At 43.3% G+C, this 144,179-nt stretch overlaps 1 protein-coding gene across 1 annotated transcript; it reads right to left on the reverse strand.

Annotated features, from left to right (window-relative positions):
- Positions 1-41,822: 41,822 nt before the first annotated feature.
- On the reverse strand, positions 41,823-116,329 carry CLEC3A (C-type lectin domain family 3 member A). Its single transcript, XM_078668356.1, has 3 exons — positions 116,125-116,329; positions 77,466-77,549; positions 41,823-42,364 (listed from the first exon to the last, which is right to left on the reverse strand). Exons 1-3 carry the CDS (start codon positions 116,237-116,239, stop codon positions 41,973-41,975), a joined length of 591 nt encoding a protein of 196 aa, XP_078524482.1. The 5' UTR covers positions 116,240-116,329; the 3' UTR covers positions 41,823-41,972.
- Between the last annotated feature and the right edge of the window lie 27,850 nt (positions 116,330-144,179).

Below are 144,179 nucleotides of genomic sequence, written 5' to 3' on the forward strand. Positions count from 1 at the left end.
CGCCCATCATAGGCGCCTGACTACGAGTCAGTCTGTGCAGTGCTTAATTTGTAAAAGAATGAGTGGCAGTGCCCGAAGAGCTGTTCAAAAGTTGGAGGAAACTGCAATCACATGCCTGTGCACTGAATAGTAGGGGCCTGATTCACAAAGGTAAATTGAGACGAAAGTCTAACTTAACAAATTTCGGTATTCACGAAGGGTATTTACTAACCCTGAGCGTAGTGTGCGTAACGGGGCTACCCGGAGTGCCACGGAGTTGGCAACTAACTCCGTGGAACTCCGCGTAGATCTGCAACGCTGTCCGCCTCCACCCCCTATTAAGATATACCTTAAGAGTACATTGAAACAATTAAAAACCACTTACCTTAACCGCGGCGTCTCCGGGCTGCTCTTTTCCTCTCTTCCTCCGCATTTGTATACAGCTTAAGAAAACTGCGCATGTGCGAACACCCGCGCATGCGCATTTCTCACAAAGCTTGACTCTCAACATCGGGACGGCCACCTCCTGGAGCTTTTTCACAAAGGTTCTCCAAAGTTCTCCACATTTCAGGAGATGCTTCCTTAAGGTCTCCCTGTATGTTCAAAGTGTCCAAAACACCAAGCCAAAGGTCTGGAATCTCCTAGATGGTCTCCAGGATGTCTGGACTACAGATCCCACAACACACCTGACCAAACCCTTAAAAGTCAGCTGGACACACTCCAGGATGGAGACTCTTGGTGGAGATGATGCAGGTGGGCTCTGTTAACCTGTAGTTTTTAGGGAGTACATGCCTTGATTGCCAGGGCTGTAGTACCAGATTGTGCAGCAGACCTAGTCATTCAGAGTTCAGGCCTTTGGGTGCAGATCCAGATTCCAACAGGGCAGTCCTTCGCCTCCTTGTAGTTTCAGGCAGCATATCTGATAGACTATGCTGCTCTCACATGTTTATTCAGTGTTCTGGGGTGAAGAGCAGAGGTTACCTCTGTCCAATGAGAATCTGGATGCCATCCAAAAGCATGGCAATGTCCTCCAAAGTGTGGCATCTTCTTGTCCCACAAAGCACTGCACTTCCAAAATCCAACATAGATGATTTCTCTCAGGAGGAGTAGAAGCTAGCTAAACCAACCCACAGTGTGGCTCAATTCCATTAGCTCTCCCCCCTGACCTCTGTAAATTCCTGTCCTAAATCTGCCATCTGGGACGGGCACAGGGTGTGGGAGTAGGTACGCCAGGCATTCCTTACTGATCTGCTCTCCCTTTAAGCTCATTTTGATTTACCCATCCCCCTCTGCAGGACCCATGCTCCTCAGCTTTAGAGCTCTCGCCATCAGATAACCTCTGCTTTGGCCAGGCCATGTATCACCTAATCAAAGAAGCCTGTCTAAGCCTATTGAGACTGAACCATCAGCAGCAACGACTAGAAGGCTGGATTTTTGCTTACAGAAGAGAACATTCTATAATTTCTCTTATGTACTAGTTATGAAAATTCACCATTGGCAAGATGTTAACTTTATCAGTACCAATTATTCAAGTTTCTCCTAAAGAGCATTGTAGCGATAATGGTAATAACAAGTACACTCAGTGCAGAAAAACTCAATTGGAAAAACAATAAATCCAGCAATAAATTTACAGTTAGGAGCCCAGTGTACAACTCAACTTCTTCTAGGCTGGTTAACAACAGCCTTGCATTGCAGATCCTCTTAGTGGCAGACAAAAGTACAGGATAATCAGTAAAAAGAAGTAAAGTATCTAAAGGAAACCATAAAAGTATGCTCATGGAACATTAACAGGATGAAAAATAAGAAATACAACACAAAACGTAATATGTTATTTGGAAATTAGCATATTATATTACTACAAGAAACCTGGGAAACTGTGCCATTTGGTAATGTTTGGAGACCTCATCCTCAGGGCCTTAACTACTTGAAAGGTGCGGGTGAATGTGCCCCACCTCCCCAAGCCTCATCAGACCCTGAGGACCCTATCCCCCAGGGCAATGTTTTATAAAGGGGAGGGGGGCAGTGAGCTGCATTAGGCCCTGTGGACCTCATCTCCCAGAGCCTGTTTTTTAAAGGTGGGGTGCATGGCATTCCTACACAAGCCTTCTTATGCTCCTTGGACCCCCAACCCCATGGCAATTATTTTTAAAGGGCAGGGGGTCTCCATGGCTCCCCTCCCTGAGCCTTTCAAGGACCCATTGGGCCCCATCCCCCAGGGCCTCTAATTAGTTTAAAAGGAAGAGGCCTGTGCTCAATATTGGTAGGTGCCCTGATGCACATCCTCTGCTAAAGAACTATTCAGGATAGTACAATTGCTTTCATCCTCTCAACCCAGAGCAGAGCCAGAGATTCCACATGTCTTTTGTAACCAGCTAGCAACCTTCTTCCACTCTAAAATCATAGATATTTATACAGGTTTTGAATCTCATCTCATGTTGTCCAGTCACTCAATTGCCTCCAGCTGGCCTACTACAACGGCATAAGGGAAGCCATCTGACTCAAGTTCAGAGACCAAAGGTCTCTCCGTCTTCTGTACTCTGTCTCCCAAACTGGTTGCACTATATCTTCTGAAAACCCATGCAGGATCACCACTAGAAGCCTGCCCTCCAGCTGTTCTTCATTTGGCAGCCAACACCATAGCCGGGTCACTCTGTAAATTAATGAATACCTTGATCCTATCCAGATCCTGTCCTCATAGTTGGAAGTGAGCTATCATTAGGCCTCTTTTAAAAAAACTAATCTAGACCCATGGATTGTAAGAACTACCGCCCCATCTCCTTGCTCCCGGTCCCAGCAAAGATTCTTGAGATGCACCTTAACATCCAGCTGATGGAAACTGAGGAACAGAAACTGTGGCTTAATGACTCCCAGTTCAGTTTTAGGAAACACGATGGGACAGAAACCTCCATAATATCAGCCAACCGACTATATCAGATGCAAGGTGGATGAAGGACAGGGGGTAGTGCTGATACTCCTGGATCTGTCAGCAGCATTTGATACCATCCCGCCTACACTGCTGCTGGATAGACTCCAGGGTCTTGGCATCTCTCTTCAAGCATTAGCCTTCCTGTCCTCTTTTTTGATGGAAAGATCTCAAAGGGTTAAAGGACACCACTTCCACTCTGAGGCCTTTTTTTCCTACCGTGTGCAGTACCGCAGGGATCATCATTGAGCCCTACGCTTTTCAATCTTTATGTGGCACCTTTAGCGATTGTTATTCATTCCTTTGGACTGGAGGTAGTGTCATATGCAGACGATACTCAGACCATGGTGTCAATCCCCAAAGGCTCATGCTCGATATCAGAGAATATTCTTGGCTGCATGACTAAAGTGGCAGATTGGATGTCATGTAACTTTTTGAAGCTCAATGGGGATAAGACTGAAGTTAAGATATTCGGCTCAGGGACATCAAATTGGAATAGTAACTGCTGGCCCCATTCCTTAGAAATCTGTCCTACCCTGGATAAAAAGGCTAAGAACTTTGGAGTACTGATGGACACTGAACTTACCTTTATGCCAAATGAATCGTACCAATTGCACCTGCACCTGGATTATAAGGATGCTTAAGAAAATCTTCCCTCTTATCCACTGGCCATCACGTAAGCAGGTAGCTCTTGCCCTACTAATGTCCAGACTTGACTACTGATACTCGCTGTACCTGGAGTCAAACAAGAATACACAGCATAAACTCCAGGTGGTGCAGAATGCGTTGGGAAGGCTTGTTCTGGACATTTCCAGAAGACAGTCCCCTGGGAAGGCACTATAACCCCTGCAATGGCTCCCTAACAATAAGCTTATAAGATTTAAATCTTTCTGTATGGTACATAAGGCGCTATGTCTTCCTTATCCTACAAGATTAAAAACCATGTTCAGTTGGCACTCCTCCGCTTATCTCTCCAACTGCTGCTCAGCGTACCGAGAACCAAAAAAAAGAAATGGGGTATTAGAGCATTTTCTATGGCCACAAGCAAACTCTGGAATTCCCTTCCCCTAAACATAGGTGCCATCCCTCAGCTCCTGCCCTTTAGGAAGGCTCTTAAGACATGGCTATTCTCCGTGTAATTCTCCTTTTGGTACCGGTGTACGGGTGGACCTCTCCCGGACTGTTGATCTTCGGTGCCTTGACGCTCAAATCATCCAGCGCACCTAGTATGCACAATGTTGGGGACCAAAGGGGGAGCCCCAGGGTTCCCGCTGCCCCAGCTGGGTCCCTGCATGCTACAGGTGCTGGCAATGCTCCTGCTCACAGTGAGCAGCTATTTACGCTGCTCCCGCCGGAAGGGAGCAATCTCTTGATATGTTCCCTGCGCAACAGATCAAAAGTCTGCTCCCAGCAAGCTGAGGCATTTTCAAAGCTCCCTCCCGCTGGGAGCAGACTCAGTGTTTGCTCCCGTTTGGCAGCAGTTTTAAAAATGGTTGCCCCTTAATTTCTAAATAAACTACAGAACAGATTTACACCAAATCACAACATGCACACTCTGTGAACCAAGATATAGCTTCCTGTCAAATTTGATATCATTCCGAACAGTAGTTTTTACTGTAGCCCTTCTTAAAGAAATCCATGGAAAATGCAAAGGAATTTTATATTTTCAAAACCCCTTTTTTCTTCTTGCCCCCTGTTAGAAATGGGGGTCTCTAGTTGGTAGTGGAATGCACCCTGTCCAAGGAGGTACACTTCCTTCTTGTCAGGATGAGTAAAGTACACACCTAAGTTTGCCTTGCTCGCCCTCTGGTAGCTTGGCACAGAGCAGTCAGGCATAACTACATAGGTAATGTGTAAAGCATTTGTAGATAACCCAAATTAACACAGTGAAACACCACAAATGGACATCACACCTGTTTAGAAAAATAAAGTATCTTTGTCTAAACCAAACAAGCCCAAAATGACAAAAATCCAACATACACAATTCAAAATATCACTTGTAAAAGGTTTCTTGCAAAAATATAGGTCTCAGAAGACAATGCTCCAACTGGGGACATCTCAACATCTTGACAGGTAGAAACCCAATATATGGCACCGACCACGAGGTGCGTGAGCTTGCCACAGAGTCACACAGACCCCCAGAGAAACAGTACTTTTTTTGATGTTCCAAAAGACGGTGTTGCACTGCATTGGGAAGGTGATGCAGTGCCTGCACTGGGCTGGATCAGTTCCTTACAGCCACAAGGTAGGTGAGGCATTGGTTCCTTAATGTCACTGGGGAGGTGATGCGTTGGTTCCTTTCTGCTACACAGGGGAGGGGAGGCGTTGGTTCCTTACTGTTGCAGGGCAGGTAAAGCAGTAATTCCTTACTGTGCAAGGGAGGTGACACGTGTTGGTGCGTCAGGGGGGCAGAAAACCCCACTAGACACCAGGGAGTGTGTTAAAATTTAAATGGAAGTGACCCCTTTGGCAAGGGTCACTTCCTTATGTGCCATATTCTTTTTAAAACTTTTCTGCCACCCCCCCCCCCACTGGGGGGACAGTTCGCCTGCATTTTCTGGTGTTTCAGGCACCGGGGGGTGTGGGGGAATGCTGGGGGGGGGCAGAAACGCCAACTAGAGCCAGGGATTTCTACATAATTCAAATGGAAAGGACCCCCTGGGCAAGGGTCACTTCCAGGGGAGATATTTTTTTAATGTGTATTCTGCCCCCCCGGAGACAGATCAGCATGTTTATTTGCTTCCAATGGGCAGATTTTTTTTAGTGTTTATTCTGCCCCACTGGGACAGATGGACCCGTTATTTTGGCCTTTCTGTCCCCAAGGGTGGGGGCAGAAAGCCCCATTATCCAGCAGGGACTTATTTAAAATTAAAATGGAAGCGACCCCTTGGGCAAGGGTCCCTTCCAGGGGGCAGATTTTTTTATGAGTGTTTTCTGCCCCTCCCCCCCAGGGGCTGATCGTACCCTTTTGTTTGGCCTTTCTGCCCTAGGCACCACTGGGGGAATGCTGTATGGGAGGAAATTTGTGGATCCGCGCAGATTCCAGAATTTTCCCACACAGAAATTTGACACTCCTATCTCATCTGTGCTTTCCCAGTGCCAATCTTCTCACAGCACCAACTAAACCACAGTCCTTAACAGAAACTACAAAGGAAGCAACTGCACCACCATCCCAACATCCACCATCGCTGGCGGCAGCACAACATTGGTGCCTAAGCACCAATCTCTTAAAAGAGAGCGACGGGATGGGACTGAAACCTTTTGAGAGAGAGAAAAGCTAAAGCGAGATTTGGGGTCTGAGTCATGCAATCTGCTGATCTTCTCTTATAAAAACTTGGTATAAGGTATGCTAAATTCTGTCCCGGATATTCCCAGGAAATAACAGAGGCTTATTTACAAGCCCCTTGCACCACCAGCATGTCACTTTTTCGATATTAAAAGTGACGCACCAGCAGGCAAGTGGCTTGTAAATAAGACCCACAGTGTCTTCCCCCTTGTGTGCACTAAGAAGACACACACAGTATTACTTTCTCTGCTGACTATGATTCATGAAATAAATATACCATTGCCACAAACTGTGAAACGGAAACCTTTAGAGGTTAAATGTATTATATTTCCTCCTCTTTTTTTAGTTTTGGACTGCATGCAGTATGAGACATCTGTCTGAGAACATAACGGAGTGAATCTCAATGGCATCAATTGAACAAAGTACAGCAGAAAATGCATTTGTTGTGCCTTACTGCATTCAGATTAACTAAGATTTTGGCAGCTTGTACCTCTCCCACACGTACTGTTGCTTACAATTAACACTGTGTTAGTCTTAACATCCTAAAATAGGTACATTTTACTATTTTCTGTTACAAATACATTTGTCCCTGTGCCAGTGCTTAATTTATAAAAAAGAAAGTGTTTAGGCCCTCACCAGGATGCCACTGCAGCTTGCACCACAGTGCTGCCAAGGAGAGTACCAACAAAACTATTAACCATCACACTCCAAACAGTGTGGCTATTTGTTATATCTGAAGAATGAAGACAAGGTAGGTTTCTTTATATGAAGCAATTTATTGGCACAGTGTTCATTCTCTCAACCAGGCCATTGGTTTGGAGATGGTACAGCGAGCTTCTCAAATGTTTTACACCACGTCCTTGCAAGAAACTCTCTACCTTACTTGAATCAAACTGTGTACCATTATCAGACACGTTTGGCTGGAAAACCTTCTGTCAAGAACACATCCTTCAGAAATTCAACAACCACTCCCGATTTAACTTTACTTCTGGCCATTGTGCGTAATAATCCATCATGACCAATACAGACTTAGCGGTAGATGCCAACGCATTAAATGATCTCACAATGTTGATTCTTAACTTTTCCCGCGGTGCAAAAGGTAAATTTACGGTACACAAAGGAGGAATGTGCAGCTTCATGGTTTTGTCACAACCAGAATATATCACATATTCCTTGACTACCTCATCAATTTCTCTGTCCATGGAGGACCACCAGAAAGACAGTCTCACACTATTGTTTCGTCATAGTAGCCCCTAAATGACCTTCATGAGAACGGATAATAATAGCATTGTTGGACCTTGGTCCTTTGCATTCCTCCCGTATTTGTTCTGACCTGTTTTTGTTGGCTTTAAGACTCTGGCCACAGGAGGGCCTGCATGCACAATATACTGCCACATTGAGTTGGCATTTAAAGTCACTCGCCGAGTTTTAAACTTCCCTTTTACTACATATAGATCACCCTAAGGTAGGCATAGGTAGCCCAATGGGCAAAGTGCTGTGTAGGTAAAAGGAAAGATATGTGCCGTCATTGTGTGGCATGTTATGGTAGTGACAAACAGCCGATTTGGTTTCTCACAGCTGTGAGGCCTGCACGTCTCATAGGTTTGCATTGGGAATTCCCTGATATGTTTTTCGGTGGCAATTTCTGATCTGAAAGAGTAGCTTTGCCATGTCTGGTATGTTTGGAATAGTGGTGATAAATCCTGCTTATCGGTGAAGGTGGACTTTTCATTACTATTTTAGGAATGCCACTTTCAGTGGGCATTTTTATGTGCTTATGACTCTTTATGTGTAGCAGCCTCACTCCAATTCACATCTAGGGTAGAGTGACATCTGGGCTTGTGCATACTTTACAGGCAACCATCACACAGGAATGGTTGGTTATAACGGTTGCATCTGCATTCATCTGCATACTGAATGGTCTTCCTGGCCTGGGAGACAGGGAGGTGGTGCACATTTACATTTGTAAAGGCGGGTTGTATTCTGTTTGAGAAGATTCTCCAAGGGCTTGTGTGTGCTTACCTCCTGCTGAAAAGGCTCAGGGCCATCAAAGACTTCACCTGCAGCATCACTGAACTCCACTGCTGAGAGTTCTGACCTGTCAAGTGGTGCCACTTCAGATTTGATGCATCACCCTTCCAGCGCCTGTTTTTCCGACGCAGCACCACTGTGCAGGAGAAATTTCTATGCACCGCAGCCATGCAGCCATGCAGCCAAAGAAAATGATGCAGGGCCTGTCCGTGGCTGAAGAAACCGCTGAAGCCCGGGACTAGAGCACAGAGTCTCCAAACGTCCGCAAACCCCACTCCGACCTTGGCGCAGGCCCTACTGTGCAGCAGAAATAATTAAAGTGTCACCCATCTGCAGCTGGAAGAATCTACGCAGCAACTGTTTCGCCGTCGCCGCTTTGAATCCAGCATTCTCTGATTTCCACGCATCGCACCTGTGTTCCAAGTTTTTCATTGCATCACCTAAAGAACAGAACCACCTTTGGATTTCAATGTGTCCTTACCATCCGGAACAGGGGCAAAACATCTCCTGCCTGCAGCAGAACTGACGCATCACTTCCCCAGGGCTGCAAAAACCAATGCATTGCTGTGTTTTCCGACACATCTGTCCTCTGCAGCTGTTTTTCTTTTTGGATTATGGCGCATCAAAGGTACTTTGTGCTAAATCACCGCATCCATAGAGTTATATGGACAGAATTGCTTAAACCTTTAAAAAGTGATATTTTGAGTTCTGTATGCTGGATTCTTGTCATTTTGGTCTTGTTTGGGTTCAATAAAGATTGTTTATGTTTCTAAACTGCTGTGGCATCCATTTGTTGTGTTTTCACTGAGTTACTGTGTGTGGTTTGTACAAATGATTTACACCTCTGAGAAAAGCTTGACTGCCTGCTATTGCCAAGTTATCAAGGGGGTGAACAGGGGTTATCTTGGGTGAGTAACTCCCTTACCCTGACTATAAGGAAGGGTCCCTACTTGGATAGGTTGCACACCACTGCCAACTAGAGACCCCCATTTCTAACAAGCATGCAGGTAGTAACACCTTATCAGTTCTCATCAACATTTCACCTTCTGCCGACATAACTTCTGCTACCTTTACATAAGTCTTCAGCTCAAAGCTAATGTTCCTCTCTCTAATCCACCCAGACTCCATGTATTTTATGAATGTCCCCATTGAAGAATCCACTTCAACAGCTTTAAGCTTTTCTTGTTCAGAAATAGCACACATCTCTTGTAAGTCTACACCTGCTGCTATGGAATCTTCCTTGTCATCATCACCTCCACCAGCATCTTTTCAACACACTCAGAAGACTGCAACAAATAGTCTGCACAGCCATTCTTACTACCTGGGATATACTCCGGGATAAAATAAAATTGAGACAGCTTTAACTGGGCAATGCGTGGCGCAAAACCTCTAGCATTTCTTCCACTCAAAATGAAAATCAATAGTTTATGATCCATTTGTCTTCTAAACTTTGTGCCCCAAACATAATTTCTAAACTTCATAACTGCCCACTAGCAGGCTAACAGTTCTTTTTCGATTACTAAATACTGGGGCATATTAGCAAGAACCTTGTTAAAATTATCGCCATTTTAGCGGCAGGGAACTGCCGCTAAAACGGCGATAATGGGCTTGCTAATATACGTTATAGAATTCCAATAGATGCCCTGGATAGATGTACAGGACATCTACATCTAACCTGGGCTTCTGTTGGAATTCTATAACGCATATTAGCAAGCCCATTCTCACCGTTTTAGCAGCAGTTTCCTGCCGCTAAAACTGCGATAATTTTAACGAGGTTCTGGCTAAAATGCCCCACAGTTTTTCTGCACCAGTTAACACATGTAAAGCATAACCGATAGTTCTCACATCTCCACTATCTACTTGACTGAGCACCACCCCTACCCAAACATTGCTGGAGTCAACAGTTAAAACACACAGCAATTCTCGATCATAATGTCTCAGAACTTTAGGTGAAACAAGTTGACACTTCACCCTATCAAACATCTCTTGGCATTCCACATCCCACCCAAATGTAACCCCTTTCATGAGCATACGTGACAAAGGTCTCAATTTAGTAGCAAAGTTCTATATAAACTGTGAATAAAATTCACACAGGCCTAAAAGGTATTTAAGGCCAGTCTTGTCTACAGGAGGTTTGGTCTGATGTATACTGTCAACCAGACTTGATTTTAGTGTGATGTCATTGCTGGTAACCTGATGCCCCAAGTACTCAACTTTATAAGTGAGGAATACATACTTATCCCTTCTTAACACCACACCCATCATCTGGATTCACTTTAGCACCTCCTAAAGAATAATATCATGTGTCTGTCTATCTGGTGATAATAGTTGCACACCATCCTAAAATACAGACATCCCCTTGACATTCTTCAGCATGTAAGCCATTACCTCCTGAAAGACTGAGGCAAGCCCAAATGGCATGTGGCAGTACTGATAGGTACCAAAAAGAGAGATGAAAGCTCTTAAATGCATACATACTGGCTCCAGTACAATTGTGCGGTTCGCTGAAGCCAGATCTAACTTAGTGAACACCCTGGCCTCCTTTAAACCAGCTAACAGATAATTGAAGTTGGGCAAGGAATGCCAATCCACCCTGATTTCTTTATTAAGACAGCACAATTCCAAACAAATCCTCAGTTCATCACTTGGCTTGTGAGCAACCACCAGGGGAGATAAATCACAAGGACAAATCGATAGACTTCATTATCCCAATTTTGACCAAACAGTCTAACTCTTCCACAAAATATTGCTGTATACTGAAAGGAACCTTTCTAAGTTGTTGCATCACCGGCTGTGCTCCTTACTTCACTATTATCTTGTTTTTGTAATCCTGGACGTTCCCTACTCACTTGAGAATACATTGGGAAACTTATAACTCCATATTGTCTCCAACAGCTACTCTTTTGCCCCTGCTCTCAGAGTCATTCCAAATAAGCCCTGGTGAATTACCCAAAAATGTTCAACCCTTTGTGGGCTACATAAACTTTCCCAGCTATTCTTCGAACTTTGACCTCCAGTATGTTTTCTATATAGGCACACAAATTTATATCATGTTCTTCAAAAGACACCGCTGTTAGACGTGACCCTTTTTACAGGGTCATCCCAGAACGTTTTGCCTTCCTCTGGTATTTTTGTTGTTGGTTTTAGGACTCTGGGCACTTTATCACTGCTGTTCAGTGTTAAGGTGTATGTGCTCTCCATGGCAAATGTGGTACGGTTGTTCTACACCTGTTTGGTCAACTTAATTTACCTATCAGCCCTTTGTAAAGTGGTATCCCATATACCCAGGGCCAGTAAATTAAAGGCTACTGGTGGGCTTGAAGCGCTGCTTGCGCCACCCACCAAAGTAGTCTTTCAAACCTGTCTCAGGCTTCTGCCATTGCAGGGCCGGCGCATGCAGTTTACTGCCACAGTGATGTGGCACGTAAAGTGGTTGCCACGTCTGTGTCTCCCCTTTTACTACGTATCAGTCACCCCTAAGGTAGGCCCTAGCTAGACCAATGTGGAGGGTGTGCTGTAGGTAAAAGGTACGACATGTGCCTTAACTGTGTGGCATGTCATGGTAGTGACAAACAGCCTCTCTGGTTTCTCACTACTGTGATACGGCCCTCTCATAGGATTGCATTGGGGATTCCCTGATATGTGTTTCAGTGGTAATTTCTGATAGGAAATGTGTGCCGTGATCAAGTTTGCGCAGTGCTGCATTGCTCCATATTCGAGAAGCCATTTAACACCACGCATAAATATGACTGAGAGGTTTGCGTTGTGCATGTACCATGTTGCGTGTTGTAAGCATGATGCAAAGCCCTCATAAATATGCCCCTATGTTTTGTAGGAAGGACTAAGCATCATTTACATGTTAAGATTATCAATTGCTTAGTTTTTCGCAGAGGTACAGTTTGTTCTTAAAGTACAAGGAGATCTCAGCTATGGTTTAGACATCGACGTGAGCGCTAAGCATCTTCAAGTTTTCATATTGAAAGCTTTTTTCATATTGAAGGTTTTCATTTTTTTGCTTTGGAGTGCCTAAAGAAAGTAAAAACACAGCAGTGGACTAAAACATGGAGCTTTCCTAACAAAAAAGGATATAGAACAACTGGAGTCAAAATATATAAGGAAAAAGATTTAGATTAGAGATAATTTGCAAGAATGCAATAATAGATTAAAACATATATTTTCTCCAGATTCCCTCATATTGCTATATAGTATCATTAAAATCTTTACTACCCTGATTGAGATCTCACCATGTGTGGCCGAATTAAAAAACCTGGGGGCATATTTATGAGAGCCTTGAATGACGTTTGCACGATGCAAAGTTGTGCATGCATGACAGAAGGCTCTGATTGGGATTAATGAAGCCACCTTGAGTAGGTTTGAAAGGCCTCATAAATCGTGAGTAAGACAATGCAGTGCAAATTGCTGCATCACCTTACTCTGCATAAGTGAGGCATTCCAGAGGTGTTGCGGTGGGTGTTCTCATGGAACTCCCATGGTTTTTTATGCATTCCCAGATTTACGAGTACTTGTAAACTTTGGAATGTGACAAAATCTCATGTCTCCCAAGGTGAGGTATTTCTCCTAGTTATTTCCTCTTTCTATGTGTGCTGCATTGTGCAGCACATATAGAAAGAGGAAACTGCCTCTCAGGGTTGTTTTTGTGCAGGAAGGTGCCGCTTGCTGCACATAAGCAACCCTGCTGACAACACAGGCACCCTTGCACCATGGTGCAAGGGTACCTGCATTGGCGCTAGGCTGCTGAAACAGCACCAGCACAGGGGTAAAGGAAAGGAATGCACTGTAGTGGATGAATACAGTGCATTCATGCCCTATGCCAAATCCCCAAAAACTAGGGCTCTGTGGGCCTATTTATGAGCGTGTTTGTGTCACTCTTGCACCACGCAATGTGGTGCAAGAGCAACACAAAGCTTGCAAGTGATTTATGAAGCCATGCAATGCCACTTTGCGTGCTCCTGGGTGACTCCACAAATCTGGAGTGAGGCAAAGCAGCACAAATAGCTGCATTGCCTTACTCTTTACTATATGGGTGTCCCATGGGCATTGGTGGGTGGTCCCGTACAACTCCTATGCTTTTTCATGCATTACCACACTTACCAAAACTGGTAGACCTGGGAAAGCGCCAAAAAGATATGCCTTCTCCTGTAAGCTGTAACTAGGGGAAATATCTTTATTTCTCATTGTTACTTCCTCTACCTAAGTATTCTGCATTCTGAGGCAGACATAGAACAAGGAATATGCCTCCAAGGATTGGTTTTGTGCAGGGAGGTGACCCTTCCTCACAATAACAATTCTGCCTGCAACAAGCACCCAGGCACGCATGGTGCAAGGGTGCCTGCAGTGATACAAGGCTGCCATTAGGGAGCCAGTGCAGGGGACAAGACAGGAATGTGCTGTATTGCCTTAAATACGGTGCATTCCTGCCCTTTCCCTGGTATGCAGTGACATTCTCGTAAATAGGCCCTCTGGTGGCATATCTAAAAGCATCTCTTTGGGTTTGGTCTCTCCAAGCTTTACTTCGAAGATCTGTTCAAAAGATAAAAGAGTATTGATGTTTTCTGGAAATGTTATAAGGTCCTGGAAATGTATCTGAAAAAGTCCATAGAATGATATGCACGAGAAAGTGATCCTAACTTGCCTAACCATCTGAATACTTATAGTTATCTCTATTTTTGAACTGGATATGTGTGGACGTGCCTTTCTTAAAGTACCTTTATTCCTTTGATCCCCACCGCTTTCTGGTTGACCATTCATAAAATCAAACTATCCTGCCAAAATTTAACCTCCTTGTTAGCAGCCCTGCCCCGTCTGAATAGAACATCAATTTCTCTCTGTCAGGACTACTGCTAGATAAATGTAAGACAGAGACCAGGCAACTTCACTAGACACTTATATGTCCCGGGTCATTCTTAGCACTTTTGTGCTCACAGACCACAACAAATCCTTGTTATACTTGATAGCATTATTAGATAACATAGTAATTTCCGCAAAATGTGTATAGAATGTAAAACTGCAACATCTCATCAGTCTCATGTAAATGAGCTTCTCTTGTACGCAATCAGGTACCCACATTAGTAGTACCCTGAATTTTGTGTTAATTCATCTTTTGAAAGATTGAAATGCAGAAACTTGATGTGTTGTATTGGACATAACCCTTCAGATAATAATAATGATGTAAAGGGTCTCATTCTTGTCAAATAATTACCTTTTGAATAAGAAATTCCAATGTAACTAACGCTAGTGTCAGGCCCTGTTTTCTAGAAACATGTCATCCTTATGAAGGGATTCCTGGGGATATTACTTAGTTTCCATCCACAGCTTATTTGGCTAATTCAGTCCCTCTACCTCCTTGTATAGTGCAGAACTTTGTTGTAAGTGGCAGCTTATAGTCAACATCAAGTGTCACAGGAGCAGTTGCTCCCCTCTGCCTCATTGCAAAAGTTAGATGAAAAAGAAGAGCTCAGAGACATTTCTTAAGATGATTTCTGCAGGACTTCTTGGAGCTATTCTGCAGGTAGTTTTCTGGGACTTCTTGTGCTGAGATTAAGCCTGGGTAGAGTTCACACAGTGACAAAGAACTCCGCCAAGGTATGCGGATCTCTATGAGCGGGGGAGTGGGTTACCTTCTGCTCTTTACACTGATTTTTGTGCTGGGTGTTTGGCATGAGCTGTAATATCAGTGGAACGGCATCTCACACAGTGCAAGAGGGTGCTGCTTCTTTCTGCCACTCGAGTAGAAGTTCTACTCGAGTGGCAGCTTCCTCTATGCGAACGGAAGGTTTCACAGTGCGAGCGGTAGAGACCATCTCGCGTTGAGAAATCTTGTAGGGAAGTGGTCTAGCGTGGGACTTTCCTTGCTCGCCAACGTACCATTTGCGAGTGCGAATGAGGAAAAAACTCAACTCCGCGGAGTATGAAAAACTCACTGCTCAGGCTTAGCTGAGATAACATATTTTTCTTTCTCGCACAAATAGAGAAGTTGTGCATGACAGCTACCAAGAACACTTATTCATGGATTCCAGGAACTTCAGTATCAGTATCAATTACATCCATCTGACCTGTCACTGATGAGGCAGAATTATACGCTAGATTAGTCAGCAACTGGAATAAATAGAGGGTGTGTGTGGGCGCATGTCTTGAAAAGTGCTAACCTAGCTATAAAGCAACTAAGCACTGTACAAGAAACTATATAAGGAGTGTGATGGTTAAAGTGAGGGAGCATGAGGAAATAAGAGAGTTGGTGTCTGGGAGTTACAACTGAATCATATAGAAGAGGAGGAAGGTGTACTGGGATAAGGGGAGTGGTGGGGATTAGAAGATGTGCACTGCTTGGCTTTGAGAGTTGCAGAAGGGCACCTTTTTGAAAGCAGGGAGATACCAGGTTAAGTAAGATGATTGCAGGCAAGAATAGGTAGTATTCTCGCCAGGGAGAAATTGATGTTCTATTCAGATTAGACAGGGCTGGTAACTAGGAGATTAAATTGTGGGCGGATAGTGCTTGAAGAACAAGGACTGTAAGGGACACTGGAGATAGAAGGGGAGAAGAAGTCACTTTAGATGGTTGGGGTAGCATGATGGTAATCCATTGATGAGGTTTTGTTGAAGAGAAGGGTAATTTTCTCTTTCCTGAAGCATAGTAGAGATGGAGTCTGATAAATATGAACTCTGACAGAACTCCATATTCTTAGAATGGAGTAAGAGTAGACCTAGACTTTAGTTTTCTCCTCCTTCCATTTCCTTTCCTTGTTGCCTTTCTCCCGGAACGCCATGCTTGTACCCGCCCACACACCCTTACACGTCGGAGGTGGAGGTGATTGGATCACCTGCTGATAGCTAAGTTGTTCCTAGCTGACTTGCTGTTGTTGGCTGGGAGAAGCCGAGAATTTGAGAAGAAATCCAGTGCTATGACAGGGGTTTATTGCCTGTTTTTTTTGGGAGGGCCTATCTGTCACAACTGCCATAAACGGCCTTAATTGCTGACGTGACTGCTTATGTACCTGCTGGTTACCTACTACTTCACAACCACACTTTTATTAACTCCAAGCTGGTGCCCAGCCCAAACCAGACCTAGACCCTCTCTCTACTGGTCTGCTGACCAACCACTAACCTACCGCTGCCAGCCAGGTGAGTTTGTGCCTGCAGCAGGGCGTGCGGTATGGCATTGCGACTTCTAGTCCAGACTGTGATACACATAGGGAGTGAAGCAGAGCTACCTGTAGGGCTTGTACTGGGCTCACATGGTTTGTCTGGTCTGTCTGTCTGGCCTTTAGGAACTATTCTGTAGAGAAGGCAGGTGTTTTCCCTGCTGTATATTGCCCAGATACTGTGTTTGCCTTGCACTCTGCACAGCCTAACCAACCTTACATATTTATTTAGTGTGGAAGTCGGCCAAGAGGTTTGCACATTTGGGCTCCAGACAGTACAGTGCCAGGACAGCCTCCAGGTCAATTTTACAACAGCATAATTCTCTGTCAGTTACTTTGCTAGCCACGACTGTTACCTTACTAAAGCGCGTTGCCTAAAATTTCAAGACTATAGCCTGCAAGGCCTGCTCCTGGTTTGGTTGCTGTGGGTGGAGGCGGTGGTCATCTTCAAGTGTGATTGATCCAGGGGGAGAAGATAAGTGACTATTATTAATACTATCTACCTTCGTTGGTCTCTGTTGGGTCTTACACTGCAGCTTGTAGAAGATCTTTATTTCCAGCTGTAGTTTGTTTTGTCTGCCTGCCCACCTGCCTGTCTGCCTATACTAACCACATCCTTGTCTACTTCCTGCAGCTGGGACTGTGGCTGGGGTAAGGTTCTCTCTTCCCTTTGTCTCCCCGGTCTGTGGCCTGGTGGACCGGTGGCAGCTATACAGTCTCATCGCGGTCAACAACGATTAGTATTTTGACGGACAATCATGGGGAAATGTAAAGATGGTTGTAATGTTGCCAGTCCCTCAATCTCAATCAATTACATGCTGGAATGGGTTGTCAGGAATGTAAGCAATGAGATTAAACTGACAGAATGCAAGCTTTCTCTTGAATGCGGAGCATTGATGGGTCCTTGTCCCGACTTAGATAATGCAAGCGCCAGTAACTCATCTGAATTGAGGGCCTCTACCGTGCGAGTCCCCACCGATCTGGATATTAGTCCTGAAATAGTAGTCCATCCAGAGACACCACAGAGTAGTTCCCCATTGCAGCAACAGGCAGCTGTTGTAGCGGTCAAGAGGAAAAGGCTGCACATGAACAACTATGTGAAGGTGAGGTGTGGCCAGGCTGGTGAGCTGTCGTAGCCCTTCCCTGTAAGTGGAGGCGTAATACAGGGCTGTGTATTTGCCCCCAAACTCTTTTCCCTTTATATCAATAGCCTTATAGATTACCTGGGGCTGACTCACAATGATTCTCTCAGATTGGTGAACATGAGGCTTCCTGCCCGCATGTTTGCTCACAATACCTTCCTGCTGTCAAAATCCTCCATGGGCTTACAAAGGCTCCTGGATCTCTTTGAACAATTCTGCAGGGATCGGGGCTTTGAAACCAATTTAGCCAAGACAAAATACATGACACTAAACCCAGGAAACTCAACCAGGGATAATCCAGTTCTATCAGGGTCTCCCATCAAAAGGGTACATTCTTTCACATACTTGGGTATTATCAGGCAACTGATAGGTTTTCCCAAAAATACCCTGTTGCTCCCCCTTAGACTCGACCTTGGGATGAGACTATTTTCAGCCAAAATTGGTCTACACCCTATCCTGGAAGAAGCTCTGGACTACTCTGGAGTCACAACAGTACCTGGAAGGCCTAGTAGAGATCCTTAGAATCTTAGGCTCTTGAATAATTCCTTGGACCAGCTATGTGAGATCCCTTCTAGAGAAAATTGGGTTTGCAACTCTGTGAAGTACCCCAAATGAGTCAACGGGGATCTCCAAGAACAACATTAAAAAAGCTTATTGACAGTACATAGATATTGCAGTAAACTCCCAGGTAAGTAGAGGTTCTCTGACCGATGCATTTCTTGCAGTTGAGGAAGTATACAGTAGAGAAAAATGTATGGATGAAATACCAGTATTTGTAAAGCGCACAGCTACCTCTGAAGTGGTGTCCCATCGCGAGGGGCCCTCGGGAAGATTAAGTGAGCTATTGCCCAGAGTCACATGGTGCTGGGCTAAGCTGCTACCACCTCCAGGGATTGAACAATGAACACCGTAGTCCGGAGTCAGGCACCCTGGCCGCTGCGCCACACCTCTTCCACAAGAGGATTCAATAGGATGAGATTGAACCTCCTATGGGCAGGCGCTTGTTCTTACAGTTACGCTGCGACACCCTTCCTGTCTGGTCTTTTGCAGCTACATGGGCTAAAGCACCCTGTGCAGATGTTAAGTGGTGCCCGGCATGTGATGCTCCCAAGTAAACCGTAGAGCATGTATTGTTTTTTAGCCCGGCATATGAGAGCAGCAGGAGATGCTGGATATTACCGCTGTGCCGATCCCTAGGCACTAGAGAATATAAAGTTGCCATAAGGATACTAAGAACTGACCTCAGTAAGCCAACAATTTTTGCACTAGCATGCTATCTATTGGCTATGTGGAAAGTTAGGGCAAAGCTCTGTGTTTTACCTGGGAACCTACCCATGGTAAATGTAGTGATGTGATACTCTACATCTTATATGCTCAGTTCTGGATTTTAATGCTTGACTCTACTGCAATTTTTCTTCATCCTTAACTATATTATGCCTATTAACTAATAGTCTTTTGATTATTTGCAATCTGCTGTACTTAGAACTCTTCAGAACTGCAATGAACTGGATTTTAATTATATTCATGATTTTAACTATTTATGCTTTATATTGAATAATGTTTTGATGTGCTTTTATGGCCTTTTGGGCTGAAATAAAGCTGAATTGAAATGACTCCAGCTTGACAATGCTGCTGGTGCATCTCTTGTGTGATCACCAAGGTTTTTGATCTTGTTTGCAGGAACACTGGAGAGCTAATGTTGACTCAGATTGTCTTAAAATCAATGTGGGTAGGCAGAGGGAGCTAGTGAAATTCCTTAAGGACTTGTTTAATAATGATGCATTTTTGAAGTTCTTGCACGAGATGGGCTGCTACATGTACAAAGCATTGGAGCAATGTCAGATGAGCCTTGGTACACTGATTAAAAGATTATTGCCTCAATGAGACAGGAGCTCCACTTGAAGCAGCAGCACAATGATGGTGTTTGTTTTTGGCAGGCACAGCTTAATTTTGTCATGAAAGCTGTTACCTGTCCAGTGGGAGCTTTTGAAAAGCAGAAAGCGATTTAGCCTAAAAACAGCTTGTGGTCACTGAGGTAGTCCACAGCTCTCCATTTTTCAAGGCAAATACTTATATTTAATTTACATGATTTCCCCCAGCAGAATAATCAGTTCAATTCTCCCATTTCACAGCAGAGAAATCCTTTCAGAAAGCTCAGTTCTTGCTTTCTGGCTGGAACATATGGTACAAGCAACTCCAGTTGGCACAAGGTTGTACCAAATTTTAGACTTCCTGCTTCGAGAAAAAGAAGTTTAATAAGCTCTTCTTGTCCAGGTTTTAAGACTGCTCAATTTTTTCTTGGTAGTTTGGTCTGCCCTGTTCCCATGATGCACTAGGCCAGGGACAGACTAATTTGCATATAGCCAGGTTCTGAGCTGGGATGGGGCAGTGAGCTAAATAACGGTGATGGACCAAGCCCTGATCTTTGGACTGGGTAAGAGTGGTCTGCTTAATTCAGACACTCTGTTCATCACCACCCCCTTTTCTGAATCGTTTTTGGCCACTATAGGTGTGGCAGGGTATACTCAGACATGAGTCCCTTGCTCACTGCTCCATCAGGATTCAAGCAAGCCGGACCGACGACGGCTGAAATGCCAGAAACCGGTCCCCGGAAGCTTGTCTCCTTTCTGGTGAAGAATTGGCTTGGTAGTTTGGTCTGCCCTGTTCCCATGATGCACTGGGCCAGGGACAGACTAATTCGCATATAGCCAGGTTCTGAGCTGGGATGGGGCAGTGAGCTAAATAACGGTGATGGATCAAGCCCTGATCTTTGGACTGGGTAAGAGTGGTCTGCTTAATTCAGACACTCTGTTCATCACAACCCCCTTTTCTGAATCGTTTTTGGCCACTATAGGTGTGGCAGGGTATACTCAGACATGAGTCCCTTGCTCACTGCTCCATCAGGATTCAAGCAAGCCGGGCCGACGATGGCTGAAATGCCAGAAACCGGTTCCCGGAAGCTTGTCTCCTTTCTGGTGAAGAATTGGCTTGGTAGTTTGGTCTGCCCTGTTCCCATGATTCACTGGGCCAGGGACAGACTAATTTGCATATAGCCAGGTTCTGAGCTGGGATGGTGCAGTGAGCTAAATAACGGTGATGGATCAAGCCCTGATCTTTGGACTGGGTAAGAGTGGTCTGCTTAATTCAATCACTCTGTTCATCACCACCCCCTTTTCTGAATCGTTATTTATATTTTTGTGGCAGGTCAGGCAGAACAAGCATCTGTTAGACCTATCAGCCTTATCGTGGTCTTCCCCCAACACTTTTCCCTGCACACCTCCTATTGTTGCTCAGCTCGTTTTTGCTGGCCGTAGGATTCTGTCAACTTTACCACTGCTAACTAGTGCTAAGGTGCATGTGTGCACTCTTTAAAACATGGTAACCTTGAATTATTCCCAGTTGGTATTTCTAATTTTCTTGTAAACCACTAGCAAAGCGGCACTGCCTGTACCCTGGGCCTCTAAACTAAATGCTACTAGTAGGATTGCAGCACATATTGTTCCTCCCTCTTAAGTAGCTCTTTAAATATGCCTCAGGCCTGCCATTGCAGCCTGTGTGTGCAAATTTAACCTGCCATTTCAACCGGGTAAAATAAACCTTTTGCCAGACTCAAATCCTCATTTTTAATACATATAAAACACCCCTACATAAGGTCCCGGACAGGCCCTATGGTGCAGTGTATTTAAAAAGCTGGACCTGTACCAATAATTATAACATGTCCTGGTAGTGAAAATCTCTTACATTTATTTTTCTCTACTGTGAGTCCTGTCTCTACCATAGGATACCATTGGAGTTAGCTTTTTACATCTAATGAGCTGTAACTTCCAAATGGGAACAAGTAACCAGATCATATTTAGTGTCTTTGGAATTGTAATTGAAAGTCCACTCTTATGGTAAAGTCAGATTTGACATTACAATTTCAAAAAAGCCACTTTAAGAAAGTTTACATTTTCCTGCCTTTGTCATTTAGTGCCTGCAGCCTGTCTCGGTGTCACGTGACTGGGTGTAGCTGACAGTTGGGCTTTGTGTATTCCTCTTAGACAGCCAAACATAATAGAGCGCTTAGGTGTGCCTGGATATGCCATCACTGGCAGGATAGGAGGTAGGAGTTGACAGCAGCCATACTTACACTTGAGTAAGCTATTTACACATAAAGGGTTGCATACTTCCTGTAGTTCGTCTGGAGCTAGTGCACTTCAAAGGGAAACCTCTAAAAGCTTCTCCCACTACAAAGGAAGGCCCAATTATGAATATTAGACCTCAGCCACCAACTCGTCAGTGCACTTCTGAACCTGTGGATACTCTGCTAGGAAGAAGGACTGATGTGCTGCTGAAAGGACTGCCACTATGCTGGATTGCTGCTCTGAACGACTGCTGCCCTGCTGTGCTGACCTGTTGCCTGCTGCCCTCTTGCCTGGGTGGGAAGGACTGGGCCTGCATCTGTAGAACCAAGGAACACAGCATGACTTCAATGTCCAGCTGACTGGCTTTCTGACTAGAGCATCAAAGATACAAGGCTCCAACAACCTTGAATACAGCACCTGGACTCTGTCAAACGGAATCCTAACCTGCAAGTCCTAGACACTGGGAAGTAGGCCTAAAGGGGCTGTTAGCCCATCCATGGATCCAGCTAAACCAATGCACTCCATCTGCTGCGTAGTGCAATCCTGAACAGAACAGATTGCTGTGAGGAGTATCTCAGTGCAAGGACTCTGCATCGATCACTCAGACTGCATCGGAACAGCCACTGTGCGTAGCTTCCCTGATGCAGGCCCTCATATCGCAAGGCTCTCATTGACTTCAGCCTCTACAATGACACAGGTTCTCGCATAGCAGCCTCACAGCTCCTCCGAACTAATGCATTGTCTCACCTGTGTGATGAATCCTCACAAGCACTCATTGATGAGATCCTCGATGATGATGCAGGATCTCACATTGCAACTTGGCAGCTCCTCGGTACCAATGCATCGCCTCGGGTGTGCAGCGTATCCTCGACACAGGACCCCACAACTAAGAATTAAAGTACTCTTGTTCAGTGGGCTTAACTAGGTCCCTGTATCCAGTCTGCGCTCCATTGCAGTTGGCCTGAACTTGTGACTTTTTCCTGGTCTGACACAATCAGATATCCACAGATGGCTATTAGTGCTTTTTTGAGCTATTTTAATTGAAATCGTAAAAAAGGCATATCTTCAGTTCTGACTGAAGTTTTGTCATTTTGGTCTTGTTTTATTTCTGAAAGCCTAATCTATTTTTTAAACCCAGTGTTGGATCCTTTTATGGTCAGTTTTCATTGTGTTATGGTTTGAAGTGTTGCACACTGCTTCTAAGTTAAGCCAGACTGGTATGTGCCAAGCTAACAGGTTAATTTAGGGTTTGCGTGTCACTTCACCCTGACAACGATTTTGGCTTTCTGCTTGAATAGGTTCTTACCATCTGAACTAGAAACTCAATATCTTTACACCGTTCTTACTGTGTGCCCGATTGAGTTAGGTGCTTGCAAAGATTTTATGATCAATTTAGTACTTGCTTCAAAAGTGAGGCTTTGCTGGTGCAAATGGTGTATGCATACACCCTAATTTACCATCAGCTAACACCTGATAGTAAATTTGTTCACAGAATCCAACCAAAGAAAAACTATGTGTGCTCACCTCTTAAAGGGTACAGTGTTAGCAAGCATGGAGAAGTCAATAAGTTTGGTTTTCATGTCAACGCATCTTGACAGAGGAATGTACAACTGCTGTTTATATATGACAAATGCTGTTTATCACATTAAAGCCTGCACTACTGGCTTTTCTAATTTGGGGAAAGTAGCCCCATAAAATTGCCTATTAGGTAGAATGACGAGCAGCTTGACTGAGTGTACTTTTCAGAGGTGAAATAGCTCATCATGCTCTATGGAAATATTCCCTAGAAGGCAGAATAATGCACTAAATAGACAACATCATGAGGTAAGAACGTAAAACTCCTCTGAGTGGAGCCAAAGCCCACTATTTATATTTTAAAGAGTTATTAAAATGTCTATTGCAGTTAGACTAATGATATGTTAATATGTGCAAATAGTGGGAAGGAGGACAGCAGTGAAACTAAGTCATACAGGGAGATCAGGAGGTCATTTTAATAATTGAGATGCCTGTTTGTAATGGGATTCAATGCATTTCATTTATTGAGGACATCTTCCTTTTTGTGAAGGCGTACCCGAGCAGGAGGAATGACAGCCTCACTGTATCCAAACTATTGCTGTGCAAATTAATTTCATGTTTTGGATTTCTGGTTTCTCTTCAGTCTGCTGTGGAACACGTTTTAACAATGAGGTCTTGAAAATGCTGTGTGTATCCTTAGAAGTGGTGCTGAAACCACATTGTAGTTACTGGCCTCAAACATCAGGAATCGTTGAGCAGATTAATGGTATGCTGAAATCTTGCTTTGCCAAAGTTTGTGCATCTGCATCCCTTAAGTGGGCTGATGCTTTACCTCTGGTGTCTATGTTCCCGAAGTACCCCGATCGGAAGACAGGATTGTAATGTCGGTAAAGCCATGAGGCTGCATGTTGTGCCTGCTAATGCTGTTGTAAATATTTCAGATGATATGGTTCTTGACTACCGCAAGGGACTTACGGATGTGGTGTGTTCTATCTCTCACCGGCATGAGGCAGCAACTGCTCTTCTGAACCAAGAGCATTACCTTCTGCTTAGTTCTGGAGGCTGGATCATGGTTAAGAATCAACTCAGAAAGTCGTGCATGGCATTTCATTGGCATGTCTCAAAGTCAACAAGATCCTCAGAATTAAGAATTGCCTCAAAATCAAGGACAGAGCAGTGTGACCGGTAGAAACCATGAAAGAGAAGTGTGGCCAAGGAACCATGAGAGAATGAGGGTAAGTGTATCCAAAGAACACATTCAACAGACTGTCAGTGAAGAAACTGAGCCAGGTGAACAGAGTAACAGCAAGGAACAACTGCAGTAGTCAGAAGATGAAAGAGGACAAGGGTGCCCAGTCAAAGATACTCAGCTCCTGAGTAGATGTATTTTGCCAAAGGTGCAGTAGATTCAGTTGTTTATGAATTGAGTGGTTCATGGACAGTAACTGTAGAACCATAGAGAAAAAGGCTGCCACTGTTAAGATTGCTTGAATGTTTTCATTTCTGATCAGTGTCACTAGAAGTGAACTAAACGTATGAATGGAAATTTATTGGATTTTGAAACTCCTAAGGGCCAAGGCTCCTGCCAAAAAGCAGGGTTGACAATTTTGAAGTAGATAAAGTTCAGTTAGGGGTAACTCACGAAGGAAACAGTATATCAAGATTTTTGCCTGAAACTACAAGGTTTTACAATTTTGCACAAGAAGAATCAATAAGTAGTAACAATTCAGTTGCTTTCAGCTCCACTTTTTCATAGATCCGATTATAGAGAAACAATGTTAATCCTTTTGAAAAACCAACAGAGAGTAAAAGTGGCTATAGTGTTGATTTACATTATCATTTTCATGATAAGTCTGCTAATAGGTTTAAGGTCCTCTGCAGAATCCAGTCCTATTAAGTTTAAGCCCACGCCCACTACAGCTTTGCATGTAGTAGATAAGCATCATTTTGATTTTAAGATGTTCCATAAGGATGCTTCAGAGGGAAACTTTTCCTCTAATGTGTTTTTCAACCTGTTACATGAGTACACTTGTTTAATGCAAGCCAAGGACTGTTATGTATGTGCCCACTTACTTGCATCTATGGTGCAAGGTGTGAATTAAAACAATGTGCTTCTCACCGGGGAAAGTGTGCACTAGCTGCACCACTTCAAACCTGAGATGGTATGTAAATAAGTAAATCATTTGCAATAAAAATATTCTAAAAGATGCTTGATTGATTCTTGAATTAATTTCCTTTTAAATTCATTTCCAGGTTGATGAAATTCTATACATTTCCATCGTTTCTATTTACATGCAAATCAATATTTGAACTTTCAAGCTTCGAAATTCCCAATGCATTTTGGGCTGGATGCCCTTCTTCAGGGGATATTAAAATCTGTAGTATAATGAAAAGGTGAAATGAGAACACGGTTTCAAGAGAGTCCAATGCATTATGTAACTCAGAGTCCTTCATAGCACCAAGGCTGTGTGCTGATATTAACCAGGTGATATATATACCATAGAGCCAATGAATACTGAGAGTGTCTGGTGAGTGATACTGAGATAGACACGTGATTCATAACTCGGATATTGCCCCTGTATCTGTGTACTAAATAATACCAGGACTCATGGCTAAGTCTAGATTGTGGCTAGAATATGCTAAACATACTCAGCGTAGCTAAGTCAGTGTAAATCAAAAGTAACCAAAAAGTGAATGTGAGTCAGCGTTTGAAGACACAAATAATCAGTGGGCACTTTAAGGATAATCCTTCAACAGATTTGCAGATAAATAATGTAAACATCAATGAATGATGAGTCTGAGGGACATGTCTGTCAAATGAGGACAATGTTGTGTGTGTTGAAATGCGAAGTTGTGATGTAGTTTACAGAAAGCAACTGAATTCAATGCAATCATTCAGACCATTCAGAATCAATGTGTCTAGCCTGTTAATCCAGTATGTTTCTCTTTGGAAAAGGTGTTTCCGATTGTCTAATCCATCTTGTAATGGTACCACTTCCAGTACCATAAACCGCAGTTGGCCGAAGTTATGGCAGTGCGGCATGAAATGTGAAGCCACTGTAGCTTTCATATTTTTTGTACGGATGCAACATTTGTGTTCATTAACTTGAATTTTGATCTTACATTCTGTTCTCCATATATATGTGAGGCCACACGAGCATTTCTTAAGTACACAACATTTTCGAGTCACAGCCAGCGCTAGTCTGTAGCTTGTTTTTTGTGCCTTTTAGCAGCTGGGTAATAAAGTTCCCTCGTATTACGTTGTTAAAGATATTGCAATTTAGGCAAGGGATATCCCTTTGCGATCAGACTTTTGTTTGGAGCCTTCTTTGGCTTCTATACTTTTTTTTAGATTTTCCCCTTGTTCATAAGCTAACAGAGGAGACTAAGACAAGATTCCTCTGAAGTTGTTTTCTGTTTGCAACACGGGCCAGTATTTCAAGATCATTCTTTTGAGTTTTGTACTTCTGGTTGAACATTTCACGACCTATACCATTCTCTTGGTTTCATCTTGAGTGTGTTTAGGTGTCTAGAGTTGTGCTTTAACTTTGTTGCTGGCTCCCTCAATGGCTCTATTGAGGATGACATCTGGGTAGCCTCGGACTTTAAACCTTCAACCATGTTGTTGTTACTTTCTTTTAAATTGTCCAGGTTACTTTTCTCTTTCAATAGTTGTGCATATGGTAAGTTAACCTTGAGTGAATTTTGGTGTAAAGTGTTGAAATGTAACAGGTTATTGCGATTTGTATTCTTCCTGTAAGCATTGGTTTCGAGTGAGTCCTTAATCTTGGTTACCAGTACATCCAAGAATGTGATATTGTCTTCACTTATGTTATAGGCGAGCCAATACTGTTGTTTATTGTGCTCAATTCATCAATATCCCTTGTCAATTGTCTTTTCCGTAGAATGACATTCTTAGTGAGAATGTTGTCCAATTCAAACTTATGCATACAAAGATTTGCTTAGCATGGGGCATCGCAGTTTCCCATGGAAGTGCCGGTACACCGCAAAAAGTAACTATGATACAGTATTAAATGTAGTAGATCAAGTAAAAAGACTTTAAATCTTCCTTAAGGTTAGAATCCTTCATAAAATGTTCCATTGCTTCCATTCCTAGGTCATGGTGGATCGAGGTATACAGTGATCCTACGTCGATGGTACAGAGTATCAGGCTGCTGTCTTCCTCCAATCTCAAATCCATGATTTTGTTCAAAAAATCAGTTGTGTCTTCTAATGTAAGTCGTACTTTTTTGCACTGATGGATGTAAGTGGCAATCAAAGGTATTTACCTACTGGTTTTTGAATGGATCCTTGAGTTGATACTATAGGGATAAATGAAGGCGATCTCAGGTCCTTATGAATTTTGGGTAACATATGAATGCTTGGAATCTTGGGGTTGTCTTGCATAAGATACCATTTATCTTCTTCCTTGATGGTTCCCCTCTGTGTGGCTGAGTCGAGGATACTTTTCTAAACCTTGCTGAATTCACCGGTGGGGTTATGATTAAGTTTCACATAGATGGTAGACTCTAAAAGATTATCATTAATGTATAAAATGAGGTATTCATAATCACTAAAGCTCCTCCTTTGTCCGCTTTGAAGCAGGTGATTTTTGGGTTCATTGCAATTTGATTGATGGTTCCCCTTTCTTTGTTACGAATGTTTGAATGTTTCGTTCTCTTGGTTTTGAATAAATTAGGGATCTCTTTTTTGATGATTACCTCAAATGGACCCGGTATCTTGTGACTAGTTGGTGGCATTAAAAACCTCTTTGGTTTCAAGCCCATCAAGGTGCCTTACTTTTTAGGGAGTTGGTACCCTACAACATTTTCTGGACTTCCAGCTCCCATTGCCATTGAGCCTCCAGAAAGGCCCCTTTTAACAATTTGACGACATATCCTCTTGGATCCTGCCCCTCCACCCCTTTGTCTAGTCCAAGAAGTCTCACGTTATTACGCCTTTGGCGATTTTCAAAATCCTCAACTTTCCACTGTAGATCTTCAACAGCTTTTGTCTGCTCCATTTTAAATGCTTGCCAGTCCGTTACTTCGTCCTCGGGCCTGCCTGTTCTTTCTTCCACCACTTCCACTCTCTCCTCAACCTCTTCATACTTTTTATTTACTTTTCTGATTGCTGCTTGTATTTTTTTGGTATCATGCCTGGCTCTCCGGCTTTCAGCCCTGGCTTCCGCCTGCATTTGCTTTAGAGTCTTGAACAACAGGTCCAGTGTGGCGTGCTGTAAGGATCCCTTAACGTTCCCCCCTACTGCTCCTTCCCCTTGGGTGTCCTCCCGATACACACTTGAGGTGGCAGAGTAGTCCCAAAGCAGCTTCTTATGAGTATTAACAGGGGATCCTCCCCCTCCTCGTCTTGCCGCTGATTTACGCCTTTTCTGTGTACTTTTCCCTTTAGAACCGCTACTACCCTCCGAATCGGAGCTTATATCAGTAGTTTCCTTATCCTCTCCACTGACTGCAGGAGTAGAATCAGAGCCTTCATTAACCGAAAAGAACCTATCTCCTTCTGTCTCCCTGTGCTCTTTTTGTGACTCCAGACTTGCCAGGCTCCCCCACTTTGCACATTGAAGTTGTGCGTTATCAGAGCTCATCTCAGCTTCTAACTGTATCAGTGCATTCAACATCTGGGCATTGTTTCGGCTTTCTGTCTCCCCAGTGGCCCCCTCCCTCACCGTCTGTTTGAGGCTGCAGTCCAGTCTCTCCTGCTCGTTTGCAGCAGCTACAGCAGTTTCCGCGGGAAGCGTGTGTTCCGAGACTGCTCCCTCCTGTTGCCCAGCAACCGCGACGCTTGCGTCCTCGAGGACGGCGGATTCCAAAACAGCGTCCTGCAGAGGAGGGTGGCTCACCGGGGGTCTGCCTACCGTAACTGTTAACCCCTTTGTGCTAAATGACTCCGTCAAGGTAGGCTGCCTGAGGGTAGGGTCTTTATCGTCTTTACCGTTTTTTTCCCCCAACGCCTGAGCATTTCGCACAAGTGTAGGGCTGTCTTTATTTCCCCCGTGTAAATCCTGAGTCGACTCACTACGGACTGCTGAGGTCTGGGTCACCTTTTTTTCCTTCTCCATCTTCCGCTGCTGTGCTTTAGAAGCCGCGCTTACTGCTGGGGTCGAACGTTTAGTTGGAGGCGGCATCTTAGGAATGGTTCCAGTGCCGAGAACATCCCTCTGGGTCTGTACCTTGATCGCGCTGACAGGCGCCGGCTGTAATTTTTCTTTATCCTTTTCCTGTCTCCCTCGTTGTGCCATTTCTTCGGGAGTCCTGATGCTGTATAGGTCCCACACAAACTTCTTCAGAATCCTCAATGCCGTTAAAACTCCGCGCTGAATCTGCAACTGAAGCCCGGTGCTGATATTAGTATTTGGCCCTTGTTGCTTCTTAGTCAGCCGGTAAATCAGCCACATACTGCCTCATACTGCCTTCTGCATATCCCAGGTTCGGAGAGGGAGTAGAGTCCGACTTTCTTCCACAATGTTATAGCGGCCATCTTGCCCCCTATCACCCTACAACATTTTCTAAGAAGTTTCAAAGTCTTAGGGTCCTCGTGCATCTAAAGAAACTCACCTCATGTTCTAACTCATTTGAATGGTAAGTGGAGACAAAAGAGGTCTCCTTTTGTAAGGGTTGAATCTTGTTTGCTGGATGTTTGGATATATTGAAAACTAGACACTTCTCGGTTACATCTTCTGACTCCTGTTTATTCTCTTCTACATTGTCGGTTCAGTCTCTGTTGGTGCTGTGTACCCTCCTGGTTCTTCATTTGCTATTGGATCGCCTTCTAAAAAAGAAACTTCAGATGTAGGGAATGTGTGTGTCTTTTGTGTGGATGAGCTTGAATGACTTGGGGAAAGATTTCTTTCCTCAACTCTCTTACTGCATTATCCTAGTTCACTCTCTAATGACGAGGTTTCTGTTTCACAGGGTCTAGTGGGGGTTTGTTTTGTTTAGTGTTCAGAGTTCAACACACATGGTAAGAAGCACTGCTGAGTTTGCAATTTAACAATGTCACCATGTCATTGTTTGTTAAGGACTGCACCCATAATTTTTATTAATTGGGAACTTTTAACATCATCTTTGGCATGTTATTGGCAAACAAACTTTAATCCACACGCATGAGCACTTAGCACCACCAAATATTTATTGTCACACATATTTTTGCTTGCTTATTTTAGCATGGAGAATTCATTCACTTGCATAAGTACTACTGACACCAGCCATCATTGGTGTCATCGAGATATTTGAATAATTGTTTGTATGGCAATGCTTACACAATTTGATCTTTTGAGTATTTTGGCATCTTGCAATTACACTCTTAATTTATTTAGTTTGCTAGTACAAGGGCACTAGCTGAGTTATGAATCACTTGTCTATCTCAGTATTACTCAGCAGATGCTCTCAGTATTCATAGACACTACAGTATATCACCTGGTTAACATCATCACACAACCTTGGTGATGTGAAGGACTCTTCAGCTATAATCCATTAGACCCTCTTTAGACCTTGTTTTCATTTCACCTTTTTATGACCCTACAGCGTGTAATAACCCCTGAAGAAGGGCATCCAGAATTAAATGCATTGGGATTTTTCAAGGTTAAATGTTCATATATAGATTTGCATGTACATGGAAATTGGAATGTGTTGAATTTCATTGTCCAGGAAATTAAGTAAAAAGTAAATTAATTCAAGAATCAACCGAGCATATTTTACAACGTTTTTTAATGAAACTGATGAAATTATTTACATCCCCTCTCTGGATTGAAGTGGTGTGGCTAGTGGACACTTTCCCTGGCGAAAAGCTCATCAGTATACTTCAGTCACACCTATGATCAGAAGGCGATACCCCATTACACGAAAGTAAAATGGATACAATTTATAACACTATTCATGAACACAGGAGTGCTCTGGCCATATCCTTGATATTTTGACTTACCTGGAAGGTATAACTTACTACAACACCTTCCTTACCTATGGCATTTCCTGTAGTATAATATTTAGTTTGCTATATCATCAAAGCCATTTTGACCAATTATTTCTCAAATTATGATCTAGTTTTATCTAAAGTGCCCAAGTACAAACATTGAAAGCCTCATTATAATGCTTATATATGTGTCATTTCTTTAGATCCTCAGTTAAGCTTGACACTGCACATGCCCATTGACAGAATTTAACTTGTAAGCTGAGCCAAATTGAAAAAAATGTTATTGATGAGTTAGAGGACAGCAGAAAAGAGCTTGATTTGAAGGTGAGAAAGAGAAAGGTTGTGTCATGCTTTGGGAATCCCCTACGCTGTCCCTTTAAGAAACCTGGTATGTAAGGAACCAGGAAACAGGGAACGACGCTTCACGTTCCTGCGTCAAGCTTCCCTTGTTTCCGGTTCCGTTCCTGTTTCCCTGAATTCGTTGTTCTTGGTTCTGTTTTGCTGTTGTCCGCTGTTCAGCGTGTAGAGTTCCCCTTCACCAACTATTAGTGGGCTCACATACGCTCTTGGTTATACAGCGCCTTTCTGCCTCTGGCGTACTCTACTGTAACTATGATACAGTATTAAATGTAGTAGATCAAGTAAAAAGACTTTAAATCTTCCTTAAGGTTAGAATCCTTCATAAAATGTTCCATTGCTTCCATTCCTAGGTCATGGTGGATCGAGGTATACAGTGATCCTACGTCGATGGTACAGAGTATCAGGCTGCTGTCTTCCTCCAATCTCAAATCCATGATTTTGTTCAAAAAATCAGTTGTGTCTTCTAATGTAAGTCGTACTTTTTTGCACTGATGGATGTAAGTGGCAATCAAAGGTATTTACCTACTGGTTTTTGAATGGATCCTTGAGTTGATACTATAGGGATAAATGAAGGCGATCTCAGGTCCTTATGAATTTTGGGTAACATATGAATGCTTGGAATCTTGGGGTTGTCTTGCATAAGATACCATTTATCTTCTTCCTTGATGGTTCCCCTCTGTGTGGCTGAGTCGAGGATACTTTTCTAAACCTTGCTGAATTCACCGGTGGGGTTATGATTAAGTTTCACATAGATGGTAGACTCTAAAAGATTATCATTAATGTATAAAATGAGGTATTCATAATCACTAAAGCTCCTCCTTTGTCCGCTTTGAAGCAGGTGATTTTTGGGTTCATTGCAATTTGATTGATGGTTCCCCTTTCTTTGTTACGAATGTTTGAATGTTTCGTTCTCTTGGTTTTGAATAAATTAGGGATCTCTTTTTTGATGATTACCTCAAATGGACCCGGTATCTTGTGACTAGTTGGTGGCATTAAAAACCTCTTTGGTTTCAAGCCCATCAAGGTGCCTTACTTTTTAGGGAGTTGGTACCCTACAACATTTTCTGGACTTCCAGCTCCCATTGCCATTGAGCCTCCAGAAAGGCCCCTTTTAACAATTTGACGACATATCCTCTTGGATCCTGCCCCTCCACCCCTTTGTCTAGTCCAAGAAGTCTCACGTTATTACGCCTTTGGCGATTTTCAAAATCCTCAACTTTCCACTGTAGATCTTCAACAGCTTTTGTCTGCTCCATTTTAAATGCTTGCCAGTCCGTTACTTCGTCCTCGGGCCTGCCTGTTCTTTCTTCCACCACTTCCACTCTCTCCTCAACCTCTTCATACTTTTTATTTACTTTTCTGATTGCTGCTTGTATTTTTTTGGTATCATGCCTGGCTCTCCGGCTTTCAGCCCTGGCTTCCGCCTGCATTTGCTTTAGAGTCTTGAACAACAGGTCCAGTGTGGCGTGCTGTAAGGATCCCTTAACGTTCCCCCCTACTGCTCCTTCCCCTTGGGTGTCCTCCCGATACACACTTGAGGTGGCAGAGTAGTCCCAAAGCAGCTTCTTATGAGTATTAACAGGGGATCCTCCCCCTCCTCGTCTTGCCGCTGATTTACGCCTTTTCTGTGTACTTTTCCCTTTAGAACCGCTACTACCCTCCGAATCGGAGCTTATATCAGTAGTTTCCTTATCCTCTCCACTGACTGCAGGAGTAGAATCAGAGCCTTCATTAACCGAAAAGAACCTATCTCCTTCTGTCTCCCTGTGCTCTTTTTGTGACTCCAGACTTGCCAGGCTCCCCCACTTTGCACATTGAAGTTGTGCGTTATCAGAGCTCATCTCAGCTTCTAACTGTATCAGTGCATTCAACATCTGGGCATTGTTTCGGCTTTCTGTCTCCCCAGTGGCCCCCTCCCTCACCGTCTGTTTGAGGCTGCAGTCCAGTCTCTCCTGCTCGTTTGCAGCAGCTACAGCAGTTTCCGCGGGAAGCGTGTGTTCCGAGACTGCTCCCTCCTGTTGCCCAGCAACCGCGACGCTTGCGTCCTCGAGGACGGCGGATTCCAAAACAGCGTCCTGCAGAGGAGGGTGGCTCACCGGGGGTCTGCCTACCGTAACTGTTAACCCCTTTGTGCTAAATGACTCCGTCAAGGTAGGCTGCCTGAGGGTAGGGTCTTTATCGTCTTTACCGTTTTTTTCCCCCAACGCCTGAGCATTTCGCACAAGTGTAGGGCTGTCTTTATTTCCCCCGTGTAAATCCTGAGTCGACTCACTACGGACTGCTGAGGTCTGGGTCACCTTTTTTTCCTTCTCCATCTTCCGCTGCTGTGCTTTAGAAGCCGCGCTTACTGCTGGGGTCGAACGTTTAGTTGGAGGCGGCATCTTAGGAATGGTTCCAGTGCCGAGAACATCCCTCTGGGTCTGTACCTTGATCGCGCTGACAGGCGCCGGCTGTAATTTTTCTTTATCCTTTTCCTGTCTCCCTCGTTGTGCCATTTCTTCGGGAGTCCTGATGCTGTATAGGTCCCACACAAACTTCTTCAGAATCCTCAATGCCGTTAAAACTCCGCGCTGAATCTGCAACTGAAGCCCGGTGCTGATATTAGTATTTGGCCCTTGTTGCTTCTTAGTCAGCCGGTAAATCAGCCACATACTGCCTCATACTGCCTTCTGCATATCCCAGGTTCGGAGAGGGAGTAGAGTCCGACTTTCTTCCACAATGTTATAGCGGCCATCTTGCCCCCTATCACCCTACAACATTTTCTAAGAAGTTTCAAAGTCTTAGGGTCCTCGTGCATCTAAAGAAACTCACCTCATGTTCTAACTCATTTGAATGGTAAGTGGAGACAAAAGAGGTCTCCTTTTGTAAGGGTTGAATCTTGTTTGCTGGATGTTTGGATATATTGAAAACTAGACACTTCTCGGTTACATCTTCTGACTCCTGTTTATTCTCTTCTACATTGTCGGTTCAGTCTCTGTTGGTGCTGTGTACCCTCCTGGTTCTTCATTTGCTATTGGATCGCCTTCTAAAAAAGAAACTTCAGATGTAGGGAATGTGTGTGTCTTTTGTGTGGATGAGCTTGAATGACTTGGGGAAAGATTTCTTTCCTCAACTCTCTTACTGCATTATCCTAGTTCACTCTCTAATGACGAGGTTTCTGTTTCACAGGGTCTAGTGGGGGTTTGTTTTGTTTAGTGTTCAGAGTTCAACACACATGGTAAGAAGCACTGCTGAGTTTGCAATTTAACAATGTCACCATGTCATTGTTTGTTAAGGACTGCACCCATAATTTTTATTAATTGGGAACTTTTAACATCATCTTTGGCATGTTATTGGCAAACAAACTTTAATCCACACGCATGAGCACTTAGCACCACCAAATATTTATTGTCACACATATTTTTGCTTGCTTATTTTAGCATGGAGAATTCATTCACTTGCATAAGTACTACTGACACCAGCCATCATTGGTGTCATCGAGATATTTGAATAATTGTTTGTATGGCAATGCTTACACAATTTGATCTTTTGAGTATTTTGGCATCTTGCAATTACACTCTTAATTTATTTAGTTTGCTAGTACAAGGGCACTAGCTGAGTTATGAATCACTTGTCTATCTCAGTATTACTCAGCAGATGCTCTCAGTATTCATAGACACTACAGTATATCACCTGGTTAACATCATCACACAACCTTGGTGATGTGAAGGACTCTTCAGCTATAATCCATTAGACCCTCTTTAGACCTTGTTTTCATTTCACCTTTTTATGACCCTACAGCGTGTAATAACCCCTGAAGAAGGGCATCCAGAATTAAATGCATTGGGATTTTTCAAGGTTAAATGTTCATATATAGATTTGCATGTACATGGAAATTGGAATGTGTTGAATTTCATTGTCCAGGAAATTAAGTAAAAAGTAAATTAATTCAAGAATCAACCGAGCATATTTTACAACGTTTTTTAATGAAACTGATGAAATTATTTACATCCCCTCTCTGGATTGAAGTGGTGTGGCTAGTGGACACTTTCCCTGGCGAAAAGCTCATCAGTATACTTCAGTCACACCTATGATCAGAAGGCGATACCCCATTACACGAAAGTAAAATGGATACAATTTATAACACTATTCATGAACACAGGAGTGCTCTGGCCATATCCTTGATATTTTGACTTACCTGGAAGGTATAACTTACTACAACACCTTCCTTACCTATGGCATTTCCTGTAGTATAATATTTAGTTTGCTATATCATCAAAGCCATTTTGACCAATTATTTCTCAAATTATGATCTAGTTTTATCTAAAGTGCCCAAGTACAAACATTGAAAGCCTCATTATAATGCTTATATATGTGTCATTTCTTTAGATCCTCAGTTAAGCTTGACACTGCACATGCCCATTGACAGAATTTAACTTGTAAGCTGAGCCAAATTGAAAAAAATGTTATTGATGAGTTAGAGGACAGCAGAAAAGAGCTTGATTTGAAGGTGAGAAAGAGAAAGGTTGTGTCATGCTTTGGGAATCCCCTACGCTGTCCCTTTAAGAAACCTGGTATGTAAGGAACCAGGAAACAGGGAACGACGCTTCACGTTCCTGCGTCAAGCTTCCCTTGTTTCCGGTTCCGTTCCTGTTTCCCTGAATTCGTTGTTCTTGGTTCTGTTTTGCTGTTGTCCGCTGTTCAGCGTGTAGAGTTCCCCTTCACCAACTATTAGTGGGCTCACATACGCTCTTGGTTATACAGCGCCTTTCTGCCTCTGGCGTACTCTGCTGTGTGCTCCGCCCGGCGGCCGGGCTTTGCTCCGCCATCCGGCCGGGCATTGCTCTGTGCGTACGTGCTCTTAGCTCTCCTCTCCCCTACTCCTGGTGCCTCGCCCGGCGGCCGGGCCTTGCTCCGCCATCCGGCCGGGCACCGCTCCGTTCTCTGCTTTGCGGAGAACGCGTTCACGGCTTCATTTTGTGAACTTCTGAGTATTGCGCTGACACTCAGTTCCACCCGGCGGCTGGGCTTAGCTCCGCCATCCGGTGGGACTAGTCTCCCTTTTGCATCCCAGTATTTCTTTTTACGCCTGACAGCCGGGTTTGTGCTCCGCTGTCCGGTGTGGTGTTTTCCCCATTTCTCCTTTTCATAGTTAGTCAGTTAGGTTTCTCCTTATTACTTTCCTGTCCCCGTTCTGTCCCCACTTTACCTGCAAGGTCCCTGTTTCCAGGAGCTTCCACCATCTTTTTCCATTATATACTGGAAACCCCGTCCTTTGTATTTCGTGGCACTCTTGCGTGGATCTGGGTGGGTGCCTCTATTCCTCACTACAGGGAATCACGGTAAGAGCGTTCATGCGCTACCAATCTTTTGCCTTATTATTGCTACATGTGAATAGACTGTATAGATTTTGTTTGGTTCTCATAGATGGTGATAATTCATAAAGACATCTGCAGAAGAATTGAATGGAAGGTTCTTTGTGTACCAGACGGTATTGAAGGGGTCTTCAAAGGCAGTTCCAAGATAGTCGAAGTAAGAGAGGGGTTGATTAGAGTGCTATCGAACATACAACATCTAGATTATAGTATTCCTTTCAATATCTGTGTCATCCTTATTATAGCTCCAGACGCTGTACCTTACTTCCACCTTCATCTGCTAAATCAGCGTCATATTAAGAACCTGGGGTACGTGATATGTTTATGTACATGTATAATCAATATCCCGTTTACTTGGAGTAGAGCTAGAGTGTTTTGTTTCCTCTTGTCATTTCAGCCTTCCTGTTTTCCTGTTACCTTCATTGAAGTACCCCATATTCACTACTGGAGAATTCCATCAGCCATCATTGTCTCCCCCCTTCTTTCCTTGTTTTGTTTCCCTGTTTTCCCCTGGCGTGTCTCTCGTACTCTAGTGCTTGATAGAGTCGGAAGACCGTAGGGGAAGGCTGCGGACTACTCTTCGGATTCCTGACGCTCCTGTGGAACCAGCCTGCAATCCTTACAGGTTGATCCAAAGAAAGCATGCAGAAAGGCAGAGGAGAAATACAAGACCATTTGAATACAACCTAAGTTAAGTTTAGATTTGGAAGAGCAAGGGAAATTATGTTATATGAGGAAGGAAGTGAATGGCTACGATTTCCAAAAAATGGAGTGGACTGAATTGAAGTTCTGGGATATAAGGATCAGATATTTGTCATTCCCGCAGTTTATTATGTGTGTGAAAGGAATACCTACTTTAATCTTCCTGCCAATTAGGTGGGAAGGAGGTAATTAGCACAAGTATTTCCTAAAGTATATCATGTAGGTAGACTGAATGGCCAGGAGATTAGACCTTATAAAAGACCTAAACATAGCAGTGCTTCACATATGGTGGGAGAGAACTTTGGCACTATGATTTCTTCTGTAGGTGCTTTTTGAATGACATAAAGATTATAAATCTTTCTAACTTAGTTGATAATCTTGCAACCAGCACTGTTTGAGCTTTGCTAGATATTTTCTTGCAACAGGTGGTTGGTTGTGGGGAATGGCACTCCAATCAAATCACAAAATATGTATTGCTTCAGTGCAGAGATTGTAGTGCTTGTGTGGTGGCGAGAGTCACCCCGCTCCCCAATATGTGATCTAGGACCACACGATCATGTACAAGAGATCCCCTAGCACATGCATGTTAAACATTAACATAATTTGAGAGTCATTGGTTGTTCTTTTCTTTTTATTTCTTTGTGATCGTTTGTTCGACCGTGATAATTTTAGACACAAAAAGCCAACAAGTGTTTCGTTGCTCATTGGGAACTGTCCCACAACTTCCTCAGAGCTATATGTTATCTTGAAGTAATCCTTAATGTCAGTCGTATTTCTGTCCCGCTATGAATATGGTAGGTTAATCCATTCTCCTGTTGGCTGTTTGTAATGGATGTGTACATTTTCAGTTTTGGAACTCCCCAGTAACAGATTAAATTTCAGCCTTGTACCCATTTCCGATACACTGAATCTCTCCTTCTCTGGGTTGCAGTGAGTACACTGTATACCTCATGTACAGAGTGGCTAACTCGAGCTGCTCCACACGTGAGGCATATGGCATACTCGCTGCAACCCAGAGAAGGAGATATTTTGTGTATCTGAAAAGGTCATAAGGCTGAAATTTACTCCATAACTGAGGAGTTCCAAAACTGGAAATGTATTCACCCATTACTAACTACCTACAGGAGAATGACCACTTTAGAATGAGAAAGATACGTGGATTGAATAAAACTACCATATTAATGGCAGGAAGGAAATACAACCGACTTTAAAGATTACTTCAAGAGAACATATGGTCCTGAGGAAGTTAAAGTACTTATTCAGTAATGGAGTGTTTAAATGTCTTGTGTGATGGCTGTTTTAACCATCCGAGGGGGGACTGAGACAGTGTAGCTTTATAAATTATATTTTAGACTAACAATATATTAATTCATATGTTATCATGTGGCCATACACTTGTAGAGGAGCTACATTTTGTATAACTAAATGTATGATCACTAGTTTATAGTGGTCAACTAGATGTTTAACCAGATGTATGTTCCTAAATTGGCCTGATTGTGGGTAGGCCTCAGCTCTTCAATCGTTCACTGATATCCTAACGTTGATTTCAAAATGTGCTTTCACATTTTCAATTTCGTTGTAGGAGCAAGACAACAATTTGTTCAACGACTACACTAAAAACTGTAGGTATAGAAATTGCACTGTTTCATCACTGTGCCCAACTCTACGTGAGGCCCTATTAATTGATTTGTATGATATTCGACTGTATCAGAATCTAATATAGTTTCACTGGCAGATTCTTTATTTAATGGAGAGTGTAACTGTTGAATGTGTCACAGTGCATATTATTATCACTAAACACCAAAGAACCGTTACATAAAGGCATTTATGAGTATGTACAGTACTTCACATATTATAAATGTCTCAGTGAAGTTGCCTTATAGACCTTCAAAATAGGAAGGAAATGATAATATTCATGTTCAGTGAGCACAACAAGAAATACCTGTACACTTTTTGCACTTTTACTAAATAGGGAATGTTTTGTGGCTGATTCACAAAGGCATTTCTGAATGTGTGATATATTACTCCTACAGAAATATTTCACATAATCCTAAAGGCCTGTATACCCTATAGTCCTGCTGTGAATCTGGCCCATAGTATACAAAGAAATGAAAGCCAGAATCTTTATTGACTTCACAATCTTTGGAAAATACCACATTTTGTGATCGTAGAGATCCAATAAATCTCATATAATGTCTGGGTTTGAAAAAATATTCTTATGTAACAATAATCCTTCCACAAAATTCAACAAATTAAATTTATCTAGGATGTGTATGATTTTATCATAACAATTTAATACATGTATACGTTGATTAAGTATTTGCACATCAGTCACCATCAACCATTTGATTTACATTCATGTGAACATACATTCTTCAGAACCATTTTGTTCACTGATAGAGAGCTGTGAACAACTTGTTAAAGTAAATAAGTATTACTTCAAATAGTATTTATTTTAGGCTGACCCATCATTTTGATATCAATGGCTTCAGAGCATACAGTACGAGTATTAATGATTGATTAGAAGGGTAAATAAGAGGGTCTTAAAAATATAAATTTGTTGACATTTTAAAAAAGATCTTAAGTAGCCAGGTTTCATAAATGATGGAGCTATTCATATAAACAACTGTATTTTTCTTACTGGCCACCAAGTTGTAATGTTTGACTTGATTCCAGTTTCCAAGCAGAGGGCTGCCTGCTGCAGATCCTTATGTATCATAACTAGGACTCCCAGTTTTCAGTACTTCTTTTTTAACATTCCCATCTATTTCATTCATAATTTCTTTTGATCAAATTATTGGTATTTTTCCATGTTTTTTGTTTGCCCTGTGACATATTGAACTTGCTACTAGTGTATTCTTATATGTATTCATTGCATAAATTCACCCTCACACATGGATGTTTGTTGAGATATAACACTATAAGCAGTCATATGTAACATAACAGTACCTTTATATGTAAATAGAGTCTTAGCACAAACACATGTGCATATCTGCAGATATTTAAGAAAATCTAATACAAATTATTGAATTCTTTTTGCAGTTGTCCTGCAGAAGTGTGGGTATCGGTGTGTCATTCCTGACTTGCAGCATGATCAGTTGCTCAAATGATGACTTCTTATTTGGGCATAAATAAAGACCAGAAACATATTGTTTTCAATATCTATTTATATGCGAGAATCAAAACTGAGAACTAGAAGCCCTTATCATAATAAAATGTCCAAAATGGTAGCCCTTGGGCCATTTTATAGAAAGTGTCCTGAGATTGCATAGGGGGTTTGCATCTGCTTTTTGCTCTCCTGGGCCACCTCAGTAATATAGATCATGTAGGCTGTAAATGTGCACTGATACAATTTCAGGGATGTGTTTCCTCATGTGCAAGATGGTATGGAACCATTCAAATGAGGGAATCATTTGCCTTTGTGCCATATTACAGACGTGGGTGCAGAGGCCGCGATTCTGTCAGGAGGTGCACTGACTGCACCATATAGAGGTGGTGCGTTGGCACTGCTTGAAAGGGGGGTCCCACAAAAACTGTAGGCATCCCCATGCAAGCAAGCACAGTCACTCACTCACCTGCCTGCAGTGGGATCTTTACCTATCTTCAAAGGCGGGCCAGGTTGCTGCCTGCACAGTGAAAGATTGACCAAAGGCTTCAAACAGCCAGTCTATGTTTTACTTTGCACTGTTTGCAGTGCCAGCACTGGTTCGCATCTACACTAGAAACCACACATTGGCTGTGATATGACACTATCCCAGTCTGGTTCTGCCGCACAGACATAATATTTGCTGCAGTGCATCATATCCAAAATTCCGCCCTGTAGGGGCATTTGTATCAAGATTTTGTGTCACCCTTGCGCCATGCAAAGGGGTGCAATGGCGATGCAAAATCTAAGTGAGATTTATCAAGCCATGCGTTACTCTGCAGCAGGAAGGAGTTCCATGGGTAGAGCGTGGTTGTTCCCAAACATCCACCCCGTGGATTTTGGCATATTCCCGAATTTATCATTAGTGGTAGACTTAGAAATGTGTCCAAATGCTACACCTCCTCAGGTGAGGTATAACAAGGAGAAATATCTTTATTTCTTCTCATTGTTTCCTCTTTCTAAGTGTGCTGCATTCTACAGCACACATAGAAAGAGTAAATGTCTCTCAGGATTGTTTTGCCTACAACGAGTCACACTTGCAACTTAATGCAAGGTCGCCCGTGTTGGTTCAACGCAGCCAAAAGTGTGTCAGCGCTAGGATTGGACAGGAAGGTGCTGTGTAATGTTAAATATGGTCCATTCCAATCCTTTCCCTTTCATGCAATTCCAATGCATGAAAGATTGATAAATATGCCCCCTAGTATTCAAATCATGTTTTACATTTTGGACAAAATAAGGATGCAGCAGAGGATAGGCTTATCATGTCCACGTTCCTAAAGATCTTTCACAAGTCCAAATTTCAGAATGCATGGGCACTACTTAGGGAATGATAAATTCACAAATATATTTTTTTAAATTGCGGCAAACTTCATCCTGCCACTTGCCCTGGGAAGACAGATTAATCATAGCACAATTTTCACGTTTGCCTCCATTGGGCTGGGCTCGATTCCAGTTGAAGTAATTGATGGCGATCCCATTGACATCCACAAATTTCCCTTCCGTGACCATATCGGTGATTCCCAGCCAGAACTCGTTTTCTCCTGGAAGGCTTTTCTTCCCATAGTCGCGCACAGCATTGTTTTCATCAATGTTCCTGGGAGTTGCCAGCGTCCCTCCTTTTGCAATGCAGTCTTCATTAGCTTCGTGGAAGTGCTTAGCCTCATCAAACGAGAGGTAGCACCTTTTGTGAATCTTTGTGCCTCTCAGGCAGACTGTAATGCAACAAAAGAAACGTTGACACATTAATAGACAGAAACAACAGTACAAAGTTACTACTAAGGTTTGGCATTTTGGTGTCCAAAATACAGTTTTTTTCTTGGATTTTTTATATTTTATTTTATTCTTTTAAACCATAAAATACACTATGCAATGTTACAGAGAAAAAAATAGTATCTGATCCCTGAACTAGATATCATCATTTATAGAGGTTTAGAGCAGGTAAAAATAATTTTTTCCTAGAGGAACTACTTATCAAAGAAATGTACCCCAGGCGCAAAATGGGCTTTGTTCATGCACATTACTTTACACACACTCATCTGCCCCCTGCCAAATGTGTGATTAAAAGATACCAGGGGGATTGGCAGAGTTAGTACTCAATGCATTCCTTATTCACAGTGGGATGCGCCAACATCTTGAACATACCACACTTTCCCCTCCACTACAGCTTTCTTGAACTATATTACATTAGTGCTCCAACAGGGGAAGGTGCATTCCAGTACACGGACAGAAATGTCCCCTGCTTGCCAGCAGCGTAGCTAGAACTTTGGTCGCCCATAGCAGTTCCCCCATTTGACGCCCTGCAGCTGCATGTAAGAGCGGGTGGGGGGGGGAGTGCTGGCGATTCCTGCGTGTGCTGCCCCGCGACGGCCGCAGTTAAGAGCAGGGATAGCGGGCCCCCAAAACTTGCACTGCTCAGGGCAGATCGCCCCTACGCCCCCACACTGCTGCCTGCACTGTAGATCCGGTACTCCACCGCCCATGAAGAAAATTAAAGATGAGTTCAGAAATACATTCCTATCCCAAACTCGTTCATTGACATAATAAATCCGTTTAAGGCTGGTCCTTGAAAATTCACTCACCTGAGAGGCATGGGTGCAGAGCAATGCAGTACAGTGCTTAAATTGTGGTGATGGATGCAAGTGGGTTGTGCTAGCACATATTTTTGGGGCCCATGGCCTATTTTTCATGCTTAAACTTAGATTCAGAGCAACAGGCAGAAATGAAAAAGTCGGAGAAAGGAAGAGGAAGTGAAAGCTAGCAAGATTGATATTAAGAGTAAAGAAGTGTATGGTGGTCGAAAAAATAAGCATGAAATCGAAACTATGCAGTCTTAGGGGTCTATTAGGATGACCGGCGGATCGCCACCACCCATATGGCGGTGGCGATCCACCCGACATTTCTGTCCGCCCGCCTAACATTTCCCCCGCCATATTACGATGGCGGTGGGGACCCAGGCGGACGGAAAGACCGTCTGCCAGTTTTCCGCCGGTACCGGGCGTGAAAGACCTGCAATATGGTGGTGGTGCCTTCCAGGCACCGCCATCCACATTATTATTATGGCAGTCTCATGCCTTTCCATGGCGGAGACTCTGCCTTGGAAAGGCATGCAGAAAAGGCCTTTGGGGACCCTTTGCAGGCACCCAGGGGGTTGGGGGGATGGGTAGCTGCACTTGGGGGGTACCCATGGTACCCACCGACATTTGCATGCACAAGGTGGCAGGCATCACGCGGTGCCTGTCATGTTGTGCATGCAAATGCACAACATGGCCTTTTAACAATATGGCGGGTGCTGAATACAGCACCATCTGCCACAATGTTAAATATATAGGATGCGACTGCCATGGTGGCATCCTAATTGGCGGTGCGGTCCCACCACACCACTGGCGGCCGGACCCAGTACCGCTAGGATGGCGGGCAGACTGGAGTCCGCCTGCCATCCTAATAGACCCTTAGTATTCAATAAAACTGGAGCGCAGCAGCACCTGCAGCAGCCTACAAAAAAACACAAACTTTGCTCTCCTGGGCTTACTGTTTATACAAACACTGGTGCAGGGTAGCCAATCAGTAGTGTTAAAAGGGAGGCATCAACTGCTTGTCATAAATGAAATGCCAGACTGAAACTGGGGCGTACAATCTACACTGAAGGAATAGCCCTTCCTCTGGACATGGTCGATTTTATAAAACAGCGCCTGTAGACACTTCCTTGAGTTACCTTGCATCAGGGAGGTATTACATGTGTAGAGCATGCAAGTTCCATTGTGTCAACCCATGTCTTTTGCTGCAAACCCATATTAACTCAAGTCAGTAAACAAGTGTTTTTGAAAAAATGGTGCACCTACCTGAGGTTGGTGTAATGAGAAGAAATATCTTTTATTCTTATTCCTTCACATGAATGGAATGTGAGCTGCATTCTGCAGGAGAAATAAGCCTCTAAGAATAGTTTTTGTGCAGAAGGGTATGAAATCCTGCACAAAAACAATTCTGACCACAACACAGGCACCCTTGTGTTGTCGTGAATGGGTGCTTCTTTGGCGCTAGGTAGAAAGAAGTGTGCCAGTGCTATGAGAGAGTAGAACTATGCAATGAATATGTTGAGGCAAATGCACAGCTTTTGAGCGATATCCTGGGTATGTTTTTATAAAGGTTTTAGGTGCCACACAGGTAACGTCCGGCGTCCCTGGACGTACAATAATGAAAACACTTGTGTTTCTAGTGTGCCACTAGATCCATCCCTGTAGGCCATCCCTCAGCGCAAAATGAGGGTTCCAACACTTTTTATGATTTGTTACAGTGTTTTTATTCTTCACACTTTTTATAGTGGTTTTTCATTCATGATTTCTCATTCCATCATTATCATTTGATTTTTGTATGTTCAACATTCGACATTGTTCAAATCACATCCAATGCATTTCGGGCATTTGTATCAGCCCTTCATCAGGGAATAACACTAAAACAATAAAAAAGTAAACATAAAATAGAGTAGATTAGAACTATGCCACATCTTAGTAAATATGGCACACTTCTGCATGCTATTCTTCAATGTGATACAGCACAGCAAATTCCTTTGCAGCATTGCCTTGTGTCAAAGGTTAATGAATCTGCCACTAAAGGTTTTGCCCAGAATCACAGGATGTCTAGCCAACGCCATGACTCAAACCTGATTCCCCTGTTTGAAAATAGGCAACTCTGGCTTCTCCCTTTGTTTCAAAACCTATCATTGAGGTTGCTGACGTCACTATGACATAGGTTAAAGTGATTGCATTGCATAAATTCCCATAACTAAAACAATAAATATATTTTATAAGATGCACTGTTGTGCAATGAGTGCATGTCAGTTTTATATATTGGTAAACTAGAGATCTTGTAACAAAAATCATGACATATAGTACTGCGTATGTTTCAAAACATGGTATACAAGATACATAATGTAGTGTTAAGAATACAATTGACATATTCTCTACTACCTGTCAGACAGACATGGTGCACTTTACCTAGAAACACTCGGGGTTAGGCAGAAGAAGGTAACCATCTCCGTAAGCCCAGCAAGGAATTTGAACACTCTTGCTGCTACATTCAGCAAGCATTGAAAAGGCATTAGGTTTCTCCTATGCTCTCCTACTCCATGATACATGAAGAGAATAGCCTCAACAGCACATGAGGCAGTATAAAGAAGGAGAAAAGCAACTAAAAAATTGCAGATGCCCATTTTGATACAAACTGGTACGGTCCAGGGAATCACACCTTTGTGTATCTAACAGTGACTAATGTTAACTGTTCAATGGTGCTGCACAGAAAAATGCAACTGTTTTCTGCATGTCACTGACTCAGACCTGTGACCTGTGCTTGAAATACCTTATCTGAAAGCTGGGGAACAGATAACAAAGATGAACACACTGAGGAAGATTCGAAAGCGGATCGTAAAGATTTCATTAAACTCATTTTCAGCCCTGCATCGGAGGAACATGGATACGAGAAAGAATACCGGTGATGTAGCTCAGATTTCATCTAGATTCAGGAATTGCTTTATTTTTGTGTTTCAGGCAGACTGCTTTTTAAAATGGCATGCTGATGTTAGTGCAAGTGAAACACATGAAACATGAAATGAGGCCTGGTTAAAATGCTTTCAGTCTGAAATGCTTTCATTTAAAACCCATGCTCAAATAATTAATCCAGGGTGGTAAAAAAATGTGTTTAGTTTAGATTTACCTCACTATAGAATGTACATTTAATTTAAGAAATGTTTTTTTTTAAACTTTGAAAGTAGCTGAAATAACCAGTATTTTGCAATGTAGGAAAAACTTGTGATTTCAGTTTCCTTTAGAAGGTTCACCGTGGCCTCTTTAGCCTTGAAGATAAGAATGGAATGTGCGTTCTATCCTCCCAGCTCCTTTTCCTTGTAAGTCTACATCCACTGTTCCTGTCTCGAGACCTTGGCTTTGTTGCATATTTTAGACAATGCATATTCAGTTCATAACACATCTTTCTTATAATGTGTATTAATCAACGGAATTACGTAAAATTATTTTTAGATTAAAGTCAGAGGGCGCAGCAGGCCCAAATGGCCTGCCAAACGCAATCTTTAAACATGATCCAGATCTGTGGTTAGAGACCCTAACGCCACTGTTCAATCAAATATACAGACAAGTAGAGTTACCAGCATCCTGGAACGGGTGTACTATCCATCCCTTTTTTAAGCACGGCGATCATCGTAACCCCAAAAATTACAGACTGATATCACTAAGACGTTGAAGATAAACTCTATGCCTCCTGCCTTCTACTTGAATTACAAGCTTGGATTACAGAAACAAGGATCATGCCATTATTTCAAACAGGATTCAGGCAAGGAATGGGAACAATAACCAACCTAACTTGTCATTATATCCTAAGGGACACTGCGGTAGCGAAAGGCATTTGTTTGTACGCCTGTTTCATAGACATCAAGTCAGCCTTCGACCGGGTGAACAGAGAGCGCCTGTGGAGAAAATTAGAGACCTGGCGAATGCCACACCAACTCTTAACAGCCATCAAAGCCCTTCATCTCCACACCTGGGCAAGAGCGAAATTAGGTAACGGAGGCAGTACAACCGGGAGCATTCAAACGCATCAAGGCCTAAAACAAGGTTGCGTATTAGCTCCCACCCTCTTCAATCTTTTTCTCTCTGATCTCACAAGCGAGATCGTCTCTGCAGACAGTAACCCTCCTTCTTTGGAAAACAAATCAATACACTTCTTACAATACGCAGACGATATAGTTTTGTTGAGTCAAACACCAATTGGCCTACAAAGAGCCATCAACAAACTAACATCGTACTTAGAACGAGAAAGCCTCGAACTAAACAAAGAAAAAACCAAAGTGGTTTGGCTCGTGGATCTGAAAAAACTAAAGTACAAATGGACGGCCCAAGGGGTAATAGTGAAAGAACAAGAGTATTACAAGTACTTGGGAATAACATTAACAAAAGGTGGAAGCTATAAGGATCATAAGGATCATAGAATCGCACTAAAAGCAAAAGCAGAATCCTTAATCTTCGCATATCGTTCTCTAAAAAACAAAATGGATTGTCCAAATTATAACCACCTACTAAAAGTAATGGCAGCACAAATTATGCCCACCCTAACTTACGGCCTAGTTATGTGGTGTGGCAAAGAGGTTGAACTTTTAAACGCTCTACAGATAAAAATCTACAAAGCGGTTTTCAACCTGCCAAAATCCGCCTCAGCCTCTCAAGTTAGGCTTGAATTCAGCCTGCTAAACCAGAAGTTCCGGAGCATAAGCGGCTTCGTGAAACTCTGTTGTAAACTTGGAGCAGCAGACCCCGATTCACTTGACTGGCTGAGTTAGGAGGAAATAAAAAAAACAGGGGGAAACCGATACACCGAACACCTGGGGAAAGTACCTGAAATTCTGTGTGGAAAAGTTGGAGCTGGAACCAGCCTGGAAATCTGGGACAGATAAAGCTATCCTAAGCAAACAAGCTAATGCGGCAGCAAAAAAGAAATCCTTTTTGGAGGATAAAGATCTATTGGCAAAACGACGGCACAGCTGGACCATCATGAACTCTTTTAAAACCTTAAAACCACTTGCCTATTTAGTAACACACTTCAGAGGTAAAAAAAGAATTTCTAGCCTATCGGATGGGGATGCACGTGGCAAAGTTCCTGCTACCGTCCTGGAAACTGTCTGACCAGACGGAAAAATGTCGCCTCTGTGGGTATAAAATGGAATCACTAGTACATCTTTTTTGCACGTGTCCGGCGTCATAGACAACTTTATTGAAACCTATCTTCAACGAGCTAAAAATTCGTTCCTGCAGACATGCAGTTACAAGCTGGCTTGGAGGATCCTCAATAATCCTGGCTTGCCAGGGGGTCAAATTTCTGGCTAAAGTAAAAAAAGCCTTAGAATCAATTGAACAGGAGGATCAGCCAATTGGCGGGCCATCAGGGACCCTTTTAATCTTAAAACCTGACATGCATAGGCCTTAACAAAACAGAGACAGAGAGACATAACTGCAGTTTTTAAACTTTGTATTGTAATGTTATCATGTACATTTTGTAATAATTTTAATTAATTACGCAAATAAAACTTTCTGACTGACTATTAATCAACCATGTACCAACACTACACGTGGGGCAAACACTATTTGCATGAAAAGCTGTCTAAAACTATAGAGTATGTTGCTATGAGCATGTATTATCTGTTTGCGCAAATAATAGAAAGGCTGCTTTAAATTAATAGCTTGTGCTAGGTAATAATTAATACAGGGTATTAGAATGGTGGGAGGTGAACATAATGGGGTTTACTTAATAAATTAATATTCTTTTGTGTTTGTTTTGCTTTTGAGCCCACAATAAAATGGATGCCTTAGAATCCAGCATGGCTGAGAATTGGCTGAGAATTGTTAGCAGAGTGCTGAATGAGAGACGCATGTGCAGAAGAATGTGCCTGCTGCATGAACTGCCAAGTGCCTCAAGTGAAGAAACATGGGTCAAGGCCACAATGATCTGTACACTCCTGTCCCCGTGCCAATGTACCAGAGAGCGAGACGGATATTGATTGGTCATTTTTTTGCAAGAAATATTCTTATTGATAGATGTTCTGTATATTATTCTTAGCATTAAGCTCCTATTGTCAGAACTCGTATGAGTTAGACTTGGGATGAGAACAGGATGCTAAGATCCCTATGTCACCTGTGCCAACCAATCACAGTGCGAGTTTCTACTGAAACTGCAGTATTGTTAGTTTAGTCAGCCAAGAATTATGGTATAAATAATGACTCCCTTAGGGGGCATGTCAAGAAAGATGACGAGAGGGAGCAGATCTGGCCAGACATCCTTTGGGTTAGGTACGTGAACGTCACAGGTGCAGCCTTGGAGGAGATTGTGTCTGAGGAGACATAGAGAGAGAGGGGAGGCTCCGCTCATTATTTGTGGCAAGAGACCAGGTAAGTTCTGCGAAGGCATAGAGAGAAGGAGGTACAGCTTCTGTGGGACATGTGCAGCTCCTGACACAGAGAGACAGATGAACAGACCAGGGCAGAGAGAGCAGCTGATAGAACAGGTTTAGATTTAGATGATAACACTCTAAGTTTATGCTTTGACTAACTAACTCGTTTTGAAAAGATGTATTTGTCTTATGCATTTATTTCTCTTTATAGAAGATTTCTGCCAATTATTAATTATTGATTAGCCTTGCAAAACTTACTCTTGAATTATATTTTCCTGAACTCTTTAAAGAATTCTGACTGACATTTGATGCCTCATTCCCTTCCTTTAAGGAATGCCTTGTATTCAATCTGTAATATGTTCTGTATTAATTCTATTTTTCCTATGTTCAATTCTGTAACCTGATTGATATTTGACTAATGAATAAAGGGTCAGAGAATCTTAACTTTTAACTTGAAAATAAAACCCTTTAAAAATACTCCAAACTCTCTTTATTGGCTTAAATATTAATTGCATTTTGATTTTTCATGTTTATTGAAAAGTCTCCTGAAGGTGATACATGGTGGTAAAGGCCCATCATCTTTAAAGCGGTAAACTAGAGGTAAATTATGTTTAGCATTGAGAAATTACTGTGAAATTACCGCTGAATCACTGGTGTGATGTATTTTTAGAAATACAGCATACTTTTTTTCATTAAACTAATTTCTCAGCCAGTGTGAAATGTCATGTTACCTTTCCAAAATGTCAATAAATGTCTGGAGAAACCTTTGAAACAAAACAGAAAAAAGGCTGTCCTCTCCGCCCCCAGAAGGATCACCCATTGACCGATGATTAGTATGTGGTGGCAGTTGGCTTCAAAAAGAATACAACAATGCAGGGCAAGCATCACAGGAGTGGAGAGGATGTGGTGCAGCAGCCACAGCTGCTGACTCAAGAGCTGGGAATCCAGGTTTAAGTCTCGGAAGTGCAACATCCTGCAATTTTGTGCAAATGACAATCTCCCTGGGTGATAAAGTGCACAATATAAATCTGCTAACTTAATTTAAAGTATCACCCAAACAAAAAGAGGCAAAACTTTAAGAAAAAATAGTTCACCAAGGTAGATGGTAACAGTGTTTTGGCTACGGGATTCTGATAAGAGAAGCAGACGAGGAACAAGCATTGGTAAATGCAGGAAAAATATCTACAGCCAATAGAAATGAAGGAAAAGTAAGTGGCAAGCACAGGAACCAATGAAAAGCCAAGAAACAGAGGGAGCAGGATGTAAGTCCCTTTTAAGTTTATATTAAAAACAATAGATTTCACAAGCACAGGGCAAGCGCTGTGCAGGCGAAACCTAAAAAGAAAACTCAAAATACTCCTACTCCAGAGACATTTTAGTTATTATGTTCCAAGCCATATCTCCTTTTCCTCATTGGTTTGCTTTGATTGTATGGAAACATTGCTCCTTGCAGGAACACAACACAACCCCCAAAGCCCCTACTGAACTAAGGGTCCCTAGCCCTTCAGGGCCCCCCATCCTTTCAGAGGGCCACCAATTGCCAAAAGGCCAATTAATATCTGTGAGATATGGGAACCTCAGGGTCCCCTCTTCAGATTCTGCAGGGGTGGCCATCATTTTGTGTACAATTTTCTTTTGTTACAAACTGTAATTCTTTTGTAGTAAAGTTTAATACACTTGGCTCATGCTTGTGCTATAAATAAAATGCAATATTAAACAAAATATAATAAACCTCTGGGACTTTCAGTGGAGGAACATTGAATTGCCCATACATGTAAAAATATCACTATTTTTCCAGATGGATACACCAAATGTCACTTCAAATGCGTTGGTAAAATACTCCAACCATTTCTGCGCTGTCTAATTATATAATACAGTAAATGGTTTGAGTTATTGTACAGAAGTGCTACACTAGGACCTGTTTTGAACATATTCAGTAATGAGTTTCACAGGGAGCATGGCTTACATGTTTTAAATCCTGGGTGATCCTTCTTAACTAGACAACAATGAAAACAAAATTACCCCATATCAAGTTTGATCTTATACTTGGAGGAAAGTATGTCACTGCTCTCCCTTGAGTACATAGCAGCAGCGTCCCAGAAATGTCTCTTACCGTGCATTACAAAATACTGATAACACAGAAAATTGCCAATACAAATCATCAATAATGATGTTAATTTGTCTTAGGTTCCAAAATGAAAATGCATTTAAAAATGTCACATAGAAAATGGTGCATAATGCACTAAGCTGACATTCCTACTGCTAGGCCTCAGCTAGGCCTTTATTTTTTCTATAATATGGATGTCTTTAGGACAATGTTGAACTTTGCACAAGAGTATTCAATAGCTTGACTTTAAAAGTGACTTGCTTAGATACTGTCATATATGTAGAATGTGCCGAGTTTATAAACTGTATTACTTTCTTCAGCTACATATTCTCGATAAACTTGAACTTCCTTTTTTGTTATGTGTCCATATTGCATTGAATAGAGAATTTATTTTTTTAAATAAAATTATGCTTATAAGAGATTGACTTCCATTACCTAACAGGAGATCTGCAAGTAAATCTTTCTGTATTTAGAGTAGTTCATTGTTCCTCAGTGAAGCATTTAATAAATGATAGACTGAACACTGCAATGTTCTTCCCTGGTAACCAAGGCTAGCTTGGCTCAGTTGTATACATGCTAACATGGTAGGATACATTGCTGATACTGGATCATGAGCTTCACCTTTTTGCTGTGGCAAAGGAAGAACAAGACCGCTTACATATGGAGGATTCCTTCTCATTGGAGGAGGACATTCGGAGCTGTCACATAGTAATACCATGTTTGTATGCCTTTTATATTAGTGCGTGGTTCTATCTAGCTAGCGCCCATTTGCTCTTACTCATTCCTTTTGCGCCCCTCTTGCCCACTTGCTGTGAGCTACTGCTGATGGTGATTGATGTTGCCTGACACTTTGCAGGTGACAATTTCTTCACTTTTCTCTGACAGGTACAACTACTTCTATGTCTGTTAATCTAATTCACCTGATTGAGATGTACTTGTGCAGTTGCTACCTTGACTGCATACTGATGCTGTTGGAGAGATGAGACTCAGCTGAGTTTCAAGAACTGCTCTTTATAGGGAGTTCAACTTACTTTAGACTTCAATTTTGCTCTTTTCAAAGGACTCTTTATGGGTTCTAATAGGTTAGGTTCCTTTTAGATAGAATAGGTACTAATTCCTTTGTGCAGCACGCTGATGTATTGCTATATTGATGACTCTAACCATATTTTCACCTATGAAATGTGTAACCAGATTTATTTGATTTCCTAATTGAATAAGAAGATAAATAAACAAGTTACTAATTTCTGAATGAAAAATACACTTTTCAAACTTTCCAGAACCTCTCATCATTGACTGAACTTAAATGTCATTTATCCGAATGATTGATTTGATTTGAGGTGGTTTCCATTCATATATGGTGGCAAAGATTTGTTGTCTATGAGAAGTTGTGGTCCGTTCTTGTAAGAAAAAGGTTGAATTTGTACTGGAGAGTACATTTAGACTCCTGCCACACTATCAATCCAAAGGCCCAGATTTTTCAACTAAGGGCAAGGCAATCCCTTAAGCCAATTGATAATGCCACGTAGAGCCATGTGGAGTGGCACTGAGTGGCCTAGTAACGCAAGGCAGGGCATGTCACTGCCTTGTGCTACTCTGCATGGGATAGGCTTTTCGTGGGTGTAGCTCGCATGTTCCCATGTATCCACCCATGGTTTTAGCTCCATCCCCAGATTTTCTAAGACTAGTAAACCTAGGGATGAGTCAAATGCTCTGCCTCTCCAAGTGAGATGTAATGAGGAGAAACATGTTTATTTCTTATCGTTATTTCCTCACACTGAAAAAGGAAAACGCCTCTAAGGATTGATATTTTCTGCACAAAAAGAATCCTGCCTGTAACACAGGCACCCTGCACCATGGCGTAAGGGTGCCTTCGTTGGTGCTTGGCAGCCACAAGTGCACCAGTGTCGGAAGTGCTGGACTGCTTCATATGTTAGTAATTATGCAGCATTTCTGCTCTCGTCATTTGACTCATGGCAGCACAACGCAGCAAGTTATCTTGCTACGTTGTGTTGCACTAAATGATGATAAAACTGCCCCAAAGTGTTTGAGTGGAGGTCCCTGCACTATCATGGTCAATCCTCTGGAATTTATTACCCATGCTTGTCTGCCTGGAGGGAAACATCTAGCTGTACAGTCAAGGCTTAGAGACCCATCTCCATTAGACCAATCATCTTTCATGTGTTGCTCCTATTGTATTCCTTTAGCCCCTAGCCCAATTGCATTGAATCAATCAATAGACCACACTAATGTGATACGAAAGAGTAACTACAACAAAAGCTAGCAGAAACACCTAGCCCTACCTTGCCCACTGTGATTAATCAATGTCAAACATGTGATACATTGCACTATGAAAAATAAGATAATGAAACAAGTATTTCAACATGAATATGTATGAGAAATATTGTGATAGGACTACATCACGACATCAAGATAAGCTCAGGGATCTTGAAACAGAAAGATATTAGGAAAATAATTGTATGTCACAATACGGAGATCTATAATATTGACCTGCAAATATGTTGTCCCCACAGTATAGACAACCAACATATTGTCTGATTTACTGTTCTTAACTCCACATCTATTTACCTTGTCAATAGGTTGGTAGTCGATATACTAGACTCAAAATAAGTGTGAGGAGATATTATAACTTCACTATTATGGCAGAACACTGAGACAGTTTTTAAAGAGATCGCCCCAAGGAATTGACTTCATTGCTATTGTTGGACTAATAAGCCTTACGATACGTTTAACAACATTTCCCCTGAGCAACGTGCTCATTTTTAAGCTTCTGAGAAAAAATTGCATTACAAAAGGGCACACAGTTAGTGGGGTGACTTCTGTAATATGGATTTAGTGAGAACAAAGTTTGCATTCATATAATATCAAGTGGGGTTTCATTAATTCACGTAGGTGCTCCTGTGCCAACAACTTATATTATTGTAGACTGTGTGGGAAAAAATATCCTAAAAACCTCCATGCACCTCATAATGAGTGCCCAGGTTATGGGGCTGTTAATTCCAAATAGTAATAATACTGAGGGTCCTGGTAACTAACTCTGGGAGTGCAGAAATAACAGGGCTTCAAATGTTGGTAAACACCCGATAAAAGAGGTTAATGGTAGAATCAGTAATTCCAGGTCCAGTTTCCCCGGTAGCTTCTCATTTTCCTCCAGACTTTCACATGACTACAGCTGCATCTCTGAGTGAAGGTAAGGAGATCCTTAGAATTGGTGAGGATCTCATAATGCCAATTGGTCCAGTGAACAATGTCACTGGCCCAATTAAAGCAAAAGGAATCTAGTAATGAGGCCCTAATTGCGCTCCAAATGGAAGGTAATGCCATCCGTGCCACTCTCAGAATATTCTGGATGTACCCACCATGAATAAGTGCAGCCACAGATTGTCACTCACTTCAGGCGAACTGTACCCTCATTTGAAAGAAAGGCTAGTGGGTGAATCTGTTCAAGTAATGACAGTGTAGCAGAGCTCTTTCTGTTAGTATCTGCACACAGTCAGGGTGCACCTTTGATGGGGCCCTTAATGTGGTCATGTGAATGAGTGCCGTCTTTGACTGCACCCACCCTTCTGTGCACCATCAGGATACCCGTCAATATCAAGGACTTCACATGTTCAGGAACATCGAGTAGCAGATTTCCTGTCTTGTTTTGTATCCCGGAAGAGCTTGTGTCTGTATATTTAGCAGCAGGTTCACTTCCTTTGCGAAACCTGACCTCCACAGGGGCAAAAAGTTTGCCTCCTCTGATGCCAGGGGTCGAAAAGGAATTGCCAGGAGTAGCAAAGAGCAAGCTATAGGTTGCATCTGCGACCTTTGACCACCCTCAAATTAAAATGAACCTCTACCACACAGTTTGCATGCCGATCTTTGATGACAGGTCATGGGTCACTTTGCTATATTAGGATTGTATTTATGAACTACAAGTAACAATAGGATTTTTGTGGCAAAAGTAGTAACCCAATGAGCTATCCACATAAAATACAGTTCTGTTGTTTGCATGGTACATATTCTTTGCAGCAAGCATGTAAACCTGCTGCACTACTTTATGACGAGTTACAACTGTCACTAGACAAATTTCTGATCTCTTTCCAACAGGGTCATTACTCACCCGAGTTATCTTGACATTTTTATTGGTGTCTGAAAACTGCTAGACACACAAGGAACTCTGCAGCAGAGGCTTTAAACTCATAGGTTATTTCTAAACACAACGTTCACCAGAGCTCACTGCCAGGTGTATCAGCACCGATCGCATTGCCCTATAGCTGGTCCTGCCTGTGTTTTTCCATGTGGTGTGAATATATATGAATGGAAATGTTCGTTAAAAAAGCAAGCTATTCCCACACAGTTATAAGTGCTACATTTCCCAGCACGTCTACCGTTTTTGAGTTTGGCGCGGTCTTTATTAAATATTAATATGACTCGTGATGCAAGAACACTTACCTCAAAGCAGCTTCAGTATAAGGTCTCTTATTTACTGTAAAACAACAAATGGTAAATGATAATAGCTTTGTAGTAGCCTCACTCTCTAACCCTTCAGTCCTACCTTGGCCACCAAGGCCCAGTTTAATTTTTAGGTCGAGCCTGGGCAGCGCATGCGCTGCTCTGCGAGGCATGCTGTATTCAAGTATGGACTTGAAGCCCCGCCCACTCTCAGCTCTATTTGGCATTGGCTTGTGTCATTGTCCTTCGTAAATGCTGGCTTTTGATTCGTTAATAGGCTATTTAGTCCCTCCTTAGTCCCGCTTTGTCTTCATTTGTAACCTTCCATGAGGACTGGCCCTTTTACTTCAGTTGTTACGTGGTACGTCTTATTTAGTCTGTAAGCACAATTTTCTTTAATGAGTTTCTCCTACTGCAGGCACGGCATGCTTTCCTGCAATGCTTTTTCACTTCCAAAGCAGCCCGGAAAATGGCAGCCACTTCTTTGAGGTCTCGCATTTACAAGAGTTTGAGCTATTGGCATTGTAAATGACAATTCCTTTTATTTATGTTAAATATTAAAACAGATAAATAAAAGGCATTGTCATTTACAATTCTCGTAAATACGAGGCCTGTTGCATTGCAAATGCTTGTTTTATTTACCTCTGGATCCTATAATCTCTACAAAAGGCATTCAGTGCTGGGAGGAGCACTCAGAACTTCGGCGATGCAGTGCGTGTAAGGTAAATTGTTTTCTTTATTTAGTTACTTACCTTACTCCTGTCCTACGTATGTCAGACTCCACTACCCTCCCCAACCCTGCCACTACCCCTCCCCCACCCCGCTCACCACCACGCAGCACTCCCTCGGCGAGCCGCCACTGGGGTGCGGATGTGTCAAAGCTGCACAATGTAGGTCGACAATCACTTATTCTTTCACTTTATTATGTCTAGAGAGATACCTGCTTTGTTCTACTTCGCATAGTGTCAAAATGTCACACAAATACTCATACTAAAACAATGAAAACGTCACACATAAGCAAACTGAAAACTTGGCAACCAAGGGTTCAATTAGTACAAGCGTAGTAGTAGTCAGAGACTTGTTTTTATAATTGGGCGCATAGCCCAGTTCACCGTTGGGGGTGCGCCCAGTATGGGTGCGCACAAGCAGGAATTATTTTGTGCACAAGTTGCTAATGTGTGACCGCATATCCGCAGACCTGAATTTATTTCGTTATTCTTTAGATATGCCATGTTGTAATGTTTGAAAATGCCATATTTCGATCTCCGAAAGCTATTTGCGATGTGTCCCACTCAAAGTGTCATCAAAAGCCATCTTTATGCATTCATTGCCTTGCATAGTGCTCCCTATACTTAGCTTGGAGGTCCTCCAGTGAGGTGAACTGTGTGTCTCCTTAGTGAGTGGGGCTGTTACAGTCTCTGGGAAGTAGGAGGGTGATGGACCTCGGCCAGATACCGAGAACTGAGGGCATATTCATGCTCACCTTCGCTGGGAGCCAAAGTAAAGGAACCCGTGCACACGGTAACCGGATTTGAAGAAAACACACACACAGGACACACAGGTTTGGATACAAGATTGTAATTCTTCCCCATGAGAAAATATAGCTAATTTGTTTGTTGAGATTTCTTTAACTTACATATCATTTTAATTCTATTTCATTCGTCGGAAGCCTCAAAATGTAATAAGCAATATGTTTAGTTTTTCAATCGCGTTTCTATTCCACGTAGCAAAAACAAGATAACATAACATGTTTGGATGTGCACCATGAAAGAAAATAAACAGGAAAAAAATGGGTGATAGCGTATTCAGGACATAGGAAAATTCCAGATTCAAAACGCAGTGTCCTGCAAAATTGTCATGATGGTTGTGAACCTCTAGCATGTCTGAACGAAAAGCAACACATTAAACCATGTTTAATTGCTAGTTTATTTAGTTACTTGTTTATCAGAGGGATATACCCATCTTTTTGTTATGACTCATGGAAAAATGCAGTGAAGCTGAGAGACAATTCTTTATGAGGTGGTAGTTATAAAAATATAGATATTTATTTACAAATACTTAGTTTTAGATTTGACTTGTTATATGTAAATAAACTTTACAGATCTTTTTACAAGGCCGTTACTGTGTATTATTTTCGTAGGAGATTGCCTATGATGTTGCCCTTTTTAAGTCTAGCGTCACAGGATCCGCCACAGTGCCTGTCTGGTAGTATGGATGGCGTGCTCGTAACAATCATTGGCAAAGTCAGTCTTTAAAATGTGACTATACAGTTGCTGGTTTTGACAATGCTTGTTAGTAACGTTCAATGAAAAACATTTTTTAAAAACATGACCAGGGGCCATTACATCTTGACTCACTGACAGCAATCTTATAATGTTCGGTCTTTATTAGAAAAACGCCTTCAAAGATGGCCGTTTGTGCATCAAGAAAAAGCATTCCAAGACGGTCAGTATATGTTCATGGGTTGTGGTATCACAGTGCATGCATCCAGTTCATAACACATTGGCAGGCATTTGTTGGTAGCCTTAATCTACTGTTATAAGATTGGCAAGGGCAATTTTCAAATGGTGAATGAAATTGCAAAAATGTAACCATGGAAGCGCAGAAATAAAGGCACTAGCAGCCTGGTATCATTGTGCAGCTGTTGGACTCTTCTTTGCATATGCCAATGAGCAGGACTCTTCGGGGAGCCCATCAATACACTGGCCATTTCAGATACCGTGATTTCGCCATGCACGCTTCTGTGTGGTGTCCACTTTGGGCTTTTGCATGGTTCTCGGCTCAACAGTCGCATGCTGATCTGAGGTGGTCTGCTGTAAAGCTGAGGATGACTGGTGTGAAACAATTATGAGAATCAGAAGGTCTAAGAACATTGTTCTGCACGCTGCACAAGGTGTTAAGAGTTGTTGTGATACTGACAGCCCACTGATCGCGCAGCACAAAGGCATCATGTTGATGGCGTCATCACATTTATGACACTCTACCAGATCACTCAGACATTTTGGGTTGGACAAGGATTGCCCAAACACCTGCAAAATCATACTACGCAACACGCCAGCAACGTGGTGGGTGCATTGCTTTTTCAGTCCCTTGGACCCCGGTGTGCACTTTTGGTGATGGACACACCTTTTGATTACTTGAATGTTCAATGCTGATGTACTATTCATGGATAATAGGCATGTATCGGCATCATCTAGCCGTAACCTGCTTACATTGCTGCAATATTTCTGAAATGATACTGGTATCATTTTCTGCAGTGGTACATTGTTATCTGTGAACAAACTGCATTTATCTGCATCTTCTAACTGTGATTTGCTTACATCGCTGCACTATTTCTGGGAACTTACTGGTATTATTGTATATTATTATTAAATTCTCCATGGCATCCAATAAGTAATGGATTCAAATTCCAGCTTTTCTGCAACAACCTGGCAAGCCTCCCTTGAAGTGGAGAAGTTGGTAGCGTTGTTTTGAAAACTTTGTGGTAGCTGTAGATGCGACCAACATGTGTTCCTGTGAAGAAAGTGACTTTACTTTTCAGTCATTCGGGCCAGGAAGCGCAACACATTTTGACAACTTTCCCAAAGTGGATGCCCCGCCAGATCAGTTTGGGTGCTGCGACGAATATACTAAAGCTGCGGTTAGACTTACCAAGAAATTCTTGGAACAACTGAGTGTTTTGTGAGAGAGATTCAACTTCTTTAAAAAAAAAAAAAGCATTTACAATACAATGGTCTCGACATTATTAAAGGTAGAGCTATTGGCATTGCTCATGACATTCTTTTTTTTTAAAATCATAAATAAATGGCATTGTCATTTATATTGCCAATAGCTTAATCGCTTGCATATGCGAGACCTATTGCATTAGCACCCACACACAGAGTAAGTAGTAGAGTAGTAGAGTGAGTAGTTGTTAGTGAGCAGGAGAGAGTTATTAGTAAAGATAGTATTAGAGAGCGAGTAGTAAAAAGTGAAAGAGTGAGTATTAAATAGTGAGAGAGTGAGTAGTAAAGAGTCCTAGAGCCACACACATTTACATGCACAGCAACACCCTTACATATACAAAGTGTATTTTTAGTTTCAGTAGTAAAGAGTGAGCAGTATAGAGTGACTAATTATGAGTGAGTAATGTTGAGTAGTAGAGAGTGTGTGTGAGAGAGAGAGTGTGTGTGTGAGAGAGAGAGAGTGTGTGTGTGAGAGAGAGAGTGTGAGAGAGAGAGTGTGAGAGAGAGAGAGTGTGAGAGAGAGTGTGAGAGAGAGTGTGAGAGAGAGAGAGAGTGAGAGAGAGAGAGAGAGAGAGAGAGAGTGTGTGAGAGAGAGTGTGAGAGAGAGAGAGAGTGTGAGAGAGAGAGAGAGAGTGTGAGTGAGAGAGCGTGTGAGAGAGACAGGAAGGTGCACTGGCCTACAAAGGCCTGGCAAACTTGTAATGTTTTGAAAGTGTGATCCTATAGGGTATGGGCATGAGCCATTAACGTTGGGTGTGGCTTTTGAGAGTTGACTTTGTCAAAGCAGCTCAGGAACTACAGTTAACAACCCCAACAGAACCACCAAAAGTACCCGATGCTGCCTCCCATGGAAGCTGAAAACACCGCACTGAGTTACAACAGTGCAGAGCTACCACCTATGACCTAGAAAGCTACCTGTAAGGTGTTCCAAATCACATGGCGGTTCATCGTGCAAAAATGTCTCATCACCCGATGTGACCGTGTGAAGAGTGTCAATACCATGTAGCACACAACAGCACCGTCTGAGCAGGATGCTGTGTCTACATCAGCTGAAAAACGGAATCTTCAAATATATAATGTTTTGGCCATTAACTCCGGTTCATAAATATATTCTCTAACATGTGGAAATGTCATGTTTTGTGCATGCCAACTAACCATTGTTAAAATGCAAAGGGTCTGCTTCCATTCTAATTGCAACATCGAACAAGAACACATTTTGTGGTCAGAATATCTACCTGCAAGCAAGTACAATGTGTAATGGTATACTGTGTTTCTAATGGAGCGTGCAGCATGGCAGGACAAACAAATCACAAGTGCCCAGGACATTGAGCACCAAACACCCCATAAAATGTATATAGGAGAGTCAGACTAACAAATTCTTTCATCGTGTCGCAAACCCTGCTTTGCACCTTAGCATATGGTACATGTGCTTCCCAGGTAAATAAACTCTCCTTTGACTGGGTCCAACCCTGCGCAAGGCCTCGAACATTACTTTTTCTACCAAACTGTAACTTTGTCCCAGAAGGCATAGCGGCAGCATAGCATGGCTAATGAACCCAAGGCCCACTGGCATCAAGATGACAATTAGGCAATCAACGGCTTTAATTTCATAGTTTCATCTAACATGCTCTTTTTTGCCTTATGCACAGTGTTCTGGAGAAACTTAGGCCTTGCGTGTGACAAACAAAAGAAACCTAATAAATAATTAAATAGTTCATACACAACACATTCTGGTGCTTTCTGATTAATCCATGACACTGGTGATTAGCTATACCGAGCGGAGGGATAACAAGCATTTGCAATGCAATAGGTCTCGCATTAGGAAAGTTGGAGCTATTGGTCTTGTAAATGACAATTTTTTTATTTATGTGTTGGTTTTGAAAATAGCTAAATTAATAGCTGTGTCATTTACAATGCCAATAGTTATAACTTTCGCAAATGTGACACCTATAGCATTTGTAATGCAACATATTTTGTATTTACGTGACTTAGATGAATTGATATTACAAATAACAATTGCTTTTAATTTTTTTAAATAATTAATACTTAAATAAAAGTGATTGTAATTTATAATGGCAATAGCTTAAACTTTTGTAAATAACTTTTGTGAAGATTATGTTCAGTGTATTTTATTGTGACGAAAATCCAAGAACAGAAGTGAAATATTAACAGCTTTTTGTGACATTTGTAATAAAGCTTGAAACATTAAGAGAACATATTTGAACCAGTTGTTGTTGAATGGTTGCACAGATTGATGCTGGGGTGGGGCTGAGTGGTGCTGTGGTGGTGCTGAGTGATGCTGTGGTGGTGCTGAGTGGTGCTGTGGTGGTGCTGAGTGGTGCTGAGTGATGCTGTGGTGGTGCTGACTGGTGCTGTGGTGGTGCTGAGTGATGCTGTGGTGGTTCTGAGTGGTGCTGTGGTGGTGCTGAGTGATGCTGTGGTGGTGCTAAGTGGTGATGTGGTGGTGCTGAGTGATAATGTGGTGGTGCTGAGTGATAATGTGGTGGTGCTGAGTGGTGCTGTGGTGGTGCTGAGCGGTGCTGTGGTGGTACTGAGTGGTGCTGTGGTGGTGGTGAGTGATGCTGTGGTGGTGCTGAGTGGTGCTGTGGTGGTGCTGAGTGATAATGTGGTGGTGCTGAGTGATAATGTGGTGGTGCTGAGTGGTGCTGAGTGGTGCTGTGGTGGTGAAGTGTCATTTCAGCCAACAGAGGGAACCTTTGACAGATCAGACCACATTAGTGAGTCATATAACAGAGGGGGTCCCAGAATGCCATTAGTCACACAACACGATATACACTTGACGTATGAGTTGACATATGGGCCTTAAAATAACTACTAGAACGTTAGTCTATACAACACTAGTCCTGCTTGCCTTTAAGTTTTTAAGATGTTTGTGGTTTTATATACCTAATGGCAAAATGTAAATATAGTTCGGTTGTAACGGGAACAAACAATAATAATCACCAGGGCATTGAATATTGAGATTTGTGTGGTGCCAAAAACAAGGGAATGATATATTGAAGAACATATTGGAGAAAATAAGTAACAAAATGAATTAAACCGCGGCCGCAAAATGAAATGAAAAGCAGCCAAGAAATGAAATTAAAAGCGGCCGGGAAATGCTCTCGGCATTGCGGGGGCGGGGGGCGCATTCCTTTGAAGTGAAGCTCTCGGCATAATGAGCTAAAGTGAAATACGGCCGTGGGCAGCAACCAACGTTAGTCTATACAACACTAGTCCTGCTTTCCTTTAAGTTTTTAAGATGTTTGTGGTTTTATATACCTAATGGCAAAATGTAAATATAGTTCGGTTGTAACGGGAACGAACAATAATAATCACCAGGTCATTGAATATTGAGATTTGTGTGGTGCCAAAAACAAGGAAATAATGAAATTAAAAGCAGCTGGGAAGCAACAGCAGGGGTGAATTAGGGGGGAGGAGAAGTGAGGCAGAGCGCTCGCTGGGGAAGCTTCACGCTTGAATGCCTGAGGCTGAGCGCACGCTGGGGGAAGCTTCAGATGCCTGCCCTTCACCACAACCTCCTCCTAGTAACTTAGGACTTCAAAGTCTCGTTGGAGAATAAGTCTGTTGCCTCCTCTAGAAGCTTCCTGGAAATATGTGACAACCTAGAAGTCTTGTCCAAAGATCACTTCTTTGCCATTCAAGTCAACAGTCATATAGCCTGGCCAAAAGTTCTTACATTTACCACCACTCCATGAATCTCACAAAAAGTAAACCCAACATCTTCATTTCTAAAACAAGAGCAGTAGCATGAGTGTACTTGCGACAAAAGCTACTGCTGGTAAAACAAAAGCATTTTAAACGGTTAGAAACCACAAACCAAAACCGGAGCCTGGCGGATTGGCAAAGTAAAAGCGGCATAAGATACAACAGCCTGCCACTAAAAAGCTATTGGGGGAAATGCCGATAGAAAGAAAGAGGGGCGGGGGAGTAAGGGATGGCAAGGTACTGAGAACCGTAATGTTATTGTTAGTTGTTTTGGCAAGAGCAGTAGCATGAGTGAACTTGCGACAAAAGCTGCTGCTGGTAAAACAAAAGCATTTTAAACGTTTAGAAACCACGAACCAAAACCGGAGCCTTGCGAATTGGCAAAGTAAAAGCAGCATAAGATACAACAGCCTGCCACTAATAAGCTATTGGGGGAAATGCCGATAGAAAGAAAGAAAGAGGGGCGGGGGAGTAACGGGATGGCGAGGTAGGGAGGAGGAGAGAGAGGGGCGGAAGAAACGTGGGCGGGGCTTAGGAGAAGAAAATCGGGTGGGTGAGAAAGAGGATTGGATGGGAGATGGGGAGGGCAGAGATGGGGTCGAATGGGGAAATGTAGGAGGGATAGTGAACGAGGGGGCAAGAGACTGGAGTGAAATGGATCCCAAATAAAAAAAACAAGTTAAAGGCACGTACTTTATGACGCGGAAATCAGGATGGGGCAAGAGAGACGCAACATGCACGTTCACCATTGAGTGTGCGAGGAACAAGATGCGGCTTGGGGGAATGAAATTAAAAGCGGCCGGGAAATGCTCTCGGCATTGCGGAGGCGGGGTGCGCATTCCTTTGAAGTGAGAGCACGGCCTCGCGGCCGTGAAAGTGAAACTGCAGGGGTGAATTAGGGGGGAGGAGAAGTGAGGCCGCGCGCGCGCTGGGGTGAATGCCTGAGGCCGAGCGCACGCTGGGGAAGATTCAGATGCCTGTGGGAGGGAGGCTGATGAGTTTGATGTGGACGCGTGTTTTGCGCGAGTGCACCACATGAACTGTACGAAATCCGCAATGGTTTCAGAGCTTGGTTTGCCTACTATACTCTCGTCTATTTATCCCTGTGGGATATAATAGTCGAGACCTAAAAACACTTTCAGGATGACACATTAACCAGGTTGTTTGCAAGAGAATAAAATGTCTCCTAAGGACCTTACAGGGGGCAATAAACTTAGCCCCGCCTAAATTAATATAGTGCTACGCGCAGTCGTGCATGCCGTTTCTGTGGAAACCATGCACAATAAAACAACAGGATTCTGCCTACTGCAAACACTGAAGCGTATGCTAGATAGCTTTTAACAACACTTTTCTTGTGGATTCCCGTCTGTTGGGTTCAAGCCCATTTTTCTGATTATTTCAGCACCCCCAGCCCAATTAAAACCCAGAAACGATAAACTGATTAATGGTAGAAACTGCTCCCACGTGTGTTCTTATTATGTCTTGTGGCTTGGCAAGGGACTCTCTTGCGCCGGGGCCAAACAGCTAGAAAAGGCAACTAGCATAAAATAACTAAAATAAAACAGAGTAAGATTCTTAAATTGAATGTCGACTTTCCCTCTCTCTATCCAATTAAGAACAATTACGTTGTTTTCCACCCACATTTTCTTGATACTCGCTTACTTCATGGCTGAAACGAAAAGGCTTGCTCTTGGGTAGGACTGATCACAGTTAGTCAGGCCAAACGCCATTACTACAATCCGACCTGCACCCTCATTGTCTTTATTTATTAAATTCATTCCATCAAGCAGAGTGCCAATAGCACTCTGCTTGATGGAATGAATTTAATAAATAAAGACAATAACACACGCACTTGGGTGGCTGCACTGCATCACTCTGTCTCTTACATCTTAACTTCACTTGCAGGCAGTCAGGCACCACCACCTAGTAATCTCTTGCCGCCAGCCTCCTGAGTGAGCCCGCTCAGCCTGTCCTGTCCTGTGAGGCTGCTGCAATGGTTAATCCTGTCGTCTGTCATTCTTTGCAATTGAATTTGCTGCATGTGGGCAGTCGCGAGTGGCATGCAAGTTACTTCCCGTGCACATATTTTCCGGTGCTTTGTTTTAATTTAGTAATTTTTAAACAACACTGATTTTTTCCCCATTTTGCAAACTTGTCTCACCTTTCAGCTGCCCTCCTCCACCGAACTTCAATGGGAGGAACTCCAACAAAACAATGAGCCTCACTCTTCTTGAGAATGATAACAAAAAAGTGATTACAAGGAACGGGGGGGGCAGAAAAGCGAGCACGAGGAACAGGGGGGTGGGGGGCAGAAAGGCGATTAGAAAGAGGATCAGGGGGGTGGGGGGCAGAAAAGCAATCACAACGAGGGGACAGGGGTGTGGAGGGGACATTCAGAAAAGCGAGCACAAGGAACAGTGGGGTGGGGGGCAGAAAAGCGATTTCAACGAGGATCGAGAGGTGGGGGGCATAAAAGCGATTACAACGAGGAACAGAGAGGTGGGGGGCAGAAAAGCGAGCACGAGGAACAGTGGGGGGGGCAGAAAAGCGAGAAAAACACAGCGCCCGATTGGCAGGGAACACGGGGAAATCCAGTGTGAAACAGGTGGTTGCAAAGGGTGAAGCACAGTAGAGACAGTCGGAGATATCCAAGTTGGCACAGAGGAGTGTGTGCAAGACCACGAGTATATGCAGGAAAGCTACACATCAGTTTAAGGAGGATCCAAGCATGGGACATTCAGTGGACAGCGATGTGCATGGGAATACTTTTAGGTGAATAGAAGTAGTATGTCAGGGTGCAGTAGTGTGAAATGCAGGGGGCAGGTGGAATAGGCAGGGACACATGCTGGTGGCACGAGGGGCGTGCACTGTGGCACAATGGTGTATGCAGGATTGCCACAGCGGAAAGTTCAGAATAGTCACGTGTGCGTGGAGACAGGAAATGTGAAGAGTTTTGCGGATGGGCAAAGAGGGGCTATGCAGATGACTCAGGGAGAGTATGAATGGTAGGTAGAAGAGAGCCATGTAGAAGAAACTGCAGGGTGCGCAAGTGGTATATGCAGAATAGGCACGAGAAGAGCATGCATGAGTGGGCACACTAGGGGAATGCAAGGTGGGCACTGGAAGGGCATGTAGAGTTGGCACAGGAGGGACAAGCAGAGTGGGAACAGAAGTAGTCTACTGAGTGAACTCGGAAGGGCTGTGCAGAACTGACGGAGGCGGAACGGGCACAATATGGATATGCACGGGTTGGGGGAAATACAATGGAGGGTTAAGACGGCGTGGGGGACAGTGAACATCGGCCAACCTTACCGTGTTCATCCTGAGCTCCAGGGAGAAGGTGCCTGTGCACAGTGATGCTCCCGCCCCTTGAGCTCCCTGCTCTGCACGGGCGCTCCGCCCGCCGCGGTCCTTTCCTGGAGGGGCTCGGAAGAGGCTGTCCAGGTAGAGAGGGGGCTACCGTCCATTCACCGCAGTGCAGGCCCGCTTCCCTCGCAGTCGGTGCTTACATGTGGATGAGCACGCTGAGCACTGACTGAAGTTTGAGCCTGAGGACTCCGGCACCGCTCGCAGCCGGCCGGGCAAGGGAGGGGGAGGAGGGGGCGACGGAGGCTGCTCCGACGCTGACGTCATGCTGCAGATGTGCGGGAGGGGGGCCGAGGGCACGCTGTGCGCATGCGCACAGGCCAAGCGCGGGGGAGGGGGCAGAGAGGTTCAGACAGGGGTAGCCGAGTACACAGAAGCAGACAGACACTGAAACTGAGGCACCTGGGGACGGGCAAGGACAGAACCAGAGAGAATAAAGGCATACCCTCTAAAAGTGGCGACTTTTCAACAACCTGGGCGGCGCCATTTTCGCATTCGGGGGCATGGTTTTAGCAGTTGAGTGATGGATGACGTCACTGCCAGAAAACTGCAAAAAAACACGCCCCCGAATCCGAAAAAGAAGGGGCTTGAACAGAGTGACGCCCCTCTCCTCCAATGGCTGGCCAGCATTTACGAGGCCAGCCAATGGAGAAGAGAGGCGGGTTCAAGCCCCCTAACTAAGAAACATTAAATCTCGGAGCTCCGCCCACACTGCTACGCAGGGCGACGCAGTCCTCGACCTAACAAGTGGTAGATGAAAGTGTGGGACAATTTGTGTCAACTCTGAGGATTTTAGCCTCAACGCACAATTTTGGGTCAGCTCTGGACATCTATTTAAGAGATCAATTTGTCTACAGTTGTTTCTCAAAACAATTCAGGAGCATGTTTTGAGTTGCAGAGATCCTACGCTGTTGGAAGTAGTGGTTGTTACTAAAGATATAGTCATTAATTCAAGCAAACCTATTTCTCAAGAATATTCTGAACGGCAAAATATATCTGGTAATGTTTTATCAGATGTTGAAACTGTGAAGTTGAACTTGTAAAAGACAAGAAATTGGGTTTTAAACAAGGGAAAAATCAACTTGCTTGCTACCGGTGTAGATCCAAAGCACATTTGGGAAATGATGATGGTTGTCCTGCAATTGGGAAACGCTGTAACAAGTGTAGAAAGTTAGGTCATTTCAGAGTGGTTGCAGAAGTGGAAAAAACAAATCGGAGTGAACAGTGTTTGTCTGGCTGTTGAGGAATCAGTGTATGGTCTTTCTAAAGTGGTTCTCGCAGTTGAGTTGAAACCTGATAGTACACCAAAAGTGAAAGGGCAGTTGTATGATTTGTTGGTGGATGAAGTTTTACTCAATATGATGGCCTATTCAGGTGCTCCTATCACAATTTTGTCGCTTACAGTTTTTTCAACCTATGGGGTAGAAATGTGATGTTGAAAGAACCTGATGTTGATTCCAAAGTATTCGAGGAACAATTTTCTGTATTCGGGTATTCTGTTGACTCATTTACATTTCTCGGCAGGAAAGCTTCTACCAAAATCTACATGGCGAAAAAATGTTCGCAGGTCTTGGCAAAGCTTGGGTTGATTCTGGTAAGGGGTTCAGATACACTAGTTGTGGTAGTACCAATGCCTATTTTATTAATTGAGAATAGTCCTGAAGAACGGGTTGATGTAATTTTCAAAACATATCCAGAGGTTTTTCAGGACAAAGTCTGTGTCATCAATCCGTTTCAATGCAGCATCAGGCATAAATCCTGTGTGGAACCTGTGACACACAAGGTGAGACCAGTTCCCCTGTGTGTGAGAGATGATTTCAAGATGTTGTTACAAAATTTGGTCACCTAAGGAATCATTCCAGAGACCAATACAGAGTAAGGAGTAAATTCGGGCAAGATACGTTTAGGTGCAGGTTTGCTCACACTGAATAAGTAACATATTAGTAGCTTGTCATCCATTACCACAAATTGATGAGTTACTAGCCAATTTGGTACATGCAAAATTTTGTTCCTTTCTTGACTTGCAATCAGTGTTCCACCATATTCCTCTTGACACCAAGACACAAGAATTAACCACTTTCATTACGCCTTTTTATGCTTTCAAATTTCTGAGAATGTTGTTTGGAATAGCCTCGGCTCCCAGCGTGTTCCAGAAATGGATTTTTGGTGGTGGAAACGCCTTCCAAGATGATGTTATAATTTTTCCACAGAGCATTCTTGACCACAATTACATTTGGTGAAAGGTTTGTCTGTCTTTAAAGAGGTTGCCATTACATTAAGATCTGTTAAGTGTAAATTATTGTCTAGAGGACTGAGGAGGTTGATTCGCTTAGTTACAGAATTACTTCTGAGGGTAATAAACTAAAATTCTCACATGTCCTAGCTATCAAGGATGCAGCCCCATCCAAAGACAAGGATGCTCTTCGGTCATTTCTTGGGTTGAATGAAATTTATTATTTAATGATGTGTATGCTTTAATTGTCCTACCCTTAAAATGCCTCCTTTAGATGGGACAACATTTGTCTGGAAAAAGGAGGTGAATGAAGCTTTTGGAAAAGTGAAAGAATTTATTATTTGGCACCTGCATTGACACAAATAAGATCTGGGAAGAAATATTTTCTTACAGTTGAAGTTATGAAACTGGGCTGGGTGCTGTTTTGTCCTAGTGGGTGAATGGCAAAGAAATGACTGTGGTTTTCACTTAAAGTTGTTGAGATTGCCAGAAACAAATTACAGTATAATTGAAAGGGAGACGTTAGTTTGTACTTGAGTGGTGGAGAAATTTGAAATCTTTTTGTGAGGTGCGAAGTTTGATATTTTCACAGATCTTGAACCTCTGGTGTACATGCTGAATGGAAACAGAACAGGCACAACATCAGCTCGCCTTGGAAGGTTACTATCACATCTCTAAAAATACACCTTTGATATCAGGTATGCTCCAGGTGGTAAGAATGTAAGAGCTGATTGTTTGTCAAGAATACCCTTGGACATGGAAAATATGTTGGATGTGCGTGAGGATGTTGAATGTGTTGTTGCAATGGTGAGGATCTATTGGATGGGAGCGATATGATTACACCATGGGATTGGTTGGATGCCTTACAGTGTGAAGAAATCCTCCAGAAAGTGATGCATTTTATAAAGGTTGGCTGTCTTAAGGAAAGGAATTTGGAAGTTGGTTTGAAACCATCTGCTCAGGTTTCCAAGGAATTGTGAGCTGTGGGAGGAGTGCTAATGCAAAATGATAGGTGTATTCCCCCAACATCTATATGTGAGACACTAATCAAAGTAGCACATGAGGGTCATCTAGGTGTTAATAGCACTTCTAAGAATTGTATCGGTGGCCATCCATGGATGCACAAGTTATTAAATAGATTGATGTCTGTACGATCTTTTTGCTCTCGGATGAGCATTGGAAAATGCATGAAACCCCTTTGCATGTTTCCCATGCCTAAAAATGTTTGGGTAAAACTTGCTTTGGATTTTTCAGGATTGTTTGATTTGTTACCTTCCCAACACAGCTCCAGTGGTTACATTTCTAAAGAAAGTTTTTCAAATTAAAGGGCCCCCAAACAAATTAGTCACTGACAACAGTACACATTTCACTTCTACACTACTAAGGCAATATATTGACTCCATACTAAGCATCTTCAAGAGGTCTTGTACTTCAACTACCTTAAAGGGTTTTGTGGAAAGCATCAACAAGTTCTTGAAAGAAGGGATACAATCAGTTTTGACTTTAGGAACTGATGCAGAAGATTTTTAAGAGAAAAATTGTGGTCCTATTTAATCTCGCCACATAGTACCACTGGAGTGTCTCCATTTGAGTGTTTGTGCAAGAGAACACCAAGATCCATTTTGGGTGAAAAATGTGCATACGAATGTGGAAAAATTGCCTCTGGAAATGCACTGGAATAGCTGGAGTAAAGAGTGGCAACTTTCTAAAAGTTGCTTTCTTTAATGGTGACATTTAATTCTACTTGGGCTTCAGGTCAGGTTTAATGCCAAAGAATTTGATAGCTTACATGACCCAGTTAGGTATTTCCATTCGGAGATTATCCCGGCTGGGATGGCAGCCGGTAACCCTGTGTTAGCCAATGAAGCTACTAACCTTTCCACAGAAAAACAATTGAAACGTTTTGCTGTTAAGACATATGAATAATGTATGTTCTACCTAATAATAGGTAATAACAGATCCCAGCCATAGGGCTTCATGGGCCTTCTTTAGGGGAGACTTGCATATATCATTAAGGGAAGTGGGGGCTTTACTATTAGTTATAATGGCAAAGATGCTCTAGCAGAGAAAACACTGCCCTTTCAGCCTTCAGTGACAGTTTGGGATCCATTTTATCCATTGTCACACTCAATGCAGCACCAACAGTGCTGCAGCCCTGAGTGAGCATTCTGCCTTCTTTGCCTGGGTACCATACACTAGGAACTCATAAGTAAGTCAGCAATTGCGAGTCGGATGTATTCAATTCAATATATCTTTTGTATAGGGTTAGAACACTGGCACTGAGGTCTGGTTAGCAGGCCTTGGTGTACTCTCAGGGGCATATTCTCAAGAACGTGTATTAACCATGGCAAAAGTAACTTAACACAACTTCTAACATCGCAGTCTATCGGGGGAAAATTACGCTGTTTTAACAAAGCATTTTCCACATGGCGGTACCATGCGATAGCCTCCAGATAACGTGTCAAATGTCCGTGTTAATATCAATGCCATGCCGCAAAAATGCAAAACACGAACGCAAACAATCTTTCATGAGGCCAATCTTGGTACAAAAAGCAGCGAAAACCAGCGACAGGCCTGCAATTCCCATGTGTCTGGTGGGAAATGCACAATAAAAACTAGAGAAACAACACACCAGAAACAATCCAAATCTCGTAGCAACATGGATCCACACTGACCAAGCGCAGTGGCCAACGTGAACCCCACAACCCCCAAAGACCACCAGCAAGGAACACCTGGAACGGGGACGGCCAAGGAGAAGATGGAGAGGAAGACGGGATGCAGTCCGCAACAAAACCAGATCAGCGTCACAGAGGTGACAGAACACTACCATTAACTGACCCACAAGTAGACCACCGGGAATGCAGTTAGAGTATCGAGGAGGCCAAGAGGCACTGGCATGATGTGACAACCTAAACCAGACATAAACCCGCTGCCAACAGGAAGGGAGCAACGGCGACAGGAGGTGGGAGTTGCCCCATGCCACAGTAGGAGCCGGAGGAAACCCAGGCCACAGTCATCAGCGTGGAGACGGTTCAAGGAGTAGGTAGTACGGACACAGCTCGAGAGGACCTGACACAACACCAACAGGGTGAGTAATGATCAGGGACTTGTGGGACGGGGGAAGATAGGTACAATGGCATACATGCTCAATGAGGTGTAGCACACTACACACCCGCAATGACCCTGGATCATGTCCCTGATCCCTGCGGCACACTGCAGCACAGACACATAGCAATAACAGCAGACCCACATTGACGACAATGTGGTACAATGTTCAAATGCGACACTGCAGAACAGAAGATACAACTGGGTCCGCACATGCGCACAAACAGGCCTACTACTTCTGACAGAGCTGGAAACTGTGAAATGAAAATGTACGTGTACAACCTCACATCCGTCATGTAGTCCAAATGTACATGGTCCCGCATCCAAATCCTGTACCTCCCTAACAGTCACAATGTACATTGTCATACAGTCTGCAAGTAAACAAGAACAATGCGCCAACATACATGTCAACACAATGTCAACATGCATCTCCACTTCACATTGCAGAGGGACACACAACACCTCCAGCAGACCACAGAAGTCCATACATCTGTGATGCCGGAGAGGACCACCACACCTTTGACACCGACCCCCTACAACAGCCCATGGACATCCTAAGCAACCCACCACCAGGACCCAGGCTGCCAAGCTACTTAGCGGAGAACACAGACCCTGCAACAGACCACACAGCAGGAAGCACCCGCAAGCACGGCTGGCTCACAACACTTCACCAACCCACACATGGCACCCCAAAGCCAGGTGTCAGAACGCCAAATGGAGGTGGACGAGCAGGTGCATGTGGGGTCCAAACAGGGGGAAGGCGAACTAGATCACATACCTGGGTGTCTATTATCCTTCAGGAACCACCTACGCACCACTAAGGAGACCCATCCTGCCATAGAGACACATGCAGATGCACATTCACAGTACAGACCGCGCCCAGGGGCACGCAAATAGCAGTTACACACCCACGTTGGCTCTGCCTACGATGGCCCAGGCCACTTCCCTTACGAATTGAGTGGGTGATGACAAAGCTAAATGTTCAAGCTCCAAACCGCTGCCTGTGTTGACATGTCTGCGCCCGCTGTACACAGCATAATGTAATGTCGTAGGGCCCAGTGCCCTCATGCATACAACAAGATCACAGGGAAACACGCAGATATTATGTTGAACTTTCTACTGGCCCGTGCGCCCGGCCCCTTTATTGGCAGGGCCATATGTACAGTGACCCCTGTGTGGATGTGTGTGGGGTGAGTGTAAGCCAGCCTGAACGTAGTGCTTGGTGCTGGTAACAACTTGAACAGTGGACACCAGTGAAAAGGAAAACGAAAACACCTGCATAACAGAGTCAGCTGCTGAGCAACACAGAGGGAGCCAGAGCAAGTACAGAGGTCACCCAACATGCAAACAGAAGTGTCCGTGAGTTGCAGGGCACTGAGGTTGGGGCTCTAGATCTGAGCGCCCTCATGTGATAGAAATGACTAGGCATGTTGTCCATTTGGGATATTCATGATGCAGATGCAGTGGGGTGTGTTAGACCTGCATCATCTTCCTCATCAACGTCCCAGGTCATGTCACACAGTCTGAGGTGACATTGCTGCGCAACCTCTCCACAGCACAAAACTCAGTCAGCAAAAGTCCATGGGTTGCGGTGCACTGAGTCAGTGGCACCTTGAGTGCTGAGCAGGGTAACAGGCAGATAATGGCATCCATGACAGGTATGAGCAACTCCATCAGTCTGCCAGGACCACTGTTCCGACTCTGGCAGATGGCGGTTGGAGATGGTCCTGGCGATGGGGGCGTGTGCCTCCTGCGGAGATGCCATGTCTGGGCCGATCAGGACTCGATTGGATGTGTTAGCCCCAGTGGAACGCAGTTGAGGCTAGAGGCAGCTGACAGCGCAGGGCCACATACACATGGCGTCAAAGACCCTAAGACCACCGTCTCAGAGGTCATCCAATATAACAGAAGAAAGGGTCCCTGACTTGACCAGCACAGAGTTAGTGGCCCTGGATGCACAGCGGCCGGCACAGGCACCCCGCCATGGGACATTGACTTGCGGTCCACTCAGGTAGGGCCACACAGACTGAGCAGGTCGTCGTCAATGTTGAAACTGAATGTGGCCGAGGGTTCAGGGGACAGTGGAAGGTGTCCTCCAGGGCATGATGCAGAGGTCTGATCTTATCGGGAAGCAGCAAATGGGGGAGTGGGAAGCGACAGCTTCGCTGCCACCACCAATTCGGTATCAGGAACATGAGGATGAAAACTACCCCCTAGTCCATAAACTCAGACGCCAACAATGTACGACCAGAGAGTGTCCATGAATGTCGGGGAACAGAATTAGTGGCACCGGGGCTGAGAGGGGATGCATTGTGTGATGATGCCGGTACAATGATATGTACTCCGCAATTGCTAAAACAAGACTCAGTCCCAAATGTGTGACCTACTGGACCGCAGTGGTCGGAGGCAGTGGTCAGCAGTAGCCCACAGCTACATGTCGTAGGCTCGCAATGCACAGTGTTAATGACACCAGGGCAGATGTCGGTAGTGTTCGATCACCTCCATAGCGATGATCCTTTTTTCCTCCCAAATGCAACGCATCATCCTCTTAGCCCTCTCCTTGCGTGCAATTATGTACTCTGCCTTAGAAAAATCGATGCTCAGTTCCAATTGTGTGACCTACTCGAGCACAGCCCACAGAATCTTACAGCTGTGATGTACGACTAAGACCTGGTGGCGCCACGTCGAAGGGTGTATAGCGACAGACACTGACCCATACTTAATGTGCTCGGCCATGGTATAATCAAGACTCAGTTCCAAGTGTGTGACCTACTACTGTCATCCACCTTGCTCGTGGAGGCCGTGACGGTCATAGCAGGTTGCCATGGTCACGGGCCTCAGCCTTGGAGCTTGCACCGGCACGTGGTGGGCCCTCTTTGACACACGCTGGTGTTGGCAGGTGGGCATTGAGGCCTGGGTGTGCAGGGGTGGGTAAGACAGGTTCGGGGACCAGCGGCCCGGGGTGTAGCAGGCGCACAGAATCGCAGGCAACACCACTCAAGACGACGGTGACTGCCTCGTGGCGGGGCAAGAGGCGCAGCCCTGGGAGAGACGTTGGGCATTCCGGAAGAGGACCACGCCCAGAGTTACGTGCCTTTTATTCACAGCCTTACGCTGGCCTAGCATACGCCGGGCCATACCACTCTGCTCACGCTTATCGGGGGAATGTAACAAGGTACAGTCCTGCGATCTTCCCCACTGGCTGGGGTGACATGGTTGCGACCACTGTCCACTACACTCCAAACACCAGTGGTGTGTGTCGACATGGATATGTGTGTGTGGTTTGCATACTGCAGTCGGGCCATCACATCCATGCCACACTTGGCATTGTGTTCATTCCCATTCATTGGCAACTTGCCTCATTCGCATATGCCTGGTCCCCACCTCTTCCGACATTCTGCTGATGTGTGGCTGAGGTGCCATGCGTTGATGGCTAATGTCTATGGCTAGGCCATATTCCCACAGTGAGTTGTGCTGTCGTGTCTGATGGTTGTGCATGTTGTATGTGAGCTTGTGACGTGTGCATTTCCTGTGTTGTGAGTTGCATGATTGTGGAGTTGAGGTGTGTGCATTTAGTATTGTCTCTAGCTGTTCCTGCGCAGTGTGGAGAAAGTATAGATAGAGGGGTACCAAGCTGATGGTGTCATCCATGACTGTTGTGTGGGACTTGTATTGGTCTGGCTCTGTGACTCCTCTGACTTGGGCGGATGTTGGTTGGAGGGTACCAGAGGCCAACCGGTGCATCACGGCCAGCAGCTTGGTCTGAGGTGGGATGTTGGTTGTCCGCTGTGTTGGTACCGTCGGACTGTGGCCCATGATATTCAGGATGCAGATGATGGTTGTCCCTTTGGGCATGTAGTGATAAATGACATTCTCTGGTGTTGGGTCTGTGAGGTTGGTGCATTTTCTGAGGGTTGCTGTCTTTGTCTGCGCTGCCTCAGTGTTGGTCCGTTGGGGTCGAGGGGGGTGGGGGAGTCCTGGGGTCCTGGGGGTGGTGGCAGTGGGTGCTGTGGCTCTCTTGGGTGTCCGGCCCGCATGTTCAGTGGCTCCATGGCATCTGTTGTTCTTCAGGTGTGGCTCTGGGCTGACCTCCCTTTTGTGGTGCAGGCTTTTGTCCGACTTTGCACCACACCAGAGCAGGTGTTAGGTTCCTGCTGCTAATGCCCCTTATCGCCTGCTTTGGGATCTTTTTGCTGATCTGGCTGTTCGTTGAGAATGTCGCGGAGTGGTGTTGTCGCAGCTTTTTGCACAGAAACGCCTACTCTGCATCTCATTAGCGATAGTTGCCGGGGTCGTCTGTGGCGATGTTTTTTGCGGCTGCTATCGCAGGTAAACTGGTGCTATGGGCTGTTAGCACCAGCTTGTGAATGGGTCGTTACATTTATCGTGACTTTGGCTGCTGTAAAGTGCTGTTAACTCGGCGATAGCGCCTTGAGAATATGCCCCCTGGGTTAAAAAAACAGCAGTGTCAGTTCAAAATTATGGGGGTGCACATGCAAAAAGAGGCATTTCCTTACACTGTGGCTAAATTTCCTATGGAAAAATTAATGTGGAACACACATTTTGGGACCCTTTCCCCTTTCTATTGGTCCCCCACTTGCCAGATCATCCCAAAACATTCCAGGAAGTTTTGTGAAGATTTGTCAAATGGCATCAAATATATACGGAAAGCAAAACATGCATTTGGTATTGAAATACGATCCTAACTGTAACTAGTTTATGGCGACTGTTACTGAGTTTTATAAATATACAAATATATCAAATTGATTTACTGATCGAGAGGAGAGTGTTGTGCTGTGAAATATATGTGTATTGTGCAGTAGTCACAGTGGTCTGAGAAAATTTTAATGATTTTGTGAGAGGTGAAATCATTGAGTTTTTAAAAATGAACGTGTTTGTTATAAGAAATTAAAGGACATCAAGGACATTTGTTTGCACACTTATGAGACTACATTCATTATTATAAAATACTTTCTGTAGTTCTTTTAATGTTATGGAGCTAAATGATCAATATTTCTCATTGTCTGGCCAATCAGTAAGATTACATTGTACTTGAAGTACTGTAATTAAAATGATATATTCTACTGTATTAGACTTGAGATATGCATTTCTCAATGACAACAATTAGTTTGGCATAAAAGTTTACCTGTCTGTAGTGCCTGCATTTCTTTCAAGGAATTGACTTCTCGCCAGAGTTTATCGATCTGAGTCTTCAAATCAGTATCTTTTTCTAAAAAGACAAAGATAATGCATAGCAATGAAAAGAGATTTTTTAGACTACATAAAACAATTAGGATACGGCATTATTCAAAAGTTCATTAAAAAGATGTGTATTCTGTCTCTCAGTTTGTCTACCACTGTCTTGACAATACTTGAGTCTTGGCTATTGATTGCATAGAGGAGGACACGTTGTTGTCACCACTGCCACAAATTCGCAGAATTTTTTTGTATGGGGTGGGTTCATCCACCTTCCACCTTATAAAAATTATGGTTATTATTAACAGTAATATTTTTCTGGTACAATTACTTTTGTCTACTAACTATAACATCCTAAATGCCTACCTTTTAAGTTGCTTTTATAAAGAACAACCTGTATATCCAGAAGCAGCAGCCTGATTTCAGAAATGTGTAATCTGTTATGCTCTGGTCTAACGTTTACTTTTCATACAACAACATGAATACTGATATATGGGTGTGGTATGTTGTTCTACTTATTTTTCTTAACCTTAAGTAATAACAGTCACCTAAATCACCATTCACTGTGTTAAAGAAATGTTAACACTCCTAAAATGTCAGAAAAAGAATAGGAAACAGCATCAGTCACTTACTGCTAATCCACATTCCACTGAAAACCAGAGTTTATTGCCACAGTCCTTGCTGCAGTACAATATGACTAAAAATATATGTGATAACTATTGGCTTTGCCATTGCTTTAAAAAAAAAAAAATCTTATCTGAAAGGGGTGACAGACAACAAGGAGCGCGCAGACAGAGGCAACACAGAGGGAAGATGGAGGGGTGGAAAACGTACAATGACATGGCCAGTGGTGTTTGCATCATAACACATTCTTTTTATTGCACATCCCTGGGGAACTCAGTCAGGTGAGTTCAAAGCAACTCGGACAACAGGCATGGAGGTTGGGGGTAAAGCAACATGGACAGCAGACAGAGAGGGTGGGTGTAAAGCAAAACAGTGCAGGTACGGTAGGGGGAAAGCAACAACACATGCATGCACAAGTATTCTTGTAGATTGCTGTAACTAATATATAAAAAGTAGCTCCTAAAAAGCGAGCAGTGGAAGAACACTGGGCAAGCAGGCAGTGTTTGGGCCATGCTCCAAGGGAGGAACAAACACACAAGGAGGAAGGGAAGACAGCATGTGCTGACGAAATTGAACTAAGGGAATTAGAGTGATGATGAAGCGAATCAATGGTAATCAATGGCTGGGCTCTAAAATGCCTGCAATTAAACACAATTTCTCACAAGCACATTGTATGCACTGTGTCAGTCAAGGCCTAAAAAAGCACTGTGTATTAATTAAAAGGAGAAGTGTGGCTCAATGGTTAGAGCGGCAGACCCTGAAGCAGACCAGGGTTAAATTCCCGCCTCGGCGGGTCTTGGGCTCAATTTCCTCGGACCTGATAATTCTCGCCTCTGTGCCTAATCTAATCATGGTTAACAACAAGGGGTGGTGATTGACAGAGTCTCTGAATTAAGCAGAAAACTCTCACCCAGTCAAGAGATCAGGGCTAGATCCAACACCGTTTTTTAGCTCACTGCATCATCCCAGTTTCAGAACCTGGCTGTATGCAAATTAGTCTGTTCCTGTCCCAGTGCATGATGGGAACAGGGCAAACCAAACTACAAAGCCAATTCTTACACTGGAAAGGAAACAAGCTACCGGGGACCGGTTTCTGGCATTTCAGCCTCTTCAGCCCGGCTTGCTTGAATCCTGATGGTGCAGTGAGCAAGGGACTCATGTCTGAGCATACCCTTCCACGCTTAGGGTGGACAAAATAATTAACAACAAGGGGTGGTGATGGACAGAGTCTCTGAATTAAGCAGAAAACTCTCACCCAGTCAAGAGATCAGGGCTAGATCCAACACCGTTTTTTAGCTCACTGCATCATCCCAGTTTCAGAACCTGGCTGTATGCAAATTAGTCTGTTCCTGTCCCAGTGCATGATGGGAACAGGGCAAACCAAACTACAAAGCCAATTCTTACACTGGAAAGGAAACAAGCTACCGGGGACCGGTTTCTGGCATTTCAGCCTCTTCGGCCCGGCTTGCTTGAATCCTGATGGTGCAGTGAGCAAGGGACTCATGTCTGAGCATACCCTTCCACGCTTAGGGTGGACAAAATAATTAACAACAAGGGGTGGTGATGGACAGAGTCTCTGAATTAAGCAGAAAACTCTCACCCAGTCAAGAGATCAGGGCTAGATCCAACACCGTTTTTTAGCTCACTGCATCATCCCAGTTTCAGAACCTGGCTGTATGCAAATTAGTCTGTTCCTGTCCCAGTGCATGATGGGAACAGGGCAAACCAAACTACAAAGCCAATTCTTACACTGGAAAGGAAACAAGCTACCGGGGACCGGTTTCTGGCATTTCAGCCTCTTCGGCCCGGCTTGCTTGAATCCTGATGGTGCAGTGAGCAAGGGACTCATGTCTGAGCATACCCTTCCACGCTTAGGGTGAACAAAATAATTAACAACAAGGGGTGGTGATGGACAGAGTCTCTGAATTAAGCAGAAAACTCTCACCCAGTCAAGAGATCAGGGCTAGATCCAACACCGTTTTTTAGCTCACTGCATCATCCCAGTTTCAGAACCTGGCTGTATGCAAATTAGTCGGTTCCTGTCCCAGTGCATGATGGGAACAGGGCAAACCAAACTACAAAGCCAATTCTTACACTGGAAAGGAAACAAGCTACCGGGGACCGGTTTCTGGCATTTCAGCCTCTTCGGCCCGGCTTGCTTGAATCCTGATGGTGCAGTGAGCAAGGGACTCATGTCTGAGCATACCCTTCCACGCTTAGGGTGGACAAAATAATTAACAACAAGGGGTGGTGATGGACAGAGTCTCTGAATTAAGCAGAAAACTCTCACCCAGTCAAGAGATCAGGGCTAGATCCAACACCGTTTTTTAGCTCACTGCATCATCCCAGTTTCAGAACCTGGCTGTATGCAAATTAGTCTGTTCCTGTCCCAGTGCATGATGGGAACAGGGCAAACCAAACTACAAAGCCAATTCTTACACTGGAAAGGAAACAAGCTACCGGGGACCGGTTTCTGGCATTTCAGCCTCTTCGGCCCGGCTTGCTTGAATCCTGATGGTGCAGTGAGCAAGGGACTCATGTCTGAGCATACCCTTCCACGCTTAGGGTGGACAAAATAATTAACAACAAGGGGTGGTGATGGACAGAGTCTCTGAATTAAGCAGAAAACTCTCACCCAGTCAAGAGATCAGGGCTAGATCCAACACCGTTTTTTAGCTCACTGCATCATCCCAGTTTCAGAACCTGGCTGTATGCAAATTAGTCTGTTCCTGTCCCGGAAGCTTGTTTCCTTCCCAGTGTAAGAATTGGCTTTTGTAGTCTGGTCTGCCCTGTTCCCATGATGCACTGGGCCAGGGACAGACTAATTTGCATACAGCCAGGTTCTGAAACTGGGATGGTGCAATGAGCTAAAAAACGGTGTTGGATCTAGCCCTGATCTCTTGACTGGGTGAGAGTACTCTGCTTAATTCAGAGACTCTGTCCATCACCACCCCTTGTTGTAAATTATTTTGTCCACCCTAAGCGTGGAAGGGTATACTCAGATGTGAGTCCCTTGCTCATTGCACCATCAGGATTCAAGCAAGCCGGGCCGAAGATGCCTGAAATGGCAGAAACCGGTCCCCGGAAGCTTGTTTCCTTCCCAGTGTAAGAATTGGCTTTTGTAGTCTGGTCTGTCCTGTTCCCATGATGCACTGGGCCAGGGACAGACTAATTTGCATACAGCCAGGTTCTGAAACTGGGATGGTGCAATGAGCTAAAAAACGGTGTTGGATCTAGCCCTGATCTCTTGACTGGGTGAGAGTACTCTGCTTAATTCAGAGACTCTGTCCATCACCACCCCTTGTTGTAAATTATTTTGTCCACCCTAAGCGTGGAAGGGTATACTCATATGTGAGTCCCTTGCTCATTGCACCATCAGGATTCAAGCAAGCCGGGCCGAAGATGCCTGAAATGGCAGAAACCGGTCCCCGGAAGCTTGTTTCCTTCCCAGTGTAAGAACTGGCTTTTGTAGTCTGGTCTGCCCTGTTCCCATGATGCACTGGGCCAGGGACAGACTAATTTGCATACAGCCAGGTTCTGAAACTGGGATGGTGCAATGAGCTAAAAAACGGTGTTGGATCTAGCCCTGATCTCTTGACTGGGTGAGAGTACTCTGCTTAATTCAGAGACTCTGTCCATCACCACCCCTTGTTGTAAATTATTTTGTCCACCCTAAGCGTGGAAGGGTATACTCAGATGTGAGTCCCTTGCTCATTGCACCATCAGGATTCAAGGAAGCCGGGCCGAAGACGCCTGAAATGGCAGAAACCGGTCCCCGGAAGCTTGTTTCCTTCCCAGTGTAAGAATTGGCTTTTGTAGTCTGGTCTGCCCTGTTCCCATGATGCACTGTGCCAGGGACAGACTAATTTGCATACAGCCAGGTTCTGAAACTGGGATGGTGCAATGAGCTAAAAAACGGTGTTGGATCTAGCCCTGATCTCTTGACTGGGTGAGAGTACTCTGCTTAATTCAGAGACTCTGTCCATCACCACCCCTTGTTGTAAATTATTTTGTCCACCCTAAGCGTGGAAGGGTATACTCAGATGTGAGTCCCTTGCTCATTGCACCATCAGGATTCAAGCAAGCCGGGCCGAAGACGCCTGAAATGGCAGAAACCGGTCCCCGGAAGCTTGTTTCCTTCCCAGTGTAAGAATTGGCTTTTGTAGTCTGGTCTGCCCTGTTCCCATGATGCACTGGGCCAGGGACAGACTAATTTGCATACAGCCAGGTTCTGAAACTGGGATGATGCAATGAGCTAAAAAACGGTGTTGGATCTAGCCCTGATCTCTTGACTGGGTGAGAGTACTCTGCTTAATTCAGAGACTCTGTCCATCACCACCCCTTGTTGTAAATTAATCTAATCATGGGTCCCACTCTGCAACTCTGGGCAATAGCTTGCTTAATCTCCACAACGGCCCCAACAGCGCTGGGATGCCTGGCTTCAACTTGGGGGTGCCCAGGAATGGACATTTCACAGGGAAAAGCCAGGAATGGTTCCACAGTGGTATGCGTTACAGCGCCAGGACACCCATGGGTATTAGTGCGCTTTACAAGTACAAATTACAATTACAATCCTTCACTGGTATCACTCCCTACATCATGAATACTTCTCCCTTAGCACACCATTCATGCACTTTCTAATTTCACTTATGAGAAGAGTAATTTTTCTTTGATCTTTCCTACCCTAGTCTGAAGTTATATTCTTTCTCACATCTTAGAATGACCTTGAATGGATCTCAACATATGTAACTAGATCCATCTACCTCTTTCTGAAGAATTTCTTCAAACGACTTGTTTACCATAGTTTCATTATTCTGGTTGTGCTTTTTTACTCTCCCTGATCTGCTCCCAGGTTTATTTTCCCTTTATTAGGAAATATCACTTTTTATTGTGTTTCAATACTTTATTCGACAGCATTGTCATAAAAGCATTTTCCCCTATCCTAAACAATTATAAATACTATGCTAAACTTTAAGAACATCCTTAAATATACATTAAATATAATCGAGTACGAAAAAATGGTGGCGAATATTTACATTTTAAAAATACATTCATTTAAAAAGGAGGGTCAGAGTCACATTACTTAGTTCATGAGAATATGGGGCTAGTCCTAGCATAAATATAATCCATCTTAGTTAATCAGTTCGAGTTTAAGGTGCGCATACGAATTATCCAGGCCCATCCCAAGTATTTGGCTAAAGCCATTGCAAGATTAGGAGCACAATTTGATCTTAATATTCTCAGTGCTTCTATGTGCTTTCTTATACCCAGGTTCCTGCAAACCGGTTTTAGCCATCTACTTCTTGGGGCAGCATATAATGGGCAAACAAACAAAAAATGTGGGATGTCTTCAACATGTACCTTGCAGTAACAACATGTATTTACATTGCCTGGTGACCATTTAAATGCGAAAGCATTTAAAGGCAGGGAACCAACTCTAAACTGGAAGTACAGCTTTCTGTCGATGGGTTTTGTAATCAAATCCCAGTACAATTCATATTTTGGGATTGTTTTTATCTCCAAGTACTGGGATACCATCATAGACGGATGATCGGAAATTAAGGCGGAATGACATACATTGTCCCAATACATTTTTTTCAGTATCGCTTTAGATGGAAAAGCAGAAGGGTCAATGGCAGTCCATAAGTGATCTAGGTGCAACTTTTGGAGCAAGTTCCTAATTTCTTTGAGCCAAGCTATTTTATGGAACCGATCAGATTTAACAATGTCCATAAGAGCTGACGCATAATGGCTCAATTCTGGCGTAGTCTTTATGCGCCTCCAATATAAAAGTGGGCGCAATCGAGCCATATCTTCAATCTTTTTCCTCCCAAGGTCATACAGGAGCGGAATCGATGGGGTACTCTGTGGGACACCGACCAACTGGCGAAGAAATTTATTCTCTGCAATAGTCAAAGCGCTCAGATTGGTGAAGCCCCATAGCTCTGATCCATAAAGACAGGCACCCAGCACTTTCATACTATAAATCTCCATTATAGGCTGAATAGGTTTTATTAATGAAGATTTATTTTTTTGCGCTATGGCCCCAGCCAGCTGGTGGAACTTTAAGATCACAAAATCCAGATGAGATTTCCAATTCATATTGCCTTGTAAAGAGATGCCAAGGTAGGTAAAAGCGTTCACTTCTTCCAAAGAACACCCATTAACCCCTTGGACGCTCATGACGAGCTCAGCTCGTCATGGAGTGCCCATTCATTTCAATGGAAATTACATTGAATGTCCAAGAACAAGCTTAGCATCCAAGTGGTTAAAATATATTTTTCCCTTGAATTGCTTAACGGGATTCAAAGTCATAAACTTGGTCTTTGAGCTATTTAGTTTCAAACCCCGAATCCGACAGAATTCCCCAAATGCATCGATTGTCTTTTGTAGGCCACTGGGGGTCCGTGAAACCAGTAGGGTGTCATCAGCAAACATTAATACTGGAACCCGGTCCCCATCTAACAATGGAGCATCTGTTGGAGATTTCTTTAAAAAATCTACTACGCCATTAATGTAGAGAGAGAACAAGGCGGGGGCCAGGACACACCCCTGCCTTACCCCTCGCTCCACGGGGAAGGAGTCTGTAACGTCTCCCTGTCCCCCCCACCTAATTCTTGCGTAGTTATTTTCGTGCATACGCACGAGAAGGGTCAATAACTCGGGGCTAATGCCAAGATCACTTAAAACAATCCAAAGTTTTTGTCTGGGTACTAAATCAAATGCTGCCTTCAGATCTACGAAGACAGCATATAATGGGCCATTTGTCAGAGACACGTTTTTCCAGTAGAGAGTTAAAAAGGGAAATACCTGGTCAACGGAGCTAGTTAATGGTCGAAAGCCGGCTTGGTACGGGGAAAGGATATCCTTATCATCTATCCAGGCTTGTATTTTATTTTGTATCATTCTACCCATCAGTTTTTGTGCTGTGTCGATAAGGCTGATGGGCCTATAGTTATTTGGTAAAGCCTTGTCCCCTTTTTTAAAAACAGGGATAATCTCCGCACCCTTCCATGAAGATGGTATCATAGCTCCTTGTGCGATAGAATTCGCAAGCCATAAAAAATATTGGCACCAGTTAGCCCGGTCAGATAAGAATACATCTGCCGGTATTTCATAGATACATGGAGCCCTGCCTCTAGTCACCCCGTCCAATGCTACATTTACATCTCTCAAAGAGAATGGTTCGTGACTGTAGAAGACCATTTTGGGGAGCGGATGGGGTGTCGAAATCGAGTTATCAGCATATTGGGGTTTAAAAAAGTCCACCCATGCTTCTCTTGGAACATGATTTTTCGGACACTCTGCCATTCCCCCCCTACCCCATTTTAAAATGGCCCAAAACTCTTTCTGTTGTTTAGCTGCACAGGCTTTTTTAAGATCTAACCATTGATTCTCATCCCACAACCTTTTTGCCATAGCTTGTGCTTTCCTATAACCATCCCTGGCCTTCAGCACACCTTCTTTAGTCCTCAGGGCTAGACTAAGGTTCTGCCGTGCCTTTCTACAGGAATGGTCATACCATCCTTGTTTTCTCGGGGGTCCGGCGCCTTTCCCCTTATGTGCCTTTTTTTTAAAAAAAAGCCCTGTAATTTAACAACAAACTTGGGATGTGACTCTTCAATTAATTTATTAAAATTTAATTCATCACAATGAACCTGCAAACTGCTGACCTCTTTTTCAACAGCCTCCAGTAAGTCCTGCATATCCCCTGGCTTGTCCATCAATGTTGCCCATTTAATATGTCGGAGGTTATTGGTTGAGATAACATCTAGCGGGATAACACCCCCTTCCTGGATAGGTGGACTTTTGTTTTGGTCCTGGTTAAGGAGCAAGCACAATGGATTGTGATCGCTCTCTAATCTAGACATCACTTTCATGTCTATTATCTTATTCCAGACCCTGACATCTACAAGGATGTAGTCTATCCGACTACTTGACCTTGTGTTGTCAAAGGTATGCGCACCCTGTAGGTCTGAGGGGGTGCGGACGTTTACTGCCCTCAACCCCCTTGCCAAGCACATACTCTTCACTTGTATAGCCACCTCAGTCCATTTCTTTATCGCAGGTAAGTCCAATTGAGGGACTCCCCATTTAATGCCTTCCTCTAGGGACAGTTCATTATCCTCATTGCCTAGTGGTTCAAACGTAGTATTCATGTCTCCCCCCACTATAATGATGGTATGTGGTGGAAGATTCTCTAAGTCGTTATCTAATACTACTACCACCTCGGCAGCTTTACCCCCTTGAGTTCCCCTAGCATAGATGTTATAAAGGGCCATGTCATGACGATCAGCCCATGTTATCACTATAGGGAGTAGGTCATAGTTGCTAACTGGCCTCACTTTGATGGAACATTTTAATGATTTGCGTACCCATATAATTAGTCCCCCTGAGGGCCGCCCTTTTGGATTCTTTTTTGCAGGGGCAAAAAAGTTTAAAAAGCCCTGTCGATAAACGGGGGTCACTGCCCAAGTCTCCTGAAACATGATAACATTATGGCTATCTATAAATTCACACCATTCGGGAGACTCAAGTTTAGAATGAATTCCCGCTAAGTTCCACGAAAGAAATTTAAGACCTGTCTCTAACTGCCTATCCCTCCCATGAAATGGCATTACATGGGGGGTGTTGGTCAGATTAGAGGGGGGGCTAGTTTCGCCTCTACATTCAATGCTGCGGTGACTCGATGTCAAATGCCCCACAGTACTGTAATGGTCCCCTCTAGAGCTAGGTGTCCCCTTATTACTAGGTTTAGTTGCGATAGACTTCATAGCAACACCTATTCCCCTTACTTGAGACCCTGCAGTTTTATCCATACCTATACTCATCCGCCCTTTCAGTCAATCACACTCATTGAGGCCTGAAAGGGCAGAGAATCTGTTCTCTATCGGTACACTCCAGTTATTTGTTATAAGAAGCGATTTACCTTTTTTCACTACGGGGTTCCATTTTGTTTTAAGGACTGTGGGGTTTAGTAAATTCCCTTTTTTTGCATAAAAGAAGTCTAGTGTTAATGGGACTATTTCTGTGGATCTACGCTGAGGGGGATATATATTTGCAAGGATATTTGGGAGCACTTCGGGGTCAGAAAGATGTAACACCACGCAGTCCCCTTTGAATTTTTTGATACCACCCCCAATCCATTCTACTCTTCTAGCTTTTACTACTTCTTGAGCCAGCTGGTCCATACCTCCCGGGGAAAAAGCCATATTCTTCGATAACCAATGAAGTGATTTATTTATCAGAGAAGGAGTATTCTCTGCTTGCCTGGGCTCTAAAAGGGGAACATTTGCCAGAACGAGTATCAGGAGGGATGCCTCCACAATTAATTCTACATGCCCTTTCTCTGCATTTGGATCTGCCTGGTTATCCCTTTGACCTGGTCCTTCAGGATCACCGATATTAATATCTGATCCCCTGACAACCCCCCCTCCCATAACAGTAGTCAACATAGGGATAAGGGGAGTTTTTTCCAATAATTCTATTCTTGGAGCTGTCTGTGTAATTTTAGATTCAACTCTGAGAGTTTTCTGGTTAGTAATGTTGGTAGTTTCTTCTAAAGATTTTTGCAGAAGGCCCCCCAGTCTATTCACCTCTTCCGTAAGACGGTCTATTTTGCTTAGGAGAGGTTTGGTGATAGTTTTAATTTTATTATCTAGGGCATTTAACAATTTCTTGAGTTGTTCTTCGTCCAAGAGTAGCTTCCCTCCAGAAATTCCCCTTGTTTCTTCTTCAGTATTTTCGGATAAGGACGCATCGGGACGTTTTTTACTTGAGCGAAGCCCGCCCCGTTTTGAGAGATTCTTTCCCCCCCCCCCTTAACCGCTCTAGGAGCTGGCACCGGAACAGGGGGCTCCTCTTCTAACAACATTACTTCTTCCCCTGGTATACTCTCAGGAGCTGAGTCTTCAATAGCTACCAGTAGCTGAGTTAGGGGGTTAATCTCAGGTGTCTGAAATACCTCATTGCTAATGTCAAGAGTAGAAGTAGGTAGAGGCGTATCCTCAAATAGCAATTCAGGTGAAAAGCTCAACCCCAATGAAGATCTCCTGTCGCTATTAATCTTTGCAACCTTCTGGACCATGTAATTATCAATAGTATTGACTGCTGGGATCAATTTTGCCTTTGACATTATGAGTGACAAGGTGGTACAGTGGTAGCTAAACCCAAAGAGGCTTTACTGAAAAAGCGAGTACGTTGCAATTATAGTTAACTTACGGGCAACGATTTAAGCAGAGTTTCTGGGCCCTGTCCCTGGCGATTCCTGCCGATGAGGGCCGTAGAGGGCCCGCCCTTTGCCCGGGCTTCGCCCCGGGCGTCCCGCTCGCGTCCCGCGAGGGAGTGGTGACGTTGTTTTTATGCGCCTCCTGGCGCTTAGAGATATCGCGGACCCCAGTAGGGCTGCTGGGAAATGCAGTCCAGCCCCTCGTCGGTCTCCGCTCGGCGGCTCCCGCTTAGTTGGAGAAAGGCGGTGGAGCAGCGGGAGACTGGCAGGCGGGTTCGCAGGTGCTGCAAGGGTCAGTATAGATTTCCAGGACACAGGTCACAGCGTGAGCAGCAATACGGCAGCCAGGAAGGATCCCACTTACTACAGTGGTGACGTTGTTTTTATGCGCCTCCTGGCGCTTAGAGATATCGCGGACCCCAGTAGGGCTGCTGGGAAATGCAGTCCAGCCCCTCGTCGGTCTCCGCTCGGCGGCTCCCGCTTAGTTGGAGAAAGGCGGTGGAGCAGCGGGAGACTGGCGGGCGGGTTCGCAGGTGCTGCAAGGGTCAGTATAGATTTCCAGGACACAGGTCACAGGGTGAGCAGCAATACGGCAGCCAGGAAGGATCCCACTTACTACAGTGGTGACGTTGTTTTTATGCGCCTCCTGGCGCTTAGAGATATCGCGGACCCCAGTAGGGCTGCTGGGAAATGCAGTCCAGCCCCTCGTCGGTCTCCGCTCGGCGGCTCCCGCTTAGTTGGAGAAAGGCGGTGGAGCAGCGGGAGACTGGCGGGCGGGTTCGCAGGTGCTGCAAGGGTCAGTATAGATTTCCAGGACACAGGTCACAGCGTGAGCAGCAATACGGCAGCCAGGAAGGATCCCACTTACTACAGTGGTGACGTTGTTTTTATGCGCCTCCTGGCGCTTAGAGATATCGCGGACCCCAGAAGGGCTGCTGGGAAATGCAGTCCAGCCCCTCGTCGGTCTCCGCTCGGCGGCTCGCGCTTAGTTGGAGAAAGGCGGTGGAGCAGCGGGAGACTGGCGGGCGGGTTCGCAGGTGCTGCAAGGGTCAGTATAGATTTCCAGGACACAGGCCACAGCGTGAGCAGCAATACGGCAGCCAGGAAGGATCCCACTTACTACAGTGGTGACGTTGTTTTTATGCGCCTCCTGGCGCTTAGAGATATCGCGGACCCCAGTAGGGCTGCTGGGAAATGCAGTCCAGCCCCTCGTTGGTCTCCGCTCGGTGGCTCCCGCTTAGTTGGAGAAAGGCGGTGGAGCAGCGGGAGACTGGCGGGCGGGTTCGCAGGTGCTGCAAGGGTCAGTATAGATTTCCAGGACACAGGTCACAGCGTGAGCAGCAATACGGCAGCCAGGAAGGATCCCTTTTTATTGATATACCACTATGTTTTCGCTCTGATTTGTGATTTCGTTTTTCTCATTATGTTTCCATTTATTGCATATTCTAACAGCCATTTTTTTGCATCTCAATGGATCAAAGTATATTTTCTTTTCTATTCTTGGAAAGCGTCTTGACACCTACAAGAATTGTCCACGTTCTATGTACAGCCACAAAATAAAATAAGAATATAACTATTGAAATGAACAAACCACTAGACCTTCTCCCATGATTCCAACCACATTTGGCAAGAAATTAATGTGGTTTGAATATATTTAATTTGAAAGCATTTTCTAATCATCAATAACACTTGAAAATATAAGATGGCAAAAACAGCTGGTTAAGCACACATGCTACACTTCCTGTATTCTATTACCAACTCGGGGGTTTAATATACGCATAAACTTAAGAAAAATATCAAATGAAGCCTTGTATTAGTCATAGAAAAATTATATAAATACTCAGAAAGGCAAGAAGACATCAGTAAAATGCCTACTTTATATTTCTAGCGATTCTGTAAGTAAGCTCAAGATTGGCCATTTTGCCGCCTTCTTTTAGTCTCAAGTTTTTTATCCTAAAATTTAGGTTGGAAATGTATTGCTACCTTATTGGAAAAGATGCTGGCTGAAGAGGTTCAAAAATAATGGTGGGGCCCATCTGGACTCATTATTGGTGAGCAGCACTTATTTTTCCGGCTCAGTCGTTTACCAGGACAATAGAGGGGAGCACACATAAAACAGAACGATGGAGAAAAAGAAAAACAGAAAAACTGTCAAAATAAAAAAGCAGGAAACTGCAAGAGTAAGATAAAGGGGATGGGAGTTCCTGGTAGTGAATTAAAAGTGAATATGAAGTGGATTTAAGACTGCACAGCCTTGGTATGCAGCACAGCAACATTTAATTGCACCCGTCATGGGCTTCTGAGCAAAGATTTGGCACCAGAACTAATTTGTGTACAAATTAAGCACGAGGAAGGTCGTAAGCTCTTTTGGGGAAGAATAAACTGCTCCCCCGTCAGTGCCTAAGGATCCATTTGGGAGTTGGGCTGTGCCTCTGCTTTGCTGCGCCTAAAAAGGTGCTGAGTAAAAGTCTGTTTCAAAACATTTAGGGCCAGATGTACAATGCGTACATCACGTTTCCACTAATGTGACAGAGTGCGAAGAGACTGTGCCTCAGCCAATATTTTTATAAATCATTAGATGGTACAAAGGGCTTTAGCATTTGCAAACTAACCCTCTGAGTCAGTAAATAAGAGGGTTTACAAAACACTGAACTACTTTTTCAAATGTACAAAGCACATTTAGTGAGTCAGAAAACATTTTCACAATCAATAAATGATTTGGGAAACCATACTGAATCGCAATTTGACAAGGGTGTGTTTAGGATGACTCTTCCAAATACCCATTCGTTATAGACCGTATTAATGTTTTGTGACTGAAATCTAGTCGAAAAACAGCTCAAAGGAGGTGGTAACACATTTACAAATGGTAAGAGGTAACAAAAGGCCCCTTGCTTTTTGTGAATGTTGAAAAAAAATCTTTTTAAAAAATGGGCAGCAGTCTATGGTACAAGTCCTTACTGCTAAAAACGTTTGCAAAACTTCTAATCTTTTTTTCAAACACCTCCCATTTTTCCTTATGGAAAATTAGCTGCCTTTTAGAAAAATGATTGCTTTATTTAAATGAAATCATAGATTTAGTGGTCTCGCTGGATCTCTCAAAAGGTTAACCATAACCGATGAGCCTCTCTCACAAGTACTTATTAACTGAAATTGTTGGAAACCAAAGGGATCATTCACCCTCTTATCTCAAGCACTTGACAATCACTGTGTTTAGGCTGAAAGGTAAGAAGGTGCCTTCTTAACACAAAGAATTTAAGTCTTCTTATTGTTCAAACTGGAGTCAGTGTCGTCCTTTTTTACTCTTCCAGACTTACATTCTCAACCAGTTAGGAATCACAATTTTGTTTAAATATGTCCTTTTATTTTTATATCAAACATGCTTCCAAGTCTTTACAGTGTTGTTTGGTCAGCTTAGTCAGTTTGTGGCATTTCTAAAAGGTCTCCCCACAGTGGTTTGTTCACTCATTGGGGTGGTTAGGCAATTATGTTCATAATTTTTGTATTTTACACTGTGCCAAGTATATCTTGGTCATTTATGGAACAATTTGAGTTCTGGTTTCCTGCAGCTCTCTTAAAAATGAAAAGCTCCAAGTTGGACCAGTAACTTCTTGTTTTGGTCCATGATTATACTTTAATTCTATTTCAGGTAAGACAGTGCATCTGTGTTGGAAATGGCCCTTTCTGCATTGTCTCTCCAGATTTCATGCCTTCATCTGCCTTCCTTTGCTGGGCCAGATTTGGTTGACTTTTAGGACTCTTTGAACATGTTCTCTGCTAAACCGTTGTAAAGTGCTTGTGCTCTTCTCTTAAAGCATGGTATACTTGCCCTTCACCTGATTGGTATATTGCACTTACATGTAATTGCCTAGCGTATGGTACTATATGTAGGCAGGGCTTGTAAATTAAATGTAATTAGTGGGAAGCAGCACCCATTGTGCCTCTTACTAAAATAGCCTTTTAAAACATGTCTCATGCCTGCCACTGCAGTCTGTAGTGCCATTGTAAAATGCCATTTCTGCAAAGGCTTACATTTTCTTTTCTAATACATATAAGGCACCCCTAAGTTAGGCCCTACAGTCTCATAGGGCAGGGTGCATGGTATTAAACATTGGAACATGTATGTTTAAGTTGTACATGTCCTGACACTGAAAAAACTCCTAGAGTTATTTTCTCTGTTGAAAGGCCTATCTCCTCTCCCAGGCTAACACTAATGCTGGGGTACTAATTTAATGAGTGGCAACTTCAGTTTGGGAAGGATGTTTACACTCAAAATAATTGTAATTAAAATCCTCTTTAATGGAAAACTCAGATGTTAGAATGTTGGCATTTCCTTCCCCAAGCATTTGAGGCCTTTCTAGGAGTTTCCAGCTGTCTGCGGCTGTTAATGATTCCCCCATCGAGAATGTGTATGAACAATGGGACCTGGGTGAAGAAGAAGTACTGACCAGAACCTCTTTTGGAGTAGGTCAGAAAATTTCCCCACACAAAGTCTGGCACAAGGTATAAAAAAAGGATTTGTGGACATTTCACCAGAGGACCCCATGATTGTCAATAAACAAAAATGTGTGGCTTCTAGATACTACAGTACAGGTCAAAATAGAAGGAAGGTTATATGAGAACAATAACTAAAAATATGGTGAGCAGCAAAAGGAGGAAGATAAATTGCTGTAATGAAAATATTGTTATTTTGTTAAACCTATATGAAGGAATGTGTTTGAAATTAGATGTGAGTGGTTGCTAATAGTATGCAATTTAATAGTATGTAATTTGCACCCACTCACACAGTCAGGCAGGAATTTACCCCCCAGTTACACTCCTACTTAAGCACTTATGTACTCTCCACTCATATAACAAGATAGTGACTGACACACTCAGTCACACACCCATAAAACCATTCACACACCAGTTTACTCACCTATATGTCCGTTTACATAGTCATTCACACACCCATAAGTCACTGTCACACCCATTCAAACCCCTATACAGCCATTAATGTACCCAGCAGTCATTCAGTTACACACGCACTTACACACCCATACACCCAGTTATTCACCCAGTCACCCACCCATAAAGCCACTCGCAAACCTATTTACAAAACCATATAGTCACTCACACACCCAGGCAGACAGCGATAGAGGAACTTATACATCCACTTAAACAAAACTTATGTATCCACTACTAATAGAGTATATTGCCCACACAGTTACACACCCAAACATTCACTAACAAACAAGTTACTTACCTTTGGTAACAATATATCTGTAGGAGACATAGATTTGTTATAGATTCCTTACCTTGTGAATTACCCCCAGGCGTCAGACTGGAAACAGAGATTTTTTCATCAGCGGTACCCCTGTGCGTCGAAAGGTGGCGTCGATCAGCTTCGCGTTCGTTGTTGGCGTCGTGTTCGCTGGAATGACATTGCTGCAGCTACTTAGATGCCGCCCTCGCACGCTGATGTCAGTTCTGTAAATTACTTTCCACGCCAGAAGCACAGAGCAATGCAAGACACTGACCACTGGTGCACAAAACTAGGGCCCTGAAAGGAAATCCTTAACCCTAGAAGTCAGTTCGCAGAACGGGGAGGATGGGTGGGGCGGTAAGAAATCTATAACTAATCTATGTCTCTTACAGATATATAGTTACCGAAGATAAGCAACTAGTACATCTGAAAGAGACAATTAGTTATAGATACCTTACCTTGTAAATAAATATCCCAACAATACTAACGCAACAATACCCCAGAGGTGGGTCTGCGAACCAAGTTCACACCAGAAAGTCCTGAAGAACAGAACGGCGAAAAAAGCTGTCTCTCCGGACTTAGCTGTCCAGGCAGTAGTGCTTTGTGAACGTGTGCAGAGACGCCCAGGTCTCTGTCTGACAGATGTCGTTGAGGGGAACTCCTCATCCCAAAGCAGTGGTAGCTCCTGTCGCCCTGATGGAATGGGCACGTAGCCCCACAGGAGGCTCCTTCTTTGCCAAAGAATACCAAGCTTTAATACACAAAACGACCCATCTAGAGATGGTCCGTTTGTGTACAGCCCGACCTTTTTTAGTGCCCACGTAGCCAACACAGAGTTGGTCATCCACCCAGAATTGTTTAGGGTGATCCAAGTAAAAGGAAAGTGCATGTTATGGATCCAGACGGTGGAGCTTCTCTTCTTCCTAAGAAGGATGACGAGGCGTAAAGAAGGTGGGCAAAGTGATGGTCTGATCAATATGGAAAGAATTAACCACTTTGGAAAGAAAGGATGGACGAGTTCTAAGGACAACCTAGTCCAGATGAAGCAGTCTTTAAGGTCAGAAGCCTAGGAGGACAATTAAGTAGTGGCTCAAAGGGATTTCACATAAGATAGGTTAGAACTAGGTTCAAGTCCCACTGGGGCATTACGAAGGGAGCAGGAGGAAAAAGATGAGTAATGCCCTTAAGGAAGCGATTTACAACAGGGGACTTGAAAAGAGAAGGCTGATCAGGAAGCCTAAGGAAGGCTGACATGGCCGAGAGGTACCCCTTTAGAGTGCCAAGAGCAGAGCCCTGCTGTGCCAAAGAAAGGAGGAACAAGAGAACCTCAGAAAGAGGAGAAGATAGGGGATCCACAGCTTTTGCTAAGCACCATGCCACAAACTTGTTCCATCTGCAGGTTTATACCGTTTAGTAAAGGGACGCCTGGCTGCCAAGATAACATCACAGACTTTGGGAGGAAGGTCAAAGGCCGTCAACTGTCATCGCTCAATCTCCATGCAATGAGGTGGAGACTGGACAGATTCGTGTGGAGGACCGTCCCCTGCTGCAGCGACAGAAGAGCCTCCCAAAGAGGCAGTTGGATCGGAGGATCGATGGCCATGTGTAGCAGCTCAGAATACCAAACTCTTCATGCCCAATCCAGAGCCACCAGGATGACTTGGGCCCTGTCGCTCTTAATCATCTTCAGCCCTCTGGCAGAAGTGTTAGAGGTGGAAAAGCATATAGAAGACCACAACTCCACTCGCGATGAAAAGTGTCACCTAGCAAGTGCCGCATTGGAAATTCCAACGAGCAGAATTGCTGACATTGCACATTCTCTTTGGTGGCAAATAGATCTAACCAAGGCGCTCCCCCCTGCTGAAAGAGACCTTGCGCCACCTCAGAGTGATGATGCTATTCTTGATCCATGATGAACCTGCGGCTTAGTTCGTCCGCCCTGCCGTTCAGAGAACCTGCCAGGTGTTGAACCTGATATTCCACCCATGTCCAGAGACGGAGCGCCTCTTGACATATGGTCCATGACCCCACCCAGCCTCTGTTTGTTGCAGTACCACATGATGGTGGTGTTGTCCGTGAACACCTGCACTACCCTTCCCCAGACAGAGGGAAGGAATAATTTGAGTGCAAGATGAATCGCCTGAAGCTCCAGAAGGTTGATGTTGAGCCCGAACTCTGCCGGAGACCAGAGCCCTCTGATCTCTGCCTCACCCATGTGGCCGCCCCATCTGAGAAGAAATGCATCGGTCACCACTGTGAACTCTGGTTGGGAAGGGAGAAGGATCTGCCATTGACCCAATCCCAGTTTGTTAGCTACCACTACAATTAGCATGCAGTGCCCTGCGAGATCTGATTGCCATCGTACAGGTTGCCCTGATGCTGTGCCCACTGGAACTTCAGGTCCCACTGCAAAGTACGCATAGCCATCTGGCATGATCCACCAGCAGGATGCAGGCGGCCATCAGGCCCAGTAGCCACAAGGTCACCCTGACCGGAACCTGGAATAGAGGCTGAAAGATCGGATTCACAGCCCGAATAACCCGGACTCGCTGCTCGGGAGGATAGACACCAGAGGGAGTCAGGTGTGACTTTGGCACATTGATAGAGAACCCCAGCGAATGTAGGATGTCCAATGTAGTCTGGGGGTAGGAGACGACAGCTTGGGGCGAGCCCGCCTTCAACAAGCAGTCGTCAAGATAGGGGAAGACTGGAACCCCTGATATGTGCAGATGAGCTGCGACCACCACCATCACCTTTGTGAACACCCGAGAGGCGCTGGTAAGACCAAAGCGGAGCAGACTCAACTGAAAGTGCTCGTGGCCTTCTGTGAACCGCAAGTACCGCCGATGGGCTGGCAGGATGGGTTTGTGAAAATAGGCGTCCTGCAAGTCCAACGCTACCATCCAGTCTCCAGGGTCAAGGGCAGAAAGGACCTGAGCTAGCGTCAACATTTTGAACTTTTCCTTCCTGTTGGAGAAGGGCCAGATGATCCTCCAACATGCGATGGTACTGAGGTGGAATGGCTAGGGGGTAGTCTCTCAGGGGAGGGAGTAGCCCCTTCAGACTATTTGCAAAATCCACCTGTCCGATGTGATGGTGCACCAGTGGGGGAGGTGATGGCGAATCCTGCCACCCACTGGTGATTGGTGGCCCTGAAAGGTTGGACTACGAGGGTTTGGAGGCTGCTGCAGAGGAGGCGGTGGTGGACTGGCCTTCTCGCTGGCCCTCAGACACAGGACAGTGGGTCCCACGTCCCCGGCTGTGCAGGGGCTGAACAGCTTGCACCGGCCTGTGGCTCTGGGTGGAATGTGGTGGGGCACCCCTTCCATAGCCACAAAAGGGGTGAAAAGCAGACTGCGCAGGGCGGGTGAAGAGGCCTAGCGACTTGGCCATAGCCTGAGAGTCCTTGAAGCGCTCTTGCATGTTGTCTTCTTTGTCACCGAACAGGGGACGGCAATCAAAGGGCATGTCCATAAGGGTAGCTTGGCCATCCCTGGAAAAGCCAGTCGACCTCAGCCAGGTTTAGCGTCAAAGGGCTGATGTTGAAATCGTCATGCCTAGTGAGTCAGCGGTGTCCAGCCCACATCCGGTGGTAAACTTGGTTGCATCTCTCCCCTCGGCGACTACACGGGAGAGCACGGCCAGGGCCTCCTCTAGGCACTGGGGCAGCACCTGCGCTACCATATCCCACACAGAGTAGGTGTAACGGCCCAACAAACATGCAGCATTTACCGACCGCAGTCCCAAGCTAGAGGGAGAAAACGTTTTCTTCCCAAGGTGGTCCAGCTTTAGGAGGTGCGTTAGGGAATGCGTCTTTTGATGTTGATATATACAGAAGGACTTTAGATAAATCTATTATAAAAAAAACATATAAGATAAGCAGCATCATTATTGAGTCTACAAAAACCTTAACATGGCTGAGCAATTTTGCCCAACAGCGATTCACCCCCATTGTTATTAATAATAGGGTTTATGAATTGCATATCAACTATAAGAGAGACAAATATCGTTAATGTCCAGATAAAGGTGGTGCCTCAAAAACTTATCACCACCGAAAAGCATTGACGCTCCTTTTTGGTATATCGTTACATCCAAGGAACCTCCCTATGTTAAATAGGATCATGAAGTAATGGACTGATGAATTGCTATTGAGTGATTCCTTTTGGAGTAACGGCTTTGTGATGCTTTGATTGTTTACAGTTCATTTGTCTCTCAGGGGGGATTTTTATTTATTGATCATCATTTTGATCAGCCGCGGGCCGTGGAGGGAGTTACGGTGGGGCAGGGAGGCGGGGAGAGGGAGGGGCAGGGTGGAGAGGACTAAAAACCAGCACATGGATAATTACAGGTAAGTAAACAATTTAAATAATAAAACGAATTTCCTAGCGCGCACTGCATCGCAAAATGCGATGCAGTGCGCGCTACGAAATTCGTTTTATTAATTAAATTGTTTACTTACCTGTAATTATCCATGTGCCTGTTTTTAGCACCCTCCATCCTGCCCCTCCCCCTCCCCGCCTCCCTGCCCCACCGTAACACCCTCCACGGCCCGCGGCTGATTTTGATGTATTGTATAATCATGTTTTTATCCTAAAAAGACTTTTTAATTGAAATATTATACACTAATAAACCAATGTTTTATTGTATGGGTTTTTTAGGTCCTTATTCTTGTGTGTATTATGGTTGTTTCATTTAGGTTCATATAGGAATGTGTATGTGTTTCTGTGATTGTCTGAACGTGTACTATAGATGTGTAAAAAAATATATATCGCTGAATAGAGATTCACAGTAGCCCCAAGAGAGTCTTCCCTTTTTCTTATAAGAAGGAGAGAGAAACAACAGAGTATTCTTTAGGAAGCCCCTCTAGAGCTTCAGAGCGGTATTTGAGAGTGACTATCAAAGGCACTCGAGAGCGAGGAGGAGAGGTAAGTACAAAGGCAGTAAAAATTTAAATGTGAAAATGTGAGTAAATCAGAATATCCACCAGGATATGATATGCCACTGTTATTAGTCCTCCAACTACATGGAGTCAGACAGAGAATTGAGCTCCGATGAGTGCAAATGTCAGTTAGAAACACAGAAATTGAGTTTTGCTGTTGAGTTGCCACATGGCATGCTCAACAACATGCTGAGCAAGATACTTCAAGCTTGTAAGTAAAGATAAGAGGCACATGACCCTAACGTGGTAGCTGCCCCACAGTGGAAACCAAATAAATGTGCAGGGACCCTGAAACAGTTCAAAATTATACAGAGAGCAAGAAAACCTAACAAACGTTGTTGCCAGGCACTAAGCCTATGAGAGTGGAACATCTTATTCTCAGTCTACTTTTCCTGTCCCAGAAGCTTTTCCTCCCCAGCTGCTCTGGAAATTACAAAATCTCCCTGTGAACCAGCCGATTATTAAACACTATTACGCCACCTTGCCCTTTTACGCAACTGCCATGATGGAGATCTCTGTCTTCCTCTGAATCTGAGAGGGTGGTACTTTTTATACAAAGTCTTTTACTGCGACTTCCTGAGACATTATCATTAGTATTGATGAAATTATCCAAATGTACGGTAGGAAAAAAAAAACGAGAGTTTTAGAAAAGAGGACAAACATCAGGCTGACAGGTGTGCCGTACATATGTAAGGAAAAATAAATGGTTGTAGTGGAAGTAGGAAGGAACAAGATCCCAGTGCAGCATGAGAGATCATAGGGGTCCATTAGGTTAGCGGGCGAATCGCCACTGCCTGTATGGCGGTGCCAATCTGACCGCTAAAAATCACCACCCGCTCTGCATTTTCCCCCGGGCACATTATTATGGCGGGGGCGACGCTGGCGGATGGAAAGACCGTCTGCCGGTTTTCCGCCCAGTCGCAGAGTTGACCGGGCGAAAAAGCAGCTAACATGGTGGCGGTGTCTGGGAGACACTGCCATCCATATTAGCATTAGTGTGGGGTTGTGCCTTTCTGTGGCAGCAACGACACCACGGAAAGGCATGCAGTGTTTGCCATTTGGGGCCTGTAACGGGCCCCCAGGTATTCTGAGGGGTGGGGGTGCACATGGGGGTTACCTATGGTAGCCCCCTTCTGTTCCATGCACAACATGGCTGGCACTGTGCGGTGCCTGCCACGTTGTGCATGGAAGTGCACGACATGCTTTCGTGGCATAGCGGCGGGCGGTGCTGAGAGCACTGCCCGCCACAATATCTGGAATGCAGGATGCACCCGCCAGTGTGGTGGGCGCATCCTAATGTCTGCAACGGGACTACCGCACCAATGGCAGGCGGTCCCAATCCCCGAAAGGATGGCGGGGGGCCTAATGACCCCCATTGTGTCTACCTGTGATGAATAGCTTCAGAACATTTCATTATGTCTGACTGGAGGATGGGTGAAAAAGTTAGAAAAGAGAAAAACATGAAGATGCTGTATGAAATAGGGTGAAAAGTTGAGGGTGTAGGTACCAACCTCAGATAATAACCATAATCCTTGCCAAAGTGAACCCTGGAGGTCACTAAATTAAGCTGAGCTCAATCCTCTGGTAGCTATGGCACAAAGCAGGCAAGCTTAACTAAGATACTTAAGGTACTTATGCAATATTAAAACAGTAGTCAATGTGAAAGGCAAAACAATACAAATCTCAAAGCAAACTTCACAAATAGAGCAAAATATAGTAAACAAAACACCAAAATGACAAAAATCCAATACGGGGAACAGAGATGTGTTTTTTTAAAGGCTTTAAGTAGAGATAATGCCAGGAAGCACACATTGCAAATGAGAGCCATTGTTCCAGTAGAACAGGACTTAGGCGCAATTTCAAGCTGACTAGGATGAAGCTAGAGTTGGATACACCAGATTCATCCTGCTCAAAGATTTTACCTTCTGACTTTAGTCCTTTAAGTCTGACTCCACCACAGGAGTACAGTTCTACAGCCCCCCAGGACCTCGGGGAAGGCACTCAGAGACTCCCAGGTTGGCAGACAGTGTCAGCAGCGTTTGATACTGTTTCCCATCAGATTCTCTTGGACAGATTGGAAGACATAGGCGTTCAAGGGATGACACTGAAGTGGTTTACCAGCTTTGTAACTGACAGAACACAGACAGTTACTATCGGAACCTATAAGTCTACTACTACCAAGGTCAGCAAGGGGGTCCCGCAGGGCTCCTGCTTGCGCCCCACTCTTTTCAACATTTATGTCACCCCTTTGGCCATATTTACTCCCATTTCTTATACTGACGACTCCCAGCTCCTTCTTACATTTGACAAGAACACACCTAACACCGAACGGATGTTCTCTGACGGCATGAAATCCATAGCTGCCTGGATGTGTGCCAACTATTTACAACTTAATGCGGGCAAGTCTGAAAATATGTTGTTTGGAGGAGCTGCCACTTATTGGGTGCCCACTTGGTGGCCGGAAGAGCTGGGTAATGCCCCTACCCCTAAAGAAGGGGTTAAGAATCTAGGTGTCAGGATAGATCATAAACGTACATTTGATACGCATGCTAACACTACTGCAGGATCTTGTTTTTACATTTTTGGTCTCCTGCGAATAATTTTTCCCCTTTTACCCTCTTCTACCAAGAAAACTTTGATGCAGGCCTTGGTGCTTAGTAGATTTGACTACTGCAATGCCCTCCTATTCTCAGCTAATCAATCTGCCATAAAAAGACTTCAGGTGGTGCAGAAAACTGCTGCCCGGCTCACTGTCAACGCCCCAGCTAGAACACCCTCGGAACCCCTCCAGAACCAACTCCATTGGCTCTCCATAGGGAAAAGGGTAAAATTCAAAATAGGCTGTATTATTCATAAAGCCCTTAATGGTCAAGGTCCTTCGTATCTTGCTATTAGACTCTCTTCCCACACCCCTTCAAGAACTCTTAGGTCTAGCTCTGAGAATCTGCTCATCATCCCCAGAGCCAAAAAAGCACGTAGTGCTGGGAAAGCTTTTTCCCATCTTGCTCAGGTATACTGGAATAATTTACCCTCATACCTGTGTTCTGGACTTAATCTAGCTCAGTTCAGAAAGATGTTAAAAACCCACCTCTTTTAATCTACTCTTTATTTCTGGTGTTCCCTCTGTCTTAAGCGCCGAGATACCCTCATGGGAGATTCAGCGCTATACAAGTCAACAAACTTCAAACTTCAAACTTCAAGGGGAGGATCCAGATCAGGTCCAGTTTCCACTGGTCAGCTCAGAGTTACAGGAAATGCCTTTTTTAGCTTGTGTCCCAGTAGCTTTAAGAGAATGTCAGCCTTATAACACTTGGAGCCACTGCTTTGTGCTGGTCCAGTCCTCCAGGGCTATTCTCAGTTTGCAGGCAACAGTTTGAACCCTCCTCTTAACTTCCTCAGGTTCAGGAGTGTTCCGAAATGACCACCTGAAGGTGCAACATTTATGCCTGAAATGGGCTAGTGGTGGAAACAATCCTTGGGGATGAACTAACCAATGGGATAAATGTTCCCAGGGCTTGCCATGAACAATTAAGGCTTTTTCAATATGTTTCAATATGGCCTAAGTCTTCGGCCACACTGAACTTGGGTTCCGAGCACTGGGGGGTGTCAGGGTATTGTGCTAGGTAATCCCAGTGTCCTCCCATATCTAACACCAAACTACAATGTGATGCAGTGCTTGTACCCAAAGCAACCTTAGAGGTAAGAGTTGTATGTACCAGAGCTCAGCTTTTAGCAACCTGTCTGTGGATACACACAAATTTTTTTAGCATTCTGTTTCTCTCCTTCGAGGTGTACCCTAAATGTTACATGTAAAACTGACAGACCTATGATGCAGGATGTGACACTGTAATGGCAAAACAGGCTCACTGTAAGTGGGGCCTGACTGGCTGGGAAGACAACAGAAAGGCCCTGCCCAGGTGTCAGTTAGCATTTTCCTTTGACAATGGAGGCTTCTTTAAATTGAGCCCCCGGTGTCATAGAAAAGTCACAGCACACCTGTCAAGCAGGATGTGACAACCAAGCAGGATTTGACTGTTTAATGTCAAAAGGATCATCCCAGCCTACCTTGCACATTCTTTCAGGCTCAGGGGGGTCATCTATGCCCATTCAGGACAGCCTATTGTTTTTGCTCCTAGGAGCAATTTCACACCTCATTCACGTTTATTTAAATCCTAATTACTTGCTGGTCAAAGTGGGAGAACAAAATGCAGATTTAACTTCAAGGGGTTTCATGTAGAGTGAAGGTAGATTTTTAAAAGTTACTTTTGCCTTCTAATTAGACCATTCTGACTTCACAGCTAAATTGCATTTTGACAACTATTAGAAATTGTTGTTTCATTATTTACTAACTAGAACCATTCCAGAGATACAAGATTCCTATTTAACATTGCATCCAAGGGTATGCCTATAGAACAGCAAAGCCTGTTGCAGTGCAAATAGACTTGTGGGCATTTTCAGAGTAAGAACATGTTTAACATTGAACTTGTACATGTCCTACTTTTAAATACTATGCACCTTGCCTGTATAGTCTAAAGGTCCGTTAAGGGGTGACTTATAAATATTTAAAAGGAAGGTTTAGGCATGTCAAATCCTGCAGATTTGAAGCACTGGGGTTAAGTGCCTGATATGTTTGATAGGATCAAGAAATAAGCAAACGTAGAAAACAAAAGATTTGCTGATCAATGAATTGAAAGGATTCGATAGAGTGTATTATCAATTAGCTCATGTAATTATGATGAGTAGCACTGCCTACAAAGTGGTGGGGGGAAGTCCAAGTGCAAAGCAGAGTGAGTCTTGGGACAAGAGGTGTTTGTGGGATGGACGTGTGGTGAAATATGTGGCAAGAGTTTGTTGAGTAGTAACGACTTTAGATGAGATGTATGATTCAAATTAATTTGCCAAGAGTAATAACTGTAAGGTAGATATGTATTGATTCCTAAGAGTTGGTTTGTTAAGTGTGTGAAAGTTTCCGATATTTAGGTAGAAGTAAGTTGATGAAATTTTGCAAGTAGTTTGATTCTGGATTGTCAAAAATAGTTTCTCTAATATATGTATATAGGCCATAACAATATGGGTCTACTTATGTTGCACCCTCTGCTTTCATCCTTTAGTGAGAGATCTAGGCCTATTAGATGGGAAGCAGCAGGAGTGAATTAGCACCAATGATAAACTGTGTCAAAAGCACGTTTCAGAGCATAATTAATAGATTTGGAATGCAGAAGAGACTGAAGGTCCTGGTGAATTTGAAGGAAAATAATGTTGGGGAGTAAGTCATGACAACATTTCTTTCTGGAGATAGATGTCTGGCAAGATGTTCGAGGGCAGAGTGGGATATTGACCAGAATATATTAAGGACCACTCAATAACGAGGGGGCTTAGAGATTCTATTGGTGTAGTTGTACAAGGAAATAAGGAAGAGGATGCTAAATCTCACATTAAAGAGAGAGAAGGTCTATCTAATTCTTTGGAAATGTTGGCGCCCTCTCAGCTAGCTCTTGGTGATAAAAACAAATGTGCTGCCCAACCACCCTATGGTTCTTCTGAATCCAGTTGCAAAATAGTGAGTGTTACAGTACATAATCCTCCTCTTAATCCCAGTGACTTTCTTTTAAAAGACGCTCTGGGTTTATCTTTATCAAGGGAAGCGCGAAGTAATGATTCTATTTCTTCAGACTTAGATATGGAGCTTTGTAAGAGGTACATTGTTGAAGAATCTAGTAATATTATTGATCCTTTAAAGACTCCGGCAGCATTTGTTCCATCTGGACTTCAATTATATAGCAGTACTCCATCTAATAAATCCTTATTTAATATTTCTCAGTCAAATGCTTCCATGAGTCCTGATCTTAACATAATGGGTATCGATCCCATTCAATCAATTAGACTAGATAAACCTGTCTCTGACTCTCTATCTTCTTTAGAACATTTACTCTCTTCTATTTTAAAACTTTTGGAAAAATTTGTTGGTGGTTCAGATTGTGTTCTGGAAACAGTAACTCCTACTGAAGGTTCTAGTGAACAATAAACAGGGGAAGGAATCTAGTCCAAACTTGGGACCTAGTTCTCCAGGGTCCAAAGTGCAGAAACATATGTTGATAGAGAATGAGTCTTCGAAAGTGCTACAAGTTCTAGCCTGAGGAGGGCCGGATGAAGACTTTCAATGCACTAATAAAAAGAAGTTAGAATCCCCCCTGAGAATCCCCGTATCTAACTGTGTAATAAAGCTCGATCAGGTAATTGAGGTTGCGGATGATCCCGACACAAGGGTAGATAAAGATTTATTCCCCATTTTTAAATTTCAGAAAAATTATGAAGATGAGGGTGTACAGGACCCAGAAGAAAAGAGAAAAAATTGCAAAAAAGGAAACTCTAAAAAGAACGGGGGAAAAAAGAGGAAACTAATTCGGAGATTTGAAAAAAACAGACAGAGTAAAATCCGCTTTGAAGAGCAGTTGGAAATTTCTATTATAAAAGTGCCTAGTCAAGTATCTCTAATTAAGTCTCCCCAAGATGAGATTCAAGAAGTAAAATTAGTTCAAGAGACATTAACATCCTCAGTTCAAGAGGTAGTCGCAACATCGACTGAAATTGACTGTCTCACTAATATTGCTCCTCTCTTATCTGGTGTCCCTAATATTGAAACGGGCGGGTCTCTTAATTATATCCCCCCAGGGGAACAGAGGAAACCAGTTGGCTTCGTTTTAACAGCTCTTAACCCTTTAGCTAAATCCTTTTCGGATACGCTGGGACGAGAAGGGGCTCCAAAGAAACCTGCTGAGATTCTTAAAGAGGAAAATATTGACACACTTATTTTAGATTTTTTCCCCTTGTTTGATTTAGATTGTACATTAAATAGATCCCTGCTTCTCAAATGCTTTCAGGAGACCGCAGGTCTGAAATTAATACAAACCTCTGATATAGATACAGTAACGATCCTGAAAACAGAGGTTGGGACTCTAACAAGGGTAAAGTTTTACTCCAAACTTATTGTAAACCATATCCTTCAGTGGTCTGAAGGTATTCAAAGTAAAGGGATTGATGTCATGCCTTTTTTGGAGAATCTCCACCTTGGTAGAATTGCTGATAAGTTTTCTCTCCATCAGGCAGCCCCTAGTGGTATCATCCGGCCAGGCGGCTATGATGACCTAAAAATCTGCATCTCTAAAGATACCCGTTATGTGACACATATTAATACCCATTTTTCTTCTTTTAAAAGAAATGCGGCTGAAGAGAGTCTCCACTGGAATTGGTTGCCTGGAGTGCTTTCGAGGAAACCTATAAAAAGTTCTGAGATATATCCCCGTCGTTAGCAATGACCTAAAAATACTATCTTGGAATGCCGCTGGTATGAAGAATAATCCTGAAAAACTACAATTCCTTCACACGGTAAACAGTCATAATATCGATTCCAATATATAGAATGGACATAATATCGAAGTAAAAATATAGAATGGACAAAATATCGAATGGACACAATATAGTGGTTAAAAATATCGAATTTAAGGTAAGTAATATCGATTTTCAAAATATAGAAGTCAAAATATCGAAGTATACAATATAGGCATTAAATATATCGATTTTTTAATAATATCAATTTTTTTAAGTGTTTTGTATGTTAGTATATGTGTGAAAAGTGTATATTAATTTTTGTAATGAATGTTTCATGTATTTTAAGTAATGAATTTTGTTATTTAATTTTTGCGTAATTTAATTCTGTAGCGGGTTGTGGGTTTATAGGGGAATAGGGTGGGAAGTAATTTAATTATATTAAATTAAATATTAATTTTTAGCAATTATTATTAATTTTAATTAAATTTTGCTTTTTAGTTCTGTAGCGGGTTGTGGGTTTATAGGGGAGTAGGGTGGGAAGTAATGTAATTGTAATTAATTAAATATTTGTATTTATTTATTGGTATTCATTTTGAATTTATTGTTCTTTTTTAATTGGTAATTCATTTTTATTAATTGCCAATAAATTTGTATTAATCGATTAATTGTTAATTATGTTAATTTTCTAAATTTATTTTCTGTAGCGGGTTGTGGGTTTATAGGGGAATAGGGTGGGAAGTAATTTAATTGTAATTAAGTAAATATGTTTTTGATTTATTGGTATTGATTTTAAATGTATTGTTAATTAATTTTTAATTGGTAATTAATTTCTATTAATTGGCAATTAATTTGTATTAATTGGTAATTATTTTGTATTAATTAAATATTTGATAATTATGATAATTGTATTAATGTATTTTCTGTAGTGGGATGTGGGTTTATAGGGGAATAGGGTGGGAAGTAATGTAATTGTAATTAATTACATATTAAAAATACTTTTTGTGTATTGATAATTAATTTACTGTTAATTTTTAATTGGTATTAATTTTTATTATTAATTAGGTTTTGTTATTGGAAATTAATTAGTTGTTAAATAATTATGAATAGGTTATTAATTTTTAATAACTAATATGTAGTTGTATTTCTAATTAATTATTACATAATATTAAATTGGTTATTAATTTCAATTAATGTTTTATTGGTATTGATATTTAATTTATTTTTAATAATATATTAAATCATTACTTTCCCTACTGTTAAACTCACTGGAGTGGGAATAGTAATTTTCACCCTCCCGCTATCCAACGCTTTCCCTACTGTTGCACTCTCTGGAGTGGGAATTGTATTTCTTACCCCTACGCTATCCAACGCTTTCCCTACTGTTGCACTCTCTGCAGTGGGAATAGTATTTTTTACCCCCATGCTATCCAAAGCTTTCCCTACTGTTGCTCTATCTGGAGTGGGAATAGTAATGTTCACACTCCCGCTATCCAACGCTTTCCCTACTGTTGCACTCTCTGGAGTGGGAATAGTATTTTTTACCCCTTCGCTATCCAACGCTTTCCCTACTGTTTCACTCTCTGGAGTGGGAATAGTAATTTTTACCCCTACGCTATCCAATGCTTTCCCTACTGTTGTACTCTCTGGAGTGGAAATAGTAATTTTTACCCTTCCAATATCCAACGCTTTCCCTACTGTTGCACTCTCTGGAGTGGGAATAGTAATTCTTACCCCTACGCTATCCAACGCTTTCCCTACTGTTGCACGCTCTGGAGTTGGAATAGTAATTTTACCCTCCCGCTATCCAACGCTTTCCCTACTGTTGCACTCTCTGGAGTGGGAATAGTAATTTTTACCCTTATGCTATCCAACGCTTTCCCTACTGTTGCACTCACTGGAGTGGGAATAGTAGTTTTTTACCCCTAGGCTATCCAACGCTTTGTTGCACTCTCTGGAGTGGGAATAGTAATTTTTACCCCTACGCTATCCAACGCTTTCCCTACTGTTGTACTCTCTGGAGTGGAAAGAGTAATTTTTACCCTTCCAATATCCAACGCTTTCCCTACTGTTGCACTCTCTGGAGTGGGAATAGTAATTTTTACCCCTACGCTAGCCAACGCTTTCCCTACTGTTGCACGCTCTGGAGTTGGAATAGTAATTTTACCCTCCCGCTATCCAACGCTTTCCCTACTGTTGCACTCTCTGGAGTGGGAATAGTAATTTTTACCCTTATGCTATCCAACGCTTTCCCTACTGTTGCACTCACTGGAGTGGGAATAGTAGTTTTTTATCCCTACGCTATCCAACGCTTTGTTGCACTCTCTGGAGTGGGAATAGTAATTTTTACCCCTACGCTATCCAACGCTTTCCCTACAGTTGCACTCTCTGGAGTGGGAATAGTATTTTTTACCCCTACGCTATCCAACGCTTTCCCTACTGTTGCACTCACTGGAGTGGGAATAGTATTTTTTACCCTCCCACTATCCAACGCTTTCCCTACTGTTGCACTCTCTGGAGTGGGAATAGTAATTTTTACCCTTACGCTATCCAACGCTTTCCCTACTGTTGCACTCACTGGAGTGGGAATAGTATTTTTTACCCCTACGCTATCCAACGCTTTCCCTACTGTTTTGCACTCTCTGGAGTGGGAATAGTAATTTTTACCCCTACGCTATCCAACGCTTTCCCTACTGTTGCACTCTCTGGAGTGGGAATAGTATTTTTTACCCCTACGCTATCCAACGCTTTCCCTACTTTTGCACTCACTGGAGTGGGAATACTATTTTTTACCCCTACGCTATCCAACGCTTTCCCTACTGTTGCACTCACTGGAGTGGTAATATTAAATGTTACCCTCCTGCTATCCTACGGTAAAATATTGTACATTTTTTATTAATAACTTAAATTAATTATATCTTAATTTTAAGGTTATTTGAGTATTTTTAAGTATGTTTTAGTTAATTATATTCATTTTTTCATTAATTTTAAATTACTTTTAAGACATTTAAAAAAATTCTATATTTTGACTGACTATATTTTTTACAGACTATATTTTGGATTCGATATTTTTGTACTTACCTGTTTGTAGATAGGAATTCGATATTTTGTCATTCTATATTTTGGTGACTATATTTTGGTAAGTCTATATATTGTCATTCTATATTATGTCAGTGATCCCCTTCACACATTAGAGGCCAGCGTGATTTGTCTCCAAGAGACGTGGTGCACTGAGAAAATTTCGGTAGGAAGGGACTATTTTGTATTGGAGGGTGGAGCTTCTCCATCTAAGAGAGGTCGAGCAAGAGGGGGTATAGCATGTCTATTGTCTAATCGGATAAATTGGAATTGTTCCCATTATTTAGATCCTAGCAATCTTTTCCAGGCAGTATCGCTGTTTAAGCCTGACAATGCTGAAGTTTGTAAACCTATTGTCTTGATAAATGTCTATATTCCTCCAGATGCTTGTTTTAGTTCAATTTTAAAGAAGGTTTTTTCTTATGTAAAGAAAATTGCCGAAAATGTACCGGCTCCCCATATAATCTTGGTAGGGGATTTTAATTGTAAAATCTCTATTCTTAGTTTGTCCTTGTATAGAAACAGGCATAGGGAGGAATCTCTGCAGATTCCCCAAGCTCTTTTTCCTGGGAATATCAAGACAAATAGGAGAGGGAAAATGCTCCTTGAAGAATTGACTGAAATAGATGGGATTATTGTGAATGGAAGGCTCCCCTCTGATTCACCGGCGAATTACACACATAAAGCTAATCAGAGTGAATCAATCTTGGATTATGTAATGGTGGAAAATTCTGCCTTTTCCCTACTGAAAGACCTTAAGGTCTCCCACACACTTTATAGTGACCATAAAGTATTAGCTTTCTTTTTAAATATAAATCCTTCTAAAATTGGTTGTTGGTCTTTGGATAGTGATTTGGTAAGTTTTGGAGACAAATCTGGGAGATGTTATTAGAATGCTAGGACCATGAGGGGTTTGGAGAGTATCCTTGATGCTGCACTAAATGATTTGGTAAACTGGAAAGGATTTGAATTAGTGTGTTTTTTAGATTTTTTGAAGGTGGTAATTTTTGTTGCAAAAAAATCTAATGGGAAAAGAATTATTAAAATACTTCCCCGCTCCCTCCGATTATTAAACATAGAAATAAATAAGCTAATAAGAGAACAATATCTGAATAAATCTCCAGAAAGATCTCGCACAATAGCTTTATTAAAAAGAAGGAGGAGAAGATTAAAGGCTAAAATGAAAAAAGATGGGGAGGACTCTATTTGGATTAAACTAAGGGAGGCTGCTTCTAGAGGCCAAGCAAGAATATTTTGGTCACTCATAGGGGAGGGATGTGGTGTTAGGTTAAGTTCACTTCCAATTCCCATTGAAGAACAATCCTGGGAGGATTACATCACAAATTTATACGCAAGTAATGGAACGGTGGTACCTGTAAAAAGAATTAATGCGGATAATCATGCTTTAGGTCCTCCTTCTGAAAAAGTTATTGAACTGGCTATTAAGCAATTGCGTTCTTCTGGGGCAATGGGACCGGATGAGCTTCCTATTTCGGTCCTAAAGCAAAATTATGTATCGTGGAGTAAAATTCTTCACCCAGTGTTTAAACTTTGTTTCTTGAGTAGAACTGTTCTCCCCTCTTGGAAGGGGAGCATATTGATTCCCCTTTTTAAAAAGGGAGACCGGATGGCCCCACAAAATTATCGCCAAATTGCCCTTTTGGATGCAATTGGAAAAGTATTTGCAAAGTGTCTCCTAAAGTTATTTCAGGATTGGGTGGATAAGAATAATGTACTACCTTTTGAGCAGACGGGTTTTCGTAAAGGGCATTGCACGATGGACAACTTAACGGCCCTACAAGTAATATCTGACAAATATATCAAGGACCGAGGTGGGAGAGTCTATGCAGCCTTTATAGACTTCTCCACAGCTTTTGACAAAGTTGATTGTCCTTTGCTGTGGAGGAAACTATCGGACCTTGGCATGCCATCTCTGTTACTGGATTTAGTCCAGGATCTTCAATCTGATACCTGGTGTAGAGTTCTTCAGGGAGGGGAAAGAGGCCTATCTCAAGTCATTCCCTCTGCCAATGGACTAAAACAAGGCTGTCTATTGGCTCTGTTACTATTTTCCCTATATATATCTGACCTTCCCCAGTCCCTATTTTTAAGTGAAGGTGTTGCCCCTGTTTTGGGGGATAAACCAATTATATGTTTGTTGTATGCAGACGACATATTAATATTGGACCTAACTCCAAAAGGCCTAAATAGACGTCTGCAGGCACTCCACACATATGCAGAGACTCACTATTTGAAGATAAATATTTCAAAGAGTAAAGTCATGCGTAGGATAGGAAAGAAAAAACAGATACATGGGAATTTGATGTGGTCGGTAGGTGGACACAAGTTAGAAGCTGTAAAATCATATGTCTTTCTAGGGAAAATAATATCTGCCAACTTGAGTGATAAAGCCCATATAGATTATAACATTCGGAAGGCAATGGCACAAGGCAAGGGTTTAAGTGCGCTTTACAAATCTACAGGCAAAAGAAATTTTGTTTACCTGTTAGAGGCTTTCCGCGCTAAAATCCCGTCCTCCTTACTTTATGGTACCGAACTACTTGAATTGGGGCAACGGGGTTTCTTACATACTACCGAGGGCAGACTCTTACGGCACTTAACTTCGGTTAACAATGGCGGTACTGTGGCTACCCTTAGGTTAGAATTTGGTATGCGTAGTAGCTGGGTCCAGGGCCTTGCTGGGATAGTACGATGGGTTTCATATCTGGCAAAGGGAAAACCAGATACTTTAAGATATCTTATACAAAAAGAACTATTGGGACCCCTAAAAGAGTATTCTCTAATTGTAAAAAAACTTTAGAAGGGCGGTTACTCTATTACAATTGGATGAATCAACTCTGTTTACACTATCTACATACCAGTTGAAGTCCACCCTAAGACTAGCTACATGGAATCTAAGTTTTAGGATGGATAGGGATACTTGTATCCTAAAGAAGGGTGTCTCTTTGGTCACTGGATCCTACCTATTAAAAAACATGCAACCTTATGCCTCTTGGAACCTCCCTCATGGTATACGGCGTTTTTGGTTCCTTTTGAGGCAGGACCTTCTCCTTTTGAACAAGTAATTATCCAGATGGTATGGTTCCTCAGCAACGTGCAACCGGTGTAATAACTCAATCCAGGACATTGTTCATGTTCTTTTTGTATGCCCGGCTCTATTGCTGTATCGACGAAAGTGGTTGAGACCAATTTGTTTACAATTAAGTATTTTGACTGCCAGTTCTTTAATGGATGCCATTTATAATCCCCCTAATGAAATGTTTTGCTATAGAATTTTTAACTTTTTAAAATGTTTTCTAGATTTATATTAGTGGATATGTAATTGCTTTTTCTCTATGCTCCTCCACCGTATTTGAATGTATTTGTAATTATTTTTTATGTTGCTCTTTTATGTGGATCTCTTGAGAGTTCCAAAATCATAAATAAAATAAATTGATTGACCAGAATATTTTAGATTACATGAATATTTTAGATAACAAGGCCAGAGGGAAATGGGTTGTTAAATGATGGGCAGTGGGGTAAAAATCCTTAAATTGGTCTTAAATGCAGCCTATACCCTATTTATAAGTGGGTGAGAAGTGTGTGTTGATGAGTTAGTGGCCAGGTTACAAAAGAATGTGTTATGTATTGAAACATGCATTCTGCAGTTTATTAGGTCTTGCAATAAGATCCCTGAGTATGTTGATTGCAGTAGTGGCAAGAATAGGTTGAAGGGCAATATCAAGGTCATCAGAGATTGATCTGATCCAACATGGCAGGCAACAGGGGCCATACTATTAGATTTTAAGGAATCAATAACTGATGTGGAAAGGCATTTCAAAAGATGGGGGGGTGATGTGCCAGTAGTGGGTGTGGATTATGTATTGAGAAGAAATGCTTTAGCACAGGTTTTGTGGTAGATGGTGAAGTAATTAGTCTGTAGAACTGAAGGATTGACAGAGCTTTTGGGTTGATCCATTTCTCGGTGATGAATAGGAAGTACAGTGGGGTTGTGGGTGTAAAGATGATGATAGTGAACGAAATTCTGCTGCAAACTCCTAAGGAGTTTGAGTGAGAGAGAGAAAGAGAGAGTGGGGTGTTATTGGGTGATGGGAATGTCATATTGAGTGGTTTGATTAAAAATTAGACCAAGTTCTTAAGTGATCCCCTTAGTGAGTGTTAAACTCTACCACCAATAATACTCCACACCATTCAATCTCACATCTAGAACATACATAAGCCCATTGTACACAATAAGACAAAATAGAATGCCAAGAAAGCTAATAAAAATGTATATGGTAGTATTAAACAAAAAATCTGTCTTAAAAATGCAAATATATAACAAAACATATATCACATATCGAAAAAACAAGGAAGATCCTTATAAGGCAAGTCAATTGCTCTTTCACTGTCCACCTCTATTTCAAATATTACTGAGCATCCATAGTGTTTTAATAATATCATATCAAGAATCCCATTGCCCATAGATAGTGTCTTAATATTTCATCAACTTGTTTGGGTGAAGTTGACTTATAAATTCCAACTTATTCAGGGCTAAACCACATATGATTGTTCCATAAATGAAAACACACAATTTCATGTACATCTAATGTAACTGGGCAGCTGAAAGTCTAAGTCACCCACTATATGTGGTTCATTTTCTAGCTCTCTAGCACTAAGCAATTTATTAACATAGACTCATGCCCCCCACCAGACCTTCTTTTTTTTAAGTTCAAAATAATTTTATTGAGTTTTCAGAATAAATGACAAAAATAGACAATACAAAAACGTAGTTAACATAATCGATGATACCTTATCAAAAGAAGGGAAATAAATATAAAAATTATCAGCATCTTATACAAAGGTAGCAAAAATGTCTATTTTCAACAATAGGATGAAAGGAGAAAAAGAAAAAGGAGAGAGGGGAAGGGGAAGAGGGAGTGAGAACCCCACCAGACCTTCTGATCTGAAGTGTCTCACAGAAAATCCTTAATGATTTAATTGCTATTTGATCCATCATGGAGCCTCTGGGCGCAATATTATCACACAGTACATTGTTCTTCATAAATATACCAACACACTCCCCTTTTTTTCTGCTAAATGTCATCCGCTGACCTCTCTTTTTCCATACTTCATACATGTACACCATCCAAATAAGAAAGTCAGACATTTATCTTAACTCTAAAAATTCGCCGTGGATTCTCATTCGTCATGAGACACGCCATCAACAATTTCACCCTGCCTCTCAACCTGCACAAAAGGTCTCGTCATTTATATGAATATACACATTTGCTTTCAGAAATCTGTTCTCGAATCATCCTACTTTGCAAGCTCAGGCCATGGCTCTCACCAAGAAGTCCCACTCCAGACTCTCTTCTTTTCATATGGTTGGGTTACTAATGGACCTACTCAACACCACCATGCTTGTACTAAATCTGATACTGCTTGCTCAATAACCCAAGCTAATTTGATTACATCTCCCAAAGTCAAAAGCAACTACATTATCTCCCACATCCAGCTTGCATCCTCTATAACATCTGTTATTTGAATTTGAAGACTGCCCACCCAGATTTCTCATACTGCATAGCACATAAGTCCATAAACTCTGGAGGCAATCATAAAGCCCATTTGCCAATGTCCCTATATGACATGTTTAAAAGAATGTATCTGCAAGCAGGTCTTCTCTTCGGATCCCGCTAGAGTATCAAGTGACCCAGCCCCATTTACTTATGACCTGCTCTCTCTTTACCATGTTTTGTGAAGGCCCTTGCGGTACAACTCGCCATCATCCTCCCAACCATGTACTAATCTTCCTTTTTCGTCCACGCACCCACACATCTCGACTGTCAGTGTAATCTACGTGTTTCCGGTTGTAAATGTCTGCACACGCTAGTTTAACCTAATCTCTCTGTTTTGTGGTGCACTCAGTATACTCTCAACTACTAAATAAAAATTATTAAAAAACAGCCGTTCTGAATTATTAGAAGTTGTACAAGTGAATATCGATAATTACTTGTATCAAATCTTCATCATTTATTCCTAAACGGAAGATGATTCCTCTGACTCTATTTTTTTTATTCTTTACTACACAAGAGATTTAGAAATAGGCATTTCAAAATACTCAGCATTGATATAGTGGTGCTGTGAGGCTATAGTCGGTCAAGTAATTATTTTTACAAATAGCCATATTGAAAATAATAAAACATATGACTGATATATTTTTTTATTCACCCCAGTATTTCTTTGTAAAAAAAAAAAGCGCAGGAAATGTGTCTCTGAAGCTTAGCTGTGCTGAGGAGCAGGGCGTGAGAAATGTGTGAGGGCGTTTGAGAGGGAGTGGTTCAGGAATGGTGCATTAGGAGGTGCGGACCTGACAGGAGGAAGAGGGATTGTGCAAGTACTGGAAACCCACAAAATACAGTACCGGCAGTGGGATACCAACACTCCCCAAAGCTAATTCTAATTTAGGCACGCAGTTAAATTCTGAGTTTTGCACACATAATTATTTTTACAGTGGAATTTTAATAAAGAGTCCTGCCAGATAACACTCTTTCTAATTGCTTGATGCTATGAGACGTTTATAAAAAGTCCGTGGTGTATTTACCAGTGAAAGAAAAGAACGTTTCTTCTCTCCTGTTATTCTTACTAAGGTGACGTACCTGTTACCCATGTATTTTCACACCTATATTTGTCTTTGTGCAGTTGTATGCAATGTGCCTGTGCCTAGTCTATGTCCAATCAAGTTAAGAGCATTTTGCCATGATGACATTACTACACCAATGTGTTTAAAGAGCCATGAATAAACTTCAAAGCAACTCTTGAAGCCTTCTTCCGACCCCCGCCACAGAAGGAATATATTTTTCTATTTCTATGGCAGGCATGCACATCAAAATAATTCTGCTCACACTGTAATGTGTAGCAGAGATGTGCTGATGATGTAGTGATTATAGTATATGTTACTTGAACGGGGTCCCGTAATATTTTTTCATCAGCCTTGAACTTTCTAGGTACAAAATTGCATAATAGCATTCTGTAGGATAGTTTCACTTCTTCTGTTAAAACTGATGACACATAAATGCTGTTTATAGGAGAAACGTATTTAGTGAGGCTACACTTTCTGCGCTTCATAAACTGCCACATGTTCAAGTTGTAAAAATAAATGTAAAAATTACCTTTTTCTTTGGACCTCCGTTTTTTTCCTTTTTTGGGTTGTAGTGACTGACTCTCAAACTGATCCACCACCAGGAGAAAAACAATGAGAAGTACAAGGAGCCCTGTACGTCCCATTGTTCTGGTGGAAAGTGAAATGCAGGTTACAGAAGGAAAGGAGTATCCGTGCTTGGGGCCAGCACCTCACTCTTCCTCTTCTCGACCAGGTCTGGCCAAGGTCAGCTTCGTGAAAGGCTTCTGATAGCTCGGAGTACACTCCTCACTTGTGAAATGTGCTAAAATGTGGATGTGGCCGGTGCATGAATGGCCTCCCTTGTTCGTATGACCTCATGCATCTCTTATTTACACAGGCTTTCCGTTCCTCTTTCAGGACACATGCTTCATTTATCCTCCGCCTTGACTGCCCGCAATTCACAAGAAGATGTGTTATGTCTTCTGCATTTTTCCGATTTTAATTTATTTATGTGAATAAGTGTTGGTGATCATCAACGTATTCTACATTAATTTTTTTTTACAAATGGAAAGCTTTCCGCGAATTACCATCCAAAAACGGATGTGACAGCTAAAAATACGTTTTTGCTAGACCCATGCACAGAAGGCTATTTGTCGACCACCTTTGAGTAACAGTATTCTAGATCAAACACTTTACCGATCGCTCCGTGTGAATATGTGTCTCCCATGAATATGGAACTCCCGTAGGCGAATAAGCCATATACAAAATTTAGAAATGCAATGGGTTTGATGTTGCTTGACCTACTTTGCAATATCCCGGCTGTGGCAAAGTCTTTTTTATTTGGGTTTAGATGATTAGCTAAGCATGTGTCTTGTATACTGACTTGTACCATCCCTGTCTTCCCGGAGCCTGTGATGTTTCCTCTCAGATTGACTTGATGGACAGAGAATCTTGTGAATGCGTAAAATGTGTCCAGGGCTCCAAAAATCGGGCCTCATTTACAACTCCCATTGGAGTGCTGCTGCGTCACTTTTTTTTTTTACACAGTGATGCCGCAATCAGTAAGTGACTGTGCTCCTTATCTACAAACTGACGGGCCCGTTTTAAGAGCCCTGCATCCATTATACCTGCGGCAGGTATAATGTAAGCAGGGTAAGCGTCCCCATGCAAAAATCCAAGTAGAAGAGGCACAGTGAAATTTACATTTTGCGTCACTCTATGGGGGTCATTAGGATGACGGGCAGACTTTGCCCGCCCGCCATCCTCGTGCAAAACGGGACCGCCCGCCATAGGAGCGGCGGTCCTGCGTTGAGCATTAGGATGCGCCCGCCACACAGGCGGGCGCATCCTGTATTTTTACCATTGCGGCGGGCGGTGCAGAAAGCGCCGCCCGCCGCAATGGTAAAAATGCACGTTGTGCATTTCAAAGCACAAAATGACAGGCACCGCGCGGTGCCTGCCATGTTGCACTTTGAACTGCAGGTGGGTACCATAGGTACTCCCCATGTGCACCCCACACCCCCGGACTCCCAGGGGGCCCGCAACGGGCCCCCGCAGGGAGTCTCCGCATGCCTTTCCGTGGCGGCATTGCCGCCACGGAAAAACATGTCAGGAAGGGCATCCTAATATGGCTGGCGGTGTCTGATAGACACCGCCACCATATTATGCCTTCTCCGCCCCGGCTGCAAGGCGACCGGGGCGGAAAAGCGGCGGACGGTCTTTCCGTCCGCCGAGGTCCCCCCCCGCCATCTTAATATGGCGAGGGGTCTTTAGTGCCTGGCGGGGGCAATCCGCCCGACATCGTAATGGGCCCCCACGACTTGACTGTGTCAAAATGCTTACACCTGCTCAGACCAGGCATAAAGATTGATGCAGGGCCTTTGAAAAGGGACTCGCCTATGTGTTCGGACACATTGCTGGAGTTGCGTCAGTTTTACGACCAGCTCCAGTAGTGCATCACTTTTGCACCAACAGGCATGTCAGAATTTCGGACACATCTGTAAATCCTTGCACAAAGGAGCCCTGTATTATAAATGCAGCACGTCCATGGTGCTGCAAGGGCATGTGACGTGTGTGATCCAGCGCCCCTATAGAAAATATGCCATATGCAACACTAACCAACTTCACAATACTCACCATTAATCATAAATCATTCACAAGGCCCATAAACTAACATGACATAATTTAGAGCAACTGAATCATGTGACCTAATTAATAAAACCTATTCACAAACTATATACATATTTATATACAACTGCAGTATAATGTTCTCACCATGGTTATATAAAACTTTGCATTTAATTAAGCCACTTAGGCGAATGAATCTGCTAATGCTAGCCTAAAACTCATAAATAACAAGGCCAGCTTGTAGTTTAAGAATCTTATTTATTAACCATTATTCAAAGAAAGTGCGATTTTATTAAAATCTTTTTATTTAAGCATTATTTTTTTAGAGGATTAGCAAAAGTATTGACAGTTCATAAACAAAATCAGTTAGCATATTTTTAGAAATGAATAAACAGTTTTTCCATCACCTAAACCCTAACGTCCCTGTCTAAAACTCACTTCACCTAAAAGAATAAAGTTAAAGTCATTAGGCCTATTAATCCTTACGTGGTCCAAGAAAATCCGACAGGACGTCTCAGTCTCAGGAGAAGATGAACAGCAAGCACACCCTCCCTGTCAAAGGGTCAGTTTTAATACCTTTCTAACTAGTCTAAAGTAACATAATCGAACATTTTTTCCAAAAGCTGAAGTCTCGATTGGCCAAACTAACATCGGCCCATCATTAGGTCATTGTCCTCTGACCAAGTCCGGGGCCGCATCACAGCCCTTATTGTTCATAGTTTTACCATCCTCTTTGCTTCCTCAAAAAGTTACAATTCCCGAGGAGGAACTCTCGTCCCTTAATCTTGGCAGGTTCCGCCGCATCCTGTCCTTGACAAGGACAGCAAGAACACATCTCAACTCGACCAAGTCTGATATCGTTTAGACGTTGACTGTTCAGCGGAAAGATGACTTTTCCATAAGCACAACTGCGCATGGCTGAATCTTTCTCTGGTCAAGCTTTCACAAACTGCAAAACCCGCCATCCATTTTTGTCAGGCCCATTCGTAAAACTAATGCATAAACAAACACAAAACATCGATTAATGTGAGAAATAAAGTTCGTTCTGTTTCCTACCCACCTTTGCTAATAATTACCCATTAATCTATGTTACCTAGCAGAAGCAAATAAAGCAACAAACAGATTTATGCAACATTTAAGACAAGAAAAACAAAACGTGCACACAGAAATAAGCACATGCAATTATAAAACAGCCGCATTTAGTACTGACAAAAACGATTAAACAAAATTAGTTTATTTATTATACACACACATGCACTTGCAACATAAGCACATATATGAGCACACATATTAGTTTCCCGCGTGTAGTGATCTGCAATTTTACTCTAGGTTGATTAGTACAGTTCACCGCACATCTTGTAAGTAATATTATTTATTACGGAAGTGTAACTTTGCGAGTTGAAAACAAATTTATTTCCAAATCTCGCTCCATCAACTCCCTCATCTGGTGATTTCAAAATCACCAAACCACACCCAAAAACTTAGCAAATTTTATCTTATAGATGAACATGATTCGGTTTCACTGTGTTAGTATTTCTAAAGACTTGTCTCAGCTGTCTGTCTGCAACTCTCATATTGAGCTCTGCTGAACTCTTTCAGTTCTATCTCTTTCTCCTGTTCCTTTCTGATCTTGTAAATTCTCTTCTTTTCCCTCAGATATTTCTTTCTCTTGTGTAACATGCAACTAATCTTCAACAAAAGTATCACAAAAATTATTACAAATAAAGGTGTCAGAATCTTGCCAAGAATTGAACCACCAATTTCTTGAAACTAGGTTTTGATTTCTTGAAATCTTTTGGACAATCGTTCTGAAAAGTCATCCTCTTCTAAAGGGACAATTTCCGACTGAAGCTCGGTAATGTTTTTTTACATGGCGGCCGTCTGTTAGAGCGGCGCGCTCCTCCTTTGACGGAGGCTCCTGTTAACATGCCCCCGTACATCTGCTAATCGCACTGGTCGGGCGAGCGGCGAAAATGGCAAGCTAGGAAGCAAGGACGCTGTTAAAACTGTCAGAGAAAATTTTGAAAACCCTACCCGGAGGAACGAAGACGGGCTGAAACAGGGCCGGCAAGTGGGGAAGAGTAAGCACCAGCCTGCAGGTGGGGCTCTGAGGGCTCCGGAGCACTGTGCTCGGCGCTCGGCTGAGCTGCTCCAAGAAGCAGCGAGGACCAAAGGAGAGGCGGCTTGAAGGCGGAGGGTGAGACGCCTCGGAGGAGATCTGGACCGGGCTCGGGTAGCTGTGTGCAGAACAGTGCGTGCTGAGCAAGGAGGCAAGCGGGAACTGGGAGCCTCGGAGCTTTTTGCCTTGGAGTAGGATCTCGAGCGGATTTTCGAGTTCGATAGCGTGGAGGCAGATTGAGCTGCCGGGAACAAGTGCTCAATTAAAGATAGCAGTGTACAGAGCTGCCGATGTGCTGGGGGCAGGTTTTCCTTCCTGCACCCTACCGCTGGGGGGACGCAGCTGTGGAGCTGCGAAGAAGCAGAAGGGCAGCAGTGCACAGCGTTTCTGCAAATAGAGTGACAGCAAGCAATTGGTGCGGTAAGGAGGTCCAGCAGGGGGGGAGAGTGTCGAGCGCTTCAAGCGCATTGGGGGGTGAGGTCCAACCTCCTGTCACGCGGGACCCTACAGATATACAACACTTTTCGCAGTCCCCAGCCCTATTACCCAGAGTCTTCAGATTTAAGGGACAATTAAAAGCTCCCAGCCAGGCATCTAGTGCGCCTCCATACATAAATAATACCAGAACCCTGGGGAAGCGGAAGGCAAAGGGGAAAGGGAAAGGAAGTAACAAAGATAAGGACTCTGCTGCCCCTGTAAGTCCCAGCGACACAGGCCAACCACAGGTATCCGAAAGAAGCCCAGAAGAACAGCCCCTTACGGAGTCAGAGCTGGACTCTGAGTTTGAGCTAGTAACTGAGAAACCGCAACCCCCAGCCTCAAGAGAGCTGAGAAGAGGGAAGGGATACCAGTTACGTTACACCGGCCCAAAGGAGTTACCACATAAGGCAAGTCAGAGCAAAGGAGATTGCAGAACAAAAGCCAGTAAAAAACCCCGAATTACACCTTCACTGAAGTCTTATTTCAAGGTCCTGCCCCAGGTTTTAAACATAAATCAAGACCCTCAAAAATCTGCTGGCCCTCAAATGGCTTCCTTAGTAGTTGACGGCATTGAGCCCACAACTATCTTCACAACTATACACAGCAACTTGGGAGGGACTGAGGAAACAACAAGGACAGAGGAGCCAGCTAGCAGTGTAAAGATGGGGGGTCGAGTAGAGCAAGCGGGTAATGCAATATCTCCTCTGGACCAGCAAGTCTCCACCCCTGCGGTAGGAAGCGAGATAAAAGAGCTGGGTCAATGTAGTGGGCACTGTGAAGATGATGACACCCTCCAAGCCATACTTCTTAGTATGAGGCAAGAGATCAGAAACGGGTTTGAGGAGTCGAAAAAATGCTTCGAGGAATCGAGACAAACTCAATCAGAGATCCGCACAATGTGCGAAAACTTAGAATCCAAGGTAGATGGTCTCTCACTAAGAACTGGAGGCCTAGAGGACTCTGTTGACGAGCTTAAGGCAAAATTGGAGTGCGCTGAGGCGAGGATTCAGACACTACGACAGGAAGGAAACACAGTTAAAGAGAGAGTAGAGTCTCTCGAAAATTTCTCTAGAAGGAATAACCTGAGACTTCTAAAAATCCCGGAGGGAAAAGAAGGAGGAGACTTAAAGAACTTTGTAGCAACTATACTAAAAGACTCTCTAAATCTTGATGACCCCTTAGCTGAGATCGAAACAGATATCCAGAGGGTACACCGGGACCCATTCGGTCTTAAATCAGGCAGAGATAAACCAAGGAAGATCCTGGTGAACTTCCTGACTTACTCACTGAAGAAAAAGATTCTGAATCTAGCCCTGAAAGCTAAGACCTTGAAAGCCTTAGACTTCTCTTTTAATGTGAGATCCGACCTGTCTAAAACCACACTCGATAGGCAATGGGAATTAGGGCAACGGATGGAGAAGTTCAGAAGCATAGGAGCTACTGTGCAAATGAGATTCCCTGCCTTCCTAAGGATAATGTACAACAATAAAATGTACAATGTTAAATCTCCTCTTGAAGCGGATGAGCTACTAGCCACTATTAGTAACTACGCAAACTCTCCAGATCGCGTTTAAAAAACAAAAAAAAAGTGGGGAGGAATCGGTAGAAGCTCCTCTTTTCAAAAAGAAAAAGAAAACAAAAAGGGAAATAAAACAGAGGGGAAAAAAAAAAAAAAATTATGGAGGAAGAAGTCACGAGTGCTTGGCTGAGGGAGTAATAAATTAAAAAAAAAAAAAAAGGGAACAAAAAGAAAGGGGTAGGGAAAAGTAAAAGAGGGAAAAAAAAGGGAAGAAGGAGGAAAGGATAGTAAAAAAAAAAAAATGGTGAAATAAAGGATAGATGAAATAAATAAATAGAGGGGGAATGAAAAAATAACACATAAATTCTTCACTAAAATATAGGAACCCAAAACTATATTTGTGATATATAACATAAAACGTTTATTAACATGGGAATTTCACTATGGATTTTAATCCCCTGTTCAACTCACTGTCTGAAGTCCTGCGTTAAATTAGGCTGTAAAGGGGCCTATGCAAGATTCCTAGATTTTCGCCCAAAATTACCTTGGCAACTCAAGGTTTACCATCAGTTACAATAAGTGGGAATATAAGTAGCAAATAAAAGTTCAAAGCTACAATTTTACTAATCGCTAAGTGTCATTATCTATATATATATTGAGAAGACCAATAATAGCGATATCAGGGCATGGAGCAGGGACACGTCAGAGACGACAAGCTGGCAATACACCATGCCAGAGTAAGTTGGGGGGGGGGGTTCCAGGGGTGGGAAAGGGAAAGCAAAAAATAAAAGTCCTCATAAACCGAAGTTTACACTCATGATGATAATCGATCTAATGTTCTTCTCAAAGCCGCTGTCTGATCAAAGCAGATATAGATTTAGCCAGCAACTGGTAACCATGCAAAGAAAGGAAGAAAAAAAAAAAAAAGGTGTCAGAGCGGAGGAGGGGAAACCCATGCTGATAGAGTCTAGAATCAATGTCAGATATTAAATTCATATCCTGGAACGTAAATGGTCTGCGGGTAAAGGCGAGGAGAAATAGAATTTTACAGTATTTACGAGACTCACCTGCGCAGATCATTGCGATTCAGGAAACACATTTAAATCAACAAGAGATTTCTGATATACTTAAAAGTGTTAAGTGGGTTGACAAATTCGTCAGCACGGACCATAATGCCAGTATCCGGGGTACCGCCATCATTTTTAAAAAAGCGGCAAGGGTCCAGATCAAGGACTGGAAAACAGATGCGAGTGGCAGATGGCTGATAGTTAATGCCCAACTACATTCGAAGAGTTTCACCATTACTAGTTATTATGGACCTAACCAGGACGATCCTTCCTATCTCAATATCTTGCAGAATCACCTGATTACTTGTCCTGACCCCATAATTTGGGTGGGCGATTTCAATCTTGTCCTAGATCCAAAATTGGACAAATCCCCAACTTCTAGGGCAGTATCACATAGTAACATGAGGGACACACTTCTCAGATGTATCTCGAACCTTGGCTTGAATGACTTATGGAGACAAAGAGCCGGCAAAACCATCGGAGTTTCTTTTCACAACTACAAATACAGACACAAATCACGAATCGACTATGCCTTATTCAGTATCTCCCTTAAAGACATGGTCAAAAACATAACATACCTGCCACTGCATCTTTCAGACCACTCTGCCATTCTTTTTTCGCTAAAACTTGAGCAGAAAGCTACTCATCCATCTTGGTCTTTTGACCGAACAATTTTACTGGAGGAAGAGGAGAAAGACTACCTGGTACATGAAACTGCCTCCTTCTTAGAGCAAAACTTAGGCTCTGCCTCTTTGGTAATGGTATGGGAGGCCTGGAAAGCATTTATTAGGGGCAGTATTATTGGTAGGGCCTCTTATAGGAGAAAGAAATATGGGGAGGCAATTCTTCATATAGAGCAAGAACTGACCCGCTTGGAGTTATCAGATCAGGCCCCCTCGGATAATCAAGAGGAGAAAATAGAACTAAAGGGGAAGCTAGATACATTATTGCAAGAAAGGCTAAATAAAAGATGGCAGGCTAGCAAACTTGCGCATTTTGATTATGGAGAATCTGCTGGGAAATTGTTGGCCTGGAAAATAAAAGCCGACCAGTCCAGAAATTTTATTAAAGAAGTGAGGGTTGATGGGGAAGCCACTAGTAGACTAACAGATACGGACATTGGCGAAGCCTTTAGTGAGTTCTTCCGGTCTATATATACAGAGGAACTCAATGCTAATGCAGATGAAAGAAATGAATGGCTGGACAACATAACTCTTCCGGAACTGAATAACGTCCAAATTGAAAATATAGATAAAGAAATAACGGAACTAGAGGTCGTTAATAATATTAAACAATTGACACAGGGCAAGGCTGCGGGACCGGATGGTCTCCCAGGAGAATTATATAGGGCTCTCACTCCCATCCTCATTCCAGTCCTTACAAATCTTTTTAATGACATATTGATCAGAGGGGAGTTACCACCAAGCTCTTGGGGGGAAGCTAATATAGTCTTAATATTAAAACCAGGTAAGGAGCCAGTCGAATGTGTATCATATCGCCCAATCTCGCTTCTCAATACCGATTATAAAATCTTCACTTCAATTTTGGCAGCGAGACTGGGAAGCGAGATTGGATCAATTATCCACCCTGATCAAAAGGGTTTCATTAGAGGACGGCAATTGGCCGACTTAACTTATGACCTGGTGGGAGCCGTGGATATCGCTTCAACCTTCGACTTACCCTTAGCTATCATGACTCTAGACGCCACAAAAGCGTTTGATAGAGTAAATTGGGAATATTTAAACATAATAATGAAAAAATTTCATCTTGTTCCCAAAATTTGTAGGGCTATAGGCCTAATATACAATAACCCCAGAGCTTCCCTACTAATAAATGGTCTACGAACTACCCCTTTTAAAATTAGCCGTGGAACAAGGCAGGGTTGCCCCTTATCCCCCCTTCTTTTTAATTTATACGTAGAACCATTTGCACAATCCATCAGGGAGGATATTAACATTCCACATTTTACTTTTTCGGGCTGGGATAAGAAGCTCGGTCTTTATGCCGACGATATACTCATCTATACAACCGACCCTGCATTGGCATTTCCCATAATTAAAAAGAAAGCGGAGGAGTTTGGCAAATTCTCGGGGTATGAGATAAATGCAGCGAAAACGGAGATTATGGTCTGGAATATTCATAATCTTCAACTCCCGGTAAAATCTTCAATGAGGTATTTGGGAGTTACAATAATTAAAGACCTGGAACATCTGGCTCAAAACAACTTAGCCCGGATTACCCGCGAATCCCAATCCCTGATGAAGGCTTGGTCCTTTCTCCCACTTACCATCTATGGGAGAACCAGTTTGATAAAAATGACTATCCTCCCAAAATTTACATTCATTTTCAACTCCATCCCGCTGACTTTTGACACCAAGCAGCTTGCAAAATCTCAGCAATATATTAACTAATTTATTTGGGGGTATAAATCCAGCAGACTGGCCTGGAAAAAACTGAGAAGGAGAAGAGAAAAAGGGGGGCTTGCATTGCCAGACCTTCAATACTATGCCTGGGCCTTTCATTTGACCCATTCCAGGATGCTACTCAAGACCCCCTTGGGAAATGCAAATGGTTTTATGTATAAAGCAATGCTATTGGGTTCGGATCTGCCAGTGAACGGTTTTCTTTTCAAGTTTGGCCACCAGAAGTTCTTTAAAAAAATTAGGCTGAAGTCATTACTGGGCACCATAAAAGAATGGACTCAAATTAAATCTAAGGCCGGGATAGGATATTTTTCTAAACATGCTCCGATTTGGGACTTACCTGGGCTATTATCACAAGAAGCCAGCGTGGTTAAAAGAGTCCTACTGGATGCCGGAATAACACAATGGGGGGAACTGCTGGTAGAAGGATCAATCTTGAAATGGGATACTTTTAAGCTTAGGGTAACATCACCACTTTCTTGGATTGTACACTTACAATTGGCCAGCTGGCTTCGGATTCAAACTAAGAAGAAAGCAATGATGGGAGAATATAGCACTCTAGAAAGCACCCTAGTGGAGAGACCTGTGGGAAGAAAGGAAGTAGCACTCTTCTACTGGCACATCATAGAGGATGAAGAGCGTGACCTCAACTTCCCGGAAAAACTCTGGGGTGCAGAGGGAGAACTACATATGGAGGTTATTTGGGAGGAATCTTTTACCCTCCTTTATAAAATCATCAAGCCAGCATGGCTGAGGCGCAATCACTTTTTCACGCTTCACCGAGCATACTACTCTCCCAAAAGGCTCTCGAAATTTCAACCCGGGAAGTGTTGTAGCAAATGCTCCTTTCCAGTAGCTTCAGACCTCCATATGTTCTGTGAGTGCCCGAACATTGCCACCTTTTGGCAAGAAGTCATGACAACACTTGAATCTATTCTCAGATCATCCATCCCGTTCACATGGTCTTTAATCATCTTCGGCCTAAATAATAACATCAAGGGATTAGAGAGAGAGCTCCTATTCTATGCCATCATTCTAGCAAGAAGGGAAATCTGTAAAAACTGGGTTAACATAAACCCTCCAACCCACGCAAGGTGGCTATCTTCACTATATGCTACATCGAAGGTCGACCTATCCAGAACATGTAACCCCCGATCTTTGAGATTTTGGGACCTTTTGATTAATTGGAGAAAGGACAGTTAGCCAACCCGGGTTTTTTTTTTTTTTTGTTTTTTTTCCCGGGTCCGATGATTAGGCCTAAAATCTCCTTGTCCACAGGGAAGCATCCCAGGTCGTATAGTCACTGGACAACTGGCCAAACTGGCCCGAAGGGAGAGTGCTCTTCCATGCTTGGCTGGGGACGTCGGACCTGACTCTCTGGGCACCGGGAGCCTAGGATTAGGCTTCTCGGAGCTACAGGGGGGGTCGGGCCTCGTGTCTATGCGGCTAAAAGCACACTTGGATCGACCACTTGGCTCATGAGGACAAAAAAAAATAAATAAAAAAATGTTTTTAATGTACATCTCAATGTTCCTACTCTCATCTGGAATGTATGTGCAGCAGTGTTGAACGTGTAAAATGCCACAAACTCCTCCCTCTTTAGCTAGGAGAATGTCCAAGGCAAGACGGTTTTGCATTACCATGGATCGTATTGCAATAACCTCAGTATCCACTAATTGGAAACCACTAGCTGTGTCAGTTGACAATCTGTCAACTATGGTAGATAATTTTCTAATTCTGCCTGCATTCAGGGTTATACCTACTAAAGGTATCACTGATCAAAAATGTCTCCCAAAATTTCTGAGAAACTTTCTCTTTTGTACCTATTTACATGATTGCTGATTTCAAATGAGCCTTCTGCATTTCTGTCAACATGAAATATTTTCGGAAAAACAAGAGCAACAAAACAAGTCCCATACCAATGGTCTGGGAGGTTATAGTAGGCTTTGTCTCCACAAACAAAATAAATTCCAGGAATAATCGGGCCTTTGCCACCTTTAAATCCCAACCCCCCATGATTTGGTAAGTGTCCTCACAATTGCTAGCTCCAACAAAATAGTTATCGAACAATGTATTATCTCTCCTGATGCAAAGCTTGCCACTAATTGGTTGGTCTATGTGAATTGCAACATTATCAAAAGTTTTGCCATTAAATCTAACAGCTTTTCTTCGACCTTGCGTCACAATTTGTTTTCCAGCTAACACAATTTCTTCGACCTTGTGTCATCTAACACAATTTTTTCAGCCTTACGCCAAAAACAAATCCCCAACCCCCCATTTTACATTTTAACAGAAAAATGCATCAATCATTGTCACTATTGTCTTCAATTTCTTCCTGACTGCTACTGTTCACCTCAACTACCGGTGGAATTATTATATAAGTCCACTCAGGAGACTTATACTTTTGGTTTGGCTTAAGAGTCCTTTTTGTTTTTCTACTAATAACTTCTATTTTCTTTCCTTCCTCACTTTTCTTTTCAGGCTCTTTTTGACTAGAAATTTTGTTGACCTGTTCTTTTGATTTCTTTATCATTTTGAATTTCAGACCTTCGTTTTCACTTGGCCAATTATCACCTTTCCTTGGCAATTTCTTCTGTGGCTCAGTCACATTACTCTCATTTCTCCAAGATCTTTTTCTGAAATTTCTTATCTGTGATTCTTCATCACTGTCTTCACTTTCACTATCAGAGATTCGGATTCTTGACTCAGGTACTTCTTTACTCGGCCATTTCACTCCATTAGGAACTCTATCCTTGTAACTGGTACTTGGCAATTCGTCTTCTTCTTCTTCTTCTTCAATTACCTTCAACTTCCCAGTTTCAGATTTCTTGTTCCTGCTTTCAGAGCTTCCTTTCAGCTTTTCAATACTCTCCTGGTCTTGAATCCCAATCTGATCAGACTCCTTTTCTTCTTCCACTTCTAGCAGATCTCCATCATTTTCAGAGTCTACAACTATGATATCCAAATCTTTCTCACTACAATTTCAATTCACAGTTGAATTTTCCAGATGTCGACCTGCCAGTGATCTTCAGAATCTGGATTTCTTTCAGGTTCTTCTTCTGACTCTGAATCAGTTGTGGTATCACTTTCTTCATCAGAGTTTTCAGGTGTAGGCACACAAATTGTGTGACTGGCATGTATCCAACTCTTCAGGCCTTTGCACTTCACCGCATTTGTTGTGACAAGAATAACTTGTCTTGGTTTCTGCCACCTGGATACCAGACAATTTCTTCTTCGATGACTCTTTGTTCTCACCCAATCACCTGGTAACAGGTCGTGTGCTTGCTCCTTTTCTCTTGTCTGTACTTCTGTTCCCACCTGATTAGATATAGAAGTCACGACGTCAGACAGATTTCTGCAATACTCCAAAATGACGCTATCATTAATAGTCATCAATTTTCCCACTGGTATGAATGCCTGCTTCATGACCCTGCCCATAAGAATATCATGTGGGCTTAAACCTGTCTTTTTATCAGGTGGACTTCTTAGAGTCATCAAAACAAGTGGAAGAGCATCTGTCCACTTTATTCCAGTAGCTAATCACATTTTTGCAATTCTGTTCTTAATTGTTCCATTTATTTGCTCAACAACTCCAGATGCCTCTGGTCTGTATGCACAGTGTAACCTCTGCTCTATGTGTAAAGCCTCACAAATCAATTTTAACAGTCTGTTTTCAAAATGTCTTCCACGATCACTCTCCATCATCACTGGAAAACTGTACCTAGGTACAATCTCCCTCAAAAGTAATTTTGCAACAGTAATTGCATCATTGTGACATGTGGGAAACGCTTCAACCCATCTTGAAAACAAACAGACAAACACCAGAACATAACGCAATTTGTTATGCTGCAGCATTTCAATGAAATCCATCTGTAATCTGGTGAATGGACCACCCTCCCGTCCTATGGTTCCCATTCCCACAACTGTTTTCCGAATTAGGTTCATTTGCTGGCAAGTCAAACACCTTTGACAAAGAGACTCTGCAATTGTTCTGAACTTTGTATTGAACCAAGTCTCTCTAAAAAGCCTAATCATAGAATCTCTTCCAATGTGTCCTAAACCATGATCCATTCTGGCCATGTCAGCAATCATGCAGTTTGGTAAAACTACTCTGCCATCTTTGTATGTCCAAATTCCATCCTCATCTCGCTGTCTACATTCTGTTTTCAACCATGTGTTTTTCTCTTCATCATCAGCTTCGTCCTGTAAATCTTTAATTTCCTGCCATGTTTCAACTACTGATGTTAACATTAGTGAACTCAAAGCATGTTCATCGTTTTTTTCCCGATTAATTGCAAAATAGTTTCTTGCACAGTATTTCGCAATCTCGTCTGCATAGGCATTTCCTTTGGTAATGAAATCATCTCCCTTTTTGTGTGCTGCGCATTTCACGACAGCAATCTTTTCTGGTAACTGAATGCCATCAATTAACCTTTTAATTAATTTTGCATTTCTGATGGGTGAACCTGCAGATGTCAAGTAGCCTCTTTGAGACCAGAGCTATCCATAATCATGCACAACTCCATACCCATACTGGCTAGCAGTTATTATGGTAATCTTTACATTTATTGCTCTTTCACATGCACGAATTAAAGCAATCAATTCTGCTACTTGAGCTGAATGAATTCCTTCAAGACATGATGCTTCAACAATATCAGCAACAGTGCAGATAGAATATGCTGCTCTCAAAAAGCCTTCCTCTGTTCTTAAACAAGAACCATCAACAAAGTAAACATAGTCTGACTCAGGCAAAGGAACATCTTTAATGTCCTGCCTTGGCGCAATATTCCAAAACATCCAAGCACTCATAATCAATGTCATTTTCATTTCTGATTTCAGTTACAGTACCATCAGGCAATAATGTGGAAGGATTTAGATTCACACATCTTGCAATCGAGACATTATCTGATCCCAGAATAATTTTCTCATATTTGGTAAGTCTGTTACTTGTCAGGTGCTGCGTTTTGCTTCTAGTAAGGAGAATTTCAACTGAATGAGGAACATAGACTTTTACAGGGAACCCCATTATAATTCCCTCACTTTTCTCAAGACTCACACTAGTTGCAGCTACTGCTTTTAAGCAGCCTGGTAATGCTTTTGCAACTGGATCAAGTACTGCTGAAAAGTATGCAATTGGTTTTCTCAGCTTTCCATGTCTCTGTATTAACACACACAATGCACACCCTTCTCTTTCACTGCAGTACAGCTCAAAATCTTTTTCGTAGTCTGGCATGCCCAAGGCTGGAGCTTCTCACAAACTCCTTTTTAGCTTTTCAAAAGCTTCCATTTCAGTTTCTGTAAGGACAATTGGATCTTTTATATCTGATTTTGTTTAATCTCTGTAGTGGTTTCGCAATTACTGAAAATCCACTAATCCATTGACGACAATAACCAACTATTCCTAAAAACATTCTGACCTGTCTCTGCATTTTTGGAGGTTGCATTCCCTGAATCATTTTGATTCTCTCAATTGTCACTTGTCTGATTCCTTTCGCAATTCTGTGACCAAGATATTTTACTTCTTGTTTGCAAAATTGTAATTTTGCAGGTGACACTTTATGTCCCTCATCTGCCAAATGATTCAAAAGAGTAATTGTATCTGTGACACAGTTATCTCGCGTTTTTGCTGCAACGAGCAAATCATCAATGTACTGAACTAATGTTGATCTTCCAGGTAAATTTAGATTCTCCAATGATTTCTTCAACAATTCATTAAAGATAGAAGGACTCTCTGTATACCCTTGAGGAATACGGCACCATGCTAATGTGCGACCTTGGAACCTGAAGGCAAAGATTTCCTGGCTTTCTGGATGCAATGGAACTGTAAAGAACGCATTGCAAAGGTCAATGACAGTATACCATTCTGCATCATGTGGAATCTGGTAAAGAATCACTGCTGAATTTGGAATAACTGGGCAACATGGAACTTTTGCTGGATCTGGTTAACTTGTCTTAGGTCTTGAACTAATCTGTACGTTCCATTTGGCTTTTTGATCCCCATGATCGTTGAATCACACGGACTGCTCTCAATTTCTTTTAAAACACCTTGTTTTAAGAATTTTTCAATCACAGGAATGACACCTTCAATTGTTTCTGCCTTCATCTTGTACTGAGGAATGTTGGGAAAGTCTATTCCCTGTTTCACTGTAATTTTTACTGGATCAACATGTTCCATCAGACCCATTTCACTTCTAGATAAATCCAAAATTTCAGTTTTGACTGTCTTTTTCAATTTTTCAGGTAAATCTTCCTTTTCAAATACAGGAAATAATTTTGATTTCTCCGCTTCAACCATTAATATTGTTAATTTATAAAGTCCATCCTCTTCAAATGTCTGCAACTCAATACCTTCCGTTGAGCAATATATTTTGCAGTTCATTTTGCAGAGGATGTCTCTTCCCAACAAGTTCACAGGACTGCTGTCACAAACTACAAATCTGTGTTTATCTCTGAACTTGCCAATCTCAACCTTAATGGGCTCTGTCAGGCTTGTTTTCATTTGCTGATTTGCTACACCAACTACTTGGATGCAATCCCCAGAGAGAGGGAGGTTTTCTATTTCCACTGATCTAACACTAGAACGAGTAGCACCAGTGTCCACAAGAAAAGTGATATCTACATCATTCACTTTGCCATTGATAAATGGACCAGACTGGTCAACCTCAAGAGTGGCTCCAATCACACACTCTTCCCCCTCTCTCGGGCACCATCATAAGTAATCCTCAGAATCACTTCAATCAATCAATCAATCAGTGACACTTATAAAGCGCGCTACATACCCGTAGGGTCTCAAGGCGCTGGGGGGGTGGGGGGGTGCCGCTACTGCTCGAACAGCCAGGTCTTCAGCTTCTTCCTGAAGGAGAGGTGGTCTTGGATCAGGCGCAGGTCGGGCGGGAGGGAGTTCCAGGTCTTGGCGGCCAGGTAGGAGAAGGACCTTCCTCCTGTAGTCGCTCTTCGGATGCGTGGGACGGCGGCGAGGGCGTGGTTGGCTGATCGGAGGTGGCGTTTGGGAGCGTAGAAGTTGACTCGGCTGTTGAGGTAGCTCGGGCCTCGGTCATGTAGGGCTTTGTGTGCGTGGGTGAGGAGGCGGAAGGTGACTCTTTTGTTGACGGGGAGCCAGTGAAGGTCTCTCAGATGTCCGGAGATGTGGCTGGTTCGTGGGATGTCGAGGATGAGTCTGGCCGAGGCGTTCTGGATCCGCTGGAGTCTCTTCTGGAGCTTGGCGGTGGTACCGGCGTATAGGGCGTTGCCGTAGTCCAGGCGGCTGGTGACGAGGGCCTGGGTGACGGTCTTCCTGGTCTCGGTGGGGATCCACCAGAAGATCTTTCGTAGCATGCGCAGGATGTTGAAGCACGACGAGGAGACGGCGTTGACTTGTCTGGTCATGGAGAGGGAGGAGTCCAGGATGAAGCCCAGGTTGCGTGCGTGGTCTGTCGGTTTGGGTGCGGTGCCCAGGGCGGGTGGCCACCAGGAGTCGTCCCAGGCGGAGGGTGAAGAGCCCAGGATGAGGACCTCCGTCTTGTCTGAGTTCAGTTTCAGGCGGCTGGTCGTCATCCACTCGGCTACCTCTTTCATCCCTTCGTGCAGGTTGGCTCTGGCGGCGGCGGGGTCGTTGGTCAGGGAGAGGATCAGCTGGGTGTCGTCGGCGTAGGAGATTATGCTGAGGTTGTGTTTGCGTACGATGGCCGCGAGGGGGCTCATGTAGACGTTGAAGAGGGTGGGGCTCAGAGATGATCCTTGGGGGACGCCGCAGATGACTTCGGAGGCCTCTGACTTGTACGGTGGCAGGCGGACTCTCTGTGTTCTTCCGTCGAGGAAGGAGATGATCCATTCCAGTGCTTTCTCCTGAATTCCGACGTCGCTGAGGCGCTGCACTAGGGTGCGGTGGCAGACGGTGTCGAATGCCGCGGAGAGGTCTAGGAGGATGAGGGCCACTGTTTCTCCATTGTCCATCAGGGCTCGGATGTCATCGGTGGCGGCGATGAGGGCGGTCTCGGTGCTGTGGTTGGCTCGGAAGCCGGACTGTGAAGGGTCGAGGGATCCGTTCGTCTCGAGGAAGGCGGCCATCTGCTTGTTGACGGTCTTCTCGATGACTTTGGCTGGGAACGGGAGCAGCGAGATGGGGCGGTAATTCTTGAGGTCGGTGGGGTCCGCTGTTGGTTTCTTGAGTAGGGCGCTGAGTTCGGCGTGTTTCCAGCTCTCAGGGAAGATGGTGGTGTCGAAGGATGTGTTGATGATGTCTCGCAGGTGGGGTGCGATGACAGCGTCGGCCTTGTTGAAGACGTGGTGTGGGCAGGGGTCTGTCGGAGATCCGGAGTGGATGGAGTTCATCGTGCGGATGGTGTCTTCGGTGCTGATCGGGGTCCAGGCGTGGAGGGTGGTGGTGGGGGGTGGTTGTTCGGTCATGGTGTGCGTTGGTTGGTTGTTGAAGCTGCTGTGTATGTCCGTGATCTTGTTGTGGAAGTATGAAGCGAGGGAGTTGCAGAGGTCTTGCGATGGGGTGATGTCGTTGTTTCCTGCGCTGGGGTTGGAAAGCTCTTTCACGATGTTGAAGAGTTCCTTGCAGTTGTGTGCGTTGTTGTCCAGCCGGTCCTTGAATGCTGTTTTCTTGGCGGCGCGGATCAGCTGGTGGTGTTTCCGGGTGGCAAGTTTGTAGGAGGTCCTGTTGTCCGGTGTCGGTTCCCTTTTCCAGGCTTTCTCGAGGGCTCGGCAGTTCTTCTTGGAGCTCTTGAGTTCGTCGGTGAACCATGGGGCCTTCTTGCTGCCGTGTCTGCTAGGCGGGGTCCTCAGTGGGGCGAGTTCGTCCGCGCAGTTGCTGATCCACTTCGTGAGGTTGTCGGCGGCCTGGCTGGGGTTCGCTGAGCTGGCAGGAGGGTGCTGGCTCAGGGAGGTGGCGAGCTGGTCTGCTGTGATCTTGTTCCAGCTTCTGCGGGCGGCCTGTTGCTGGTGTTGGTGGGTCGTCGTTCTCTTGAAGGTGAAGTGGACGCAGCTGTGGTCCGTCCATTGAAGCTCTGTGGCGTGGCTGAAGTCGATGTCTGTGCTGGATGAGAAGACGGCGTCGAGTGTGTGTCCGGCGCGGTGGGTGGAGGTGGACACCAGTTGCTTGAGTCCCAGGTTGGCGAGGTTGTCGAGCAGGGTGCTGGTGTTGCGGTCGTTGTTGTTCTCCAGATGGAAGTTGAGGTCTCCCAGGAGGATGTAGTCAGCGGAGGGGAGGGCATGCGGGCTGACGAAGTCGGCGATGTCCTCGCTGAATTGCGTGCGTGGTCCAGGGGGTCGGTAGATCAGGGTGCCTCTGAGGGTGGTGTTCGGGTTGGTGTGGATCTGGAAATGCAGGTGTTCGGCGCTGGTCAGGGTGTTGTCGGTGCTGGTCGTGAGACGGATGGTGCTTCTGTGGATGATGGCGATGCCTCCTCCCATCTGGTTGGCGTTTCGGTCCCTCCGGACGATCTTGTAGCCCTCTGGGATGGCGATGGCGATGTCGGGCGCTGAGGAGGCGTTCATCCAGGTCTCCGTGAGGAAGGCAACGTCAGGGGCTGTGGCGTCTAGGAGGTTCCAGAGTTCGATGGCGTGTCTGTGGACGGAGCGGGTGTTGAGCAGGATGCACTTGAGGTGGGTGCTGCTGGTGTTCGACTTGGCGAGTGCTGGTGCGGGGCAGGTCCGGATGCAGGAGAACTTGCAGGCGTGGCAGCTGAAGGGTCCGTGGGTACGTCTTGGGGTGGCTTGATGGCATTCTGGGAGTCGGCCGGTGTTGAGAGCGGTGAGGGTGGCGGCGGAGTACGTCCGGCGGGTCGGTCGGGATCTTCGGGGGCCAGGGGTCCTGGCGCTGGTCGCGATCCGGTCGCGGACGGGCGCAGACGGGCTTACCTTTGGCGCGCCTTCGGCGCACAATCGGCGCGCCCGCTGCGCGTCAACGCTGCGCGTTCGCACGGTCGCCATTTAAGGCGAAGTGCGCGGGTGGGCGGAGCAGCTGGGAGGCGGGAGCGGGGAGGGTACAGAATAGAAAAAGGGGCGGGGAAAAGCGGCGGTGGCGGGAAGGGAGGGCGGAGGGCGGCGAGGTAGGCGGCCAGAAAGGAAGGAGAACCTAAACACGGGCAAGGAGAAATTGACCACAACAGGCACAAATTCTAGACAAAACAAGGGAAAAAATGAAAATGAACACAACAGGCACAAATGTTAGACAAAACAAGACAAAAACAGAGTCAGCAGCGGAGACAGCCGGCAACCGGCAAACGAGGCAGCAGCGAGGCGGGGGCAGGCAAGGGGCACACGCAGCAGCTGGTGGCCGTGCGGCGCGGGGGTGTCCCACAAGTGGGTCACACTCACCTGCGTCGCACGGTCGCCTTTTCAGGCCAAGTGCGCGGGTGGGCGGAGCAGCTGGGAGGCGGGAGCGGGGAGGGTACAGAATAGAAAAAGGGGCGGGGATTCCTTGATTTTCTGTCATCAAAAATTGTCCAGACAAATTTGGCACATTTGCTCTTTGTGTTCTTATTACCTGATCAGCTCCGCTGAATCCTGACTCCGAATTATATCTTTGAGCACCTCTACTGTTTGGTAGAGGAGGCAGTGGAATTTGACTCTGCTGATTCACTAACTGTTGCTGTAGCTGTCGCTGAAGACTCAACTCGTTTAACTGCTGCTGTAGCTGTTGCTGCAGATTTACATCATTCTGCATCTGTGGATTTAATGATGCATTTTTTTTATTTCTGGGCGGATTTTTACACTCTCGCTTCCAGTGTCCAATTTCCCCGCAATTAAAACAAGGCAATTTTTGCTTCATCTCTTCAATGTTAATATTAAATGTTGGTTTGTTAAAGTTGCCCTTAAATTTTCCTTGACCCTGATTCTGGTTGTAATTTACATTTTTATTCTCCAAACTGGCGATCTGTTGTTCAGCTACTTTCACCTGTGCCCACATTGCTTTCTCTTTTAATTTCTTTTGTCTCGCATCTATCTCATCACTGCAGTATTTTGCCTTTCTGAGTATGTCATCAACTGAAAGTGCTTGCCATCCAACAATTCCATTTCTGATCATTTCACCAATTTCAGGTTTCAGGCCATAAACAAATTTGTAAATGAAGTGGCTCATGTCCTTTTCACTTAGTTTCTTATAGCCACTGTACTGTTTAAAAACCAACAGTAATCTTTCATAAAATGAATGAACTGACTCTTTTGGCTCCTGATTTGTTCTGTTTATTTTTACCCCATCTACTTCTTTTGGGGCATTTTTTTGTTTTAACCAGTAAATCACTTTATCATACAGTTCCATGACATCTGATGATGGAGCACCTGCCTCGAGCTGGTTCTACCTTAGGCCAACTCACAGCAATTTTACATTCTGTCCAGAGATCTGATGGGACAACAATGTCAAAGAATCCATCGAGATCACCCATAGAACTTTCGACACCTTGATGAATCTGTCCACCTGCCGATAGCATTCCACAGGCTTCTCTCTCAGCCGAGGGAAATCATGTATAATTCTTCCCATTGTATTGAAGTTCCCAATATCTTTTTCAGTAAAATCTAATCTGTAATGCTTTGTAAAATTTTTCTGTTTGCTCAAATCAATCTCTAATTCTGCAGCCAATTCTTCCAATTGATCATATTTATTCTTTGTTTTTCATTGTATACTTTTGCAGATGAACAGCAGTTCATCATCTTGATAATGCTTCAAACTGTCAGGACCAATTGTGCCAATTATTAATTGCTCTTAATCTGCTTTCAGTTTTGCTACATCTAGCTTTGAAATAGAATCTGTTTTCTCAACACTCCTTTCTGGGGACTCAGTATCTGACTCAGCACCCATTGGTGTTCTACATAATGAACCTGGATTAAAAGTTAAATCAGGCATCATTGTTTTTTCTCGATGTATTTCAGTTAAATCTGAGTACAATTTTTCAGCCACTTTCTGAATTTCTGCATTTAATGGAATTGTTAAACCTGGTTGCCTAATTTCTCCTTGATCAAAAACAGGCTGAACAGGACCAATCGTTACTGGAACTGTCACTGCTTCCATGCCTTTTGTTAATTGCCGAATTAATTCTTCTTTTGATCGTAAGTATTCAGAACTATTTCCAACTTCCTCATTTCTACTTGTTCCCATTGGATTTCTAGGAATTTCTCTTTCCATTGGTGTTTCGTAAAGTTTCTGCTTTCATCATAAACGCTAGAATTTGTTCTTGTTCCTAACCTTTCAGGAGTTTCAAAAGATTCAGAATTATCCGGGTACAATTTGGGTGAACTTTCATTTAATGGACGTGCACTTGGTCTGGTTCCTGTAGAAACCATCGGGTTAGACGATGAACAAGCTGGTTTTAAAGGGGTCTGTTTTTTATTGGACATTAAAATTTCTTCTAAAACTTGGTCTTCTGATTCACTGTCCACAACCACATTATTTTTCTTTTGAGTATTCTTTTGACCTGGTATTTCTGTAATCATTTCTATCACTGTATAGAGACCATCACACATGTCTGCCTGTCTCCAGCTATGCATTCTATCCTCATGAGTTTCATGTCTAAAATTTGATGATTTTGAAGGTCTCATCATACCACTTGCTTCCCTCTGAAGTTGAAACATCTCATCCTCCCATTCTACTAAAGCCTCAAATAGTGTTGGTCTAGGCTTCGGTACAAGAGCTGTCATTTTCTGTCTTAAATTTTTTAAAATCCTCATATTGAAAGAGCCATCTTGTAGTGTAGCTCCTATTTTCCCAATAGGCTCTGCGCATTGGAATAGTACCTACAGCAGTAAAGGCCTAGGCCAGACGTTAACTAGGTCTACTACTGTCGATACTAGACTTAATTTTTGGGTTTGCCAGCTAAGCTCAGAGTTCGCTAGAAACTTTCTCGAATGTTCAAGGAAGGATTAACTTCCCTGATTAGACAAGAAGGGATTTAGTTTCTGACAACCATAGAACATGACAACTTTGCTCTCCCCTAATCAAGAGTCAATCTCGAGAGTCGTGTGAGCACAAGGCAATTATTTTACTCAGTCAGTACGTGCATTCTTAGTCTCATCAGAATGTAGAGAAAAGGAAGAGACGGGCGTGTTCAATAAAAATGTGTTATTTATTGATCAGTCTCTTTTCTCGTACAAGAGAAATGGATCGATATTATTGCAATACTTATAGTTAAGTAAAGTGCATACATTAAAAGCAATAGTATAAAATAATACTGTAAAAACATTGATATGGTTTCTGAGCCATATGATGTTTGAGATGATTAAAATATATTTACATACACATATACATTTGACTAAACGTACTCAACTGGTGTTTCTAAATACGCCTACCCCGTGTACCTGACCTAAGTCTAATGCGTGGGCGGGAATAGAAAGTTACAGTTTAAGTTAAGTTTGTTTTTGCCAAGTGAATAACTAAATAATTCTCTGTGAGGGGTTATTCAGTTCTGTACCTGGAAGTTAGGATGAATGAGGAATGGTATCTCTTTCTCTGCTCTCGATATTCCAGGCTGCCTGCGAGGGCTGCCCAGAAGCGCCGGTGCTGGGTCTCTCGGCTTGAGATAGCAGCGCGTCTCTCAGCGCGTCAGGAAGGCGGGGCTGCTGCCAGCGGGGTCTGCTTCTGCTCTCGGCTTCGGCAAGTATGGCTGCTCCGTCTTGTCACCACGCGTGTGTTTGCATAGGGCAAGGTCGGCAATATTTATACCTTAAAGGTGCCGAGATTGACGTAAGGATGGACATAGATACGTCAATAAAGATGTCATACGCCTTGCTCGTTAGCACATTCTTTACTAAAGTTCTCTGTGAAATCAAAACAATGGCCGCACGGATTATCCAGGTTGTCATAGGTTTGATTTGTTATGAGAACGTCGTATGCCTTATCAGGGGCTGGAGGAATGTCGCTTGTCTAATTAGATCTCAAGCGTTATGACCTAATCAGATAACACGTTCCTGTGCCGGAGTGTGACTGCGTCAGATAACGGTATCTGCATCATGGGGGTTTTCTTTCCTCATGGGCTGACTGTTAGTTAACTTGATAGTTAGTTTAACAAGAATAGGGTCAGGAATAGGGGGACTGATTCAGAACCTATAGAAATACACGACACCCACTCCACGCTAACTATGGTCATATCTACTAATCTATGCATAGTATAACATAGTACAACATACTATAGAGTATAGTGTATACCTTACCACCCCAAAATACATAAATGCATTTCGAAATTTTCAAATACACTGAAAAATTGCAGTCATATATATTGTATGCACTTAAGCTATGAATTAAATGCAAAAGTAAACACACATTTTTATGCATTATTGCTTATCGGTATATGAGAAATACACATGAAATGGCTCTTAATATGGCTATACAGAAAGGAAGTCCGAGACCATTTCATCACATAATAAAATATTTGTGAACATACCAGCGGGCAGCTAAAGTCTATAAAGTATCTAAAAATAGAAATTTTAGTTCTCTAGGAATAGTTTCTTACTTTAAGCAGAAGATCAGTGTCCCGGGAAAAAATATGTAGAAAAATATTTTAAGGGGCATGCTGAAAAAATTGCTGTCCGTGAACTGGAGTGAAATTGTTCATGTGACTTTATTTTTAAAGTTGAAGGCCGAATTCAGGGAACGCCGTGTGCGAGTTTACTCAAAAGTCTCTATTTCTGTTCTGGAGAGAACATCATATCATTCAGGCTTTCGAAAAAACTGTCAACAGCTTCATGGGAAAGTTCCACTAAGTCGGAAATAGGTGTAACCATGCATTCGTGCGCATGATTGACTCCATTGACATTCTGATTTGCATCACTGACAGAAGGTCGTAACTGTTCGATGCTGCTTTCATCTTGAACTTCACTACTCTTCAATCGTAGTGGTGAAGTTTCCAGGAATGCCGTCATCAGGATTGGCAGCCTTTGAGGGCAGCACAAAGCGTGAACCTTGGTAGGAACCAACAGTGTATCTGCATCCACTGGCGCATCCGATTGTAGCGTCAGACCAGTGTCTAACACGCATTCTTCTCCGCATAGCAGACACCTTAGTACAGGTAAAACACACCTTTGCCACATTGGTCGAAATGATAGAAACCAAGTCATGTTCAGGTCTCTAAGCCGGGAGAGTCCCAGGATTTTTGATATCCGGTCCCGGTATCCAATGGCTAGGATCGTATCTTCCATTGTCGCGAGAGTTTGATCTGTGACATGGGTTGCCATAACGAAAAATAAGGACTAGGAATAGGATTCCTGCAATTAGTCCCAGGATCAGGGGAAGTCCGCCAAAAATCGAATGGACGAAATCTGGAAAAATACCCAGTATGGCTTTGAATGGTGTTAATGCCATCGAAAATACTGTCTTAAATACCTTTGAGACCCCAGTGGTATCAGAAATATTTAAGATTTCGCTTAGGATTTCCGCGAAATGTACGGGGGAATTAGTTGATAATAATGTATGTATCTCTGCAGTCGTCCTTGCGACTTGTAGATCATACGTTTCTTTTGATGACGTGAGCCTTGTAGGCGTCTGAAGAAGCACTGTTTTCATTCTGCTTAAAGTGTCTATTCGAATAGAAGTAATTTTCAAACTGGGCCATGCCCTTGCCTCCCTGTCTGGAAAGGAGCTGGGGAACAAAGAACGTCCACAGCACTTGACCTTCGCCGTTGTAGTGACTAGATAAGGAGTCCCGGGCATAAGACTGCAACATCTGCGGTCTACAATAAGAATGTAACTCCCATTATAGAGTCTTTGAAAGAATGGTTCTATTTCAGTTGCAGGTGCGCCTTGCTGGTGACATGAAAGGTTGTATGAATTCCCTTCACAGGCTCCATGCAAACTAATACCGTTACACAGAAGCGTGCCGCTTAGTGACATAGCACAATTGTTGCCACTAAGAAACACTTTCTGTCCTTTATTACTGACACATGCATGTGAATAGGGCAGGTTCCAAGTTGTTTTAAGGTACCCCTTTCCCAATTTCTCGTACATGCCAGCCTGTATATATTTTTGGCAGTATTGAAACCTGAAGGTTGAGATTGGAATATTTATTATTCCGTGGATTATCCATTCACTGACAGGTCGTTCTGACATTGTCATTGGTAATCTTTCTAGTTTTTCAATGCTCAAGATTGTATAATCAGCACCCTTTTGCGCCATACCGATTTGTCTATCAGTAAGGTTAAAGATTTGGAATAGTGACGTTGTGTTGATTAAACGCCAAGGCACATAGCCTGAACGCAGATTTTGTAACGTCCAGCCAAGCTGTACAATGGAACGCAGTTGTGACTGACCATGTTGTAATAACAGTAAGTCTTGCGATAATATATCGATTGCTGAAGACACAATGCTGTCCAATGAAAAAATTCTGGAGGACAGAGTCATTAACCCATTGTCCACTACAGAAAGTGATTTTTCCAAATTGATACGGTCAATTTCCCGTATTCTTTCTGCTGTCTCAATTTGAGTAACCTTCCAGGCCTCATTGTATGCTGCATATACAGAGGCTGCTATGAAACGCTTTTGACGCTGTTTGCGTGGTCCCAGTATGAAATCACGCAAGTCAGCACCATCAGTAAGTAAAGTTAGGTGTTGCTTAATTTCAGGCAGTGTGGAAGTCTGTAGCCATTGAAGGCATAATTTGCCCACACTGTAGGTTGTTATTATCCCTGGGTGATGTCTTTGGGGATATCTAGGGTCTGGCCTGGTCATTTTAAAACCCTGTGTTTTATTCAGGAATCTATCTTGACAGTTATTTGTATCTGTGGGCCAGATCAACCATTGTTTCCAATCAGGATGTGTTCTGTTTTGGTTTATTATATGGTTTACGTCTATTTCTTCATCTGTATCAGAGTTATTGCTAAACATTGTTGGCTTTGGAATAGACGGATTATTTAAATCCTTGATTTTGGCTAAGCCAAGACAGGTGGTTTGTTGAACAGTGTCATTTAAAAATATCATTTGTTCTGGGATCATGCAGGCTCTAAACAAAGCTTCTAAACCCTGTACTTGCCATTCTTTTGTACCCCAAACACTTTTTAAATCAACATTTTTGTCCCAATAATCAAATCCAAAAGTATTCATTTTTTCAAAGAATGAATCTGAATATATCAATTTTGTGTTGGTTATCATGGTTTTCATCCCTGTCTTGTTTGACAATTTAAAATAAAATGTTTCAGCATTACTTATGTTAAAACCTGAAAAATATGAATATTTGTCATACACGGTTCTAGAGCTCCCTTTTGGAGGTGTAGCGCAATGTTCCCATTGATTATAATTTAAAACATTTCTAGGTTGTGCAGATTTATGCAAAAAATGGTTACCATAATGGTTATAGCAATACATACTATCATAATTTGTAGAACCTTGCAAATAATCATGTTTTGTAAATTTAGCAGACATTACTAAGTCAGACATCATGTTGTTAATACTCTCGAAGTCCCAATCATCAGCAAATGAGTTTGGTTTTGCAAAGTCACTCAAAGAGATCTTGATTTGGTGTGGATATTTCAGGATCTCGACCGGACCATAAATTTCATAGTCAGTGTTGTCCCAGGCTACCCCACCAGGTATAGGATTGGCTGTGAAGTTGGCTGAAGAAAGTTCTGAAGAAAGTTCTCTTTTCTCGACGTGTGAAGATGTGTGTGGTTTGAGGACCAAGTTGATGTTCTGACTTGCTGTGTCCATTTTAGCATATTTTCCCTCAATGAAGCGTCCCAAAGTAAATACCATGATGAGCCAAAGTATGAGGATAAATGCACCAAAACCCACCCAAAATTCAATCCATGGAGAAATCAGATAAGTTTCTTTCAGTTGTTTCAAAAGTTCCTTAGCTTTGTCTTTAAAGGATTTTGATGATGGCTGTGTCTTTGATTCACTGAAGCCTTCAGAGGAATCATCGAAGTTGATGAAGTACCCGGATGCAGTTCTGTCAATTGTTCCAATTGCTTCAGGATTTTTGTTCCTTGCATTTTCACTTGGTACTTCAGTATAGATTGGTGTGTCTCTGCTAAATGTCTTTATTTGGGTTTTCAGAGGTCTTAGTTCTATTGCATTGTTGCATAGTCCTTGTTGTTCTTCTGTAGGCGTTTCGAATGTGATGAGCCTCTTTGATAGGACCTCTGTACTGGTAGCAAACCTTGGTGTTCTGCTACTTATTGGGAGTCCACTTGGCCTACTGTTTGTTATCAGCCACATGTTGTGGTTTTACCAGGTCGATGGATACAACTCGGTTCTCCTTTTTTCCAGCAAGTGGCGGTAGTACAACTGATCTTGTCCCGTTGACAGACAAGACAGGAACTGCTTTTCTGTAAGAAGGCCCAAATTCCTTCTTTACCGCGATCTTCTCCCTGACTAGATCCCCGACTTTTGGAATCCAGACAGGTCTTGCTGGGACAGGTGGTGATTCTTCAGTGGTTGTTGGC

Source organism: Lissotriton helveticus, chromosome 12 (assembly GCF_964261635.1).
Source record: "Lissotriton helveticus chromosome 12, aLisHel1.1, whole genome shotgun sequence".
NCBI lineage: Eukaryota > Metazoa > Chordata > Amphibia > Caudata > Salamandridae > Lissotriton > Lissotriton helveticus.

Excerpts from the sequence above, each read along its gene's own strand:
- CLEC3A (XM_078668356.1), bottom strand. The coding sequence starts at position 116,239 with ATGGGACGTACAGGGCTCCTTGTACTTCTCATTGTTTTTCTCCTGGTG. Across the intron at positions 77,550-116,124 it reads ACGGAGGTCCAAAGAAAAAG|AAAAAGATACTGATTTGAAG; the intron begins GTAATTTTTACA and ends TTGTCTTTTTAG. Across the intron at positions 42,365-77,465 it reads AATGCAGGCACTACAGACAG|TCTGCCTGAGAGGCACAAAG; the intron begins GTAAACTTTTAT and ends GTTGCATTACAG.